Here is a 144179-nt window from a genome sequence, read left to right as displayed (position 1 = left end):
TCTTAACCCATAGTCATTAGCGCAGTGACTGTGTCTGAAGTGCTCATACGACTCCAGTGTGCATGTTTAATTTCTTACTGAGTACAATAGGCTTAATAGCCTCAAAGGTCTCACAATACCAATGATCAAGTTAAACCATGACTGTAACAATAAAAATAATATATATAGTGACACTGCAGTTTTTCTAAATAGATGCCCTTTGTAAGAATGGTAAAACACACCCAGATACCGCAGGTTATTCGTGTACAGGAAAAGGTTTTCGATCTATGTGAATTTCTCTACACAAGCTTATTATGTGCATGTTAAATTCCAGGTTCTTATACATCAGAAGGTGTTGATTGAAAGACGTGCTTTCCATCAAACATTACACAACTTATTAATTTTTAGATTAAATTTTAATAATATTACACATCTTGCCAGTTTTAGGTCTAAATAGCTCAACAAAACACCATTAGCTTTTTTTTCTTTCTTTCTTTTTTTTTTTTTTTGTCACACTGAGTTGTTTACCACTTCTGTACCTAATCCACTTGTAGCTTCATTATATACACTAACATGTAAATGCCGACAAATTCAATTCGAATTATTTTAGCTCCACCATTGTCTTGTTATGGTCCCTTATAGCCATGGTCAAAATCATATAATTATACGCACATGCATATTTAAGAAAATAACTTATTATAAATATATTGAGACTGCGTGAGAAGTATGCACAAAGACAAACTTGAAAGATCTATATTGATATGGTTTTCAGTCACGGTCTTATCCAGTTTCTCAGTGGTACGTCTCAAGCTCGACAATGGTCCAATCACCATGTGGGGAGCTTCCCCATGCCGGGGAGTAGCTACTGACAGAAGTGATGGTGGCTGATTTATGGTTAAGTTGAGGCAGGACCTGGGGCCAGGAGCTACTCTCCAAAGGGCTTAGTGTACCCCCTCCTTGCCCAGGCAAGTAAAGCAGTGGTGGGCATCCATTCTCACCTTCAAGCAGTAAAGCCGGGTCGATCAGTTTCTGGACCACATCCATCTCGGCATTCCAGTTGCGCTCGTACTGAGGTAACTGATAAAGATGACGGTTTCTTAGGTGCAGAGGTAGCTTTGAGGGTTTCTCCTGTCCTCTGAACTCTTTTCTCAACAAGGCATTAGTCTTCTCGGTATCTTCGTCCTCGCTGATCTCCATGGCTTCATAGATGGTACAGAGTCCATATGAGGGGGAAATCCGTTTGGTTGACTGGACTTTTTGCTGCCTTTTAAGCCGCTGCTGTAGCTCAAGCTGCCACTGCAGAAGCTGCTGCTGCTGCCTGTGCTCCCCATGAAGCTGAAACTGCAATAGCTCCTGACGTTGCCTCTCCAACTGCTTCTGACGTTCTATTCTTTGCCTTTCTTGCTTCTGCCACTGCTGTAGCGTTTGTTGCCTCTCAAGCTGCTTCTGAAGCTCCTGTCGCTGCCTCTCTCCCTCCAGCCATAGACGCTGCTTTCTTTCTTGCTCCTGTCGCTGCAGAATGTGGCGGAGATGGAGCTGGTGCTGCTCTAGGCGCTTCAGCTGGCACACTTGTGGGGCTTGTGGCAAACAAGCAGCAGGAAGCCTGATAAGTTCTACCACCCAGTTAGTGGGCTGCTTCTGCTGCTGAGGCTGAGGTATAAGATTCTTATAATGCCAATGTGCATTCTGCACCAGAGTGGGGTAGTGTTTGCTGTTGACATCTGGAGAAAACGATGGCAGGTTGCCATATTTCACTTCCTGACAGCTTGGTAGAGTAAAGTTATTGTTCCCTGTGGAACAGTCAAGAGCACTTGCAATATTGGTTACTGATAGAGGAGCAAATAACAGAGAGGGGTTGAACAGTGGGAGAGGAATGAGAAATTATAAATGAAAGTGGCATGCATACCATGGAGAGAAAACTATGATCAAGCATAAATAAATCCACAAATTAAAACCAGGATTTCTTAGTCTATTAGTCTCATACTCAATGGTCTAATCATGTTCAAGTATACACAAGCTAACCTTCACTAAATAGAAACATTTGCAAGTAACTGTATATGTGTAAAATCTAGAGTAATGACATTAAAATATTTTGACCCATATTTCTTAATACATTGCCTATTATTCAAGCAGTTATCCAGTTATCCTGTGATGTCTCCTGAAAGCTAACTATTAATTTCTATTTCAGGAATTTAATCCAATACAGAAAGCAAAATCAGATCAGAAAACTTTCCAAATGCCAGCCTTAAGGCTTTTATTAGGAGCTTTTCTCAGCAAACTAAATTACTAACATGACAGGCAGCCAGTACTGACTTCTCTGGAAAAGAATTACACGGCATCAGATTTAAACTAATAAACATAAAACCTTGCTATTTTAAGAAAACATACAGTACAGGTCCTGCTCTAAAAAGAATCTACTTGCAGACAAACTGGCGCTTGCTATATTTTGCTAGTTCAGGAAAAAGCCCTCAAAAATACATTTTATCTATATACCACAGCAATGTATATAGCTGTAACTCTGATAGCAGTGCAACTGCAAATTACTGATTAAATAGCTCGTTGTAAGTTGTGGTTTCTATTGTAATTTGTTTTACAAATTTAGTAAGTTTGTATTTGTATTTGTAGAGCATTCATGGCACATAAATAGATGTTTGATATGGCCAAGTTCTCTAAGGACACATTTATTTAGCATCTACAGTATGAAAGGAGTCTCTAGAGTCAGGGTTTTGTAGCTGTCAAAGGGTGAGCTGTTAAAACTTGGTATATATATATTTTTTGACACACAAGGCAACAAGCCGCAGCATTTGTCTATTGGTTGTGCTACAAGATAGATGTGAAATGACTAAAAGTGTGGTGGGTATGACAACAAAGTGGAGGGTAAGACAATAAAGCAAGCAGACTGGTGTGGAGATCTTTTATGAAGAAAATGAATGAAAGGGAGCAAAACAGAGATGGCAGAAGACAATGAAACCTCAAAATTATTACCCAGAGGCAAAAAAGAATATGCATTCAGGCTAATGTCAGACTGTGTGTAGCCTTATTTGAAAATCTAGAGGTAACATTCCTTAAGGATCAGTAGACAGACATGCCAACCTGGAGCGAGAGTTCATTTGTATATTGCTGGATGTGCAGACTCTTCTATCAGGGAGGAATAGCATTTTAAATCATGCTGGAGATGATGGGTGTGAACAACAGGGCTGTCATTTCATCAAAATTCCATTAGGAGGTAACACCATTCCTGTTCCCAGTCAGACTCCATGAAACTGCACCAACGGGATAGATGTCTCAATGGACACCTAAACTCCATAATGTAAGGATACATACATAGCTATATATGTATATATTTTTATCACCATGCGGGTAATAAGAAACGGGAACAGATGGCCTTGAAATGATGTTTAATGGAATTTTGAAAAACCGTTTAATTAGCTTGAACCGTTATTATTATTATTATTATTATTATTGTGATTATCCTGACATAACAGGTCTTGAACAGTATTACAGTAACGCAATTAGTTGTACATGCAATTTCCAATCCAAATGTCTAATAGTCGCCACCCACATTCAAGTGTCTTTTTTTTCTTTAAACGAAAGTGACATTTTTCCCCACCACATTGAAGCATATTTGAGCCAAAGTAAAAATGTCCAGCTACTGCAAATCAATACAACCAGATCACTGCTGAGTACTTAAAAAGCTGTGGTATGTGACTTATAAGTTATCCTTCACAAATGTGCTGGAAATTTTCTTTTAACTAGGAGAGAAAAAAAAATGTAAAAACAAAACAACATTGCTTGCCATCTAACATTCCAACAATTCCCTACATTGAAAAAACCCAAAGTGCGAGGCCTCTGGAAGAAGATCTATCCTTAGTTAGTGCTAAAACAGTTAATTCTGACACAGAAACAAGTTTAAAAAAAGATGTAAGGGTACGTCTACAGTGCAAGAGAAGACTGGGAACTTAACAAAAATAAACAATTGAAAACAGGTATAAAAAAAAAAACATTTGACATTTGTTCGGTAAAAACAGTAGGATAAATACAAACATAGATAGAGTCCATCCAATGTGATCCTTTTCCTGTATTTTTTTTGTTTGTTTTGTTTTTTGTTAAAGGACTTCACAACAGTTCAGTCTATCGATCCAAGTTCAGGGGTGCTGTAGTATGCAGTGTTATTCAATAGTACATTCTAATAGAAAATGAGAATAGCTATTGTACATACAGGAGTTTAAGCCATACAATCATAACCATGACTATAATAGTAGTAAGAAAGAGAAAGCAGCACTGATAAACCTACAGTCCGTCCCCCTATGTCCTCCATTTCATTACACCATCGCCTGGACTGGTAAAAAAACAAACAAAAAGGAAGAGAGGGTGCTGTCTTGGGAAGGATGCGGGGAAAAAGGTGCATTTCGTTCAGGGGCTTTATACATTACCTGCGAGAAAGCTATCAGTGTTATCACATATGGTAGAATAGTAAGGTGGCTGCCCATCAGTGCTGTCCCCGTGCTGAGGAGACAGGTGCATAGGAGACTCGGGGTCGGACTCCTCAAGAGCGCTTGCTCCTGTCTTCCCACACAGCAGGTACTGCTCATCAGCATTGGCTTGTGACTCTCCTTGCTGGCCAAGGGGAAGCAGGTCAACAGGACAGCCCAGTAGATCCTCGGCTTGAGCGGCCGCCGCAGGCAAGGTCAGCTCCTTAATAAGCGAGGGATCCTTTGCTTCTTCCGGAAGCTGGTCTTCATTCTCTAGAGAGAAAATCCCAGGGCTCTTACCACAGCTCTCGGCAGTAGAATGGGCATTGGAGTTGGATACTGAGCAGTCAAAGCCATAGGAAGCTACAGAGTTGGCAGACTGCGGGGTCCCACCGTCTTCCTCTCCGGCCTGCATGTCGGTGGCCTCCTCATCTTCCTCTAAGGCAGGCAGATTTCGGGAGGCAGAAGGACTATCTAAGGCTGCAGTGTCATCAATTGGAGCATCAGGTTCATTAATTTGCATCTCTCCTTCAGTATCACTTGCCTCATCTCCAGAAGTAGTAGGGGATGATGGAACAGATGCTGGTGCGGTTGGAGCATCACCCAGGATCTCATCCGCAGGCAGAGTCTCTGCCTCTTCTTCCTCCCCATCCCCGCGCTCTAGGTGAATCCCAAGGTCCTGATCCTGGTCAGGTTGGGCAGTGGGGACAGGAGTCTGTTGCTTGTCTGAACGTGATTCCACACCTGAGCTGCTGTCGTAGTCACGCAGTTCTTCAGGTGTGCTGGTCTCACTGCTGCTGTGGGCTGCCAGAGCCGTTCCACTAAGGGTGCTTGACTGGGACATACCAATTGGAGGTGCACACAGATTAATGCCATCCACTGGAACTGAGCTCTCCATCTCTTCACGGACCTCATGGTGTGGTTCTGTCAAATGCCCTAGAGGCTTCTCCAGCCAGGCTTCAGCAGGTGACTTTGTGGGAGTCTCAGGATCAGCTGCCTTAATGTCTATGGGACTGGATGTTATGTTGATTGAGGTTGGCTGAGCCCAAGTGTCTGCAAAGGGGTTGGATGGGCCCCAGGCTGCAGTCATGGGTATTGAAGGAGCTGGAGCTGTGCGGTTCAAATTATCTAAATATCCTTCCTCGTAGTCATCCTCATCAACATTTCCAGAAATCTTGCTTCCACTCTCCATCTGGCCTTCACTAACCATCTCAACATCTTCATCCTCATGCTCTTCCTCTTCTTCAGATTTGAGGTGCTGCTGATTACCATCTTGCTCATGGCCAAACTCTATGTGGTCCTTGTGAATATGCTCTGGACCAATGTCCATATCTTCCTTTTCCTGCTCGTCCTCCTCCTCCTCTTCATCGTCCTCATCCTCTTCATCCGAAAAAGATTTAACACCAGGTGGCCCCATAAATGGCTGTTCCATTTCCACATTTTTTACAGAGAACTCCTCTCCATCTTCATCACAGTGATGACTTTCCATTTGGAATTGTAAGGTTGCTTTATCTTGCTCCTGCTGCATTATCCTTTCAAAATCACCACACTGCAATGTGCCACCGCTGGAGCTGCCAAATTCTGATAATCCAAACATAAAATCATCCACGTTCTGTGTTTCAAGCACTGCTTGAATCTTTACACTGTCGCTCTCCTGCTGCTGGTCTTCTTCTTCCTCTTCCTCCTCAACATGATCATCCTCATTAATTTCTTCCTCTGCCTTTTCCACTGCCTCCTCCTTCTCCATACCAGGAGAAATAGGCGACACACTGCTGAAATGCTCAACATGAGAGGTACTCAACAGGTCAGGTGCCACTCCAAGACTAAAAGTTTTCTCTACATCCACTGCCTCCTCAGGTGCAGCCTCTATGGTAGCCCCGAGATCTTCTTCTACTTCCTCTTCTTGCTCTCGATTTTCTGTTGTAATGTCACTTGAAAACATGGGTTGATTTTGTGCCCAGGGATTACTGGCAGCATACATATCTTGCAGTGGAGCAGATTTGTGGGGTTCCAAATGAACAGGAGATTCTTCTGTAGGGGAGGACGGTGGGGACATGACTGTTGTTCCGAGAGTAGAAGGAGCATTTGTTTGCTCAAGACTGACTAGATCCAGCTGATCAGCCAACTGTGGCACCACCTCTTCAGATTTTTCTTCTTCTGTATGTGATGGAATATCCTCAGTGTCTGCTTCAATGTTCTGAACTGCAGCAGCAATCAAAGATTCAACTGTGGATTCTGAGGCTATTTCGGGCAAAGTTTCAGGCTGCGCTTGAAACGAGAGTTGGGACTCGGGTTCAGGGAAAATTTCAGGCTCTGTTTGCAACAGTGGTTCATATTTAGGTTCAGAGGTAATTTCAGATTCTGTTTCCAGCAGGAGTTCAGGCTTGGATTCAGGGACAGAGGAAAACTCAGACTTGGTTTCAAGCGGGAATTCAGACTCAGTTTCCACTGGAAGTTCTGATTGGGGTTCAGGTGAAAATTCATGCTTTATCTCATGCAGGTGTTCTGACATATATTCAGGTTCATTTTCTAATGGGAGTTCTGATTCAGGATCAGGTACAATTGCAGGCTTAGTTTCAAGCAGGTGTTCAGGTGTTTGGTCAGGGTCAATTTCTAATGAGAGTTCTGGTTGAGGTTCAGGTACTATTGCGGGCTTGATTTCAAGCAGGAGTTCGGGTGTATGTTCAGGTTCATATTCTAATGGGAGTTCTGATTGGGATTCAGGTGCAAATTCGTGCTTGGTTTCAAGCAGGTGTTCTGATGTATATTGATGTTCACTTTCTAATGGCAGTTCTGATTCGGGTTCAGGTACAACTCCAGGCTTGGTTTCAAGCAGTTGTTCAGGTGTGTGTTCTGGTTCATTTTCTAATGGCAGTTCTAATTGAGGTTCATGTTCAACTGCGGGTGTGGTTTCAAGCAGATGTTTAGGTGTGTATACTGGTTCACTTTCTAATGGGAGTTCTGATTCAGGTTCAGGTACAACTCCATGCTTGGTTTCAAGCAGGTATTCAGGTGGCTGTTCTGGTTCACTTTCTAATGGGAGTTCTGATTCAGGTTCAGGTACAACTGCATGCTTGGTTTCAAGCAGGTATTCAGGTGCGTGTTCTGGTTCACTTTCTAATGGAAGTTCTGATTTAGGTTCAGGTACAACTGCATGCTTGGTTTCAAGCAGGTATTCAGGTGTGTGTTCTGGTTCACTTTCTAATGGAAGTTCTGATTCGGGTTCAGGTACAATTGCAGGCGTAGTTTCAAGGAGGGGTTTAGACATAGTTTCAGGCACATATTCAGACTCACCTTGCAACATGATGTCTGTTCTGGGTTCAGATGCAAGTATAGTCTTGGTTTCAAGCACGAGTTCAGACATAGTTTGTGATGTAAATTCTGACTCCATTTCCATAAACTCTGATTTGGGTTCAGTTTCAAGTTCAGTCTTGGTTTCTGGTAAGAGTTCAGATATAGTTTCGGGCAGATGTTCAAACTTGGTTTCTGGTGCAAGTTGAGGTTCGGTTTCCAATGGAAGTGGTGAAGAGGGCTTAGGTTCATTTTCGAAATTGGGCTCAGGTGCTGCTTCAACTTTGGGTTCAGGAGCATCTTCGAGCTTGGGTTCAGGTGCAACTTCGAGTTTAGTTTCAGGTGAACTTTCGAGCTTAACTTCAGGTGCAACTTCAGGCTGTAGTTCTTTCTTGACTTCAGATTCCTTGTCTGTCACTGTAATAAAGGTACCAGCAGCTGTGGCGGCAGCAACAACAGCCACAGCTTCGACTGCAACAGCAGGAGATATTTCCTCTTTATGTGCAGCTTTGGGGCCACGTTTAACTGGCATGGGAGTGCTGCTACCCACTACCTTCTTAGGACTGGCTGCCTTGGCTGTGCTGTTCTTAGTGCTAGATGTTTTCAAAGTGGCATTAATTTCCTTTGATGGAGTTGGTTTGCTCTCCTTAGGCTTGCTCGTCTTGGCTTCCACTGCTGGCTTGCTGGGGGTAGAGGGTTTCTTGGAGACAGACTCTGATTTGGCTGGCGTTGCTGCCTTCATGGTGTCAGGCTTGCTGGTCTTGGTTGAAGCAGGGCGAGTGAGAGGGGAGGCAGTTGACTTCTTGGCTGCTGGGGTGGCTGGCTTGCTTGCATCTAAACACATAAGCAGGAAGAATGTTCTCAGTATTTGTTACTGTGACAGGAATCAGTATTGAATGAAGAAAACACTGAATGCTATTAAACATAAAATCATGTAAAATAATTGACCACAGCAAATAAATGTTGTTCTGTCTTAATTAATACGATAACTGGTAAATGTTTTAAAGGTTTATCATGTATAGTTTTATATTAACTTATTTTTCCTTACAATGGAATGAACTGAACCCACTACATGTTACATTTTCAGACAATATGTCAGGTGTATGATCTCAAATATTTTAACTTGTCTGTCAATAGAGAAAATGTGAAAAGGGCATGGCAAACATTTAAGAATAAAAATGTTTCCTTTAAGGTTATATAAATATCAATTTAAAATTTTAAAATCTACCTTTCTTGGCAGGTGTAGGGGTCTTTGTGGATGTGGCTGGAGCTCGACTAGCAGAAGGAGTTTTTGCGGGTGATGGTTTAGCACTGGAGGGGGTTGTTTTTGCTGCAGAAGGAGTGGTCTTTGATGCAGTTGTTGGTGTCTTGGATGTGGCAGCGGAAGCTGATTTTGGTGCAGCAGAAGTTGGACGAGAAGTTGTGGTAGCTGTGACAGGCCTGGAGAGGGATTGATAAAAAGAAAATGGTTACTTAGTACATACCGAAGACATTATTCACTATACAAAGTTAACTCAAAGTAAAAAATGGCATATTGACATGTTGAATATTACTCTGAGGGTAATACTCTTTCTGGTTGTGACCATGATGCTTAGTTTGATCTCAGCCAATTGTTTACAATGATGATCTGGGCCCTGGAGGACCGAAAGGAAAAGGCTTTAAAGCAAAGCAGTGGGAAAGAAGGTAAAAAGGCATGGTCCTGTATTTATTTGTAGCTCAGAGCAGGAATGTAAGATAAGATCGGGTCAGATGTTTCTGTTTTTAAAAACTGGGCCAAGATTACTGACAAAGTAAAGTAGAAATTTGTAAAGATCCCCTAAACTAAGTTACAGTCTACTGAGTACAATTGTCCTTAATGACCCATTTCTTTAGCACATATTCTATCACACTTGTTCCACAGAGGACAACTAACGACCAGTCACATTTTAACATGGCCTCTGATCAAAAAGTAGAAAGAATGCCTGCCTCTACTGAGCTGTCATCATATTTTAAACCACAAACACTCTCAGAACTTACTCAGCTTTAACATGTATTCTCATCATTTGTGTGCTCTTCATGAGCAATTCAAGGAAAAAGAAAGCATTTGTGAGTTCTATATGATGAGTTAGAGTGTGCATCAGTAATCACGATAATTCTACATTCACACTGCAACAAGTAGGCTTTGTTGCAAACAAAGAGATGTCACAGGACATCTAACCTAAGATGTTCTCAATTAAAAAAAAAAAAAATCCAAAAGACTGCCCTTTTGTGTGTCTGACAATTTATCAGATCTCAGCGTTTTGCATAGAAAGATCATACAGCGGTGACTGGTGCCTTTGGTGAGTGTATGCAGTTAATAGTTTGCCTGCTTTGATAATCTTCCAACAAATCTAATGCAAATCTCATCTGAATAAAAAAAAATAAAAATGTTCTCTGTTCTCGGGTACACTTGCGTATTTACACTGTTCGATACAGCAGGAGGCATCGGTTGGTTTGTGAGCCACTATTAAGCACAAGAAGAACATAATAAAGTTAACCTTCTCACTATGCCTAACATTAATGACATTTTCTAAGGATTGCCTCGTGCCACAGACACATGAAGATTTTAGAGGAAACCAACAGCACTGATAATGTCGCTTCTAAACAGCGATCAACTTCCACTTTCAGGTTTGATTGGTTTCCCTATCTGTTTTCATCCGTGCCCGGGTACGCTGTACAGTACCTGAGACCCCCTCTTCAAGCGGACCCAGTTCACTGTTTCTTGTGTTCTCACTGATAAAAAAGAACCAGACTTTGGGGACGTGTTCTCGGAAACCCTTATTCACTGGGGTTCAATGGGGCCCTAATTTGATAACACCCATGAGCAACTTTCTAGTGTGAATGTAGTTAAATAAGTTCATTACAGCACTGGGCATCCTGTTTACTACTAAGTGGCTGTATTAATAGCTCTTGGTCTTGTCCCCTTTTATTTCCTGTTCCTCACCTCATCTATAGAGCTTTCTCTTTTAACCAGACACACTTATCTGTCTTTACCATTTAGTCCCTGAAAAATCAAAATGAGCAGAACAGTCTGCCAAAACACACAAGAATAAAACAATCCTGTCAAACCTAACGCACAACACTTCACTCTCCTGACACTGTCATAGTCCCTGTCTTTAACAGTGACCCACATAACCACATGACCACATAAGTGGTAGTGTAGGCCATGGGCTTCCCATCAGGGCTGAGAAAAGCAACCCAGATCCTGGTTGACCTTGTTAATACACGCTCCACTAGCGGCCTGTTCTAAATATAGATTCTGAACCAACGAGAGCGCCGGCGTGGATGACAAGACAGGGAGAGCGGCAAGTCTCTTTAATCTTTAATACTGCACAAGCACGAACAAAAATATCCATTCAAATCCCACTTGTATGCATGCCTGTATGTGTGTGTGAAGGCAAAGCGCACAACTGCTGAATATTCAGCGTGTATTCCGGTGAAAGGAAGAGAGAGGGAATATCAGAGATATGACATCCACGTCCTACGCATTGAGCCATGAGTATGGAAGGCTGTTTATGCAGTGATAAAACAAGAATGGGCTTAGCAGCAAAAGTGGTGTCTTCCTGATTTAGCTTATTTTACACTGACATGAAGGAGTTTGTCAGTTGAGGAAAGGCACATCAGAAGTAATAAAAGAAAAAACTGGAATATAAATACAAAGTGAGGTCTCATATCATTCCAAAGTAAACCCTTTTCTTGTTTGGTGTTGTACGCTGGTATGCGTTCACAGGGCCCGAATAACAATGAGGATATAGTCATACTGGAGATTGGTTCTTTTACATCCTGCCACACAATTGCAGGGGTTATAGGAAACAGAAATGCCAAGACAGAAGGGACAGGAAATCAGAAATCCTGATTCGTATCGATGCATGAATTAGAGCGCATCAGCAGAGCCGCTGTGAATTGATGTATTTTTGGAAAGAAGTCAAAATCTATTATTTATTATATGTTTGCATCGATAAAGTCTGATCTATTTAATAATTTGATGTTTTATTTATTTATTTAGAAACATAATTTACCCAATAATTTAATACTTAGATATTTTTATTCCTCCTAAATTAGATTTCATTTGAATGTGTGCTTAGTATACACACATATAACTACGGCAGAGGCTGAGTGTAAATGCTCACTTGTGAACTATAAACCAAACTCCTGGTTTCACAAAAGAAAAGGGAAGCTTGAGAAGTTGGATGGAAATTGCAAAATCTGCAGCAGTACAACGAAGCTTACAACTCACCTGAAGAGGCAACAATGTGTGCCAGTGCCCCGACGTCCCCCGCCTCGGGTTCGGATTCATCTCCACCTACCACCCTCGAGAGTGGTAAGCAAAGTCTTGTGAGTTTATTGAATGTGCCGCAGGGTAGCAGCTCCACTCGTTCGAAGGTGATAACTGACACATCCAGCCTTGCAGTGTTACAGAGAACGAAAACCTCCTCCACCTTCCATTGCTCATAATATAGAAATTGCTTTCTGCTGCTCACTGGTGAGTTCGCCTACCTGCCTTTAACCTTGAGTGTCCTTAATTTTCTGAGCCTGGTCTATTAAAAGTATACAGTACTGTAAACTTTGACAGAAGTTGGGGAAAAGAAGTCAGTTTGTGGAAGGTTTTAATTTTATTTGATTAATAAATTATCAATCTCATTGAATTGCACAGCCTTTGTGTTGCATTGAATGTGATTGAGGTGTGAATCATATTGTGTCCAAACTTTGACTGGTTTTGTATCTTTAACGTATGGGATCTCTGACGTGGTATCGAGGAATGTATCATATCTGCCTCACACCAGAGACGCCCAACAGGACTAGGCAGTGGTGACTGTATTGGAGTATCTACAAGAGTCTCCTATATGGCTCTTGAGAAAGCTTAGTCCATTTTTTCTACTGAATGAAGAGATTTAAATTTTACGATGATATGATTATGCATAATAACTACACTATTAAGTCAACTGAGCTAGTACCATACAGTATAAATAAATAAACAAAACACATTTAATGCTACACACCCACATGCAACACGAGCAACTTGCTTAACAGTGAGACCCTAAGGTTATGGACAGAAGATACTAAAGCTGTGAATCAAAGGTGAACTTTTTCTAGCCATTTTCAGCCCAGTAGCACGTACGTGTACTGTCTATTTTATTTCAAGCAGCTTATTATATATATATTTTTTACAGGTTTTGAAGTATTCCAAATCATTAAAAGTATCTAAACATTAAAATGCAGTGTTGGTGATTGTTTAAATGTCATGTCTCGTACAAATTGACAATTTCTTTTTTCCTGCCACTGTTCCACTCCACCCTCCAGGCCAGTAGGTGACAGTATTGCACCAGCAGTCCATAAAATTCAAAGAAAAAGTAAAAGTATTAATCTCATATTCTCTTCAGAAGTTGTGCTATAATTGTTTAATAGATTTTCCATCATATAACGTGCGTATGTTTACTTATATAATTAAAATTAATAGTGTAAATCAATTCTGAATCAATGCTGATTTATCTAGCAAGAATGACTTGAACTGACCAACATTGTACTGATTAAATTGTTATGCATAAGTTAGCGGACTGCTAGGGCTATCAATGAGAAAACAAACTGCTACTACAAATGAGTTAGCAAACTGCTACTGCGAAGAATGAGTTAGCAAACTGCTACTGCTTTTAATGAGATAAACTGTTGCAGCTGCTATTTATTTAACAAACTGCTACTGCTGCTAATGAGTTAAAAAAACTGCTACTTCTAATAATTAGTTAACTAATGACTTAACAAACTGTTACTGATAATAATTACTCAACTAATTAATTAGAAAAACTGCTAATGCTGTTAGCTAAGGAACCGCTACTTCTGATAATGAGTTAACAAAGTGCTACCTCATATACCGTAGCTGCTACTTCTACAAAAAATAATCAGACCTCGGAGACTGCTAACAAACTACTCCTTTAAAGCCAAAGCAGGAGGTACTGTATGAAATATATGCTTTTAAATTTACTTGGGCAAACGCAAATATTAGCAGGCGTAATTTTCCCAGAAGTTCGGAACTCTAAAATTAACTTGACTCCCAAACTAATAATCTGTTGTCAGGCGCTCTCAAAAGTTATGTGGAGCAAGCAACCTCAGACCATTGTTTGGGAAAGTGGTTATTAAAGCCAGTATTAAAAACAGGGCCTGAGCCCGGAGGCGTGGATGCTGGGAGAGGTAAGAAACTTCCAGTATCCAATATGAAGGAACAGGATGCAGAGGGCCGCAACTAAATACCCCGGCTCAAACCAAATCGCATAATCACCAGTGACAGGACTGAGTCGATTTAGTGAGCCAGCGAGGAGGGTAAGAGAATTAATGTCAGTTCACTTCAAACGTAACGTGACAGAGAGGAGTCGAGGCGCGATGCTCATCCCATTACAGACAATAAAACTTTGTATTAGTGCCGCTTTTCAAAAGTTAAACCATGCTTCTTACGTGCAGTCTATTAGTTACGGATTGTGCAGTCTAGAATAGAGAAGAAACATAAACTAGGCCACTTTTTTCATATTTTATATGTCTGTAAAAGTTTAATGTTACCATTGGCTAGGCCACTGGGATCTGTGTCTCAGCTGGAGGGGCAGAAGAATAACATTTACATTATAACCCGAAAAAAGAAAACAATTGCACACACATGCACACACACACACACACACACACACACACACACACACACACACACACACACACCTTGAAGTTCATGAATGTAGCCCTGGGCTTTTTTTCTTTAACAAATAACACTGACTCATTAGGCATTAGTCAGTAGGCGTGAGTCAGCAGGCATTTGTGTCGACATGAGGACTCTTTTAAATATTTTTTTAAAGTCAGCGCAGAAAACATATGGTCTGAATCGCATGAAAGTGAGCCAACATTGCTGCTGAATTTTTCCCCAAAGTGACTGAGTAAGCAGAGGCAGAGACCTCCCCGTGTAGCGGAAGGGAACTGGCAACTAACAGCCAAAGCTTTAATTAGGCAACCGGGATTCTTTAGCCCCCTTAACTGATTCTGCTAGTGCCTCAAACGGACACCATTTTAGCGATAGACACTGAGCGGGCATCGATCCAAATCCAAACACCTCCCCAGTGTGGACGCTTCCCAGAGCGAGCAGATACACGAAACTAACTCATAAAAAAAGCAGACAAATCCCTACATGCTGCAGAAATGCTCGAGTGTCTAATGTCTCCTCGTCTTGCAGTCCCAAAAATGCTGAGGAAGGCCAAATAGTACATTTATATAATTTGATGTCTCTCCATTATGGTAGTAAGCAAAAAGACGCAATGCTGACAATGGAACTAGATGCTAGTTCAATTTGTCTGAAGTAGGAATGTCCAGTGTTTCCCACACTTAGAGTAGTTTTGCGTGGGCCATCCAATCAGTCTGGAGGGAACACTGTCATCCGTGATTGATTAACTAGTAGAGCATAGTTCCCTCTCGCGCTACGACTTTTGTACCTGTTTATTCTGCTACCATGAGAGCGATGCTGTTGTTAGCTATTTGGCTACTCCCGTCGAGTGGTCGCCACAAAAGACCAACTGATTTGCAGTTACGCCGGATGCCCTTCCTGGCGCAACCCTCCCATTTTATCTGGTCTTGGGATCGGCACTGCATCCAGTGGCCGGGGTTTAGGCATTGGCTGGAAATCGAACACGGGTCTTCCGGGTTCCGCATGGTAGGCAAGAAACCTACCACTGAACCACAGCAGTGTCCTGAGAGGCAGTAAATGCAGTGGATGCCAGCTGCCACAAAAAGATAAAGACGGCCGTACTGATGGGCGCACTGGTTCTTCAGAGACACAAGGTTTGTCATGGTTAACAGCTCTTAAAAAACCCCCAGAAAGATTAACCTTCAAAACTCACATGGCGCTGATTCATGCCGGAAACAAATTGAAGGTTTGCAATTTGGAAATTAATAGATATACCAAATAAACCTAAATATTGGGGTAAAGCCGACTCTGTATGTCTTTGGGACCCCACATACCACAAGGAGAACATGCAAATTCCATGCAGACAGAATCCTGAGCTGACACCACCATGCTCCCACACTGGGAACAGTTTATGCCTGAATAAGACGTGTCCTCTCACTCTCCGATACAGCAGGTGGCAGTAAGCACCTGTGATGCACCAGTAAACACAAAGAAAAAGAAAAATGAACACAAGGAAGTCCACCTTCAGCCCATATTTTTGTTAATTTGGACAAGACCAGCATGCCCGATGCCTGCCTTCCTACTTTACAGTGCAGTTCAGAGAATCGCATACTTATGTGTACATGGACGTCGTTGATGATGTTGCGTTGTAAATATTGATATTTCTTTGTGGTTTTTGGGTACGATTAGTTTTAAATCCTAAATCAAATCGTGGCCAAGTATGCAAGTTTTTCTTTCCACATGGATTTGAAGCAAGAGCGTTCAGGTTACTCAGACAGACCAGAGCTTGAGGTCGAGTGTACTTGGGCGTGTGCCCGAGCCCCTGGTGTGAGATCAGTGTATCCGGGACGGTCAGTGAAACCACATGACATTAAGCAAGCTTCTCGGCTGTAACACTAATCACAGCGTGTGTGTGTGTGTGTGTGCAGAAACCAAGAACAAGGCACACTACCTCGGGTTTAAACACACAGAGTGGAAAGCTGGCCGAGAAGCTGAAGAGCGTGGAGCAAGGCTGGGGTTTAACGCAATCCGTCAATCAAGTGCCAGTGGTTACATTTTAACCCACACACACAAACACACACACACACACACACACACACAAACACAAGTGCCACACCCATCTCTCCTCTACTGCAAGATCCATTTGGTGATTAGATGCAGTGCAGTAGTAGAGAAAGAGAGAGAAAGAGAGAGAGGGAGGGAGAAACAGAAGCAGAGTCAGTGTGAGTGACTCAGAGATACAGAAAGCAACAGAGAGAGAATGAGAAAAACAGATAAAGAGAAAGAAAGACAGAGAAATAGATTAAGAGACATTAAACAATAAAGACAGAGAGATAGAGACAGAGGGAGAGGCAAATGCAGACATACACACACAGAGAAAGACAAAGAGAGAGAGATTTTCAGAGTGTAATGTGAATTGGCTCGGCGTGACCCCCCAGCGTGGCTGAAGGACACACCCACTGCGTCAAGGTCACACGTCCATCCACTGCCCCTGTTCATTAAAACGGCACACGCCGGCATGGCGCAGTCCAACGTTATCACAGTTCACCACAACGGAGCCATTCTCTCTGCATGTCTCTCATCCACACACACACACACACACACACACCCACAGAAACACTGTGACAGGAATTCCAACATACAGACGTATAAATGCCAGTGTTGTCAGGCACACGCACGATCCCACACACACACATTCTCTCACACACAGAGCTATATGTGTGTTCGGTTTCCATGTTTTATTCAGGCACCGTCCGCTGTGGAGCCTACACTGCAGAGAGCTCTAAAGGGCCCCTCCTTTTCAGCCTGCACACACACACACACACACATACACGCGCGCTTTACAAGCGCATTTGCATTGTGGCCCAAATATTAAAAGAATAATCATGCACGCATTCACACACACACACACAAACAAGGCATGCAAAAAAAGCGGTGCTACGTGTCGAGATTCTGATCCACCCTGCTATACACAGAAATTATGAAATTTTATCTAATCACCTTATCACTCAAATAAAGATCAGACGGGTTTACTTATTTATTTTATTTTTTATATACCTATTCACTGGTTCGGATGAAAAGCCATGATTCATCCGAACACACGGGAGCGTCTGCAGTTTTCTCATTTCTGATCCAACCACACGATATGACACAATGCCGTTTTGCATACCATGACCTTCCGTGGCCAATCAGATTTCCGTAAAGATTAGGAGATGATGTAATGCGCAGCCGCTCCATGACAACAACGATAAATAGAGAAGTCGACGGCGTGAGCGTGATCACAAGTAATGGGTCAAAAAAAGCTTTCATTACACACTCTGTTATAAATAGTGTGTTCACATTTGAGGAATGTATGAGGAATACAAAAAAAAAAAAAAAAAAGTTGAAATAAGGTCACGAACAATAAAATATGATTTATGGTGCTGTCTCGGGTAAGGACGCTCGTCCAACAAAACGATCCTGGCTTGGCAGAGCAAACGAGTAAGACGCGTGGCTTAATGAAATCCCGAAATCCTCCTTCAGAAACAAAGCAGGAGATACTGTCATGACTTAAGCAAACACCGCAGAAGATAACTTCACACAAAACACATAAAGCTTACTATTTAGTCACATAGTTAAAACAATCATATTCCAAAACACACACACACACACACACACACACGAGTATGAGGCAGAGAGACAGAGACCACCGAAGCACTTCAGGACATTCCTCTTCTTGGCTCTGCAACAAAGCCGCCGTTCAGGCAGAGGCGCCAAGCGGTCATGTTTGTTTCTCCACTCAGGTATTCGCGATAATCTGAGCTGATTGCTGACGCTCCGCACAAACACTGTACACCGCCTCGTGTCTCATTCATATCTCTGAGTCTTATCTCGCAAATCTACCCCGGGACCAGACTATCAGGGCAAAGCGAAATGTTTTCCAAAAGTCGTGTCCAGATGCTGAAAAACTAGGTGTTGTGCTAATGTTATGTAGAGAAAGAGAGAGAAAGAAAGAAAGAAAGAAAGAAAGAAAGAAAGAAAGAAAGAAAGCCTTAATATGCAACCCAACACCCTATTCCCTGACCCAATCTGTCAGGCAGCTTGGTAACACCTGCAGCAATAAAACGCCTACCTGGTTGTCTTGGAGACGGGTGGCTTGTCTGTTTTCGGAGAGGAAGTTGTGCCAACCTTGGCAGTGGCGACAGCGGTTCTGGGAGCCGGAGCTGCTGAAGGTTAAAAGACAGTTTAAATGAACTGTATGCTCCTTTATCTAAAAATTCACTAAAAGTAATAGAGATGGGGGAAATCGATTCAGTATTGTATTGTGATTATTTAGTGTGACAATTTGTGTATCGCCGCATTGACTCCAAAATTATTGTTTTTAATTTATATATGTTTGAGGTGATAAAATGTTGAAGTTCCTTTATAATCCTACAGAGAAAAAATTTATTATTGAATCATGATATTTATAGAATCGACACCTGGGTATCTTGATAATATCGAATCGGGCTGTCCCCTTGTAATTCCCATAGATAGATCGCAATGCATATTTATATACTCTTGGTTGCAGTGGTGTCATCCTTTCTGCTGTTTCTAGCTTTTCCAGTAATTTTATCAGAAAAAGAATGATCTAAACAAACAACCATACAAATCATGGTGTATATTTGTGGACATTGGCTGTTCCTCGTTCTAATAGTCATTCGTCTTTTAACAGCACCGGTTTTTATCTACCTGCCGATTTTGGTTTGGCCTTGTCCCCATTCACAGCTGTTTTCTTGACTGGCTGTGTCATCCCGGTGGTCTTTGGTGCCGCGGCAGGTTTCTTCTCTGTGGTCTTGGTGGCAGGTCTGGTAGTCACTGCCCCTGTGGGTTTTTTTGTAGCTGTGGTGGTCGTCTTCTTCTCGATGGCCGCGCTGGTGGTGGTCTTCTTGGCAATGCCGTTGGCTTGCGCCGGCTTCTGTACACCATTCGTCATGCGGCTTGGATTGGTGCCAGGACGAGCGCCGGTGGCAGACGCCTTTGTTTTGGTGGCACCCTTCGTCTTTGCTTTTGGGTCCGCAGGCTTATCCTTGGTGGCCGCCGTAGGCGACTCGGATCCTCCCGTCTGAGATTCGCCCTGCTCCATCTCTTGTATTTGTGAAGCCGGCGGAGCCTGTTCTTGGCCTTCGCCCAGCGGCTCCCCCTGATGTGTAACATCTGCGTCTAGAGCGACCATCGGCTCCGTCGCTCCTGTGTCAACCCCGTCTGGTTTCATCTTGGGGAAAGAACAGGGAACTCGGAAACTCAGCAAGGCAGTGAGTTAACCGCTATTAGGTACAGCAGGTAACCTGAAAACACAGAAAAGTGGTGCAGGGTAAGAATCAGGACGAGAGCAGTGAAACATTTACAGCGCTCTTAGACAGGAACTTGGGAAATGGCTTCGGATTAGGGTTGTCTTCTGAGAATCAGGCCCAGCATTAGAAACAACATGAGAGTAAAATCAAGCTGAACATATTTAGAGTACAAAAAAAAATCTAAACAATCAGTACTGAAAACAGCTGCACCTTAAAAAACTTGTGGATTATGATGGTAGTGTGTTTTTAATTATCTACAGATGTATACAGATTGAGCTATTATTACAGTTTCACAGTTGATACGGCGCATTAATAAGCCTTTGTGGGGTCGTAATATAGTTGTTCTGTGTTAAAGAATGAGATGGTTTGTATTAGAGTCTCACTGTGAACATCTGAGCCTTGGTTGGGAAAACATTTTACCCTTTCTGACGCAGTGGGTTTATGTTCAATTTAAGAGCGACACAAATGCATTAGAGCAGCCAGCCAGAGGAGGTGGCTTGGCCCAATTGAGGTTGGGGTGCATGGGAAAAAGAAAAAAATGAAGCTTGAGGTCCCTCTGGACCCGAGGCGGAAAACAGTCCATGCTCTAACTTCCGCACCGAATATGTCGTTCTCTCACACCCACTATCATTACATCATCCTGGTCAGCCTGAGCTGCCCTTTCCCCCCCTACTTCCTTTTTCAGAAGGTCTTTAAGAGCTAGATGCACTGCTCTCAGTCACCCCTCTTCCTCCCTCCTTCTGTCCAGCAGAAAAGATCTGCGCTAGTGCTCTTAGGAGTGTTTGGACAGATGGCCTTAACAGCTGAGGAAACGCAGAGGGAGAAAGAAAGAGAGAGTAAGAGAAATGAAGGGAAAAGTGGTAGAGAAGAAAAAGTGCAGAGGGAGAACATTCATGTAGCTACACACACTCTGAGAGAACGATCTTAGCAAACAGAGAAGGAGAGAGAGAAAGAGAGAGAAGTCTGGGACTTCCCAGTCAAAGAAACAAAAAAAAGATGACGACAGAAGTAGCAATACCTTATCCAAAAAACCACATAAATAAGATCCCCTTTCAACACCAGAAGCTATGTCTCTCTTCTGAGACGAGTCATATATGTTTTTTATTTTTTGAACACGCCTCATAGCCTCTTAAATCACCCTCCGCCTACATTCAAAAACCCGTCAGCAACCACTTAACCTCCAAGCACAAATGCAACTCCTTATTCCAGAAAAGGGTCGATCGGCGAGAGCAAACCGCCTGCACATCGAGACCACGGCATGCGTAAAATATTTCATCGCCGGCGCCCTCACTGTCCCGTTGTCTTCCTGCTGGTTAAAGGGTGCTGCCGTGGATGAGGTCTTTTTTTTCCTGCGTCATAGCGATTAATCAGACGCTCGCTCAGCAGGCAGAGGAGTGTCCTTTTTGAAGCTGGAGGGTTACCAAGCAGCCAAAACAGTCTGGAAGTCCTGGATCTGAGTCTTTACTTCATGGGCTGGGGATGCAATAATTTTAGAGTGGTGTAGGATGGGAAAGGTCATCTTTCTATTAGAAAATTTTACATAATAGTCTTTTAGGCTCGGCTAAGGGCTCAGCCACAAGTCCAAGCTTCTTTCTTGACCCGTTAGTTTGGCAGGATTAACAAATTAGCCTTGGAAAGGATAGAAAGAATAAAAAAAAAAATCTTCTGTATCTCTCTAAGAAAAAACAATTTATTTCTACAACTCCCTTTTCAAGAACATCCTACATCGTTTTCCTTTTGGGCTGTCCTCCAACAAAGCAGAGTTTTCCAATAGCTGCCTAAACGAGAAGACAAGATCCTCTGACTAGCTCCACTGTCTAATCAGGCCATCTGCATATTTTAAGGCCAATTTGCTCCCTGCTCTTGTGATTCGACAACATGCAGGAAAGACAGCACTATAAGCGTGTAGGAATAAACGCATTCCTGAACAGCAGAACTGCTTTTCATCACCACTCGAATAAACGAGGAATGAGGCCCGGCAGGAACCTCTCAAACAGCTCTGAATGTACTGTGCTTGTGGCAAAAAAATTGCTATGCGACTAAACACACAGGACGGTAGCAATCATGCTCATGAATAGCTTGCATGTTTATAACACATGTTTTTATCATGCGTGGCTTTTCTTTAAATAACCATCGGTAGAGGAACTTCAGAGAGGAAAGATTTGCACAAAGCTAAGGATGACGCAGAGTCAATCCTTAGCTCGGTATGACTCTGTTTCTGGGAAAAAAAGCTTTCATCAGCTGTTCACTTTTCCAATGCTCTGGTTTGGCGCTTAAAAAGGGGGTATGCTAAAGCTTTCTGACCCAGTAATCATCAGCAATTTATCACCCTTTGGCGTTTTGCTGAGACCAGGCCGGGTTCGCTAATGCACCGTGGTGCCTGTGGTAACCGCAACCAATCCGCGAATGCCAGAGTGAGACAATGCGGCATCTCTGTCCAACATCCCTACGTCCACCGGAGGCGGTAGTGGACCCTCCCTTGTGTCCCACGGACTAAATAGCAAAAGAACACAGAACTCTTGTGTTATTTATACTTGATAATGAAATATATCAAAGACCTTTCCTATGAAAAATACTGACCAAGACCAAGGTGTTTAGACACCAAAACCTTCTTGACCCTAAAACAAGCGATAAATGTAATAAAAAAAAAAACAGCATGGCACTGACTGATTGGGTTACCCAAATCTCATTCTAAAAGGCAGACAGGTGTACACCATATAAAGGAGAGCAAGCAGGCAAAGTGGTTTTAGTTTTATTTTAGTTTTTTCACGTGTCCCAAGCAGCAGTAAGAAAACAGTGAGGCGTAAGCACCCACGCCATTTTCCTAACAAAGAGCTAGCTTTCGTTAAACAAACAGCGTTTTTCACAACCACACAAATACCGAGGTTTAAATAGTTCAGCAGGCTGAACTGACACAGGTTTGTTATGTCATCTGATCCATCGTGAGACTTTCGGAAGGAAGTCTTAGATTGCTACCGCTTGAGGGGACGCCTGGTGCACATGTTCATATTTACAAAATCCGAGCGCATTCTCGATACGCCCTCGGACAGAAGGTCAGGAAGCCGCCTCGGCTCAGTGCACAAACAAGCAGCTGTGAAACAAAGCTCACTGGACTCCACCAGATTCTTCCGAGAATACATAGAGGGGAGGGGGCCGGGAGGAAGGAGTTGGGATGCCTGTACAGGTGGTGATGTCAGACCATAACAAATGCCTTTTTGAGGCTGTTGGCTTCTGGGGAAGTGTGAAAACAAAAACGAATCGCTGAGGGAAAGCCAAGAGCTTTAGTAAGAACTGGGACGTGGTAGCGAGTAAGGATGTAACTTTTGTTGGTCGGCCAATAGCTTCTGTGTGTCGGGTACCTGGGCTCCGTCCAAATGTAGGATAAAAGAATCCTTGCACTGTAAATAAGTTTTTTGTGTGTGTGTGTGTATTTGCAGATCAGGGAGGCCTGATCTGTGGCACTATTTCAGTTCAAGCATGCTAGTATTTTAAGTAGTTTCAGGATTAACTGGGCATCCTTTGTATTCTATACCCATGGATAGTCCATTATTCTGCCTTGGGGTGCTACACATGCCTACTCATCTCACCAGTTTCGATAATTGCTTAAGCCGTATCATACTACGCGGCATCCGAACAGGCATGACTCATCAAGGCTGCGAACTCTGGAGGGGGTTGACTCCCAGAAATGGAAAGATTAACACACGACAGGGCTTGTTAACCCTGTACAAAGCCTGATGCTAATCCTGCTTGAGCTGGCTGACCATCCTCCGGCCTATGGGGCAAGAAATCAAAGAGCGAAAAGAGAAAACAGAGAACTAGTGTACGCCAGCAAACAAATAAACCACACAAACCACGCCGGTCAATGCCGTGAATGTTGCTGTTTCGACGAGCTTGAGATTTGGCGAACTGGAGGGCTGACGGAAGCGGTAACAAAGGCAGCGTTGTGGCTCGAATCTGGAACTGAGGGAAAGTGACTACGCATATGAGCTGTAATGCTGAGTGGACTGAACACAACAGATATCTGCGTTCTTTCTCCCTGTGACCAGTCAGGCGAGGAGGAAGTAAGAAGACATTTAGTTGATCTCAAGAGACGTTTGTAACCTGAAGACCAAAACCTATTACCCATTATCCTGCTCACAGTCAGAGCCACTGCCGGGGGGCAAATTAGATAAGTGGTGATCAGGAGCAGCTGGTGGGGTTCGATCAATAGCGCTGTACTGTGTGTGTGTGTGTGTGTGTGTGTGTGCACATGGTCAATTTCTTACACACACTCATTCACCATGATGGGTGAAGATAACATCTGTGGCAGGCAGCCAATATGGCTAGCAAGCTAGGGAACTAAAAGGCGTGCCCACATGCACGCACACACACACACACACACACACACAGTACTCTCCCTATAAGAGGATTACCCATCCTTTATGCCAGGCATGGCACAGATGGAACACACCATACTACCAGCGAACGCACAATAATGAACAGCTGAGTCAACTGATGCGCCTCAGACTATCTACAACAAACAGAAAGTTAACGGCACCCTTTATTTCGCTGTTGAGTCATTCATGTGACAGAGCTGCACACTAGCACAATAATGCACACTAATAATGCCCAATTTATTTGATTTTTTAAAACAGGCCTTTAAACAGGTTTGTATTCACTACTGAGCCCTTGTTTACGCTCGGTGTAGATTCCCAGTCATGTGCGCTTCACATGTGATTAATAATGAGCTTGTATGGCTCAAATAATCAAAACTAAAACACATACACTCTCTCTTTCACACACGCAGAAGTGTCAGGCATCTCAGAAACTGCAAACAGTAGAGATTGGGAGGAAAAATTCTGTTCGATTCAGTGATGTATCGCAATTCTTTTGTGTGGCAATTCGTGTATCGCCACACTGACTCCGAAATCAATTAAGTTTTCCTTTTAATTTTCATAAAACTATTTGAGGTTGAAAAACATTGCAGTTTCTGTATAATCCTACAGGTGATGCACTCTAAATTATTCGTGACAGGCAGAACAGCATCCTGAATTATTCTGCCAAGTTTGATCAAAATCATAGCAAAATGTAACAAAAATAAATAAAAGAAATGCATTATGTTGGACCGGGATATTTATAAAATATTGATACTTATAGAGTCACAATACAGTACAAATCGCATCTTCACCTAGGTATCGTAATAATATTGTATCGGTTGGTCCCTGGTGATTCTCATCCCTAATAAAAAGTAAAACCTGATTTAAAGCAACTCCGGATATGGTGTTTAATAATATTTCATGTGACGTTTTAGGTGAAACTAGATTAAGTGACGTGAGCGGATACTCAACTAAACGATTTATAAGACATTAATATGTCCAAACAAGCACACAACAGAAACCTGAGCACTCATGACTCCCTCTGTCTGATAAAGCATCATTATGACCTCACATATCACTAAACTGCCATGACGAGCCTGGACATAACTTTTAATCAATTCAGCAATAAATTATCTCATTTTAACTAATAAACTCATCAGTTTGGACTCTTACACGGATTAAGTTGCTTTTTTATTCATTTTCTTAATTCAGGTACAAGGTGACGTACAGCCTGGAAAGGTGGCCACTACATCACAGGGGACACACTAGAATCAATCTGGGAACGCCAATTAACCCCTTTATGCATGTCTTTGGATTGGTGGAGGAAACCTCCAAGCATGGGGAAAACATGAAAACTCCATACGCAGACCCGAGACGGGAATCTTTTGTTACATAGTGAATTTATCTCAAACAGAGAGACAGCACTGATCCGAGACACAAGATCAGGTTCAGAGTGATGATGTTCCTTAGAGACGAAAAGAACATAAGCTGAACATGTAATAAAACGGAAAAGACAGAATTAGGGTTTCAATAAGGTTTTCTTTCCCTTGGGTGTGAGGACATATTCTATTCTTCTCCCTGTTTTCATTTCTTTTTATTGAATATTTTACTGTTTTATTTGCCTATTTTGAACTTATTGTTGAAATAAGACCTGAGTGTATTTCTTGCTAGGATTTATATCTATTTTAAAATATAGATTATTTATTATATCAGAGGTCTTTTGTGTAAAAGATGTGCTCGTCTTTGTTATACATCATGTTTTTAGCTAGGCATTGTTTTAAACTTACCAGCTTTTAAATAATAAAAGAAAAACAGACATGTATGTGCATCAGACGGTTCTCTAAAAAGAAAAGGTGCCATGCTGAAATCTGTACTAAAATCTATACCCTTTCATCATCCTTTGTTGTGAACAGACCTGAAACAGGAACCCGTAATAAAACGAGAAGGAAATGCAAATCCAAGTCCTAACCTCAGGCTTGCTGATAATGATTTAACACAGGATATGGCTCTTCTGATGGCTCAGTATGCAAAAAGCCCCCCCTATCTGCCTAAAAACTGATCCAATTTATGTAAAAAAAAAAAAAAAAAGTTGTGGTGAAATATAGAGCTTTGTTTCCTGTTTGGTATTTTTCCACATTAACCCCGGCGCTGCAGTACTTATCCCCCTCTGATGCAACAGTCTGTAAATCACAGCGTGTAGTTTTAGAAGAGAATTGACCTCCACCAAAAGGTCACCCAGATCCCCCCCAAAAAATGAGGACACACAAACAGTGGAAACTACAAGCACAACGCTGGTCTGAAATAAAAAGAGAGAGAAAAAAAAGGCACGGACAACTGTGGCGTGTGACAACTGCACACGACCCGTCGAGGCTTTATCTGTACCGCAGCAACAACAGAGTAACACAATCAGGGAAGAGCACGAGCGACTGCAGGGAAACCACAGCGCCCTTTTTTTGGCACGGCCATCTTGGGAAAAGCCACGCCGCGGTCGCCCTGGAGAGTATGGATGGCTGCTGCGGTTTGAATAATCGCTCCGCTGCAGACGTGGGTGCCGGCTAGGAAGATTATTAATGGAGGTGGTTGTGACATTCGCGGGGTCGTCCGGTTCTTTCCCTGTAATTATTTTGGGAATAAGGGAGCTGGATGACCAATCAGAGCGCGGAGAGAGAATAAGGCTGAGTCATGTGCACCATCCCCAGGCTGCAATGGTGGCTATTCATCATGACATGATACATGGGTTATTGTTGTTTACCAGAATATCGGGCTTTCAGAGTGAAAAACGATGTCACAAAATGATCTAAAGCTTTGACCTTTGTTGTTATATACACTTACTTAAAAATATCATATGCCACTATGTAGCCTCTTTTGGACAAAATACGCCATACTAATATACATTTATAACAGCATTACCAAGTGGCCGTTTGGTCATGTTCTGTAAAAAGGATATAACACGTCAACCTTTGTTGTTATACACAATTTATATAAACAGTATACTAAATATATCTACAAATATCCTATGGCACTATATACTATATTACCTTGTAATATAATATCTCACTCTTTTGGATATAATACAGGCTACTAATATACATTTATAATAGTATTCCCAAGTGACCGTTTGGTCACGTTCCTTAAAAATGGTATACACAACACAACATATTTGCTAATAATAAGTAGCTTGGACAGCATTTAACCGTGTATCCATGGTTACACAACAACCCGACCAACCAGACTACAACCGAAACAATGCAAGGACGTCTGGATCAGAAGAGAACAGAGCATTTGTATATATGACGAGGCATACGTAATATACTACATTATAACGTACATCAGGATCGTTGCAGCGTGCCCATCTTCTGACGTTACGACGTACCGAAATCACGGAAAAATAAATAAATAAACGCAAAGCGCATCATGATCAATCACGTAAGGTCAGATTCTACATATCGGCCCAGATGAAGTTTACTTCTAATTGCTGCTTCAACATTAAACACATTCATTGGATATTTTTTATAGAGTCCTGATACAATTGAGGTTGCAACAAGGAACCGATCAAGTTTTTTTTTTTTTTTAAGAGCGACAGACGGCTCGGAAAGACGACAGCCATCTTGGTTCTTTTGTTTGTCGAGACGCAGACGGGTATCGAGATCAGAACCTTTTCATGCCTCAAGACTTACAAGTCAAACATGGTTATAAAATCTATACGACTCACTTCATCATCATCTTCATACAGAGTCATAATTCTGCGAACTGCGGACTGTAACCTGTTTGCTATCCTGACTCAAAAGTGAAAAAGGAACGTTATCTCTTTTTGCACTTAACATGCGCTGTCTCTCATAATCAGGTCTTGGAGATCTTTCCTCCTCTTGCAGATCATTACTGCCGTAGGAGGATTTATCTGATCGATGAGGTGTCGGATACGATCTTGGCAGCTATTGTAATTATAGAGAAGAGAAGGATGTCTGAAGCAAAGATTCCACGTCTTTCTCAGTTAATATCGTTCTTCCTTTCCCAGTCTTTTTGCTATTTTCCAGACGAAAGATGGACAGACACAAGTACCTGCTTTTGTTAACGTTTTTTTTTTTTTTTACAAAAAAAATTAAATTTATTAAGAGAAATCTTCAGCGACGCATCTTAAGCCTTCTGCTTCTCAGCATACAAACAAACCAGGGATTAAAAATTAGTTGGTTTTTTTTTGAGTGCATGAAAAGAAGGAGGAGGGGGAGAAAAAGAGAAGGAGACGTAGAAGGAGAAAGACAAGAAGAAAAAGGAGGAGGAGGAGGTGGAGAAGGAGGAGGAGGAGGACCGGTCTCATCCAGCCGCCCAGCTACAGAACAATAGAAACCCAAAAGTGATGGATAGAGAGACATGGGGAGGGGAGATCTATAGGGGTAAAGGGGGTGGGTGGGTTGGTTTGTTCATTGGGGGGGGGGGGAGCAAATAAGTTTAGGCAGCATGAATAGTGAAAAAATATATAGAGACCCTTTTTTTCTTCTTTTTATATCAGAACATCTATCACCATGTAGGAACGAGGTAATCGTTTCGTTCTTGTCTGATGTCACGGGTTGAGTAAAATATACCGTAATATGGTGAAGAAGAAAAAAAAAAGGAGGTGCAAGAAGTAAATAAATGATACATGATTATAGCATGATGTCGTACGGGAACCATTTTATAATGCGTTCCATATGCAACAAGTTTGATTTATGCACAATAAAAAATAATAATTTTAAACACAAGACCAACAGGTTCACCTAACACGCCTAGATCAGAATGGATTAGATTAGATTTGATCGTATAAGGATTTAGCAAGTCGTACTCTCTCGCTCTTATTTTATTTATTTATATTTTTTAGTATTGTCTGGTTGTCTGGTTATAATACTGAGAACAAGAGGGTTTGAATGCTGATAGTTTTTTTTGGGGAGAAAATTTCTTTCACTCAGACAAAAAGAGAGAGGGAGAGAGAAAGAGAGAGAGAGAGAGAGAGAGAAAGAAATATCCCCAGGCGCGACGTTTTATATGGTACAGGAGATGAAGTCGTCTAGACATCTCGTTAAGACAAATCGAATGTGTGTTTTAAGACAGAAATGATGTGACTAGCCTGGTGCTGCTGCTAGCTCCCCCCAAATAAAAGCCCCCTTACCCTTACCCAAGGCTGCGTCCTCCTCCAGCTACGCCCAAACCGAGTCTCCCTGTGTCTCACCACGCGAGGACAAGAAAAATGACCGACAAAAAAAACAAAGAAAGAAAGAGTCGAGAGACAGAGAGAGGGAATGGAGAAGAAGCAGAATGCGCTGACACACTCACTGGAGTTTAACGCAGGATACGGTGTAGAGGAAAGCTCCGAGCGTTTCCTTCTGGGAGCCTGGTGTCGGAGTGGTGTATGTGAGAGACACAGGGAGGGAGAGAGAGAGAGAGAGAGAGAGGAGGGGAGGGGAGGAGAAAGAGAGATGCTGCATGAAGAATGGACAGACGCTTTAGAAGCCGCCTCTCTCTCACTCACACACACACACACATGTGTGTGAGAGAAAGAGAGTGCATGCTTCTGTACTAACTAGTATACATCAGAATAGTCACTAGGTAACTGTTGAATTAAAACCCGTCGCCATGGCAACGCCCTCACGCGCGTACTCCCATACTAGGTAGCACGCCGCAGCCAAATCAAACCTACCAACCGCCACTGTGGTAACGTTCAAAAACGAACTGTTCAAGTTTAAAATCCCATCGCCATGGTTACGCCCTGAGTCATTCCTTTTTTTTTTTCTTTCATACGTACTTCCGCACTATATAGGACGGTAAATAAATGCTACCGTTCTAAAACTAAGGAACTGTCCAGGTCGCCATGGCTACTACGCACTAACGCGCATACTTCCCTACTAGGTCCAACCACCACTAACATACTATGTACAGTTTAAACCCATCGTCATGGTTTATACATACTTCTACACCACATAGTACACAATACTACATGCTATTGTTCTACACTCCGGAACTGTCCAGGTCGCCATGGCTACGCCCTAACGCGCATACTTCCGTACTAACTAGTATACATCAGAACAGACGCTGGGTAACTGTTGAATTTAAACCAGTCGCCATGACTACGCCCTAACGCCCGTACTTCCATACTAGGTAGCATGCCACAGCCTAACCAAACTCATCGAACGGCAGTAAAGTTCATACTTCTACACTAACTTGTACAGAATACTACATGCTAAATGCCGTACTAAACTCAGGAACTGTTCAGGTCGCCATGGCTACGCCCATACTCCCGTACTACCTAGAGATGTCTATAACTACTACATCACTCAGTAGTACGCGTTCCGTTAGCAGTGTTAGGTGTTTAATACTACTTAGTATGTATTGTGTATAATTAGCATGAAGTAGCATGTGTTATAATCCAGCCAATCAGCGGGTGCTCGAGGTTTATTCAAACGATGGAGGATGATGTCATTATCCGCCTTCTTCTCTTCCCCTTGCGCGCGCACGCGGGTTTTGTAAGCCCCGCCCATGTTCGAAAGTTCCAAATCCTTCCACGCGCCATTCCCAGTTCCCGCCCTTTTCTTTTCCGTCTGTCTGTCTGTCTGTCTTTTCTTTCCTTTCTTCAGTGTTAAGCTGTCTCATGGTGGTCTTACTTTGTCGCACTGGGGATTAATAAGTACTTGTTTATATATAAAATCATTAAAGATTACAGATGGATGGATGAATTTTATAATGTTCGTGAGTGTGTGATGGAGGTGATGGAGAAAGGCGGCCATTTTGTTCCTACATAAAAAAAAGACAAATAATAAATCTACTCATGATACCCGTTTCTTCTGTGGTACTAGCTACTGTATTGGATTTATTTCACTATATGCATATACAGCCAAAAGTACGCACACCCCTGACCATTGCTCCCATCAACACTATATGGACAAAAGTATTTGCCCAAACTTGTTAATTATTGAATTAAGATGACAAATTTGTGGCAAAAGTTTGGAGAAGGTCCTTTTCTATCCCAACATGGCTGTGCACCAGTGCAAAAGGCGATGAGTTTGGTGTTAAAGAACTTGATTGGGCTACACAAAGCCCTGACCTCAACCCCATTGAGAACCTTTGGGATGAACTGGAATGGAGATTGCAAGCCAGGACTTCTCGTCCAACATTAGTGCTTGACCTCACAAATGCTTTACAGAATGAATTCCCACAGAAAAATATTGTGGACAGCCTTCCAAGAAGAGTGGAATTGGGAATAGCTGCAAAAGGGGGACCAACTCCATATTAAAGTATACCAAGTGTCATTCCAAGTTTGGCCAAATACTTTTGTTCATATAGTGTATGTCTGGTAAAAATCTCAATCTAATCCCAGATTTATTCCCCCTTAAGAAAACATCACCCAAACAAGAGTCTTTCAAAAACATTTCATAATACTGAGTCCTAGGCCCTTACGCAAACAAGACGCACAACCCAGCCATAATGCTTAAAGTTAAATCAGCTCTGCAAATCTATATGCAAAATTGAGTAAAAAAAAAAAAACACCCTCAGTAAAGTAAGTACAATGCACTTGTGGTTTTAGTCCCATATTTGCATACATGAATTGACCTTAGTATAGTGTAGTAATTAAGTATTTCTAATAATTTATGTTTGTTTGGTGAAAAAGTAATCTTTATTTATGTATTTAAGTATTTATTTATTATATTTACATATTTACCTAATCACAAACACTTTTTATAATTTTTTTAAGTAGTTTATAAAATGACCTAACTTGTTTTGGGAAAATTCCTCAGAATGAAATGTAATTATAAAAAGAGTTTTTATAGAAAGTGTCTTTCTATAATAAATAAATTATAATAATCATTGGTGCAAGAGGAGTTTCTGTGGTATAAGAAGAAAAATGTTTAGTGTTTAATCTCTAATATATCTGCATTATTATTATTATTTTTATTATTAATATTATTATTAGTATTAGTAGTATTAGTATTAATAGCCTCGCTGTTGGAACAAAAGAGTCGAACAATTATAGTACAGACTCCTAATTTCCCCCTGGCCTGTCTATTTAAACACTGTACAAAACCTAATAAAGCTCATGTTGTGCCCTAATAAACAATGGTGGCTTTTAAATGAAATGATAAAATAAAACAATCCAGCTTTGTGATTCCTTAATGGTGTTGCATATGGGGCTTTTGTCTTCTAGGCTTTTTTGTTTCTTTTATCCGAACATCTCTTTCTCTCTCTGTCTGACTGGCAGCAAAAGAAAAGTCAGGGTGGGTTTTGGCATGTCTGTCTGTCTGTCTGTCTGTCTGTGTGTGTGTGTGTCTCTCTCTCTCTCTCTCTCTCTCTCTCTCTCTCTGCTGTATCTCCCTTGCTTTACCCTCCTTCTTTTTCTCCCTGCGTCTGCTCGCCTGTCTGAAGAAGCCAGTCTTTTGTGCTGTCTTCGATTTGTCCTCCTTATACAAAACAGGATCTCACAAGCTCACCTCTTGTCAGACGTCTCTCTTTAATGTGATATCATTGCCATCTCATGCAGATGAACGTCGCGATGGCTGACGTGCTGATGCACTGTTAATAAGCTTACACATATTCACGCCACAGCCCTGCCACACCCTCAGCCCACATGTACTCTAGATTAGAACTAGGAGTGGGGCTAAAACTATTACTCCACAGTGTTAGGAGGAGCTCATGGCATGTCTTAGTCAGTCTTCAGGCAAATTTTATTTATTTGGGGTGTGTTTGTAAGGAATGTGCCAAGCTCTTCATCTGTTCTGCTGAAGTGTTTAAAGATATATAGTTAGCATTATGGTTACAATTTGCTAAACGGCTAATAATTTAATTGAATTCAGTTTTATTTTTATTGCTCTTTAAACAAGTCATTGCCTCAAAGCAGCTTTACAGAATTTGAAGTTTAAAAAGTGTGAGGAAATATGTATAAATCACAATGATTAGATAGTCCCTGATGAGGAAGCCAATGGTAACAGTGGCAAGGAACTCCCTTAGACAGAGAAAGAAATCTTTAGAGGAACCAGACTCAACAGGAGACCCATCCTCATTTGAGTGATATCAAATAGATGGGATTGATCTGCAGTCATCCTGTGTGCTAGGAGGCTGGAAGTTTAGTGTAACAGGAGAGGTGTTTATATGTAGTCCATTTCGTTATTGGAGGCTCAGGTACAAAACTGTTTGTGGGAATTTCAGTTCAGAACTATTGAGCGACTGCAGTCACAAGTGATCAGAGAACAGCTGTCTGCATCAGCCAAGTCTCAGGCCATCTTCATGGTCAAGTGGAACCCAGTCACCACACTCATCCCAAGCAGACCACACAGCTCATCCTCAGCACTGAGCCAGAGACCTTCATGCAATAAAAACTCCAACCAAAAATATACACAACTAATAGCCATCTAAGTGATTTCTATCTGGAACTGTAAGCACAAATCATAATCTAATCATAATTTGAAAGCATTCTTATAATCGATAAAACAACAAAATATGTGTTAAATTTGACTGAGAAGATTCTTCTTCTGTCTGAGGGTAGTTCCTCATATTTGTATCCTACAAGGTTAAAATGTTCCTTCCCTGTCGGAAAAGGCTCGTTGGGTGAACAATGGTGAAGGTAAGATTAATAAGGTTGTTAAGAAAAAACAGTAATAAAGGGAGGTTAGGAAGAGTTGTTAAGAACAGTTGACATGACTCATCTCCAAGATATGTTTTAAATAATTACAAGGTTCTTTATTGCTTTTAGAATCCATCAGTTCACTCCTCATTTACAAAACTAGAGTTCATCATACATGCATACTCCTTTTCATATTGCTGAGTTCTTTGACAACTTTGTCAATTTTTCTTTTTCATTCTTACTTTTGCAGTGTCACCTTCGCTGGCAGTTTCCAATGCACACAGATCTTATTTTAATCGGCTCATACCATATAGTCGCTCTAGAATTCCCAGATCAAACCCTGCTATATCTATCTGATATCACTCAAATGAGGATGGGTTCCTTGTTCAATCTGGTTCCTCTTAAGGTTTCTTGCTATTGCCATCTCAGGGAGTTTTTCCTTGCTCATCAGGGACAAGCTGAATATAATTTATACATATTTTATCACATTTTTTAGCAACAATGACCAATGATAAAATATTTAATAACATTAAATTAATCATAAATTAATTCATAGAATGTCAGATGATGTTCTTTCGGCTACTTTGGCATTCTACTTAGTTTGTTGTCAATCTTGTTACATCAAAATTTCTGGTCATTTTATACTTGGTTTGCTGTTATAATGGTTTAACCACAGCCCTTTTCAAGAATTAATATGACAAAAAAGATTACACCAAAATGGTAAAAAAAAAATAATTCCAAACTGTATTGGGTTTGCAGTAGCTGCTGGTCAAAGTAATAGTTGAGTGACCAATTACAGTAACTAGCAGCATCTATATTGGTTGGTTATCAGCTGGGAAAATTTACTGATCCCAGTTGTTCCAAATGACAATCATTGCTCACTTTTTTTCTACCAACAATTTCAGATTACTATTATTTGTTCTATTTGTGATACCTTCATATTTAACTCTCTTCACAGGAATATTTACAGCAGTAAACGCAAGCTCTTCTTTCCAAAACTGTTTTTCTTTATAGACAACAGCATGTTTTAAAAAACTCCTTCAAATGTTTTGTCATGCAAATGACCTTCACTACGCAGCGAACATGCAAATGGCTCGGTGAGATCATACACAGACCTAGTGACTTTGGCTTTGAATACGTGTCCCTGACTTTTCTGTGAAAGGACTCGGCAATACTGCTTGACACTAGCATTCGGGACACGCCCTTAATCGCTCCTCCAACAACCAGAACGTTCTTCCCGCTCCAAGTCCGGTTCCTCCTCCCCCTCTCTTCCATTTTCTTCGGCACAACAGTGGCCATGATCTCACCCAGTTGACGGGACAAACACAGCGAACGCCAGCCAAGGCTGGCATTTCACAGGCCACCGGGACAGAGGTGTTGGCTCTGCCCAGGCGCCCACACAAAGGGAGGAAGCGTACCCGTAGCAGCAAAGTTGTGTACTGAAGGCGCAGGAAGGGGCAGAGCAGCAGAGTCGCCACTCACTTCCCTTCTCCTCCTTTCCACATTACAGTCAGCGTGTGTTTGTGTGTGTTCAAGGAGTCGCGCCTGAGTCTGCAGCTGGGCAGCATGACACAAAGGAGCTGGCATGCAATCAAATACTGACAGAGAAGAGCACAGACACACACAACAGTCCACGCTCTATCAATACACACACAAATATACTGTCAAGCTCAGCCCCGGCACTCGGATTGCTCCTAAAGATGAACTCACACACCCTCACCCACACCCACGCCGTGTCAAACACAGAAGCATCTCAGGTATCTCAAAACACACCTGCACAAGACATGCTCTTGCAGTTGCACTTCCTGCAGATCTCACACACACATACACACGGCCCCACTTCTTAGTTTAAACACACAAAGGAACTGGGTGTGTGTGTGTGTGTGTGTGTGTAGATGGAGGCATGCAGACACACCCAGCGCAATTCTGAAACCACTGGATCTCAAACCTGCGCATAAACATTCGACACAGTTCGAGCCGGAGCAGATGCAAACCGAGGACGGTCACGTGAAAAGAAAACATACGCCTTGCAGGTTAGCGCTAGTGCTAACTCGGTTGCCTCAGAGGCAGCATGGTTTCCCCGGAGACCGGAACGTGCCAGAACGGCACCTGATTAGCATATTTCCCATTAGGAAAATTACAGAGGTGCATGCAGAGAAATACAGGCTAATCCATGCTAATCGCGCGAAGCATTATGCGACGTTAAGTATCAGCTGTCTGAGTTAGGAATGGGGTTAGATCTCGAGCAGGACAAAGCAATGTTCACTGATGTGGTGTAGTGGTAATGAGAGAAAGGGTGTGAGTTAAAATCCCAGCAAGTGCTAAAGAGAGGGTGAAAGAGTCGAACACAAATGTTTGATTAAAAATATATATGTATATTACATTATAGTGGATTTTAGCCTAGAGAAGAGAATTTTTCAGGTTTTACTGGATGGTTCTTGCAGTTCTCACAGACCTTTGTGCGATCAGCTCTCACTTAAAAAACTTAATTTTAAATAATTATTACAATCGCATTATAGAAATTCAGATATACAGTACCAGTTGAAAGGTTGGGAACAACTTTTGATTCATTGTTTCTTGTTTGGTGAGTTATTTTCTACATTCTAGAACAATGCTGGATTTTTTCTACCAAATAACACATATAAATAACACATATGGCATTAGGGAATTAAGTAACAACAACAGTTGCTATTTTAAGACATGAAGGTCAGCTGTTCTGGAACAGTTCTTGCAAGAACAGTATTGTGTCAAGTGTGTGTGCAAAACCCATCAAGCACAATGATGAAACTGTCTCTCACGAAGACCTTCCTAGGAAAGCAAGACCAAAACTGAGCTCTGCTGCAGAGGAGAAGTTCATCAGTTCAGCAGAGGAGATGAGTCACCAGCCTCAGAAATCACCAATTAACAACCAGCACCTCAGATTAGAGCCGTTATGAAGCTTTACAGAGCAGAAGTAACAGATAAACATCTCAATATCAACTGTTCAAAGGAGATTATTGTGTGTTTTAGTAGGAAAGGTTGGATCTTATGTCCAAACACTTGACATGGTTAGAACTTGTAAGTTGTAGCTTCCGAAGGACGACGAGACTCTCAGTGATGACCTCGTCATGTATTTAACCATCAAACCCAATGAAAACCACAAATTCTTTTCTTTCCCAGAAGCCAGTGTGTGTGTGTGTGTGTGTGTGTGTGTGTGTGTGTGTGTGTGTGCGCGTGTGTTTGACATAAACATCCTACATTTACACTATGGTTTTTCTTACTTTTAACATTTCCTACATAAAACTATAGCTTATAAATTTTATTATGTCATTTATTTTGAACTTGGTTTTATTATTGTAATTATAGGCCTGGATCATGATTGCTTTTACATTCTAACCGGTGATGAGAATTCCAGCTCTTTCAGCTCCAAACAGCTCTTCATTCAGTACTACATCTGGAGTTTATAATTCAGGCAAATCTAGCAATGCTTTGACATGACTGTGCCTAAATCACTTAAATTATTAAACATATTTACACTAAACCTTATACTATTATTTCACATTATGTTTGGTCTTATTAACCCATAAGAACCCAGACCTGTTTCTCCTTCATGGGGATATAACACAGACCAGGAATAGCACATGGTATTATTCCTGACAATTTTACAGTGAGTGACAATATCTGCCTGCAATATTTTCCTAATTAGTTTTTTTATCAGTTTGTTTTAGAAATGCAGTCAGGACAGGTTAAATATTGAGTATGATTTATAATAGTTGTTATTAAATCAATAGAACTGTTTAATGGGATGAAACTGGTTGTGTCACATGTGCTACCTAGGCACCATTTTGGAAATGACATCATGGGTACACAAGCTCAGAGATACTCACATGACTGCACCAGGACACTTATTACATGTCACTTAGGAACGTCGTGAGTCAAAGTCGAGGGTAAATCTGAATAAGGAACTTTCTAGAACATTTAAAGTCTTTGTCCCACCCGTTCTCCTGTGCTGGATCTACTTTAGTGTATCTCCTATGCACGTGGTATAAGCAGTGACAATGTTATCATCCTCCATTGGATTTACTCAAAGCATTTTCTTTCTGTGTTATACATTTGAAAGGGATTTCCACAGCTGGAATTTTGCTCTGGTCAGGACGGTCTTTAACATGCTAATATTCCCGGCCATAAGCTTTACCGCAGTGCCTTTTTTATTTTTTTTTTTAGAAATCCCTGACACACTCGAAGCTCTCCTTCCTTTTCATCGAGCTCAGTTCTCCATACAGTGACAGTGCGAAGGATAATAGCTCCTCTTAAGGCTTTTACATGACTAGGTAAGATTGCTCTTTCATCAGTAAAGAGTGCTGGATTAGTGCAGCCCTGGATTAAATATGCGGGATCAGGGACGACAGAATGACAGGTGATGAGGCGGTTTTAAAAGCGCAACACGGAGACAGGCTTCCTGACGCTCCAGTGCCTGTGGAGTTTGCTTCTCCCCTGGGGCCAGACTCTTAACAGACCTGAGAATGCACACACACACGCACACACACACATGCACACACACACACACACACTCACTCTCTCTCTCTGGGGTCATATGGTAAGTGCTTCCTGTCCTGGTTCTATTGTTGAGTGAATAATGTATGACAGAGTTGATGGTATTGGACACACTGCTGTCCTGGCACTATATTAAATCTTCTGAGTGGCATCTTCAGCTCTGTCCCTCTTGCTTTATTGTTTTTGTTCAGTGCCTCCCCCCGATTCAAAAAGCACACCTACCCCATCTATTACTAAATTGTTCACTATATTAAAACAGTATATATAATGTATTCATTTCAACACGTTCATGAATAATTTATTAGTGATTCGATAACATTTTAAATCCGAAATATCACAGGACATTATTTGCTAAAATACTGAAAGCATCTAATAATAAAATAAAATAAAACCTGCGATAAAACACAGGGATTAAGCCTGAAGTTCAAGTTGTGTTTTTTAAATACATTTCCATTTATTTCCATTTAATAGTAATGTTGGGTTTAAAGGAAGGAGCAACTGCTAATGTAACAGTCGAATTCAGTTAGGAAACTGAAGATCAGGAAGGATTGGTGGTGGTTAAAATACACACACAAATATATATAATTTTGTGTAGGTATATACTGTATACCCAGAGAGTCAGCCAAAAAAATGCATACACACTTCAGGAAAATAAAACTTGTATAATTATCATTGTGACAATAATATATTGGGGACGTGTTTTACCTAATTACCTAAGGTTCCTCGGTTAGTGTGTCAGGACACCAGTATCAAATCAAAACACTCAGACATCTGATATTACCTTAAAGTTAAAAGATAAAGACCTAAATAAGAAAAAAATATCTGTTGTGCTGCTGGTTATTTGTAGATGTTCAGATTTGATAATATGTATAATATACATATAGTCCTTGATAATATAAAAAAAATGTATAAAAGAAGTGCAATTTTACAATTTATGCTTCGAAAAGGACAGACGAGTCATCTGGACTGCACTGTATAATTCATAACACACTAAATGTCATTAGTAAAAATAAAATAATCAATAATAAACATATTATAAATGTTATATTCATGCATCTAATAAACCCGTAGCAGCGTATGCACTCATACTATTGGCATTGTTTATGTAGCAGATATAATGTACATTTAGATTTTTATTAGCTCCATTTCCTTCAGCAGTTCAGCTCCTTTCCTCTTTCCTCCTCAGTCTGTCTATTGATTTCGCTGCGTTTGGTCTCAGTGCTCAGTGCTCCCTCTAATGTACTGCATCTGCTCTCACACCCTGTTTCACTCCTCATCCGAGATCGGGGCAGAGCCAAATTAGTGCGTTTCAGAGCAGCCAGACACAAAGAGGCTCGCTGGCAATTAACACTTCTGTCTAAATGACTTCCTGTGCAGCTGTGTTGTGTTTAATCGCCCCTTTGCTTGAGGATTATTTCTTATGAAAAAAAAGAGAGAAAGAGGGGAAAAAGGAAGAAAAAAAGCAGAGGACAAACAAAAGAATTAGTCTGATGCTAAACACTCGTCCTTTGTTAACCTTAATTATCCTGACTCAGCAGTGTGTCTGGTGCCTTTACCAGGAGGAAAAGATGATAAAAAAAAACACACACATTCAATGAAAGCTTTGTGTGCACAAATTAAATAATTATAATAAAAATAATAATAATTTTAAAAAATGCATTACATTTTTAGACATATAGGGACTAAACTGTACTTTTCCTTTTCGTTGTTGCTTACCGCCGGGACGCTTTTGTTTCAGGACATTATTAGATAAACGTACATTTAAAAGATCCACGGTAAATGTGCAGATCATGTTTTCTTCATGGTACCACCTGGGTAACAAAGAAACACTCAGTTTATACTTCATTCCCTGAGACTATATCGGTGTTGTTCCTGCATCAGAAATTGCAGGTAGATGATCTGAGAAATGTGGTTTTGCCCTCCATGCCTTTTTGTTTTCTGACTTTTCCTTTCTCCTTTTATCTCTCTTCCTGTGTGTGTGCAGATACAGACAGTGCCCCGTAAGCCCGCCTCGAGAGCTCCAAACAGATCATCATCCCTCAGGAAAAATGATAAAAAAAAAAAATCATGGTCGTACATGTGCCTGGAATTTACACTACAAAAAAGTAGAGGTGGAGATCGAGGAGATGAAGATGTCGCTGTGTGCCTGTACTGCGATGTTACGACATTCGCTACATATCTCTGATAACACAATGTGTGCTGAAGCAACAGAAAACAAAACAAAAAGTAATTCAGAAAGTGAAATGCAATTTAACTCCGTATTATTAAAGTTTTAAGAAGGAAACAAATATACATTTTTACAAAGTCTTTGTGTCAGATGGTACTCTGGTATACTGAAGTATAATTACAAGCATTTCATAAGGCTTTCATTGACAATTACGTTAAGTTTAAGCAGAGAGTCCATATTTGCAGTATTGACCGTTCTTTTTCGCCACCTGGCATGCCGTCTTTACATTTCGCCCTGGCATGCTGTCAATCAAATCCTGATCAAATCACATCCTGACTGATGGCGCAGCCCATTCTTACATAATCAATATTTGAAGTTTGTCAGAAATTTGTTCCCACAAATTCTGTTGTATTGTGTTGTATCACCCACATCTTGAGGATTGACCACAAGTTCTCAATGGGATTAACGTCTGGTCATCTGGAGTTTCCTGGCCATTGACCCAAAATTTCTATGTTTCGTTTCCCCGCGCCACTTAGTTATCACTTTTGCCTTATGGTACCCAAGGTGATTTATCATGTTGGAAAACTCATTGTTCATCACCAAGCTGTTCTTGGATAGTTGGAAGAAGTTGCTCTAGGAGAATGTTTTTGTACTGTTATCTCTTCATGGCTGAGTTCTTAGGCAAAATTGCGAGTGAGCCCACTCCCTTAGTTGAGAAGCGACGCCACACATGAATGGTCTCAGGATACTTTACTGTTGGCATGATACAAGACTGATGGTAGTGTTTTTTTCCAGATACCCCAAACTATCGGAAAGGGGATTCAGCGAGAACATGACTTTACTCCAGTCCCCAGCAATCCCATTACAATTAATAATTGTAACATTAAGTCTTTATTACAAGTCATGTACATCTGAAACTTCTCAGGCTCATGAGAGAAAAACTCACATCTTGTCTACTTTAAAAAGGCATGAAGCTGAAAGACAAGCAAACTGAATGATGCAACACACCACATATTTGTATTGTGTTTCACTGATAACCATCTCAACCACGTTCATGTATTTTCTGTCAAACTGTGAGCGATAAACACAGACCAAAAGACATTATGGAGCTAAAAAAGAAATAATGAAAAAAACAATGCAGTCACCGTACCATTTAGAGATCCATGCACTCAGCCTAATGTTAAAGCTTTGAACTGCATCAATTCCTAAGATAAAGGGTTGACTTGCATGTTTAATATGGATTCATTCTTTTACTGTGCATCATGCAAACTGATGTCGCTTACCAAAAGAAATGACGTGTGTGCTGATTGAGGCTGTAGCTCTAATCTTTCCTTATTTGTAAATGTTCCAGTTTGAATGCAAGATTAAATGCACTAGCTTCAGGGGAATCCCATGTACATTTCATCTCATTAGACAAATGTCTCATTTCACTTGTTTACTGATCTAAACAGTCCGATCATTACTGATGAGTCGAGTGGGACATGTTTAAGTGAGGGAAAAAATAACTAAACCCTGTGTTGCTGTGGCCCTCCGGCTGCTGAGCTGCTTCTTTAAACAACACGTCGTTTTCATTAACCAAGCTTAATGTGCTTCTTGAATTGAATCCAGTACATTAAGCCAAGCTGACACACTCGAAATCTTAAAGGCTTCTGACTTGACTCTCTGCAGCATTAGAGAAGCTCAAACACAGATTGAAAGGAATACCAAAGGTAGGATAGAAACAAGAAAGAAAGTAAGAAAGAAAGAAGAGAGAATAGAGAATAGCGCTGTGGATAATAACCTCCCCCCAGTCGGAGTCATTCCCTGTCTTTCTCTCTCTTTCTCCCTCTCGGCAGGGACGGCGTGGATGAAAAGGCCAGCGGTGCCAGACTCCGACTGAGGCTCCATTAAACACACGCTCGGTTTCTGCATATAAATATTGATGCCTTGGTGAAGCTGCAGGCTACGCTCTTCCTTTTCTCTCCCTGAGTGCACACACACACACACACACACACACACACACACAGACCATGGAGATGAAATGAAAGACAAGAATAGACAGAGTGGTGAGACAGCTGTGAACAAGGCTACCAGAGATTTCTGTGTCATGGTCAGAATTCGATATTTGTGTGTGTGCGTGTGTGTGTGTGTGTGTGTGTGTGTAAAGATGCTTGACCATTACATATAACAAAATCCCTGTATCTTTACTTGGATTAAAAGCAGCAGCAGGTGTTGCCTAAATCAGAACATTTTCTTTAATTCAATATGAAACCCAGATATAGAATGTCGGTAGTGTCAGCATAATCTGTGAAGCCTGGCTCTGACAGTTCCTCTCCCTACCTCAGCTACATCACTCCATTTCACAATCAAGCTTAACTAGAGATGCATCTATTTTGTAATACCATTCAGACCTTTTTGTCGGTACATGCCTGTAAATTCTTTGTAAATATACAGTAGTCGGGTTGAAATCCAAAAATAAGAACTATTAGGGCTAACCCCTAGAGGGCGCATTGCAGCCTAACCTTGTGTCTAGACTTTGTCTGGGATTTTATTTCCCAGACTGCACCTCTGTCACATGTTTGGATTGTATTGACTTGCAGCTTGTTTAGGCATCCGTGTATAAACTCTCCTCGGATTAGCCAGCGATGTCTCGCATCTGGTCTGTTTGTATAGTTTTATGTCAAGCTAGTTGTGTATTATTGTCTGTATTATTATTATTCTTAATTTTGTTTATTTTTTTATTCTTGCATTTAGTTTACTCATTAAAGACTTCCCATCTGTTTATATGCCGTGTCTGCAATCCATCCAATCCTAAAATAAACAAACTTGTAGAAGCTCTGCCCATGCAGCCACCAAGGATAAACAAATAAATACAGACACAGATCTTTAATTATCGACTCATCCATGAAAAACCCAGACCAATCTGTTTCTGGTTCCTGCTGTGCTCTGAACACGACTGGGAGGTGTTCCTCACAATGTTGCAGTGAAAGCACCATCACTTTGTTAAAGGGACAATTCAGGTTTTTTCCAAGGTTTTCTTAAACAAAAATTGAGATGCACATAAGTGGTAGGTGTGCCACGCGGAAGGCCCGGGTTCGATTTCCAACCAGTGCCCAAACCCCCCAGCCACTGGACACTGGAGGAAACCAGATTACCCATAAAAAATCCACAAAGAGTCGAAAGAGCATGCAAACTCCATCCAGACAGACCTAGAAGCAGGACTCGAACCCGGACCCTGAAGGGGTCACAGTGCTAACCACTAAGCCTTATTCCAAACTACTGTATAATGCTATAACCACCTTGTCAGAAAACGAGTTGCATTGTTGTATGTATCCACCATTATTGATTTAGTTTGCTTTAGAGGAACAATGCTTATGCTTACATGATTAATCCATATGCTTTCTGAGACATTGTGCCACTTTTACTGCAGTTACCGCATTGTCTATTTTTGACTATTATTAAATCTAGGTCATCATCTCACACACTCTGGGTTTTCAGGCTCTATTTTAGTTTTCCTCATGCTCACCTAATAAATCCCATGCCAAATTATAATTACATATGACTTCTAGTAATGTTAAGGACAAAGTATAGCCAGAGATGAACATTACCAATAGACACAATAGGCACAATTTGTGATCATCTTTCGTCTCATAAATGTTGTTTATTTAAACAGTATGCCAGAAACTACTACTTGGCCCAGAACCCTCTCTACTCCAGGGGGCAGTACCATTATACCTGATGAGAAAACAATAAATATCACAATATCATAAATTTTCCAGTTTACTGTCCTTAAAAGTACTGTAAAGAACAGCTGGAGCTCTTCTAAACTGTCTTCTCATATGTTCAGTGAAATTCACCATGGGATGAATTTAGAGAGTGATTCATTAATTAGTTTTTTTGCCAGCATTATCTGTGGCAGGAATGATTGCCAGATAAAATGACAGATGTTTTTATTCTGAATCATACGACTACAAGAATACTATGGGCCCATTTTTAATTATTTCACCCCTCACTTATCTCTGCCACTGTTTTCACCTTTCCTTGTGATCTAAGATTACAATATGCTATGCTTCCCTTTGCTTCCCCAAGAAGGCTGGACAGTAAACTCCTTTTCTTCACCCCATTGTTGATTATCCTTCAGTTAAAATGACTCACGCAGCATGACATGACATGCATGACAGTTCATCTCAACTCTGGACTTCACAAAAGGATACTAGTAATTGGTAGCCCTTACACCAGCAGCTAAAGAAAAGATTCCGTTCAGCAAATAAAACAGCCATTGGTAATATAGGGTCCTACCTTTTGGCCTGCATATCTGATTGACATGGTCTTCCACTTGTACAGCAAGCAGAACCATCTACACCATCTCCAGAAATCCTTAGGAGAACTTAGAAAAGCTAATGGTGAACCCTAAAAATTGCCATCTGGGGCTAACCAAAACACAGGACCTGGAATAATAAATTGGCTGTGGGTTACTGAAGCCAAATTTGATCACCCCTTTCTGCATACAGATGCTTCAAGCCCCCTGCTCAGCATATCACACTTCCGAGACTTTGATAAAGAGGAGCATCCCATTCAGTATGTGGGTAGAACTCACACCAAGAGAGCAGCAATACACAACAGTAGAGCAAGAGGCCCTTTTCATCAAAAGGACCAAAGAGGAGCTACATTACTATCTAATAGTTAGGCACTTCATGCTGATCACAGTCCATGCACCCCTGCAGTGAATGGGAAGGGCTAAAGTCAACAACCCTCACATAACCTAATGGTTTCTCTCACTGCAGGTTTACTCCTTTACCATCCTGCACTAGTCACCAGGGCCTTAACACGTTAATTCCACACTTTACGTGTTCCTGTCTACTAGCTCAGAGCTGGGTGTTTTTTTGGGGGGGGGGGGGGGGTTGATGGTGAGCCTACTGTCAATGTCTTTGATCATTCACACGTTCCGTGCTCAGCATTGAAACAGAAGGTAAAGTGTTTGTTCAGCTCCAAGGCCAGCTAAACTATGCGTGTTGAAGGGCCGGGGAGCTTGTGTCTTACTTTAGACCAATCGAGAGGATCCCCAGACCTGATAATCATACCAAGTAGGAGCCGTCTACTATCCATGAGTACCTTTGATACAAGGCAGAACAGGTCCATGCTTTCATGTTGCTTACACCAAATTTTGACCCTACCTTCCAAATATTGATCCAGAAATCAAGACTCATCAGGCAGGAAAAACATTATTCTATGGCATTTTCACCCAGAGAACCATTGCTGACTGGATATTTTCTCTTTTTTCAGCCCATGCTCTGTAAACCCTAGAAATGGTTGAGCAATAAAATCCCAGTAGATCAACAGTTTAGGAAATATTCAGACCAGCCCGTGTGGCACCAACAACCATGCCACATTCAAAGTCACTCCAATCACCTTTCTTCTCCACTCAAATGCATGGTTTAGCAGATCATCTCAACCATTTTTACATGCCTTAATGTATTGAAATGCTGCCATGTCATGGCTGATTAGATATTTGAGTTAATGAGCAGTTGAACAGGTGCATCTAAAAAAAAAAATGGCTGCATGGTTCATTATGGATTTGATTGATCTCAAACCTGCCCTGAAGATAGTTTAGTTTTTCCAAATATTGTGCATTGTGTAGACGAAATAAAGCATCAATGTAGCTATAGAAAATGTAGCTATGTGATATATCTAATATAGCAGGATAGAAAACACAAATCAAGGTGGTTTGAACATAAGTAAAAGACAAAACTAATGAAACTGGCAGAAGCAAAAGTCAATGTTTATGACATAACTGTTACAATTTTGCAAAATGAAATAGGATTTACATTTTACAAAACCAGAATGTTCAGCGAATAAACAAAAACTGTTGAGCCTTTTTGCCTGGTTGTAGGACAAAGTCTCAAACAGTATGAAGAGAAATGTTATTGTTGCTTTAATTCTGTGTGAATGCACTGGTGCTGTTGGAGATTACACTGAAAATTAAAACTCTTCCCACACTGACCACAAGTATACGACTTCTCACTTGTGTGAACGTGCTGGTCTTGCTGGAGATGTCTCTGACAAATACAACCCTTCTCACACTGTCCACAGTGATATGGATTCTCTCCTGTGTGAACGTGTTCGAGGGTCTTACAATTAACCTCTTGACTAAACCTCTTCCCAGATTGTCCGCAATGATACGACTTCTCTCCTGTGTGTCTGCGCTGGTGTTGTTTGAGAGTACTCTGACGAGCAAAAGTCTTCCCACACTGTCCACATTGATACGGCTTCTCTCCTGTATGAGTGCGCTGGTGCTGTTGGAGAGTACTCTGACAAGCAAAACTTTTCCCACAGTGTTCACAGTAATACGGCTTCTCTCCAGTATGAACGTGCCAGTGTGTCTTAAGATGACTCTCTTGAGTAAAACTCTTCCCACACTGGTTACACTGGTACGGCTTTTCTCCGGTGTGAATGCGCTGGTGTTTTTGGAGAAGGCTCTGACGAGTAAAACTCTTCTTGCACTGGTCACAGCGGTACGGCCTCTCTCCAGTGTGGATGCGCTTGTGCTGTTGGAGGTGATTCCGACAAGTGAAACTCTTCCCACACTGGACACAGTGATATGGCTTCTCTCCCGTGTGGATGCGCTCGTGCCGATGGAAATTACTCTGTAAAGTAAAACTCTTCCCACATTGAGAGCAATAATACGGCTTCTCTCCTGTGTGGATACGCTTGTGCTGTTGGAGATGATTCTGACAAGTAAAACTTTTCCCACACTGTCCACACTGGTACGGTTTCTCTCCCGTATGGATGCGCATGTGCTGCTGGAGATTACTCTGACAAGTAAAACTCTTCCCACAGTGAGAGCAGTAAAACGGTTTCTCTCCTGTGTGGATGCGCTCGTGCTGCCGGAGATTACGCTGAGAGGGAAAACTTTTTCCACACTGAGAGCAGGGATAAGGCTTGACTCCTGTGTGAGTGCGCTCGTGCTGTTTGAGATTACTCTGAAAGGTAAAACTCTTCCCGCACTGTCCGCATTGATATGGTTTCACTCCTGTATGAATGTGCTGGTGACTTTTGAGAAGACGGCTTTTTGCAAATCTCTTCCCACAATCTGAGCACTGGTACATCTGGAAAACATCATGAAAATTATTCAAATGTTAAACACATTAACAGCAGAACACTCTAATGATTTGTGCCTCACTCCTGAACAAAAGACGCACTCTCACGCTAACCGTTCAGCTTGGTACGGCATGACAAATGTGCTACTGAATTGTTTAGAAAGCTAAAAAGAGTTCAATGAGAATAAACACAATTCGTGTGCATGCCAAAATAAGGCACAAATATAACACCATGGGATAAAGGATTCTAGTTTTTGCAGAGAAGACATGAGGCTGAATCAATACAAAGTTCATAAATGTAATGGCAGAGACCTGACTCTCCAAAGAACTTTTTCAGCGAGCAGGTAAGGTGTCTTAAGGTATCTTAACTTAAATGATCTCCAGTCATGTTTTTTTTCCCACCACATTTGTTCCATAAAGTTGGCGGTTCAGCACTATTCTTCCAAGTTCTGATAATGTCTTGAAGGGTTTAACCCAGTTCCAGTCATTTTAAAATTCTTTAGTTGTTTTCTTTGCTTGATGTTGACTTTATTTTGACTAGTGTATTTTTTCTCAAGTTTGTTTGTTGATAAGTGAACACTGGAGAAAAATGAATGAAAAATGAATTTTGCATAATAGGTTCCCCATTTAAGTGACATGACAGAGCAGTGGAAAATGTTTTTGTCAGCTTTGTAAAATACTCAATAGACAAAAACTTTTTAACATTTTAAACGATTTTGTAATCTTTTATTTGCTCAATTTTATTACTGAACTCAAAAAAAATATCCTTATGAAATTTAGCATCTAGCTGTGCTGTTACAGCCGTAGTGCAATTTACTTGCATCTGCCTTTACTCTTCTTTTCTACCCTATTATATGTCGATATGTCATTTATTTTTTACAATTATGGTGGACTATAGACTTTTAGTGGAAATCTGTGTGTTAAATATAAAGGGTGATACCTCGAAAGAGGACCCAAATATTCTGTTCTCGCTATGATAAAGCAACCTGAACACTACAATACACTCCTCAGTATATGGAGCCTTGAACACGGCGGTATGCCCCAGAGTTGGACCAACAAGGTAGGCACCAGACAGCCATCGTGCCGTTGCAAACCTATTGGATCACCAATTTATTTAAGCGATGTCAGAGTGATTTTAGAAAGAAATATGGTGTTTCCTGACTGTGAAGATTTGAAGGAAAACATCCAACATGAAATTGCTGCTATCCCCCACCCAATATCCTTGCCAGTAGGTTCAGGAACATGGAGCACCTTATGTCTTTTATTTGCAAGTTGTTCCAAATTTGCAGTAATATCACATACTTTATAAATATTCTGGTGTAAGCCCTGGTATCTTCTTCCTGCCTTGCTGTACACAGTCTTTAATTAATACCTAATAATAAGCTCCCAGAGTGTTTAAAAAAGGGAAGGAAAGAAAGATCAGACACATGAATAAATTGGACCTTTGAGTCAGAGGCAGCAGGAGTCTGTTGAGATTTTCTTGAAGAGCTCTGTCTGGACTCTGGTTTCATTATAAGATGCTGAAAGGATCAGGACACTGGAAGAAGAATACAGTAAATGATGAGTGCAGAACCTCCACTACCTGTTAATTGAGCAGCTTTCAATTGACCTCACCCTAATGATGTATCATTGCATGGATGAGGAAAGAGGTGTTCTTACCCATGGAGCTCTGAGGTGTTCCTGCTTCTTTATTTTCCTGCTTCTTTTCCTCCTTCTTCCTCTTCGAGTTTGGCAAACCAGCTTGAAAGTGCATTACTGCCACCTATTGGCGGACTGGAACGGACTGGCCACTCTGTTGGAACAAAAGCGTTGGAGAAACTCCAGCTCTGTGGATCCTTAACAGTGTTGCATATACGGTAAGCCTTTTGTCTTCTGTGCTTTTTTTTTTTTACTCTTTCTATCGCAACCCCACTCTCTCAAAAACAAGCTCTTTCTTTTACATGCCCATACTGTTTATAATCTTTCTCCAGACAGATTCATTTATCTGATATATTGTGTCTTGCTTCTTTAAATGCTAATATTGTTTCTCTTGTATTCTCTATCACAAAGCAGGTTTACAGGACTATTATAGTATAACTGTATTGTATTGGCCTGGCACCTCCAGGATTGGGAGTTCATGTGTCACCTCGAGTCTGTGTACTGTAGTGTACATGAAGTTTGCAGGCTCTCCCTGTAATTGGTGGGTTTCCTCTGGGTACCTTGGTTTCCTCCCACAGTCCAAAGACTATGCTATGCAGGTTTTGCTAACTGGTGTTTTCAAATTGCCTGTAGTGTGTGTGTATAAAAGGTTTGCGATAGGATTGTCACCCCATGCAGGGTGTACTCCACCTCGTGCCAAAATGCTTCTCTCCATAACATATCAACAATACTGCTTTACTTCTTTCTCCCAAACATCCACAACATTCTACCCATCATACTCATTTCCTTCCTGAATTCATTTGGATAGGATGCCATCAAACACCTTTCCCAAGCTGTGTACTAACCTCTTATTTACCGTTCTTTCCATTAACTTACAGACATGTGACATTAGTGCAATTGGCCTACAGCTTTATGAGTTATTAGATCCCTTCCTGGTTTTCTTAAAGTGATAATTACCACCTCCATCCAGGCCACAGGCACTTTGCCCTTCCGCCATACTTTATTAAATAACTGTAGTAACTTCCTCAACCCACATACTGTAAGTGCTTCATCATGGAAGAACATATTCCATGCTTCCCCAGAGCGGCCTTTCCAGTCTTTAATAATGCATTTCTTAATTCTTCCATGCTAAATGGAACATTTTCTGCATTTCATCATCCTCTTTCCTGTCCTAGTTTTCCATTTTGTTTCCTGCCTTCCTCTTTCATTTCTCTTTTAACTTCTTTGAGCTATGAATCACAACAAAATTGTTAGCCATTAATTCTCTTTATTCATCACTGACACATTGTTACCATCTGTCTCTACTGAATAGTTCCATTCCCTCTTTTGCCCACACACCTTTCTTTTATCATCACCCACACTTCTCCTATTTGTGTTGTACTTCACATGAAACTTATATGTTCTTCTTTGTCTTGTATTCAATTATATGTCCAAAGTTCTGGGATCTCATTAGTTTACATTTGTATCAAAAAATTTCTTTCTTTTTGCTTTTGGGAATAGATCCCACAGCTGTGAACACTATTCCCTGCTTTATTTATATCTATCAGGCATTTCTATATCCACAGCCTCGTCTACCTGATCTAGATACCTGCCAATTTCTCCAATAAACTTTTTCAAACATCCACCTGCCTCCTAAAACCTCTACTGTTATACACATTTTACCCCACACTGAATAATGGTCACTACTAATAATGTGTACTATAATTGGAGCTGAATATTAAATCTATCACAGACTCTTTGCCTGTATTCATATATGTTCTTGTGTTACCTTCAATCATTTAAGCATGTTAAACTATTTTCTTTTCTTTTCTTATCTGACTCTCAATGTCTCTTTTTTCCACTACCCCTTAATGTATTGTGTCTATTGAAATCCCCACACCATACTATATTCCTACTATTCTTTCCCTCTATCTCCTAAACTAAATTTACAATTATGGCTTTCATTTTGTTCTTTGGAGAAACCCATATGGAGAAAGAAGAGCCCTACCAACGGGCAAACAGCATGAAGGTGCATTACCACCACCCACTGGATCAGAGTGTGGAGCAAAAGATTGGCAATAAATCTCTTTATACATATTTTCAAAATCCAATCAGGTGCCCATTTACTCTCAGTAAAGTTTCTTGCCTAATGTAATCTTATATTTTGCTTGTTTAAATGCTAATATTAGTTTTCATTTTTCCTCCTCATAAGCACTCCAATAACATTTTAGAAATAGCTTTCTGAAAGATATCGGTGTACAGTTTAGGCAAGATGTTTAGAATAGTCTTTATACACACTAAAAAACGCTGGGTTGTTTTTTCTACCCAAGCGCTGGGTTGCCTCTGTTGGGTCATTTTTCTGGGTTATTTACAGAGAGTTGGGTAGTTTTTGTGTAACCCAGCTGCTGGGTTGAAGTTTGATTGGCTCCTCCCCCAAAGTTCACCGGTGGATTCAGCGGCTGTCAGTCAGAGCTTCGTGTCTCTCTTCAGCTCCCACACCGCTGATGACGGTTCATTTAAGGGGAAATGACGTTAAATACAAGGTCTGTATACACATGTTCACTCACCTAAGTCACATATGACTGAAAAATATTACTCTATGTAAGATTTATTACTGTTACCGTGTTAATGTTACACTCAAACTTTCAGGCTGGTCTGAGGTAAGATAATTTAGCTGACAATAGCTGCTATAGTTAGCCAAAGAACCCCACCTGTGTGTGAAGGAAACGGATAAGATGTCTGAGCTTTTTATCTTTCTCTGTAGAATGTTTGCAGGGTGACGAAACTGTTAACTGTAGTATTAGCATGACGCTAGCATTTAGTTAACATTAGAACTTTATTAATCTCACTGTTTGAGACAATAAAATGCTGTGGTGTTACAAAACACTGACCCTCTCACAAATATACACACCTGCTAACCTCATGTTTTTCACTAGTTAGTAATTTACTCCGCGGTCAAAAGTCGCCCGCGTTTCTCCCGAGTTATAACAATATTTTACACCTTTACCCCTTTGGCAAGTAGTATGTAAATATGACTGCTGCATGTAAGATAACCAGGTAGCCCTCTTTAACCAAAGTTGCTTGTGACTCAGACTAAATTAACTATCAGTCAGCTGTACAGATAACTACTAGATGGAAGTATTAATATTTGGGTGATTGGAATGTGCCAGTTTGACCCCAGCTATGACAATGCATCTCCTCGGTAATTAGCTTAAAATCAACGCAGACCACAAGATCAACTAGTCTGACTAAAAAAAATAAATTAATTAAAAAAAAAATAAAAAAAAATATATATATATATATATATATAGGTGATTCCATCTCAAATCAACCAGTGGAAGAGAAATTTTCCACCATCACTTCTCAGATTTTGCAGATTTTTTTTTCACCAATTGTTGGTATTGGCATGAAAATAAAAAAACCCAATTTTTTTGTCCCAACTCCCGCTCGTTAAAAAATGGCAGCCATCTTGATTTTTGGCCTCGACGCGCTTCGAGACGTGCCACGCCCCTTTTTGAAATCCTCTTTTCCTAGATAACTCACTTGCTATATGTCACATAGAGATGAAACTGGGTATATTTTAGGGCTGCAACTAACGATTATTTTGATAATCGATTAGTTGGGCGATTATGTTTTCGATTAATCAGATAAAACCTAACCACTTCTTCAATTTGATATTTTGCTTATAACTATTTAAAAAAAACATAAATCAGGGTATTATTTATGTATAAAAAGAAACTTTAAAAAATGCGAAAGCCACATATAGAGTTTAATAATCTTTAATTTTGACATTTTAAACCTTAAATGAAATATAATATATACAGTATACTGTATATATGTATATAGATATATAGTAACACCAACATGTTTTCTGTTTAAGTGTTCGTGCATGACATGCCATGAAAGCTCGGTCTTGCATAGCGTGCAGGTTACCATTGTCTTAGGGGCGTTTAATGTAAATTGCTATCAAACCTTGGAGGACTCGGGGCGCGCGCTTTTTCCTGCAGATGCTTCTGTAACCTCCATTGCGCGAGCGGCTGTGTATCTGTGTGTATTTGTGCATCTTGTGGTCGCGCTCCTCAGTGACGTGAGCAGCCCAACTAATCGATAACGGCATTCGTTGACAACGAATTTCATTATCGATAATTATCGATTTTATCGATTAGTTGTTGCAGCCTTAGTATATTTATGTAATTTTTCATGTAGATTCAGATTCCGTAATCAGAATTTGGCTATCTCCTGTGGTTATGGAGATATTTCTGAAAAAATATTATTTGGGGGTACCCCTTTTTGACCCCCCAGAACCCAAGGTCTGCATGTATAAATGTCACTCAAAAAAATAGGGGTTACTTCACTTCACCTTATCTTGAAAATAAATAAAAACCAGGGGTGTGTTATGCCCTGTTTTATAGAGATCATCAAAAATGAATTGTCCAGGTTTTGCAAATGTTTTATATAGGCCTTATATACCAGTAAATGTGTCATTTTATGGTGGTACATGTAAGATACATGTATCACTGTCAAACTATATCCTGTAACTGAACCATTCAGGTTCATACTGATCAGAAAGTTGAATCATCTCCAACCAACTCCATGAGTGACTTCGCACTCAAGGAACTTGAGGATGATTGCATCATCTTTTTCTTGGTACTAATTAAGTGCAGAAAAACAAAAGCAGGTGAGTGTGTTTCATTTATGTTAATTAATTTACTGAATCTTTCCAATGTAGTTTGTTGTCTTCACAATCTGATTACAAAGACTTGATGGCAAAGCTTGTCTGTTCTTTGTATTCTCGTGACTATATGTTGCACAGGTGTGAGCAGCGCCCCCCCAAATCAAAACTATCTGATACTCTTAATTAGGGAAGGGCAATATGGCCAAAAATATTTATCACGATACATATTTAAACATTTGCGATAACGATATAATTGACGATATGATTGACACAAGACAAAATACTTTACAATTCCAAAACTTTATTAGTGCCTACTTGAAAAGTCATAGACAGTGTTTATATGTTAAAACGGGACCAAGACTGGATAGTTTTGTTCAGCAGAAAAGATATCTAATGTCACAGAGAGATCCTGCTCTGTAGAAGCTGCCTCAGGCTATTTGTGTTATTACTCCATTCTGCCCTTGTGAGTAATAGTATAGTAATGATGTCGCTGTTGATTATCTGCTCTTGTGCTTTTGAAAAATAAACATTTTTCTATGAACATTTAATAGAATGTTGTTTATTGCATATATGTATGGTTTGCAAAACTTAAAAAAAAAATTGTAATAAACCAGTACATCAAAGTAATTTAACTGTTAAGTAAATAACCCAGCATTAAGTGTAACCCAGCATTTTTTAGGGTGTATCAAAATAAACCCAGAAACACTTTAGTGTAAGATGCAGTTGACTTCACTCCCTCCACATAGATAACCTTATCTCTTTAGCTTTTGACCATTTTAAATGAAGACACCTGCGTGATCAAGAAATATGTGAATATATATAGAAACAATGTATTTTATGTATAAATAAATGAATAAATAAACAGTGATTGGGCGGTAACAACATTTTGAACATTGCCTCGGTACACCACCACAATGGATTTGAAATGAAGCAATCAAGATATGATTACACCTACTTCTTCCAGAGTGTTCTTGATTTGGTTTCATTTTGTAACGGAGTTTTTCTTCATCAAGAGAACAATTCTGCAATCATACACTTTAGGTTTCATCTGTGATCTGTGACCATTTTGGTGTTGTTCAGCTTGTCAGGTCTCTCCTTTTTTGATTCGACACTTATAACATTTCTGCTATACATTTGATAGGTCTGCTTCTTTTTTTACATCAGTATAATGATAGCTCCTTTACTGCATCTGCACAGTAAGTGTTATCACAGAGGTACTGTTCAGTGGCAACCGGACTTGCTCCATGTTACTAAATACATGCTTCACTAGGTGTAACTAACTGTATTAATCTCTATACTAAGGGAGGCCTTTATGCTGTTACTTTCACTACATTCCATTTATGTTGGCTGATCTAGACATTATATTAAATAGTTACACATAATTAACCTAAATAAAGTTTAAGTTATTTAACCTTTCTCCTAAATAGGGAAATAAAATTTTAAATACAATTTTAGCTTCTGATGAGTATGAATACAAGATAATTGAGATTAAATGATTATTGTGCTGCAATCCTTTTTCACATTACTGTTCTCACTGTGTAATGAGATTAGAAATCTATTACATCCTTATACTTCACTGCAGGAGGCCTTCATCCCTCATAAAACTTCCTCTCAGCCAGGCTGTAATATTTATCTCCATTGTCAAAAAAAACTGGTTGTTTTATTTAAAGTTAAATAAATGCACGATAATTTCCAAAGTTAATGAGTTTTTGCCGTAATTAAGTAGCTGTACTTGCTCCTCTGTCCAGTTTGTACGGTTTGAAAACTTAAATAAGGAACTAACTCTCAATTCTGTAATTCATAGAAGAATGGTTGCTCCTGATTTCACTTTCCAGCTCAGCCAATTAATCATGTTTCTATCAGTGATGAAACCTACTTTTATAAAGATACACATGGCATGTGGTTTTAAAGATGTGGCGGTGAAAGGAGGTACATTAAAATGAACACAACATAGGCATATACTACTACTCGTTCTTCATAAGGGTTTAATAAACTTTGTTCACAGACAAACATACATTCACAATTAGCGTCTAGTTGATCAAGTAAGTAAGGGTCAGGTGAGGAACAAACAATACAAGCTGGGCCGGGAACGCAAGACGAAAGGGATAAAAGAAAACAAAGAGGTAAAGAGAGCATACACAAGGCTTGTTTACCAACAGGCAAGAAACACTAAGAGTAGCTATACTGTGCAGTAAGTGTTAGACCCAAGTCCACATGTTGGTTGGATTCTGGATGGACCCGAATTCCTTCTTCAGTCACATAAAAATGCAGAAACACACCAGCAGGTGATGATATAATCCTAATGATAAAGCCATAGTGACCAATCAGGAGCATGAGAAAATTATTAAACATATTCAATGCCCTTATAAGAGTAAAATGCAGTATTTCTTGTCTATAATAAAAACGTGTGACAAACACACAGAAAACAACCTGACTAAAATAATAATTTAAAAAAATTTAAATACCTTTCTACATGTGGGCTACGCCTTAATGCTCAGAATCCTGTATATACACTAGAGTGTGTATGCATTACTGACATCAATGTGCGTGTTTTTTTTTTTTGTTTGTTTTTTATTAAAACCCCGGTCCTGATGCAGATGTGTAATTTTTACACAGGTCTAAAGAAAACATGTAGTGCTTTTCCTTGGTTTGTATTTGTTCATTCTGAATAATGGATTCATATTTATCCAATTCACATCCGTACGATGCATAAAATTAAATAAATAATTTAAAAATAATAAAACATCTTTTATATATTAAAACTTAATTAAAAATTCACGATAGCTCGGAAAATGAAAAAGAAATTTAAAAAAAGCCAAAATGTTGCTATAAAAAGTGTGTGCGCGCGAAATGTGTAGACTCACATTAACTTTGTACAACAACTTTTACTCGGTGACGAATGTGACACAGTGTCCAAAGGGGTGGAGCCTAATTTGTATTTTCTGACTTAAATGGCATTGTTTAACTGAACTACAAACCAAACGTCTACGTGTTCCGCCCTCTTGAGGAACATCATCACTACTTCTACCAGGTGTTTAAACTGTCAAAACACTGTCACTTAAAGTAGCACTCGTTCATATTGTCGGGTAATGCTTAGCATCAAATACTGATTTTAATTTTAGAATATGGAGCAGCTTTCGCTAAACTCAGCTAGCCCGCTATCTAAACACGACACTAACCAGTGAACCGTTGTTTAATACATTACTGTACGTTATACCAGCGTATATTTATAAGCAATGCCCCGAGTGAGCCGGCTGACGTCAGGTCGAATACTGCTATGATGTCATACTATAATAATCAGGCACGTGATTGGCTGATCATGAACTTAAGCTCCACCATTTTCAACCTAAAATTTCAAACAGTAGCGCTGTAAATAAACTTCAATGAGAACAGCATCCAAATGTTTAAAATCAGGAAGTAAAATACTACACACACACACACACACACACACACACTCTTCCCTGTCTATTTAAAGCAGCAGAAGAGTGAGCACGACTCCGGAGGATCCGGGCTCTGGAACTTTCCTGACGTGGGCGTGTCCACACACTGAGCGATAAACATGTGCAGGTCTGACATGTGAGGGGCCTCCTGGGCTTGTTGCTATGGAAACACACACATGTAAAACTACAACTTATGCTTTCATCAAACTATATATATATTAAATATGATTACACAGGTATTGATGTGTCAACTAATGACTCTGGGATTCCTCCCTGCCTCCGTCTCTGCCTTGCTCCCTGCCTCCGTCTCTGCCTCGCTCCCTGCCTCCGTCTCTGCCTCGCTCCTTGTCTCAGTCTCTGCCTCGCTCCTTGTCTCAGTCTCTGCCTCCGTCTCTGCCTCGCTCCTTGCCTCCGTCTCTGCCTCCGTCTCTGCCTCGCTCCCTGCCTGCCTCGCTGCCTCGCTCCCTGCCTTGCTCTGACAACCTGCCTTACTCATTACTTATACACTCATCCACTTCTTCACTCCATACTTTTTTCAACCAGACAACCCCCCCCCCCCCCCCCCCAAAAAAAAGGAAAGAAAACTTTTTCTTCTAAAACCTATGAAATTTCCTTAGGGATGAAGAAAGTATATTTCTATCTAAAAAGTTTTATGAAACAGTAACATAATTAAGTAGACTTGAATCTTGTTTCTCTCTTTGCCCCTTATCCCTCTCTCCCTCTGACTCACGGTTATGGTGTCGTAGGCGCCGGTGATGAGGGCGATGAAGAGGGACAGCACCATGTAGATGAAGAGTGAGATGAAGGTGTAGAGGTAGAGCTGACTGAAGAGCCACACCAATGTGCTGCTGCGCTCCACCTCCGAGAAGGTCACGAACATGTCGTCTCCGTTTATCAGCGAGAACAGGCACTCCGACACCGTGGACAGGGAGCGGAACTGACACACACACACACACACACACACACACGTGTGAACTCATTGTGACAACTTACACTAGAGTCTTATAAATCACTGGGAAGTTGTTCTGTGCGTGTGACATTAGTATATTTGTGTGTGTGTGTGTGTGTGTGTGTGTGTGTTACTTTAGCATGGTAGGGTCCGAGGACGATCCAGCCGCAGAAGCAGTAGCCCATGTAGATTGCAGCAGCGCAGCAACAGAAGCGGATGACGTTTGGAAACGCAGCCCTCAGGGTCACAATCAGGATCTGCGCACACGCACACACACACACAATGTGTTAACACCTGAGACTATCTCGACCTGTTTAAACTTGAACATTTCTGAAACTTACGTTGTATTTCTGGAAGAAGCTGAGGTAGCGGATGACTCCCACCCACACCAGCAGCGTGGACGTGCCCATCAGGATCCCACACACGTCATAGGACGCCAGGTTCTACAATAACACACACACACACACTTGTACTTTGTGTGTTCTGTGATTTCAAAGAGGAATAATGATAATAAGACATTGGAAACTTTATGAAAAGTAAAAAAGAATGAATGAAAAAAAAAAGAAACGAAAAAAAGAAGGAAAAAAAAGAAAGAATTTAAACTGCAGTTCCTGTTTTGAGCCCTGGGTGTCGCTGTTGCTAAGTCAATTCAATTCACTCTCTCTTATTCATCTCATTCCTATTTAGAGTCTATCAATGGGGACTCGGGGCAGGATACACCCTGGATGGGGTCCTTCTGAACTCTTCTTCAAATTTTTTTAAATGAGGAAACTGGTGTGTGCGTGTGTTTACCTTGGTCTCAATGCCGATCTTGATGAAGGAGGCGATGATGGTGAGAACGTCGCTGATGATGATGAGTAAATACCAGCCGTTAATGAACTCCAGTCGGTCTCCCCAACACACACTCTGGCCCAGGGATTGCCTGAAGAAACGCACAAACTCCTACAAACACACACAACAAATAAGATCTTGACACTACGTCTATCTATTCGTCTGTTACAACTCCATAATCAACTAATCTATTTTTATGCCATCCCTTCATCAACCAATTAATATAAATCCATCATTTACATCTAACTACTCACTCATTTCCTTAGTCTTATTCCATTCCCCGTCATTTATTCCTTCCTTCTCTTCATCTTCACTATTTTATCTTTCCATCCATAGTTTTTTAAGTCTTTTCCCTTAATTCATCCCCTCATTTATATAAGGCTACATATACATAGTATGGCTACATATCTAAATCCATTCATTTCTTTCCATCTGGTCCTCTTTTTCTCCTTCGCTCTCTCTCTCTCTCTCAGTCACCCTTCATACATTTTGCAGGATGATTCCTCGAAGTATGGATCGTCCACACAGGGCCAGGGAGAGGCCGCATACGATCGCCACCAACACGTCAAACGCCACCCGCGTGAAGTTCTCCTCTTAACAGATGGACACAGAGACAGAGAAAGGGAAAAAAAAGAGAGAAATTTATCCATTTAATTAACAATTACAAATACCAGTCTAGAGTTTCCTGGAAGAATTCAACATGTAAAAGGTACAAAGCAGCGATTGAGGGGCCAAGCATTTTTTGATTAGCATTAACATAAAAATCTAATAAACAACTTAAGCTCGGACTGCGATCCAAATTTCATAATTAGAAAAAAAAAAAACTGAGAATTGAGTGTGTTTGTGTGAAAGTCTGTATTCTTACTGTGTCCAGACACGCTGGGATCCCTGCACTCTCTGATAACGGCCTGGTTACGCAAACTGATCTTCACTTTCCCACTGTGGGCTCTGTTATCGAAGAGGATCTGTGAAAACACACACCCACACACACCAAAAAGAAAATAGGTCACATACAGATATAAAAATAATCATATATATATATATATATAAATTTTATGTTCTTAAACCATGTTTTAAATCTTCATTTCACACTATTATCTTTAGGTTGTGTTCCAACTAAAACGAAATTAATATAAAATGGGCATAATTAGAGACATACAAACTGATAATTATAATTTATATATCTTCCTTGATATTTCAAAGCTCCTTTGCAACAATGACCATTCTTAAATGTGCTGTAAAAATAAAAAAATTTAACTGAATTAAAAGCATTAGATATAATATTAGAAATTAGAAAGCAGGTAAAATGAGAGAAAAAAACTACAAAGGGAAAATCATAGTACAGGTAAACCTTGGATTGCGAGTAACGCGGTTTGCGAGTGTCCCGCAAAATGAGCAAGGATTTTTAATGAATTTTGACTTAAAAAAACGAATAAGTCTTGGTTTACGAGCACAGAGTATCATGTATCACGCATGTGCTTCTTGTTTTGACGCTGAGCGTCACTTGATCACAACTGAGCCAATAGTTTTTTTCTCTCTTGCGCTGCAGAATTGTGGGTAATCGTCCCCCCTATGAATCCAAGGTTCCACTGTATCCCCAAGTAAACATGTTTTTTTTTTAATCATGGTTTATAATCACTAATATTTCTTTAAATTACAAAGTGATTGCAGCCTTTCCACTTAAAAATATAACAGAAAAAAAATCCTTCATTAAAACACTTGACAGAGAGAACTTCATCATTAATTGTCTAATTATCGTACATTCCTTGAGATTCATTAAATAAACTTTTAGTCCAAATGTTTCACATTTAGCCACACCCACAAAACTCTATACATAAAATGAATGAATAAATAAATTAAAGCCTACAGAGAAACAATAAAAAAAAACAACTAAATGGTGCAGATTGAATCTTCCAATTATGCACCTCAGCCAATGCAGCGCTTTAGCCATGACAAACAGGGTACCATTACTTTTATACTAAATATTTCTCTTAAGTGACTTTTTTTTTTACAAGTTTATCATTAAATCAGTGTGAGGAACAGATTAATGAAATATGTGAATGAAGCTCGATAGTGCAGCCTGTACACTGTTTAACACAACAGTAACTCACTTATAGCAAGAGTCACATTAACACCTGTGACTCTACAAAGAAAAGCTGGAATATGAATGTTAAATACAAGCCCGCATTGTAAATTATAGTTTGTTCTGAAACAAGGCAACTTGGTTTGAGGCCTTACACTGACGGAGAAGGTGTAGCAGTCTGGAATTTCGTTGTTGATGATCGTCTGGATATTTATGGCCTTTAGTTTAAACTCGATGGTCACGTTGATCAGCCTAGAGAAAGAGGAAAGAACAGAGAGAGAGGGAGAATGATGTGCATTTACATCTGGATTCTGGTCTGTGAGAAGGTGTTGCTTCAGCAGCACTACAGATTAATATTCATGCGCTTCTTCTATATTACGGTTACTATAGTAACAGCTCGTTCACAGGGACGTGTACCGCAGACAATCTGTGTGAACAAATGTCAAAATGTGTGTTTTCTTGCAAGGAAGGAGTTCAGAGTGTCACCGATGTAACTCTGCATTTTTCAGAACAAATCAGTTTATATTTTGTGTTCTGTCAGCACCTCAAGAGACAGACTGCTTCTAGCTACAATAACACAAGCAAGAACAGGAACTAAACTTGTTTCACAACATTAAATGCATCTAAAAATGTACTCTGCTTTATCACACTACTGTAACACTGATCATTTTCATGAAACGGAGTGATATACACCGAGCTGTAGTTCAATCAAAAGGATTTAGTTGATTCCTACTTGTGGAATTGGAGGGTGAAGTTCTTGTAGTGTTCAGGGAGAGGAGCTGAGGGGTCTGTGGGAGGATCGACACCGATACAGTCTGGAGGAACAGAGAGAGAGAGAGAGAGATGTAAGGCCACAAACATACATGGCAGAAAATACATGACAAACCTTGACATTTCAATTCTATAAAGAGGTAATTAACTAATTAATTAACGGTGCAGATTTAATTTATAGCCTCAAACAAATAAAATGTATAAAATGTTGGAGCAGGTGGATTACCGGTCATGACGTGAGGGTCAATATTGAAGGTGTCGTTGACCGGGTCGATGGTGCCGTTCTTATAGTAGTGCTGACACAGGTAGAGGGCACTGTTGTTTACTCCCGAGCCCATGACGTAGGCATAGCGGCCCACTGCTTTCTCAGGAAGAGTCAGATACTGACCGAGAGAGAGAGAAAGAGAGAGGCTAACTCAATATAATTAATAAAAATAAAACTACATTTTGCTTCATGTCATTTTATTCACCTAAACAGAGCCTCATGTTTGATTTAAGACTTACAGGAAATAGAATTGTGAGATACACAATGTGTAGAGTCAGTTCACCTTCTTTCACAAAACATACTATAAACTAGGAGACTTGAACTGTGTACCTGCTTTATGGCGTAGTTGATGTGTCGGTAGACGTCGCTCTGTGTGTGTAGGGCGAACTCGTCCACATCATCCTGATAGTCCTGCAGGAAGAGATGCCTGAACGACTCCGTGTTCTCATCCTTAAACATCACCACCATCTGGTTACTCAGACCAAACAGCACCAACTACAGACAGAGAGAGAGAGATTAGACTCTTAGAAACTTTTTGTATTTCACACTTTTCAGATTCTTTTGTGTAACTTAAGTTCACAGTGAAAGAAATTATTTATAGCCAAAATGGAACAACAAATCGAAATCAAGAGCCTATCTTGACTTCAGCACTTAATTTAAGTCAGAGGCTAGTAACTTATGAATTCAAAGAACTTTATTAATTCCCAGTGGGAACTTGCTTAATGTTTAGAGCTAATAACCTACTGTACAGTCTACTATCACGCTTTGAGCGGTGCGAGACGTCAGCAGGAGTGTTTTTCAAGGCAGTGTGTTAGCTAAACACAGCAGTCCTGATGTCAGTAAACAGGGTTTCAGGTTTCATCTAAATGTTAAATAACACAATAAGACCTGAAACCTCCACAAACCAACTAAGCACTGAAAAAAATCATATCCTCTTTTGTTTTAGTCTGGAAACAGTGTCACTGTGGTGCGCATGCATGTCTCTTCTTTAAATCGATATCATGATTAATTGAACAGTTCACATCGATTATGATTAATAAATAATCATCTTGTTTGTTTGTTTGACCCCTCATAGCTCCTTGATGAGGTCTGTACTGAAAATATGCTCAACTATTAAAGCTGGGAATTCTTTTAAATAGTTCTCCTCTATGTTGGTTCCATGGTGGAGAGTCATGTGACTACACACACATGCGGTAAGGGGATGTTCGTTACATAAACACATACTTGTAAATGCACATGCACACAACACATAACAGCTCAGGCGCGTCGACACCTGCAAGGTGACGAGGATGATCTTCAGCAACTGCAGCACGAGCTTGTACGGCTTGCGGCCCTTGGCGTGGTATTTGTCACACGGGCTCATGAAGAAGTACTTCAGCTTCCTGCGCAGAGCCTCTTCCTTTGCCAGGTCCAAGTCCTCGTCCTGTGCCGTTTCACGCAAGGACTGGCCCTGGAGGTCCAGAGAGGGACGGACGCTGTGGCCTTCATCGCTGAGGTCGACGGGGCTGGGGTCAAAGGTCACGGTGGTGAGCAGTCTCTCCTTCTCTGATGTAGAGATGTATAAACACAGAGAGAGAGAGAGACTATAGAGATGTATAAACAGAGAGAGAGACTATAGAGACGTATAAACGCACAGAGAGACTATAGAGACGTATAAACGCACAGAGAGACTATAGAGACGTATAAACACAGACAGAGAGACTATAGAGACGTATAAACACAGAGAGAGAGACTATAGAGACGTATAAACACAGACAGAGAGACTATAGAGACGTATAAACAGAGAGAGAGAGACTATAGAGACGTATAAACACAGAGAGAGAGACTATAGAGACGTATAAACACAGAGAGAGAGACTATAGAGACGCATAAACACACAGAGAGAGAGACTATAGAGACGCATAAACACACAGAGAGAGAGACAATAGAGACGCATAAACATACACAGAGACAATAGAGATGTATAAACACACACAGAGAGACTATAGAGATGTATAAACACAGAGAGAGACAATAGAGATGTATAAACACACAGAGAGACTATAGAGACGTATAAACACAGAGAGAGAGAGACTATAGAGACGTATAAACACAGAGAGAGAGAGACTATAGAGACGTATAAACACAGAGAGAGAGAGAGACTATAGAGACGTATAAACACAGAGAGAGAGAGAGACTATAGAGACGCATAAACACAGAGAGAGAGACTATAGAGACGCATAAACACAGAGAGACTATAGAGACGCATAAACACAGAGAGACTATAGAGATGTATAAAACACAGAGAGAGACTATAGAGATGTATAAAACACAGAGAGAGACTATAGAGATGTATAAAACACAGAGAGACTATAGAGATGTATAAAACACAGAGAGACTATAGAGATGTATAAACACACAGAGAGACTATAGAGATGTATAAACACACAGAGAGACTATAGAGATGTATAAACACACAGAGAGACTATAGAGATGTATAAACACAGAGAGAGAGAGAGACTATAGAGATGTATAAACACAGAGAGAGAGAGAGACTATAGAGATGTATAAACACAGAGAGAGAGAGAGACTATAGAGATGTATAAACACAGAGAGAGAGAGAGACTATAGAGATGTATAAACACAGAGAGAGAGACTATAGAGATGTATAAACACAGAGAGAGAGAGAGACTATAGAGATGTATAAACACAGAGAGAGAGAGAGACTATAGAGATGTATAAACACAGAGAGAGAGAGAGACTATAGAGATGTATAAACACAGAGAGAGAGAGACTATAGAGATGTATAAACACAGAGAGAGAGAGACTATAGAGATGTATAAACACAGAGAGAGAGAGACTATAGAGATGTATAAACACACAGAGAGACTATAGAGACGTATAAACACAGAGAGAGAGAGACTATAGAGACGTATAAACACAGAGAGAGAGAGACTATAGAGACGTATAAACACAGAGAGAGAGACTATAGAGACGTATAAACACAGAGAGAGAGACTATAGAGACGTATAAACACAGAGAGAGAGAGACTATAGAGACGTATAAACACAGAGAGAGACTATAGAGATGTATAAACACACAGAGAGACAATAGAGATGTATAAACACACAGAGAGACTATAGAGACGTATAAACACAGAGAGAGACAATAGAGACGTATAAACACAGAGAGAGACTATAGAGACGTATAAACACAGAGAGAGAGACTATAGAGACGTATAAACACACACAGAGAGAGACTATAGAGACGTATAAACACACACAGAGAGAGACTAGAGACGTATAAACACAAAGAGAGAGAGAGACTATAGAGACGTATAAACACAAAGAGAGAGAGAGACTATAGAGACGTATAAACACAAAGAGAGAGAGAGACTATAGAGACGTATAAACACAAAGAGAGAGAGAGAGACTATAGAGACGTATAAACACAAAGAGAGAGAGAGAGACTATAGAGACGTATAAACACAGAGAGAGAGAGACTATAGAGACGTATAAACACAGAGACTATAGAGATGTATAAACACAAAGAGAGAGAGAGACTATAGAGACGTATAAACACAAAGAGAGAGAGAGAGACTATAGAGACGTATAAACACAAAGAGAGAGAGAGAGACTATAGAGACGTATAAACACAGAGAGAGAGACTATAGAGATGTATAAACACAGAGAGAGAGAGACTATAGAGATGTATAAACACAGAGAGAGAGACTATAGAGATGTATAAACACAGAGAGAGACTATAGAGACGCATAAACACAGAGAGACTATAGAGATGTATAAAACACAGAGAGACTATAGAGATGTATAAAACACAAAGAGAGACTATAGAGATGTATAAAACACACAGAGAGACTATAGAGATGTATAAAACACAGAGAGAGACTATAGAGATGTATAAAACACACAGAGAGACTATAGAGATGTATAAACACACAGAGAGACTATAGAGATGTATAAACACACAGAGAGACTATAGAGATGTATAAACACAGAGAGAGAGACTATAGAGATGTATAAACACAGAGAGAGAGACTATAGAGATGTATAAACACAGAGAGAGAGAGACTATAGAGATGTATAAACACAGAGAGAGAGAGACTATAGAGATGTATAAACACAGAGAGAGAGAGAGACTATAGAGATGTATAAACACAGAGAGAGAGAGAGACTATAGAGATGTATAAACACAGAGAGAGAGAGAGACTATAGAGATGTATAAACACAGAGAGAGAGAGAGACTATAGAGATGTATAAACACAGAGAGAGAGAGAGACTATAGAGATGTATAAACACAGAGAGAGAGAGAGACTATAGAGATGTATAAACACAGAGAGAGAGAGAGACTATAGAGATGTATAAACACAGAGAGAGAGAGACTATAGAGATGTATAAACACAGAGAGAGAGAGACTATAGAGATGTATAAACACAGAGAGAGAGAGAGAGACTATAGAGATGTATAAACACAGAGAGAGAGAGACTATAGAGATGTATAAACACACACAGAGAGACTATAGAGATGTATAAACACAGAGAGAGAGAGACTATAGAGACGTATAAACACAGAGAGAGAGAGACTATAGAGACGTATAAACACAGAGAGAGAGACTATAGAGACGTATAAACACAGAGAGAGAGACTATAGAGACGTATAAACACAGAGAGAGAGAGACTATAGAGATGTATAAACACAGAGAGAGAGAGACTATAGAGATGTATAAACACAGAGAGAGAGAGACTATAGAGATGTATAAACACAGAGAGAGAGAGACTATAGAGATGTATAAACACAGAGAGAGAGAGACTATAGAGATGTATAAACACAGAGAGAGACTATAGAGATGTATAAACACAGAGAGAGAGACTATAGAGATGTATAAACACAGAGAGAGAGAGACTATAGAGATGTATAAACACAGAGAGAGAGAGACTATAGAGATGTATAAACACAGAGAGAGAGAGACTATAGAGATGTATAAACACAGAGAGAGAGAGACTATAGAGATGTATAAACACAGAGAGAGACTATAGAGATGTATAAACACACAGAGAGACTATAGAGATGTATAAACACAGAGAGAGAGAGAGACTATAGAGATGTATAAACACAGAGAGAGACTATAGAGATGTATAAACACAGAGAGACTATAGAGATGTATAAACACAGAGAGAGAGAGACTATAGAGATGTATAAACACAGAGAGAGAGAGACTATAGAGATGTATAAACACAGAGAGAGACTATAGAGATGTATAAACACACAGAGAGACTATAGAGATGTATAAACACAGAGAGAGAGAGAGACTATAGAGATGTATAAACACAGAGAGAGACTATAGAGATGTATAAACACAGAGAGACTATAGAGATGTATAAACACAGAGAGACTATAGAGATGTATAAACACAGAGAGAGAGACTATAGAGATGTATAAACACAGAGAGACTATAGAGATGTATAAACACAGAGACTATAGAGATGTATAAACACAGAGACTATAGAGATGTATAAACACAGAGAGAGACTATAGAGATGTATAAACACAGAGAGAGAGACTATAGAGATGTATAAACACAGAGAGAGAGACTATAGAGATGTATAAACACAGAGAGAGACTATAGAGATGTATAAACACAGAGAGAGAGACTATAGAGATGTATAAACACAGAGAGACTATAGAGATGTATAAACACAGAGACTATAGAGATGTATAAACACAGAGACTATAGAGATGTATAAACACAGAGAGAGAGACTATAGAGATGTATAAACACAGAGAGAGAGACTATAGAGATGTAGAAACACAGAGAGAGAGACTATAGAGATGTATAAACACAGAGAGAGACTATAGAGATGTATAAACACAGAGAGAGACTATAGAGATGTATAAACACAGAGAGAGAGAGACTATAGAGACGTATAAACACAGAGAGAGAGAGACTATAGAGACGTATAAACACAGAGAGAGAGAGACTATAGAGACGTATAAACACAGAGAGAGAGAGACTATAGAGATGTATAAACACAGAGAGAGAGAGACTATAGAGATGTATAAACACAGAGAGAGAGAGACTATAGAGATGTATAAACACAGAGAGAGAGAGAGACTATAGAGATGTATAAACACAGAGAGAGAGAGAGACTATAGAGATGTATAAACACAGAGAGAGAGAGAGACTATAGAGATGTATAAACACAGAGAGAGAGACTATAGAGATGTATAAACACAGAGAGAGACTATAGAGATGTATAAACACAGAGAGAGAGAGACTATAGAGATGTATAAACACAGAGAGACTATAGAGATGTATAAACACAGAGAGAGACTATAGAGATGTATAAACACAGAGAGAGAGAGACTATAGAGATGTATAAACACAGAGTGAGACTATAGAGATGTATAAACACAGAGAGAGAGAGACTATAGAGATGTATAAACACAGAGAGACTATAGAGATGTATAAACACAGAGAGAGACTATAGAGATGTATAAACACAGAGAGAGAGAGACTATAGAGATGTATAAACACAGAGAGAGACTATAGAGATGTATAAACACAGAGAGAGACTATAGAGATGTATAAACACACACAGAGAGAGACTATAGAGATGTATAAACACACACAGAGAGAGACTATAGAGATGTATAAACACACACACAGAGACTATAGAGACGTATAAACACACAGAGAGAGAGAGACTATAGAGATGTATAAACACAGAGAGAGAGAGACTATAGAGATGTATATACACAGAGAGACTATAGAGATGTATAAACACAGAGAGAGACTATAGAGATGTATAAACACAGAGAGACTATAGAGATGTATAAACACAGAGAGAGAGACTATAGAGATGTATAAACACAGAGAGAGACTATAGAGATGTATAAACACAGAGAGAGACTATAGAGATGTATAAACACAGAGAGAGACTATAGAGATGTATAAACACAGAGAGACTATAGAGATGTATAAACACAGAGAGAGAGAGAGACTATAGAGATGTATAAACACAGAGAGACTATAGAGATGTATAAACACAGAGAGACTATAGAGATGTATAAACACAGAGAGACTATAGAGATGTATAAACACAGAGAGACTATAGAGATGTATAAACACACAGAGACTATAGAGATGTATAAACACACAGAGACTATAGAGATGTATAAACACAGAGAGACTATAGAGATGTATAAACACAGAGAGACTATAGAGATGTATAAACACAGAGAGACTATAGAGATGTATAAACACAGAGAGACTATAGAGATGTATAAACACAGAGAGAGAGAGACTATAGAGATGTATAAACACAGAGAGACTATAGAGATGTATAAACACAGAGAGACTATAGAGATGTATAAACACAGAGAGAGAGAGACTATAGAGATGTATAAACACAGAGAGACTATAGAGATGTATAAACACACAGAGACTATAGAGATGTATAAACACACAGAGACTATAGAGATGTATAAACACACAGAGACTATAGAGATGTATAAACACAGAGAGACTATAGAGATGTATAAACACAGAGAGACTATAGAGATTTATAAACACAGAGAGACTATAGAGATGTATAAACACAGAGACTATAGAGATGTATAAACACAGAGAGACTATAGAGATGTATAAACACAGAGAGACTATAGAGATGTATAAACACAGAGAGACTATAGAGATGTATAAACACACAGAGACTATAGAGATGTATAAACACAGAGAGACTATAGAGATGTATAAACACAGAGAGACTATAGAGATGTATAAACACACAGAGACTATAGAGATGTATAAACACAGAGAGACTATAGAGATGTATAAACACACAGAGACTATAGAGATGTATAAACACAGAGAGACTATAGAGATGTATAAACACAGAGAGAGACTATAGAGATGTATAAACACAGAGAGAGACTATAGAGATGTATAAACACAGAGAGACTATAGAGATGTATAAACACACAGAGAGACTATAGAGATGTATAAACACACACAGAGACTATAGAGATGTATAAACACAGAGAGACTATAGAGATGTATAAACACACCCGATTCCTCCTCTCGTGCCTGATGCTGTTGTGTTGATAAAGAGGTTGCCATGCAAACGCGTTACGATTTTTTATCTAATTAAACCTTTAAACAACTAATAAATAAATAAATCCTTATGAATAAACCAGCAGTCAGAGCTGCAGAGGTGAACAAACCACACGAGTGTCAGACTTCTCTATTACAGCCCAGACCAACACAGCTAAATAACCTCCAGCGCTTCCGGGCTAGTCACGTGACCGGCCAGCACGTGACCCTGACAGGATCGATTAGATCACACACAGAGCAGTGTGAGGGATTTGGTGCGCGCGCGCGTGTGTATTATTTAGAGTTATGTTGAAGTGGAACACACACACACACACGTCAATGCATTTTTAAGTCTACAAAGGATGTCAGTCTTATACAGTAAATGGGAATATAACCTAAAAAATAAGACCAAAGGTAATAAGGCTAAAAAAATCTCTTTTTTTTTTAAATATCCAATAATTGTTCTAATATTTTATAAATAATCATCACATCTCTGCAGGATTGTTATGCTAAAGCATTCCTAGGAAGCCTGTTTGGTACCAAGACAGGTGCCAATGGACAGGGTGCCAATCCATACACACACTCACTCATTCACACACTACGGGCAATATGGGAACGCCAGTCAGCCCAATCTTCATGTCTTTCTACTGTGGAAAGAAACATGAGAACCCGGAGGAAACCCACCAAGCACGGGGAGAACATGCACACTTCATACACAGACCCCAAGGTGGGAATCGAACCCGGACCCTGGAGGTGTGAGAATGCAGGGCTAACCCTACTTGCCTCTACAAGAGACCACTTTCCATGTAAAATAAAATCTAAATAATTCATAAATATTTACTTTTTTTTTTTTTTTTTAACATTTTTTACATTTCCACTCATTAACCACTTTTCATCTGACTCTACTTTGGTGATTGGACTCAATCTATATTGGACTGAAATACAGTGTGTCTGAAAAAAAAGTCAGGGTCCAAAAGTGTGTGTATATAATATTTATAAATATGTATACTGCCCAAAAATGTATACACACTTCAATATGGAAAAATATATGCTCCTTTTTGACGATCCCATAATAGCATCAACAATAGTGCGACTAGTGACATCATAATAGGAAACATAATTGTACACATTTTTGCCATTATTCTGTTTAGGTTTCAAAATAAGGACATGTGTGTGTGTGTGTGTGTGTGTATGAAATTTCTCTTACTTTCACTATTAAACATTGCTCTGGTTTCTACTGACTTCTTATATCAGTACTTACATCATCCATACCAAGATGATGTACGTACACTATATTGACACATCACACACTTATATATGTTGTACATAATTTGCGTTTATTGTAACAGCTTTACAGAAAACAAAATAAAAGTTACATCCTCACCAGAATCAAGCCTTACTCATGATAATAATACACAGTACAATAAGCAGAGATGTTAAAAGACAACACGCAAACAGACAAGCACTGACCCACTGACCCAACACCTGATAATCATTTACACACACACACACACACACACACACACACACACACACACACACACACACTCACGCGCGACCTGTCTCTGGACGGGTTCTCAAGGCGCTTATGCGGTAGACGAGTGAGGCAATAAGTAAGAGTTTTATTTGTTTTAGTTCCTGTTTGTGGTTTTAAATCAACCACAAGGAGCTGTAGAGTTTCTCTTGCGTCAGTATTTTGCATTGTTTTAGTAATATCAATGATCAGAGTGTACTAATATATTCACACTCACTCTTTGAGTAAATAACTTGTCTTTTTAGAGTTTCACTCACAGAACCTGTGTAACCTTTTCAGCATTTTTAATTCTCTACCAGGAATTGAAGATGACCTGATTGACTTTGGAACTCTGTAAAACACACACACACGGCGCTCCTCGTCCTTGTCCCTCTCTACCTCCCGTCCAGCTGCTTGTCTCGGGCGATGACAGCTTCGTCGAACTTGATCATGAGCGTGGTGCCTTTGTGCCAGTGCGCGGTGACTTTGGCGGGGAAGCCGCTGTGCGTGAGGAAGGCCTCCACCATGCCGGCGGTGAAGGCGGCGCAGTTTAGAGTGCTGTTCTCCTTGGGCACGGATATGAACGTGTTCACCAGCGGCTCCTTCTCGATGATGTAGTAGGTCTTGTCGTCGTCGTTGGCCTGCTCCAGCTTGTCCGCTTCCTTACCAAACAGAGACTTCCACACGGAGACCTACAGAAAAAAAAAAGGAATAAATTAATTGACAAATAAATAAACATATGAGACATTATGTCTAATCTACACCTTGTTTTGTGAAGTACACTAGGGAGATGACAAACACTTGATGAAGTCGCATGGTAAAAATCTCAGCAATAAAAATCAGTGTTTAATAGATACACTTAGTTATATAAGAGCATTTCCATACACACACACACACACACACACACACAATGTGATAAGAACAGGATTAGGACTAAACAGCTGTGTGTCCATGAGAAAACCACTTGTTAGTGAGACTCATCAGAAAAAAAAAAAAACTTCAGTTTGCGAGGGAGCAAAGATTGGACTTTGGAGTGAAAGAAAAAGGTTCAGATGAGTCCAGATTCAGGGAATGTCAGGGTGAGAAGAGAAGTACATGAAGCGATGCACTCATCATGCATAGTGTCCACTGTACAAGCCTCTGGAGACAGTGTTATGATCTGGGGTTGATCAGTTACTCAGGTCTAGACTCAGAAATGTTATGTGGAAATAAAATAAAGTCAGCTGACCACCTGAATGTACTGAATCACCAGGTTATCACATCTATGGAGTTTGTCTTCCCCTGATGGCACGGAGCATAAACCAGGACTGGTTCTGAGAGCATAAGGAATCATTGTCATACCTGAACTGGACACCACTTTGTGTGCTGTAATCAAAGCTGAAAGTGACTGAATGAAATCTTAGCGTGTGCTAAATCCTGTGAAAAACTCCAGTCTCTCCCAAACGTCTCCATAGGTATATGGAGGAAATTACTGAAGTGGAGAAGTGACTATATGGTGCGGGATGTGCTGTTCCAGAATTGTTGTGGCTGTTGATTCAGACACTTACCTAAAAGCCTCAAAATGCTTAACTGATTCTCCACTAGTCAAGTGAGTCATCCTGTATTTTATAAAGAAAGAGAGATAAAACTAGACATAGGCTCTTATTTCTAGGTAGATTAATAAGGTTAAAACCTTAACATGTTCATGTTTAACTGAAGGAGGGTGGAGGATCCACATGTCATGAATGAACATAATGCAGAGAAGTTGTTGCCTTGTAAATATGAGGTTGTATCAAAAAGTTTTGTAACTCGCCAACAGATGGCTGCACACACAACCTTCAAAAGTCAGCGTGCCAAAAGACACTGTCCATCGACATCTTATTGTACATCTGAGCAGTTGAGGGTTAAAGTTATAAAACATTTTACCTAGTCACTATTACATTTTAATACAATAATTTGGAACGCTGTAATTAAACTTATATAGTTTTTCTCATTCTCAATAACCATATATGTTGTAACGTTGCGGAAATAAAGGGACGAGTTGGTGGTATTTGATCCCTCGACCATCAGAACTGTACTCCAATGCCTTAACCTTTGAGCTACCCCTGCTATTTCATGTTAGCAGCAAGTTAACAAAAAGCAAACGTGAAATGAAGACTTGAAGCCATACTGCAAGTTTACGGTGATGCTGCAACGAGTCGCTCGAGGTGTTTTGCATGGCACGCGCACGTCAAGAGCGGAAGAACATCCCTGGAAGACTTTAAACAAGCTCCTGACAAAACCGTTTGCCAACTTGTGCATGATGAACATTGGGGAATAATCCACAACACTGCTGTCGTTGTGAACACGCGCCGTGTTGCTGCAGAGTTCGTCCCCAGGAGCAGAAGGAACATCACGCTGAGGTCTTGCAAGAACTCAGTCAGCGTGCCGTGGACGACCCGTCCTTCATGTCGAGGATCATCACCAGTAAGGAAAAAAAACAGTCTATACAGTCTAAAGGGAAAAAGCGAGGCAGGTCCACAGCTCGACCGAGTCCACGCTCGTCGTCTTTCTGTCCTTCTGTGAGAGAATCCGTCCCTCATATGAACAGAAACAGAGCTTGTGAACAGATCTCAGAAGCACCTTGTGTTTATGTGCATCAGTGTTAATGCAGTGATGATGATAATGATGATGATGATGTAATCACGTGCCTTGATGAAGAGCAGGATGTTGAGCACTTTGGTCTCCCTCTTGCCGTTCTTCTCCCTCAGCACCAGCAGATCGAGCAGCGACGCCCCCACGGCTCGGCCCATGTCCGCCAGGCGCGCCTGCAGCTCGGACACCGAGTACACCCGGCTCTGGCAGTACTGCACCATCTCCGAGAAGAGCAGCGCGAAGGCGCTCAGACTCACCTCCGTCCTGGGCCGGGACAGAGAGCGCTCGAGCACCGCGGACTTCCCCCTGGTGAAGCGGGTCTCCATGGTCCTGTCCGACAACAACAACAACAACAAACAAACAACACAACACAGGGTTACTGACTGCTGAAAGTTTCAAAATTATAAGAATATTATTATTTTTAATTATTAAATGCTCTACTAATCGATTACAATTCCTCCATATGATCTACAATCCTTCTGTTAAAATCTCACATAACAACCAAAAACCAACCAGTTCCGTTACTTCCGGGTTTTGTTTTTAATACTCTACTTCGTGTTCGAGTCGAGTCGAGCCTGGTGTCCTACTGCCCCCTACAGGCCTGGCGTATTGACATTATTTTATTGTATTGGAATATTCCAACTAGTTTAATCTGCTTTATAAGGCTGTGAAATATATGGGACCATTTGTGGGAATTACTTGAACAATCAAGACCCTAGACCTGACCTAGACCTATTTGTTTTTTTGTTTTTTGTTTTCTTTTTCTGTCTTTTATGTTTTCTTTCACTGGATGACTGCGTAGCCTCTAGCAACTCCACCACCATCAAGTCATCAAGTTTTCTGATGACACCGTCGTGGTGGGCCTGATTACTGACGACGATGAGACGACCTACCTGGAGGAGATTGGAAATTTGGAGAACTCGTGCCAGAGGAACAATATTTTTCTTATATTTTTCATATATTGTATATTTTGTAGTGTACAAATACTTTATTATTTCTTAGTTAAATTTACTTCTATTTTCTTTTTCATATTTATTTCCTAATAATAGTTTTTATTCTAAGGTCACAGGTGGTCGTCTAAGCATTTTATTGCATATCGTACTGTGTATGAATGTGTATGTGACAAATAAAATTTGAATTTGATTTGATTTAGACTGTTTTGTCCTTTTCTTTTTCATGACCACCCTTTTATATTAACAGAATATAAATGTTTGCTGTGGGTGTGTGGAAAGGAATTACATTTACTCGCATTACTGTAATTGAGTAGATTTTTTAGATTACTTCTACTTTTGTAAAGTAGATTTTAAAACCTGTTATTTTACTTTTACTTAAGTATGTTTTGTTTAAAGTATTGTACTTCACTACATTTTAAATCATATTCACTACTGAGAAAAAAAAAGAATGAAAATGAAAATAATACAAATTATACACCGGAGAAGGAAAAAAATTGCACCCCGGAAACCACTGCACTGATTAATTTATGGGCATGGAGAACAAACGCGCTAAATTCACAAGAACGATGGAGACGGACAAAACAGATGCCAGTGATACAGATACCATCAAATTCTAATAAAGCAAACCCCTGGTCATATTTAATCTACCTAAATTTGATTTCAAGCACAACAAAGGCAACAGATTTATTATGCAAGGGTGTTCCATCCCCCATCCCACCCCCACTGTTGAAAAAAAAAATAACTCAGTAACTTTTACTCTGAGTAAATTTTTAATGAGTTACTTTTTACTTTTACTTGAGTAGATTTTTATAAGGGTAACTTTCCTTGTACTTCAGTAAAAGTTCACTAAAGTAACAGTACTTTTACTTAAGTACAAAATGTTATTACTCTTTCCACCTCTGGGTGTGAGGGCTCTCTTGTTCTTCTAAGGATTTTTTTCCCAGCATGCAGTGCTTTTGCAGGAACTTAACATGCTTAAAACGTCATAAAATCAGCAGACAGTATGGATGACTAAATCATCTCTGCATTTTTTGCACATTGCACAGTAATGGACACTCATGGTCATAGCTCATGCACATTTGCACATACCCCGGACATTCATGGACATTGTATGTTTGCACATTCATGCATATTTGCACTTTTGCACATTGCAGCTTATGGATATTTATGGACCATGGACATCTACACACACATGCACATTTGCACACCTCCTGGAAATTTCCATTTATTTCCATTTTAATCCATCTTCATATTTTTTTTCTTATTGCATAGATACGTTTTTTTTATATTTCTTGTATATATATTTTTTAATATTTTTATATTTTCTTCTATTAATTTTTTTTGTTAAATTGTTTTTACATTTTTAAAGTCACAGGTGCTCGTTTAAGCATTTCACTGCATATCGTACTGTGTATGACTGTGTAAGTGACAAATAAAATTTGAATTTGATTTGATTTGAATCTTCTACCATTGGGCACAGGGTCCTCATACGAGATTTTTTCCTGTATAGCTCATACACACTTGCTTAAATGCACAAAATACACATTTAAAGCTCACCAATCTGTACAAATTTTGCATTGCATGTCATGGGCTCAACCCAACATGAGGTCAGTTCATTTTGGTTCATTTGCAAAACACACCAAATGGTTTTTGACACACTCTTCCTAGGGGATTTATACGATTGGCAACAAGCCGGGCCTTTTGAAGATACAAAATTGTGGAGACGTTTTTGAAATCTCCATAAGGTCAGCCGTAATGACGCCTTAAACTCATGCTAAAAGGTGTTCAATAAGTTTCTGTGTGACATTTTATTGAGTGACATCACATTGAGTGACATCATAATGTGATGCATTTTTTCCAAAATCTAGGGGCGTTTTGTAAGTATAAACATAAAATTTACCCATTTCTAAAATTATGTCATAATGGTATTGGTACGTCCCCTTTCAAATCATGTGCCCAGTATGTTGTCTTTCTGGTGCATCCGAGTGGTGATAGCACAGGGTGCTTGGGCCCGCTGATTGTTGCTTGCAACTATTTTTTTGTTGTTGTTGTTAAAAATCAATAATAATAATAATAATAATAATAATAAAGACCTACAGCTGTGGCCAAAAGATTTTAGAATGACAATTAATTTTATGCTTAAAGGTCTGCTGCTTTGGTGTTTTTTTTATCTTTTTTTAAATGAGATGTTAGTATGTTTTATTCGAGACACCAATTAGCCTGACCTGCATGTCTTTGGACTGTGGGAGGAAACCGGAGAGAATCTAAAGGCAAACCACCAAACAAAGGGAGAACATGCATACTCTATGCACACAGACTTCGCTCCCCATGTGCATCAGTGTCCCTTGGCAATAACTGAACCTGTCGCTAGTTCACTGTTTTTCCTTCCTTAGATCACTTTTGGTATGGCTTTACCAATGCAGACCATTGAACATCCCATAGTTTTCATCACAATTTGGCCCTTCTCACAGTACCTCAATTTTTAATATCCTGTTACAATTGGCGGCTGGAAGTGGGAGGGTTATATTAGATAGCAAGTGAACATTTTTTCCTAAAATTGATGTGTTAGAAACAGAAAAGATAGACAAGTACAAGGATTTGAGCGTAATGATTTTGACAAAGGCCAAATTGTGATGGCTAGAGGACTGGGTCAGAGCAACTCCAAAACTGCAGCTCTTGTGGGATGTAGCTAGCCTGCAGTGGTCACTAAAGACCAAAAGCGCTAAATACTACATACCGTAGAGCTAAATATTACATCACTGTGGTATTTACTACGCCATCCCGTTTTCATTTTATGTATTTATAACACTGCTAATCTAAAGATAGCAGCACAGTGGGGTAGTGGGTGATGAACATATGAAAGTGGTTTCCTGGAGAGGTTATATTTATCAGGCAAAAATGAAAAGACATTAAAACACCCTCACCGTACAAATCCTTTATTTTATTTAATAGTTTATTCGATTAAAGTTAAAATCTTATTAAAATCATTGTTGCAAACAAATTGGTGAGAAACACCAAAGATAAGAATGTGTGTAACTGTGACTAATAAAGTTCCTACTGCTTTATATAAAAGTATGTACACTCCACACACTCACTTACACATTCACACACACTCACTTACACATTCACACACACTCACAAATTCATACGCGAACATTCACACACACACACACTCATCAAAATCACTCACACATAAATTCACACCTGCTCACTCTCACACACTCATACACCAAATCACTCACTTACACACACACACCAAATCTCTCACTCACTCTCTCGCACACACACCAAATCTCTCACTCACTCTCACACACACTCATACACCAAATCACTCACTCTCTCACACAAACACACCAAATCTCTCACTCACTCACTCACTCTCTCTCTCTCTTACACACACACACACGGCACCGCCTCGTTTTCGCGCGAGTTTGCTACCGTTGGGCGGGGCCACAAACACGCGCTCTGACTTCCGATTGGATCGAGCTCGTACTCCATTTCCGGTCGGGTCTATTGCGCATGCCCAGTGACCCTGCGGAGTAAAAAATCTATCTAGTGATATTTTAAAATGGCCCCCACCACAGAGGCTCGCGCTCCGGCGCTTTACCTTCTTTTTTGATAGAGAGACAGAGAGATCGAAGAAGAAGAAGAGAGATAGAGCGAGAGAGAGAGCGCGAGAGAGGGAGAGAAGAAGAAGAGAAGGAGGAAGAAAAATAAAGAAGAAGGAATTAAAGTGTCTGAGTGAACTCTCCGGTCGGTTAGAGTTTGTTTCACGGACTAGCTTGTTAGCTAGGCTAGGCTACATGTTTACTTGGCCGGCTAGCTCGCTTTAAAAAAAAGAAGAAGATATTATTTTTGTTTGCTAAATGCTAGCTAGCGCGTGCGGCTAAGTTACTTTAGCTAGCGCAGAGCTAGCCTCCTGGACAAGTTTTCCTCGCTTTTCCTTTCTCTTTTCCTTCTTGTTGTATTTTTTTCTTTCCTCGCTTGCTCTAAATGGCCGACCCGAGGAAAGTGCCCTTCGTCACTCTGGCTTCGTACAGCAGCAGCAGCGGCTCGGCGGCGCCGGTGTCTGAGTGCAGGAAGCGGCGGAGGGAGGAGGAGAGCGAGGCGGCCGGGCTACAGCCACACCAACAACAACATCAACAACAACAACAACAACACCAACAACAACACCCCGGGAGAGACACAGGGACAGGGCTGTTCACTAACGGGAGGAGCTCCGGGGCTGAGGGTCCCTCCACCTCCACCACAGAGCCCAAGTCCACAGTCAGGCTCAGTCTGTGTCTGTCTGAGCCCAGTGACAAGGGATCATCAGAGTTCAGCTACACCGAGCTCGTACAGCAGGCCACACAGCAGGTACAGAGGAGGAGGAGGAGGGGTTAGAGCTGTCTGTCTGTCTGATACATCACCTCCTCATGACATCACACACATCACCTCCTCATGACATCACACACATCACCTCCTCATGACATCACACACATCACCTCCCCATGCACAGGCCCAGGACTCACTCTGTTATAGTGTGTGTGTAGTGATAGTACTCATACCTGTCTTTTATAACTTACAGTATGTGTGTAGTGTTGGTACTCTGATCACTTTTGTAGAGCCTACAGTGTGTGTTGTGTTGGTACTTTCATTACTCTCTTGTAGCTTTTAGTGTGTGTGTGTCACTCGCTTATAACTTACAGTGGATCTGGTGTGTGTGGTTGGTGGCCGGGTGTGTGTTTTGTGATAGTTCTCTCATTACTCTCTTGGTGTGTGTGTAGTTGGTGGCGGGGTGTGTGTGTGTTTTGCAATAGTTCTCTCATTACTCTCTTGGTGTGTGTAGTGTGTGTGTGGTATGGATGGAAATAACCAGTTACCTCCTAATACGATTTAATCACGTAATATTGCAATTACCGTTTAGCGATAAGTATCATGATTTTATGATAAATGTCCAGATTCAACATCGCGTTTCCCTGATTTTGATCCAATTTTAAACCTTTACAAAAAGTTTCTCAGTTAAAACCCCAAGTGCAGCATTTAAACACCACAAACACACTTCAAGCAGCAGCGCGTATCTCTGTCAAACACCATAATTATGGTTTCCGAACAAACATAGCAAAATTTCACTTCTATTGCACGTGATGAAAACATGTAAATAGTTCACCTGTAGGATTACAGAGAACTGCTCTGTGAAAATCTCACAGCTTTGTTTTTTTTTTTTTTTTTTTTTTTTTTTAAACAGTTAGTTATTTCAAGACACAAATGTCTCCTGTCCTGGAACGCTTCTTGTTTTTGTGATGAAGACCTTCCCAGGAAAGCAAGACTAAAACTGACCTCTGCTGCAGAGGAGAAGTTCATTTAGAGTCACCAGCTTTATTCAGAGCTGTTACCACTAAGATACCATCGTCATGCCCTTAGGTGGACCTCTTATAATACGGGATATGTGGTTTAATTCCTAGTGGTTTGAGACGCTCTCCTCCGTCAGAAGATTAGCTGTCCCGCTGATTTGTTCTGTTGCCTTTATAGCTTCTTTATTTTCTCTATGTGACACGACACAGGCCAGGACGAGTCAAAGGGAATCTCTGAAGACCTTTGTGTTTGTGCTGTGTGTGTGTGTGTGTGTCAGATGTATGACCTGTAGCACTACCTTATCTATCTTTAACTGGAGCACATCAAGATCATAAGTTATTATTGTGTAAAGCTCGTACAGCGTCGATGAGATGATTGAAATGATTTCCTGTGATTTTAGAGACTGGTGTCGGCACCTGGACAAGATTATTTCTCTCCCTTATCCTTGTGGTAATTTTTTTTCTTTTCTTTTTTCTTTTATTTCCAGCACCTGAGGAAAGCTCCCGAGAGACTCACGCCAGCTCTGGACCCGAACGACCCGCTGGCTGATCAGGACAAAGAGAGACGAGAGGTCGAAGCCATGGCCAGGATGTTTGAGAGTAAATATGTATGTTGCTCTTCTTTATTATTATTAAATTTTTTCCCCTACACACGGTGATGCACTGAGGTCCAGCGGATACGAACCGGACTTTTTTTAATCTTTGTTTGATGTCGTTTGTTATTTAAACAATGATCCCACTCTGATTAAGGGTGTCACGATCCTCCAAATCCTCGATTCGATTACATTTTCGATTCTAAAGTCTAAAGATTTTCGATTTAAAATAGAAAAATTTTAAAGCACAAGCTATGCCATTTTAAGACTTTTATGCGATATAATAATATCTGACCTTTGTTCGCAATGTACCACACACTACATTGTCAAATTTAAAATGTTTATTAACAATAAAATGTAACAATAACTTATATCTTCAGTCAATTGGAAACTTGTACAAAATAACCTGCCATCTAATTTCTCTCTTGTAACTGCAGTTTTCTTCACAGATGATGACATTCAAGTTCACCAAAAAAATAGCAGTTTCAAGTTCTTGTTAAAGCGGAATATGAAAAGAGAACTGCTAAAAATATTGCAAAAATACTGTCAAAAATATTAACTATTTACATTTATATGGGCAGATATATTTTTTTTATTATTTCCCAGTCATCATTAATGTGATGAGCTGTGACAGTCATGAAGCTCTGTGTTGCTCTGGAGGTCCAGCAATCTGTAGTCAAGGCTACTAAATGTGCACTGCTAAGACCTTCAATAACTTTCTCCTTCACATTATTGTACATGGAGGGTATCACCGTAGCTGTGAGATGCGTCCTATTTGGGATTTCGTAGCGCGGTTCTAGCACACTAATTAAATGCCTAAAACCGGAGTTTTCTACCACTGAATAAGGTCGCATATCCGCAGCTATAAATACTCCTACCGCGCTTGTAATTGCCTTTGCACGTGTTGAGTTACTTGGAAGTTTTATTCCAAATGAAGACCGGAGAGTAGTTTGTGTTACACTTGTCGGTTTAACAGACAAATCTATGTTTTTGTGGTGCCTTCGGAGATGCCCTGCCATATTAGTCGTGCTGCCGGTGGAATAATGTGATACACGTACATAGCAGAGCTTGCAAACTGTTTTCTTTTTTGTTTCTTTTTTTTTTCTCGACAACATGAACGTTGTCAACATAACTCACTGGAAATCCAAAATACTTACACACCGGCGACTTCAGTGAATGAGGAGGGGGTTCAAGTTCTGTCAACGGGTCTCCTGCGTCTGCAGTTGCCATGCTATCTTTTGGCTGTTGTAGCTGTTAGGTTGACTCGCAGCACTTCAACAAGCGTGTTTTTTTTTTTTGCTTGGCAAGCCAAGCTGACGTGACATGGGTGTGTGGCAGCATCGACGATTCCATTTTTTTATTCGAAATCGTGACACCCTTAATCATAATAAATTGCCATTTTTTTTTATACAAGAAAAATTTCACCACAGTGTTGTTCATCATCATTATCATGTAAAACCCTTCTGTCCATCATGTTTTATTTGACTGCAATTACTTCTACTCCTGTGAGGAACTTGATTTATTCTGTTGACAGTTTTTAAACAAGTAAATCCAAATTTAGTTTTAAAGTTATTAGAAAAAAATCAATCTTGAACATCTTATTTAGGTTTTAATATTGAGTAACTAAAAGTGACTGAATGGCGTTAAAGAAAGAAAATCTGTCACAATTTTAAATTTGTCACAAAAAATCACACGCCACAGTGAAAAGCTTATAAACTAGATGGAGCGACTTTCCAATTAAGTTTTTTTAATGTAAATAAGAATGTATTATTAAAAACAATGGGATGCTATTACAATAGAATATATATAAATTATGCGTAACATGCAAATTGTGATTGTACTGAGAAGTTTATAAAAAAAACGAAATGCGCATAAAACTGTAAAAACACAATGGTGTAACGGTGTAAGTTAATGTTGGTGTGTTTGTTGTGGTAAAGGGTAACACCGGAAAGAAGAAAAAGAAGGACCGGATGCAGGATCTCATCGATATTGGATACGGCTACGACGAGACCGATCCGTTCATCGACAACTCTGAAGCTGTGAGAGTCGCTCTCATTTTTATCTTACTCTGATATTAATTAGAGAGCATAGTCTTTTTTTTTTTTTCCCTGCATTTGAATATAAACCTTTTATGATCATTATATTGTAGTTGTGATCGGTTATGTTTTAAAATTAGTTGCATTTAAATAAACTGCACAGTCAAATATTCTGTTTATACACAAAGTTAACAAGATTTGCTTTTTCCGTTCAGACATTTTAGTTATTTTTTTGTTTGTTCTTCGGGCCCAAGCACTACGACATCACTATGATGACATCATGGCTATTACATCATCATCACTATGATAGTGCTGATGTACTAGTGTGTTTAAACGCCCATGTTGTTTTAAGATTTTTATTTTATTTTTTTCCCAGCGTCCAGGGCTTTTGGGGTCTTATGCTTTCAAATAGTCATGACAGTCAGCACACTGGTTCTAATCTGCAGCCACTTGGTACACATTTAAAGGCTCATTGAGCTGAACAACTTTCGCATTGCATGTCATGGGCTCCATTCAAGAAGTCAGTTATTTTGGGTCATTTGCAAAACACACCCGATGGATTTTGATATACTCCTCCTAGGGGATTTATACGATCGCCACCAAACTGGGCTGATGTTATCCCAACACATTGATGATGCAAAATTGCAAAGGGATTTTTGATATCTTAAGCGGGTCACCCGTGACGACGCCTTAAACTTTTGTCGAAAAGTGGTTAATAACTTTGTGTGATGCTTTTTTCCAGAATCCGGGACGCTTTGGGTGTCTTAACATCAAACCTCCCCCTTTTCTGAAAGTATGTCGTAATGGTACCAGTATATCCCCTTTAAATGCATGTGCCCATTGTCTTTTGGGTGCACCCTGGGGGAGAGGGTGATGGCGCAAGGTGCTTGGGCCCGCTTATCGTTGCTTGCAACTATATATTTTTCTATTACTATCAAATCTCAGAATGAAGAAACCTTACACAAAGCTTTATAATAAAGTGCTGTGGTGTTGTGAACTGGCCCATCTTTTTTAGTATTTCTTTTTTTTTTGTTTTAGTACGACGAGCTGGTCCCCGCCTCCCTCACCACCAAGCTGGGCGGCTTCTACATTAACACGGGCACTCTGCAGTTCAGGGCTGCGTCCGAAAGCGAGGACGGGGACGAGAGCAAGGACGGAAACCACTTCAAGGTTCGCATGAATCATTCCGCCTAAAATATTGCACTTTTTTTCATACTAATTGGTCAAACAATGCAAAATTATATAGAAAAATTTAAGTTGTTTAGTCTTTTTATTCCACATAGATTTCCAGGTTAGCTTCTTCAATTTATACACATTCTTTTTAAACAGATTTTTGGCAATGCATTTATTTTATTTTTTTCCTTTTTTTTTTTTTTTATAATCCAATAAAGAATGATGAACTTGATTTAAACAACCTTGATGTTAGGCGTGTCCTCATTTTGTGCGCCTGTGTGCTCTTTTCCCATCCAGAAGTTGAAGGACGGAGAGGAACGCGTGATCAAGAAAAGGAAGAAAAAAGACGGCGCTCTGGAGGAGAAGAAGCCAAGAAAGAATAGAGTGTCGAAGCAGGGGTGAGTCTGGGCGTGGCGCATGGTGGGCGTGGCTTCGAGTTGTTTAAAGGCGCGTAACACTCATGTTCTTGATTTTTACATCAGCATGTTTTTATACTGCCTGTTTAAATCTGAGTGTGCGTGTGTTAATGTAACGCACACATGTTATGCAGCGTATTTTGAGATGAGACATGAAGGAGCATAGATGATTCCTGTCGACTTGCTGATGTTCAAAGCCGCATTTACGTTCGTAATCATAACCGTTAATCCACGACTGCTCACCGCTAGGTTTCAGTTTATTTATTAATTTTTTTGCGTCCTGCAGCGTGTCCGCTCTGAACCGTCCCGAGAAGAAGAAGAGGAAGAAGCTGATGAAGGACTCTCTCACGCTGGCGGCCATGATCCGCCGCTTCAGTCGTGAGAAAGAGGAAATGAGGAAAAAGAATGTCGTTGTCGCCGTCACTGCGGCTCCCAGTACAGCCAGTGGTGCTGCCGCTGCCGCTGCCGGACCCAAAACCACCAGCGTGAACCGTGCCGTTGTCAACTCGCACGCTGTGGCCCCCGGGAACGACCTCTCCGACCTCACCAACGACCCGGCCGTCATGCCGCTGCTGGGTTCTGCTAACGACGAGATGCTGCAGGACCTGATGGACGAGCTCGACTTCTCGCTGCTCGACCCTTCCGACCTGTCAGGCCTGGAAGGTCAGGGTGAGAACGGCAACGCCGCCGCCCAAAGGGGAGGGGCCGCCGCCGGACGCATCCAGAGGACTGGACTCATCCCGCCTCCCCCGCTGCCCGGCGGTCTGCCCGCTGCCCTCGCCAAACGCATCGAGGACCTGCGAGCGGTGCGTACACACACACACAAATGTTTTTTTTTTTTTTTTTTTTCTTTTATTTAAATTTATTTTATTTTGTCAGACTGTATCTTTATATTTTCTCCATAATTAAATCTTATATATATTATTTACTTGTACATTTGGACATTATGTATTTTTTTATATTTTTATTTATCATCAAACAATTATGTTAAAACACACTGTCCTTTAAACATTATATATATTAGCTCCATATTATTTATTTAGTTCAGTACAGGTAGTCCCCAACATTTGAGTCACGAATTTCTGCAGGTGCGAACAGACCACGGTTCTACGAACATTTGTAGATGCGAACAAATCGCAGAAGTAGCTTATGTGTATTGTACAAAAATAGAAACTGCAGTGCACCAGATACCAATATTTACAATTATATACAATATTTTCTGTGTGTAAGTGAATGAATGTATAAAATGTCTAAAGTTAGGTATGTGTGTGTGAGTCGCCTTCACTGGTTTCAATGAACGATGACTAGTACGATGATAGAAAATGTCTGTCCTGTAAAGCTGTCCTGACGGTCAATAATCCTATTTTCTAAAAAAATCTCAACAAAAGAGTTCACAGTCCAATACAGTGGAAAACGGCTCTGAGACCAAAAAAAAAAAACAGTGTCCAGGATTTCCCTCGCGATTTAAAGGCGCAGAGACGTTTCCCTGTGAGATTCTTTTCCTTGCGCACAGTTACTTTTTTTTTTGCTTTATGTTGTATGTTTGGGTCAAAGGAGTACAAGACTCACTTTGTTGGACTTAAGAACAAATCAGACTTACGAACGTTCTCGGAACTCCATTGTAAGGGACTTTTTTATTACTTTTTTTGTAGCAAATTTTAAAACCCATGGTAAGAGCACAGTGTTAGAACACACAGTGTGATCAACACCCAAAGTTTTATGAGTCTTATTTCATCTGTCTGATCTCTAAGTGAGTAACGGAACACCAGATGCTTCAATATCTCTCTCACACTCACACACTCACACACACACACACACACACACACACTTCCTCTCAGGTGTGTTAGAGTGAGAGAGAGCTGTTCTCTGCATGCAGGAGAGGAAGAGGAGGAAGGAGGTGGAGGAGGATGGCGAGGCAGAGAGAGAGATTAAATAAAGTGTAAAGTGTAGAGAGGCGAGGGAGAGAGGGAAGCAGAATGAGTCAGAGATGAGGAAAGGAGAGAGAGAGAGAGGCAGTGAGAGAGAGAAAGAAGTGTGAGGAGGTAGGTGACGTATGACGCCGCAGAATACATTGATTCTTTCTCACACACACACACACACACACACACACACACATACTGAAGCTTTAGTTGATTGATGGAAGCTGTAGTTAATGCATCATATGCATGCAGGAATATATTTGCCATTGTTTAAAGTGTGTGTGTGTGTGTGTGTGTGTGTGTGTGATGCAGGCGTCTCGGCAGTTTGACATGGAAGGGAGGAAGAAGTTCTTCACGCTGGACATGAACAACATCCTGCTGGAGTGAGTTTGTGTCCATCACAGAGCTGTGACTCTTTATTTTATAAACCTCACACACACACACACACGCTCGTTCTGTTTTGAAACTTTATTAATGCACCACCTAGATCGTTTATGTAATCTGCCAGCGATGGATACAATTTATGCAGATTTCGTTTAATTTGAACAGTGGCATACACCCGCCGATTGAACGCTGTCTCTCACACAGTTTGTTCTCCTCAGGGTTGCCAGGTCACACTAGCAGGATCCCTCGTATCCAGTGCTGAAAATAGAAAAATAGAAATCTTGTTTATCTTATAATATCAGTACCAGGTTTTATACTATAGCTTAGATACTTTGAAATAAAAAATAAAAAACAATTTCTCTACAAAGACAAATGTTACCTCTCCAGCACGACTCCTGAACGTAATATGACTTTTTATTTGTGGTCTTGTAGTGTGAAGATTCTTTTTAAATACAGCAGCATCTACATACGAGTTCAATCCGTTCTGGAGCCGAGTTTTAACGCGCAAAAATTCATATTGTGAGAGGAAGAAATAATGTAAATACAGATAATCCAGTCACCCAAAAAATATTACTAATATTACAAAAAACAAAAAGAAAAACAACCTTGCTACAAATTATTTCGCTTCTGTGATAGCATGTCAAGGGTATAATGAATAGAGTCCTTCGAAACCAAACCCCCCCCCCCCCCCTAAAAAAAAAAAATTCGCTACCTTTTTTTTTTTTTTTTTTTTGTAAGGGAGGAGGTTCATGTGCCGAGGTTCAACTGTAATTTAAACAGAGATTCTTTTAAAACTGATTCTTTTCAATCGTATCTGAATTTGAAAAGTTCTAACCGCTTTTTTCCACAAACTGTAGATAAACATGAATACCACAGTTCTCTCTCACCCCTTTAACACCGGAGTGAAGCAGGTACTAGTTCATTTTTGTCTGAGACTAGTGCCGGTTCAGAGCCGTTTCGATAGCAAACCTTCTAAAAACCGGCTGTTTTTTTCGAATGCGCTAGAGTCTTACATCATTCACATCGCTGGTATAACCTCAGCAACAGTGACAAAAAATTATGGTGGCAACAACCATGGCCAACTTCAGTATGGCTTTGTGAGCAGGTCAAGCATTTGAGCTGCCCGTTGCATATGGAGGTTAAATAATTTTTATTTTATTTTAAAGATGACGGTCACAGATTTTTAGTTGGTTGTGATAATCCCAGCCCATGGACCTGTTTTTTCTGTCTGAGAACTTGTTTAAAAATGTGTACCTGGCTGATGTAACTCTATCGCTGACTCTCTGTCCAGTTCAACAAAAAATCTACTATATATGCGATACATTATATAATATCTGAGCGGTCCATCTCTCTTTCTCAGCATTGAGTTGCAGGTGCAGGAGCAGCCGTCTGACGTGCGCTCGGCCGTGTACTCTCACCTGGAGGCCTTCGTGCCCTGTAACAAGGAGGCTCTGCTGAAGCGGCTGAAGAAGCTCAGTCTGAACGTGCAGGACGACCGGCTAAGGAATCCGCTGCTCAAACTCAAGCTGGCTGTCTGCAGCGCCATGCCTGAGCAGATCGCTCGCTACAACATGGACTGTCTGGCTAAGGTGGCAAAGTAAGCGCCAAGTTATTTTTTTTCTCTTCTCTCTGATGTGATGATTCTTGACGAGGAATGTGATGTGGTTTGGTATATGGTGTGAAACCTTTAGATGTGACTGGTAACAGTTTATTACATTAAAGTTAATTTAAAAGTACGGTGGCTTCAGTGCAAAAAAACAAACAAACATTCAAGCGGTTTTGCTACTGTTACACTAGTATGAGCATGAGTCATTTAGGAACATCAGAGAAAATTATCTTTAGCTCTTTTTTCAGTGTCTGTGTTAATATATTTAGGTTACTACGCACCTTATTATAACCTTTAATTACCCTCAGTAGTGTTTCAGAAGTTATTTTAGATGATTTCAAGTAGATGCTGTAGTGCTTTAGCATGTGGCTTTTTTATCCCCCGTTTTTTCTTTATAACGTTTAAAATAAGTCCAGACTCACCTGATGCACTGTATCTCATCTTGATGCTTCCCTCTAGACGCAGCTGTAATTTCTCTTTGTAACGTCAGTGCAGACCTAAATAAGAACGTTTCAGCTTCTGATCCACTGCATTTGAGGTTCCCTTTAACATTCTCGGTTTTGTGTGTGTGTGTAAACTCCAGGCAGCAGTCTGAGGAGGGTGAGAAGAATGGCTCAGAGGAGGAGGATGAGGAGCGGCCGGGAAAACGGGTGGTGGGACCTCGCAAGAAGTTTGTGTGGGACGATAAACTCAGGTGAAAAAACTTCTCAGAGTTTGACTGATTCATTCCTGTTAAGGAAGACACCAAGTAATGTTGGATGTGTCTGTCTAATTTTCTCTTTCTAATGTGTGTGTGTGTGTTTTTTGTGTGTGTTAGGGCTCTGTTGTGTAATCTGGTTCGAGCGAAGCTGGGCTGTTACGAAGATGAGGGTCAGAACTCGCACTCTCCTGAAGACTACCTCAAAGCCTTTATGGAGACCGAGGTGAAACCCCTCTGGCCCAAAGGCTGGATGCAAGCTAGGTGTGTATATGTGTTATTGTTAATACCCCGCCCCCCCCCCAAATCCCTGTGAGCGTCAGGTGTTAAGCGTACTCCCTTCCTGTTGTGTTTTACAGGATGCTGATTAAAGAGAGCCGCATGGCCCACGGCCACCTCACAGGAAACACGTGAGTCGACTCTTTGTCCAGTGTAATCTGACTGCAAAGGTCTTACACACGGCACAAGTGTACATCCATAATGTCCTACCAAACAAAGGCTGCCTTCTCACTAATGACTTTGTCTCTCATAATCTCCTCCTTTATGAATGTTCCAGACTGTCCTTACTTTAGTTCATGATAAAGTTATTTGAATGGCACATTTGCAAACCAAATAATAGCTCGTATCTATTTTTAGTAGTTTAGATGGACTGATTGTGCTTTTGTGATCTATTCAGCTCTGAGTTCACACTTTTATTGAGAAGGTTTGAAACAAGAAAGATCATTAAAAGAGCTTTTACGGTCTTGTTCTGTGTGTTCGAGCTGATCATTCACACCTTAGATGTGTGTATTTGGTTCTAAATGTTGTGCGTGTTTGTGTTTTGCAGAGTGAAGAAGACGCCCAAAGCTAAACCTAAAGTAAGCCCCGCCCACACACGTACAAACATGTTCGTGCCTTGTATCAGCAGAACAATAAAGCGTCATCTGCTGTTTCTCTTTCTCTCCGTAGTCTCAGGATGGCGTTTGGCTTCAACAGTCGACCGCGCCCGCTGCCACGCCCTCTACCCCAGTGCCGCACCCTCAGCGGCCCCCCTCCCCCATCTGCCTGTCGGACTCTCTGGACGAGGATCTGGGCGGGGCTCCATCTCTGGACTCTATCTCGCAGGCTCTGGCTCTGCTCAGCAGCGCAGCCAAGGGGTTAATCCAGTCCAACAGCCCGCCCTCCCCCGAGCCTGCTAAACCGGTTACCTCAGGCACCGCCCTCGGCCCCACCTCCTCGGTCAGCTCCTCCACCCCTGTGCTTCCTAAAAAGATCACCATCAACACCACCGCCTCTGCTTCTCCGGCCACCGGCGGCCCCATCTTCGTCTCTTCCTCCTCCTCCGCTAGCTCGTCTCCCTCTCCGGCTATAGCCCGGCCTTCGTCCATGTCTGTGTCTCCCTCCATCCGGAGCGAGGGAATGGGAGGACTGAAGGTCGGAGTGGTCGGCTTGACTCAGGTGCAGAGACACGTGCTGACGGGGCCTCAGCGAACCGTCGTCACCACCACTGCAGGCATCAGCAACAAGACGAGTGCGACGTCTCCGCCTAAACCGAGGCCGCCTCCCACCGCCTCGCCCCTCATCCCGCCTCACAAGGCATTAAGCTCTCCCCTACCCACGCCCACGGGCCTCCACAAGCCCGGCAATAACAGCGGTGCCGTCGGTCGGATCGGCGCGGTGCCATCATCTCAGCCTCACTCAACCGCACTGTCCATATCGTCCTCTTCGTTTTCTGCATCTGCTGCCTCTTCCTCTGCCTCCTCGCACCTCAACGCCAAAACGCAGCCTAAAATCTCCTCCTCGTCTTCGTCTCAGCCCAAACCTCAGCCGCTGCAGCATCAGCATCCGCAGCCTCAGCAGCAGTCGACGTTCGTCACGCCCATGCAAGCGACGCTCACCAAATCACCCCACAGCTCCAGCTCTCCCATCCTCAAGCTCACTCCACGGGTCACCTCCGTCAGCTCCCCATCGCCCTCCCTCTCCAGGACGAACACGTTACCCACCATGCATCAGTTCTCTCCTAAAACCCCAGGCTTTCACGCAGGGTTTCCAGGCGTCGCCGCCAGTTATAGCACTCCCGTGGGGCAGCAGAAGACTCCCTCTCAGGTCAACAGCTCCGGCCTGACGAGCACCAACACCCCGATCACCAAGCACACCTCGCCCTCGGCCGGATCCGCCAATCACGGGCCACGACAGAGGACGGCAGGCGTGGCTAATCAAGGGGCTAAAACGATGGCAACGGTTACCTCAGCGGCGGCTCCTCAGCTAGCACAGGTACAGCACAGAGTCCGGGATTTGGCCAGGTTTAAATTAAAATGTTTGGAAATGTTAGAAATGTATTGTTCTCTTTTTTGGTGGCGCAGGTGCCGTCTTCCAGCGCCAGTCTGCTGGGTCCCGGCGCTCCTAACCTGCCAATAAACTTTGGGATGCTGGGAGGCATCACTCCCGTCTCTCTGCCCTTCGCCTTCCCCGGCCTGCTAAACCTGCCCACTGTGACAGGAACAAGCGCTGGAGCTAACACTGCTAACCAAAGCAGCTCAGGATACAGTCTACAACCTAGTGAGCATCTCACATACCTGCACATACATACATTAAACTACACAGCAGTGTCTCAGTGACACAGTGAAGGGTCAGGGAGAGAACCCAGTTCTCTGATTTGGATTATTATAAAACTTCTCACTAGTCACACACTTTCCCTGCCACAGAACTATGACTTTTTGATGTTTAACCTAACACTGGGCCACTATATTTGCATATATTTGTAATAATCCAAGTACAGTGGAACCTCGGCTTACGTTTCGGAAGTGGGCTTGTATTCCAAAACACTCGTAAACCAAATTTTCCCATAAGAAATAATGGAAACTTAAATAATTCATTCTACATCCCAAAAAAATAAATACATAAAAATATTTAATACAAAATATAAAGTAAAAAATAAAAAAAATTAACCTGCACCTTACCTCTGAAAAGATTTGCGAATTTCTTCAGAGAGCAGAGTGTGCGTCTCTTGCCTTAATTTCTGTGCGTGTTGTGTTTGTGTTTGCTTCGCACGCACGCACGCGCGCACACACCGCGATGAGGAAGAAATTTTTTTTTATATAACAATTCGGTATTGAAAATTTCTTTTGCTTTACTCGCACGCGCACACACGTGTGTTATAAGAAACAGTACACAAAATAAAATGTGTAAAAAATATAAAATAAAAAATTTAATTACACACACAGGGTCACAGTGTTATAGTAAGCAGTACACGCGTGCATGGATGTTGATTATACCAGTAAGAGACGAGCACGAAGACTCAGCAGGGGAGACGATTCCGCAGTGCACGAGAGAGTTGTGATCACGTGACGCTCGGGGTCAAAAAGAGAAGTGCATGCGTGAAACGTGATACTCGGTGCTCGTAAACCAAGACAATGCTTGTTTTTCAAGGCAAAATTTATTAAAAATCTTTGCTCGTCTTGTGGAACACTCGTAAAACCGCGTTACTCGAAATCCAAGGTTCCACTGTACTGGAGAAAAACATAGGTCTTGAGTCGTGGTTTAAAGATTGTATGGACATCTAGAGAAAGTTCATCCCACCACCCAGGTGCTAGAACAGAAAACAGTCTAAATGCACGTCTTCCTCGATCTCCGAGAGGTGGTGGGATCAATCAAGCAGTGCTGAGGGATCAGTCGAGCAGTGTTGAAGGATCAATGGGAACGCTGTGTGATTAGAGCTCAGAGATAATTGGGTGCTGGGCTGTTTTTAGCTTTGTAGGCGAGCATCAGGGTTTAGAATTTGATGTGGGCAAGCCAGTGCAGGCAGACCTGCGAGGAGTGATCCAGGCTTGAAATAACAAGGGACTGAATGAGCACCTGAGTAGCCTGTGAAAAAAGAAATGGGTGGATTCTTCTGTTTTTGTAAGGAAGAAATCGACAAGAGCAAGTAAGATTAGCAACGTGTGGAGAAAATGACAGTTGATCGTCCAGTTACCCTAAGATCGGAGGAGTGGCTAAAAGGAGTGATCTGATTGTTGTCCAGGGATATCACAAGGTCTTGCCCGGGGATGAGTTGCCAGGGATGAGCAACATTTTTTTTTTTTTTTTTTTTTTTTTTTAATTACTCTGATTGAGTTCCAGTTGATAAGCTGCCATTCAGGATGTCTGCCAGACATGCTGAGATCTGGGTGGAAACCTAATTGTCTAAGGGAGAAAAGGTGAGAATAAGGTATAGAATAAGTGTGTGTCATCTGCATAACAATGGCATAAAAAGCCATGCAATGATATGACCTTACCAAGAGACCGGGTATATAACAGGAGAGGACCAAGTACTGAGCCCCGTGGGACATCAGTAGAGAGTCTGGGGCAGATATGGATCCCCTCCACGTCACCTTATATGACCTATCGTCCCGGTGGGAAGCAAACCATTGCCGTGCCACAGATTCCAAGGACAGGACAGTGCAGTTGTTGTAACACTGGAATAACCGATTCTAACATGTCACCCAAAAATTTTTTCCCTTTAAATGTTCTGCAAAGCTACCTGAAAAAGGAACATCTTCATCAGCAGATAGTTACACCAATTTTCTTATTCACCTGCTCCACTGAAAGTAATGACGATTCTAATCAAGAGTGTAGACGAGGCTAAGTCCATTAGCTGATAAAGAGCTGCTACTGGTGAGGCTGTTGGGGTTACAGTGCGCCATTCCATCCCTCATAGCACATAAACTGCTTTATTCTTCCGTCAAATTGTAATCGTTATAGATTTTTCAGTGTGAAAGCCGTTCCTGAGTTTGTCCTTTTAGTTTCTATACAGAACGTTTATTGCAAAACGTTCATCTTGAGTGTGTCTATTGAGTCGAACAATGTTGTTTAGTGCTCGTGTTAAGTGCCTGTTATTGTGTTTATTGTTGAGCATCATCTCTATCTTTCTTTCTTTTCTTTCCGTTTTTTTGGATAAGTAATGCAGTTCTATAGACTGATTACTCTTTTTTCCTGTTTACCGTTTCAGATGTCACTCAGAGCCAGAGCGGGGATTTAAAGAGGAAGCTGTGATGTCACTCGGATGACATTGCTGCATAACGCATGGACTGCTGGCATAAACAATAAGAACGAACAGCTCTTAGCCTTTTCTTTTCGTTTTTTTTTTTTTTTTTGACCATTTGGAGTATAATTAATTAATGAATTAATAACATCCCTGGCCTGGATGCTTTCTTTCTTTCTTCCTTTTTATTTTCTTTGTTTTGCTAATGTTTACACACACAGACCTTAATTGCTGTGGACGGGAAGGGAAAAGATTTTTTACTTGTGCGAGATTGTGTGTGTGAGTGTATGATTGTGTGTGTGAGTGTATGATTGTGTGTACACACACACACTCCGAGTGGAATATGAACTCTATACAATGAATGAACAGATCGGACTGACGGATGAACTGATCCCTCCCTCTCTCAGGTGAAGGTCCATGTCTCTGGTGCTGTTCCAGGTGGAGTCGATGTTAGTGTTGTTGTTTATTATAATTATTATTGTTAATATTATTATTATTAAAATGCCCCCCACGGAACAAAGACCAGAGGAGTTTTATATCCGGTGCAGAAGCAGGGGCGATGAAATTTGTATTGTACTTGAATTTTTTTTTTGTCAGAACTTTGTCTACTTGAGCTGACCCTCCACACTAGCGAAATAAAAAGCAATAGTTAGTCCCAGGGAGAAAAACAAACAAGGCTTTTTAAGATGGTGTGTGTGTGTGTGTGTGAGAGAGAGAGAGAGAATGTGTGTGCGTGTGAGAGAGAGTGTGTGTGCGTGTGAGAGAGAGTGTGTGTGCGTGTGAGAGAGAGTGTGTGTGCGTGTGAGAGAGAGTGTGTGTGCGTGTGAGAGAGAGTGTGTGTGCGTGTGAGAGAGAGTGTGCGTGCGTGCGAGAGAGACAGTGCGTGCGTGCGAGAGAGACAGTGCGTGCGTGCGAGAGAGACAGTGCGTGCGTGCGAGAGAGACAGTGCGTGCGTGCGAGAGAGACAGTGCGTGCGTGCGAGAGAGACAGTGCGTGCGTGCGAGAGAGACAGTGCGTGCGTGCGTGCGAGAGAGACAGTGCGTGCGTGCGTGCGAGAGAGACAGTGCGTGCGTGCGTGCGAGAGAGACAGTGCGTGCGTGCGTGCGAGAGAGACAGTGCGTGCGTGCGTGCGAGAGAGACAGTGCGTGCGTGCGTGCGAGAGAGACAGTGCGTGCGTGCGTGCGAGAGAGACAGTGCGTGCGTGCGAGAGAGACAGTGCGTGCGTGCGAGAGAGACAGTGCGTGCGAGAGAGTGCGTGCGTGCGTGCGAGAGAGTGCGTGCGTGCGTGCGAGAGAGTGCGTGCGTGCGTGCGAGAGAGTGCGTGCGTGCGTGCGAGAGAGTGCGTGCGTGCGTGCGAGAGAGTGCGTGCGTGCGTGCGAGAGAGCGCGTGCGTGCGTGCGAGAGAGTGCGTGCGTGCGTGCGAGAGAGTGCGTGCGTGCGTGCGAGAGAGTGCGTGCGTGCGTGCGTGCGTGCGTGCGAGAGAGTGCGTGCGTGCGTGCGTGCGAGAGAGTGCGTGCGTGCGTGCGTGCGAGAGAGTGCGTGCGTGCGTGCGTGCGAGAGAGTGCGTGCGTGCGTGCGTGCGAGAGAGTGCGTGCGTGCGTGCGAGAGAGTGCGTGCGTGCGTGCGTGCGAGAGAGTGCGTGCGTGCGTGCGAGCGAGAGAGTGCGTGCGTGCGTGCGAGAGAGTGCGTGCGTGCGTGCGAGAGAGTGCGTGCGTGCGTGCGAGAGAGTGCGTGCGTGCGAGAGAGCGCGTGCGAGAGAGCGCGTGCGAGTGCGTGCGTGCGAGAGAGTGCGAGAGAGTGCGTGCGTGCGAGAGAGTGCGTGCGAGAGAGCGCGTGCGTGCGTGCGAGAGAGACAGTGCGTGCGAGAGAGCGCGTGCGTGCGTGCGAGAGAGACAGTGCGTGCGATAGAGCGCGTGCGAGAGAGCGCGTGCGTGCGAGAGAGACAGTGCGTGCGATAGAGCGCGTGCGTGCGAGCGAGAGAGCGCGCGCGTGTGAGAGAGGGTGCGTGTGTGCGTGCGCGCGCGTGTGAGAGAGGGTGCGTGTGCGCGCGCGCGCGTGTGAGAGAGGGTGCGTGTGCGCGCGCGCGCGTGTGAGAGAGAGTGCGCGTGTGAGAGAATGTGTGTGTGCGCGTGCGCGTGTGAGAGAATGTGTGTGTGTGTGTGCGTGCGCGTGTGACAGAGAATGTGTGCGTGAGAGAGATCGTGTGTGCGTGTGAGAGAATGTGTGTGTGCGTGCGCGTGTGAGAGAGATCGTGTGTGTGTGCGTGCGCGTGTGAGAGAATGTGTGTGTGCGCGTGTGAGAATGTGTGTGTGTGTGCGTGCGCGTGTGACAGAGAATGTGTGCGTGAGAGAGATCGTGTGTGCGTGTGAGAGAATGTGTGTGTGCGTGCGCGTGTGAGAGAGATCGTGTGTGTGTGTGTGTGCGTGCGCGTGTGAGAGAGATCGTGTGTGTGTGCGTGCGCGTGTGAGAGAGATCGTGTGTGTGTGCGTGCGCGTGTGAGAGAGATCGTGTGTGTGTGCGTGCGCGTGTGAGAGAGATCGTGTGTGTGTGCGTGCGCGTGTGAGAGAGATCGTGTGTGTGTGCGTGCGCGTGTGAGAGAGATCGTGTGTGTGTGCGTGCGCGTGTGAGAGAGATCGTGTGTGTGTGCGTGCGCGTGTGAGAGAGATCGTGTGTGTGTGCGTGCGCGTGTGAGAGAGATCGTGTGTGTGTGCGTGCGCGTGTGAGAGAGATCGTGTGTGTGTGCGTGCGCGTGTGAGAGAGATCGTGTGTGTGTGCGTGCGCGTGTGAGAGAGATCGTGTGTGTGTGCGTGCGCGTGTGAGAGAGATCGTGTGTGTGTGCGTGCGCGTGTGAGAGAGATCGTGTGTGTGTGCGTGCGCGTGTGAGAGAGATCGTGTGTGTGTGCGTGCGCGTGTGAGAGAGATCGTGTGTGTGTGCGTGCGCGTGTGAGAGAGATCGTGTGTGTGTGCGTGCGCGTGTGAGAGAGATCGTGTGTGTGTGCGTGCGCGTGTGAGAGAGATCGTGTGTGTGTGCGTGCGCGTGTGAGAGAGATCGTGTGTGTGTGTGTGCGTGCGCGTGTGAGAGAGATCGTGTGTGTGTGCGCGTGCGCGTGTGAGAGAGATCGTGTGTGTGTGCGCGTGTGAGAGAGATCGTGTGTGTGTGCGTGCGCGTGTGAGAGAGATCGTGTGTGTGTGCGTGCGCGTGTGAGAGAGATCGTGTGTGTGTGCGTGCGCGTGTGAGAGAGATCGTGTGTGTGTGCGTGCGCGTGTGAGAGAGATCGTGTGTGTGTGCGTGCGCGTGTGAGAGAGATCGTGTGTGTGTGCGTGCGCGTGTGAGAGAGATCGTGTGTGTGTGCGTGCGCGTGTGAGAGAGATCGTGTGTGTGTGCGTGCGCGTGTGAGAGAGATCGTGTGTGTGTGCGTGCGCGTGTGAGAGAGATCGTGTGTGTGTGTGTGTGCGTGCGCGTGTGAGAGAGATCGTGTGTGTGTGTGTGTGCGTGCGCGTGTGAGAGAGATCGTGTGTGTGTGTGTGTGCGTGCGCGTGTGAGAGAGATCGTGTGTGTGCGTGCGCGTGTGAGAGAGATCGTGTGTGTGCGTGCGCGTGTGAGAGAGAGAATGTGTGAGAATGTATGTGCGTGTGAGAGAGAGAATGTATGTGTGTGTGTGTTAGAGAGAGAATGTATGTGTGTGTGTGTTAGAGAGAATGTATGTGTGTGTGTGTGTGAGAGAGAATGCGTGTGTGTGTGTGAGAGAGAATGCGTGTGTGTGTGTGTGAGAGAGAATGCGTGTGTGTGTGTGAGAGAGAATGCGTGTGTGTGTGTGAGAGAGAATGCGTGTGTGTGTGTGAGAGAGAATGTGTGTGTGTGTGTGTGTGTGTGTGTGAGAGAGAATGCGCGTGAGTGTGAGAGAGAATGCGCGTGAGAGTGTGAGAGAGAATGCGCGTGAGAGTGTGAGAGAGAATGCGCGTGAGAGTGTGAGGGAGAATGCGCGTGTGAGGGAGAGAATGTGTGTGTGTTTTCTTTAAAGGTGCATTATTATTCTGTGATTGATTGAAATTGGTCATGTGACCCTCGTCTTATGATCAATGACTGTAACACCGACGTCATTTTTACAAAAGAAAAAAAAAATCTGTTTAATGACCAATAACACGTCAATGATTACTGAAATGTGTTACTTTTTCTAGGCAAGTAAATTGTCAAAATTAAGTGCACCTTTTATAATGACTTAAGAAATGCTACCAGCTTTATAAAACCAAGCACAAACTCATTCAGTATGTGATGATTCATAGAAAGACACCAAAATAATTAATAATTTAATTTATACGACGCTGTAAAACTTTGTGGCTCAAACTGTTATGGCTTTGGGTTACTGATTACTCAACCCTATCTGCTCCAGGCGGCGCTGCATCCTGGCTGAGCCTCATGCCCAGATTCTTAACTGCAATATGTGAAATAAAAAAAATAAAATAAACTTTCACTGTGCTGTAAAGTACATGTAACAAATAATTAAATATTTACTCTACAGGGTGTCTCCTTTACCGCAAGCTAGTGTGCAACACTTCTACACTGCTAGATCTGCCCCTGAGCAGTGTACATTCTGTTATTCCATAACGCAGGAATGCCTAGACACTAGACATGCTCTTCATTGTTGAAATGTGCAGTGTGTAAAAAAAAAATCTTCAATTCTATCACTCTGTTGCATCAGTAAACCTCGTACGACATTCCAGACTGACTGGCTCTGTAAGCGTCGAGAACTTCATGCAAGAATGCGATCACGATACATGAGGATAAGTGTAAGCTGGACTTGGTGTAACCGCACTGACGTCAGGCTCCAGAGCGGTGATGTCTGTCTCAGGAGAAGACTACCTACATGAGTTCAGAGCACTTCTTTGTATGAATGTGTGATGAATGATAAGGGTCTGGGGCAGTTTTACACAGGTTTGTGTGTATAAACAATTATTCAAGAGGTTTAACAGAAATACTGCTATAGCCAGAGCAATCAAAGCCAATTATTTATTTTTAGAAGCCCAATAATTTCAGAAGCTCAAAAGTAACTGGACAACTAACAAAGAAGAGTACAATGGTTGATTACACTGTGAAAAGTATTTGATGGGTTTCTTAAGGACTAGAAAAGAGGATTTAAACTGACCAGAATGTGGCAGTAAGGATCCAGTATAGTGGACGCCCATTGCTTCACCAAGAAGCCAACTAGCTGAGAAGCAGTTTTCGTCGAGACCTGTTTGTTAGTTATTTCATGACAAAGTAAGTAGGTAAGTGATCTAGAGCTGACTCTAATCAACAATTTAATGGTGGTGTTGGTCTTTCGATTGCTCCCGGCAAGGGGTTGCCAGAGCAGACTATCTGGTCTGCGCAACAACTTGGCACAGGTTTTACGCCAGATGCCCTTCCTCATGCAACCCTCCCATTTTATCCGGGCTTGGGATTGGCACTGTACCCAGTGGCTGGGAACCGAACCTATGGTGCATTCTATAAAAAGAATAAATGTGTGCATGAAGGTCAGCAACACTAAAAGTCCTGGAAGACCACAGATAAAAAATAAAGTGAATAATCACAGAATTATTTCCTTGGTGAAGAAAAACTTTTTAAAAATCCTTAAGTCAAAAATCTGAGGGCTGATCCGGGGTTTCAGAAGCTGTGAGCTCGGCCTGACGTACCCGTTTTTGCCAAAGATGTGATCTCCTACTGTTACATATGGTGAGGAACGCCTGTGACCTGCTCACGAAATTATATAAATGGTGATGTCACTGCCAACTGGCTACCTGTTTGTCACACTGAGCGTGTCGCAGGTGTTCCTCGCTGAATGTAACATCAGGCCGCGTTATCATCAGCGTTTAAGTCATACTGTGATCTATCGGTGGTCAGCAAAAATGTCCATAGAGCGGAGGTGACAGTTGAGCTTACTGGTTGCCAATGGCCGTAAAACTAAAAAGAACAATTAAATGATTGATTGGAAACGTGGACAATGACACACCTACCTTCTCCAGAGTGTCTTTGACTTCACCAAGGAAAGAATTCTGACATCTTCCACTTGCCAGTGCATTCATGCTTTTATACATATTCTGCGTAAAGCACATGAAGGTGTATTGCATTACAGTGTCAGCATATCGTCAGACTGTACTGTCCCTAAAAAAGTGTATAATAAAATGTAATTTCCATATGTATGGATATATAGATATACAACTTGAAGTTTTTGTTTTTACTTTTATGAATTGTACAAAATATAATATTCTGAAATTGTTTTTTTCCCTATTTTTATAAGCCATACTGAAAACAATTATTAGAAATTATATAAAAATACAAAACATGTTCTAAAAAATTTTTTGTTTCATATTTTATAAGCTGTAATAGTTAAAATTATTAGAAATTTGATTGACAACAATACAAAATATAATATTCTGAAGTTTAGTTTTTTAATAATAAAAAAAATTAAAAATTAATATATATATATATATATATATATATATTTTTTTTTTTTTTTTACTTTATATTGATTCCCCCCCCCCCCCCCCCCCATGATATACCATTTCTCCCTATAAACAGACACTGTACAGTCTGATGAGGTGCTGAGACCGTGATGCAGTACACCTTCGTGTCCTATCGGGGGCGCGTCTAACCGGCACGCCTGATCGAACAACAGGCAACAAGAAGCGGAAGGAGGCGACGAAGAAGAAGCATCAGCAGAAGAATCAGGAGGAAGTACAAAATGGCGGCTGCGCAACGGTAACGCGAAAACGGTTACAAGTTTTCTAGAATTTTCCGTGTAGAATGTGAGCCGTGGCAGGGTTTCGGTGCGGTTTATTCGTTTTGAGAGGACAAACAGAAGAGAAGCACCACAGAACGGAACAGACGGCGTTTTATTTTATTTAATTTGGTCGTGTGCGTTCATGTTTCTGTGTTTGTGTTTGTTAGAGACGGCTCTGGCTCTATAAATAATCACAGACTGTTTGTAGAGAGAGAGAGAGAGAGATCAGTATGGAGGATAAACGCCGGACCCTGAGAGAGAGCAGTAGCAGCAGCAGCAGTAGTAGCAGTAGCGGTAGCAGCAGCGGCAGCGAGTCAAGCAGCGGGCCGGCCTCCCCCGCCAGCCCCGGCTCAGGAGCGCCCAGAGCGGAGAGCAGCAGCAGTAACACCGCCGCCGGGTCTGGAGGAAACGCCTTCGCCAACGACGGCAGCTTCATGGAGCTGTTCAAGAAGAAGATGGAGGAGGAGCGGCGGAGGAAGGAGCAGGAGGAGGAGGAGGCGGGCAGTCACGCGCACACGGCCGGGGAGAGGAAGCCTGTTAGCGTGGCCAGCTTTGTAAGGGGGTTTACAGCAGTGTGTCTCACTTATTAGACACACACACACACTCAAGATCCAGAGGGTCCTAGATAGATAACAGTGTATAAATATATATATCTCACTTACACACTTTTATCATTTAATACACTCTGTAGATGATCTTAGATCTTGTCTATACTTTTGTAAAAAGAAAAAGAGATGTTAAAGTGCTTGGGCCCGGTTACCATGGCGATGGTGTTATTGAGCCGAGTCTGGTTGAAGGGGCGGGTGAGAAGGCGCCTACTGTATGCTGCTTTGTCCTTGCTGTCCTGTGTGAAGGACAGGCGTGTCCGGGTCCGGCCCGTGTAACGGTTTCAGTCTTCTCCTCCCAACCCAGGTGGGCAAGCGCAGAGGCGGCGCCAAGCTGGCACTCAAGACTGGAGTGGTGGCCAAGAAGCAGAAACCTGACTCGGAGGTGAGTGTGTGTGTGTGAGAAGTGCGAGTTCATCCTGGAGTGACGTCATCTGTGGTAACGCATCACTTGTTATTTCATTATGGTGATACTCGGCAGGGTTCAGGGAGGATTTAACTGAGAGAACCTCAGTCTACAGGAAGTGTCAAAGTCATCAGTCTCGAGAGATGGCGTCGCCCGTCCAGAGTCGATACAAAGGCTTTAGTACGAGATGTAAAGCCGTGGTGATGTCACAGGGAATGGTCACGGTATTTGTGAGGCAGCTGTGATGATGATGATAATACAGAGTTCACATCTTGAGTTTATTACAAGGGTGACTTAAGAACTGTGTAAAAGTTACATACTCACTTAGGATCAAATGTTGAAGGGGAAAAATGTATGCATTCAAGATGAAAATGTTCAAAATATTAGAGCTCTCATCATGATTTAGGATAAATAGGTAGTTTGATGGATATGTAGAAGGGTGGACGAATAGATAGATGGGCAGACAGGTGGGTAGGTAGATGATGAATGAATGAATGGATGGATAGTTAGATATAGGTGGAGATTCACTGGGTTGATATGTTCCGAGGAAGTTCCAGACATCCAGCAGCGGTGAGAGTTAACAACACAAAGGCAGGTTTGTAGTTTGTATAATCAGGAGACACAACAAAAATGTGAGATGACCAGAGTTTTTAGTGCAATGCAAAACCACAAGTGTTAAGCGCTTAAGTAATACATATATGAATCTATAATTTCGACATATTTCCTCACGCTTTCTGAACTTATTTCCGTTATCTCCTGTTGTCGATTCTGTAAAACTGATTTGCGGCAGTTAAAAGTGAAATATAAGTAAAACTAAATTGAATTTAAGAAGAAAAAAAGGGGAAACTCAGTCCAACCCCCTGATGTTCAGTCGTAGTGACGAAAAATTGACGCACAAAAAAAAACAAACAAAAAAAACGTTCCAACTGTGTTTGACTGATGGCACTAAATAACAGCATGGAGGTGACAAGTGACCAGGTCTGAGTCTGTTGGGATTTTAATGCATAAAATCCTCACCATGTACTGTGATAACAGGTGTGTGTGTGTGGAGGAAAAGAATCAGCAGATTTATTTTTCATCTCCATCCATCACATTTATTTTCAAATTCCGGTGAAAACAAGCTAAACTTTTTTTTTTTTTTTTTTTTTAATCTCGCTCTTGTGTTTAGATCTGTGTGTAAGTTAATGCCACATGTCTTAACCTCTCTCTCTCTCTCTGTGTGCAGGCTGAGAAGGGTAAAGGTGACGCCTGGTCTAAGTACATGGCTGAGGTAAAAAAGTACAAAGCTCACCAGTGTGGAGACGACGACAAAACCAGACCTCTGGTCAAATAGAGACTGTGGCTGAGTGGCGTGCAACGTGGCGTTCGACCCTCAGACACACACACACACGCACACCTTCTTTGTCTTCTCCTCTCATGTTTTCTCTTCCTCTTTTGTTTATAGGTTTCCAGTTTTAGTGTGTTCAGTGATCCAGATGTTTTCTAAAACACCATCGATTTGATGTTGGAGTATTGATAAAGACTCTGCGGTGTGTGTGAGAGAGCATCTGGACCGCCGTCACAATCGTGTCATTTTGTAACCTTTTTTTTTTTTTTGATTCTTGGTAATGGATGTGACTTGAAATCAGTGGTTTAAAAAAAAGAAGAAAGAAATTAAAAAGCTCTGAATAGAGCGAGTGCTGGCCAGTGGGAATCTTATCTTTTGCGTTCTTCATGGTGCTGATCCAGTTAAATGAAAGTGACACATCAGATCATCTTCAGTCAGTAGGAATCTGTGTATTGAAGGTTTTTTTTTTTTTTTTTTTGCTCATTTCAGACACCTGAGACCTTCAGCCTTTTCACTGTAAATACAAACTGATTGTATTAGCGAGCGCTAATTTATTTTAAAAAGTACGAGAGTGAGTCAAAAATTATCCACTGTTAAATATTTAAACAGCTTTTCGACATAATCTCCTTGCATTTTAAGACACTTTGTCCGTCAGTTGACAAGCTTTTGTATTCCTTCCCTTTTTATAAAAAATGTTTATGGCTGAGCTGTTGGCTCTTCATCGGAAGTAAATCTTCATCCTCATCGGGCTGCTTTCAGGGGACCGAACAGGTGAAAGTCTGATAGAGCAAGACGAAGACTATAGGGAGGACACTTTTAACATCTCAAAACAAAAGTTTAGTCTTCAGCTCTTTAATAAGCATCTCACTGTCACGAGCATTGTTGATTTGTTGAGTCTTTTTTCTGATGGTGTTACAATACTTCTGGCCCCCGAGAATCCCAGAAATCTGTAAGTGTTGATGAATTTTCCAGCTAATGGTCGACTTTTGAGCTTTTTCTCAGTCGATTGAGGATGTTTCTGTTCCATAGTCTGCTGTTTACTCTCAGGCTCATGGTGATGAATCTTGTCTCATCACCAGTAATGATTCTCTTTAAGAAACTTTCACCTTCCTTAGAGTATCGCTCCAAATTGTTTGCAGACATGCAGACACTGCGGTTTATGCTCTTCTGTAAGGTGCTTAAGCACCCGGTCTACCCTCAGACCATTAAAAAAAAACATGAATCACTGCCTGATGCCCTTCTTTCGTGCAAATCACAAGCAGGGCATCTATTTTTCCTCGCACCTCTGTTACAAATGAACTGATGTAACGCGTCCACACCTGCACAGCAGTGATCGGAGCCTTGAACAGAAACTGCTGAAGTTTTATTATAATGTGTATATATTATATATTTTATATAATATATTGCAATCATTTTTGACTCACCCTCGTAAAAACCAAGTGGTGACTATCGGAATAGATGAGAATGAAAATCAAGCCACATCCACTTTGTAGCTAGGTTTGCATAGATCAGACAGCCTGATGAAGAGAGTTCTTATCTAAATCAGAAAATTACTGCTTTTCCAATCTTCAGTGATCTTGACTTATAGCAGGATTTACACCGTGCTGCTGTTACACGCCGAGGTCCTCTCTCTCGCTCTCCCGGCTTTTTTAGCAGCATCGTTTACATCCGTGGTTCTCATAGTAAAAGCCAGTGGGTCTGTGAATTTCATTTGTTCTTCATTGTTCACATTTATTACTGTAATCAGTAGCACATCAAGACCTTCCCAGGAAAGCAAGACCAAAACTGACCTCTGCTGCAGAGTTAAGATTTAGAGTTAAGAGGCCTCAGAAATCACCAATTAACAAATAGCACCTCAGATTAGAGCCGTTATGAAGCTTTACAGAGTATAAGTAGCTGATGCATCTCAATATCAACTGTTTAAAGGAGATTGTGTATTTTGGATAAATGCCTTTAGTATTGTTTTATAATGAAGAAAGAAAGAAAATCAGGAACAACCTGGGAGTTAAAAGGAATGTTTAAACTTTTGTAGATGTAATGAATAAAGGCTTAACTATATAGATACAGAACTACTGTATACATACAACTATTTCATGGTCTAAAAATGGATTTAAAAGAGCAAAAAACGCAAAATAAATTGTGAGAGGTTCTGACTTCTGATGATGTTCCTGAGATACAGAGATGGTTTCCTCCTTTACTGCAGCGATGGTTCTGAGCTGATACCTACAGAATCCTTCAGGTCCTCAAGAGACTTGAATTGTTTACATTTGGCAAAAACCCTTAAACAAAGCAAATTACATTTTTCTCTCTTTGTACATCTGAGCAGTTAAGGGGTAAGTCTCTTGCTCAAGGGCTCAACAGGGGCAGCTTGGTGGTGGTGCTAAGGTTTGAACTTGGGACCTTCTGAGTGTTCCGATGCCTTAACGACTGAGCTACCCCTGATCCTAACTTCAGATCAGCTTAAAGAGAAACGTGGGGTGGTGTCGGGTCTGCTTCTGTTGTAGCTCTTAAACTGTTTTTGGTCTGATTTAAAAAAATAAAAATATAAAATTTCCTAAAGGAAAAAGGCCTGTGGATGTAGACGTTTGGGCTGTCCTGGATATTTTTATGTTCTGTTCTGCGGAATTAATATGTTTGAGATTATACTACAACTGTTAATTAATTTTACATGTTTTAGTCTGCTTGAAATTTGAAACAATACTATTTCCAGTTTTTAAACGCTTCACTCTTCAGGGAACGCTTTTCACTAGATTTTAGAGCATTTATGCCTATTCATCTCATCTTACAAGAGCGTTAGTAAGATCAGCGTTATTTATGTCTGGATGTTGGTGAAGCTCCAGTTCCTCCCAAAGCTGATGGTGCAGTGGGGCTGAGTTCAGTCAGGGGTCTATGCAGGACACTTTTAACTGAGGCTTCATGCACAAGATAGAACACGTTTGAGCCTCATTGTTCCAGTGAAGGGAAACTGTGATGTAAAAGCATACAAAGACATTCTGTACAATTGTGTGATTCTAGGAGTGTTGTGGAAGAAGCACATTATGGTTGCAGGTGTCCACATACGTTTGGTCAAAAAGTATGTCCTGAGTCAATTATGTAAGAAACCCTTAAGGAAATGCTAAAGAATGCTTTTGTTATATAATTCTCTTTAGGAATAAAAATGATCACAGACATGATGTGATGACGCAGCGTTCCTGTGTGAGCATTTGTTTAAATTAACAGCACGTCACAGTGTTTTATTCCTTATATACCACAGTAACAACTTTATTTAGTAAAACACTGTGTGCTGTCCACAACTTTTGTAGAACAGCTTACATGATATAGTTTGCTCTCCAAGACAAGAAAAAAAAATTATGTTCCTGAGAAAACGTCAAACTTTTACATGATATAAAACCTCTCAGTTTTGAAGATGTGTGAAAACGTAAAAGATGAAGCTTTTACAAAGCACTGAAACTGGAGACTCCTTACAAAAAATATTATAGCTCATAAAAATCTCATTAAAGAAAAGTTTACCGTATAACAAATTAATGATTTTTTTCTTGCTTATGTGAATAAGCGGGTGCTATGTGAATTCGCTATAAAAATATTGCAGTTAAATAAACCTGTGCTGCTTTTATAAGAATTGGAATGACCCAACCTGACCAATCAGAGTTGAGAACTCGGCAGTGATAAAGAATCACACACTTGAGACACGTGGTCTGTTTTCCGGAACTATCTGTCCATCAGGGTGTTTATTGAAAGGCAGAAACGCTGAACATTAGCGCGGCGTATACGCCGAGTGTCGACCTGTCGTCCTCTCCCTGCTACCGTTAATGATGCAACACACACCAATGTAATGAATACACACAATCAACACACCTCAGGATGAAACAAGTGACCAGTTTTAAATAACACACCAAAAGAAAAAAACCCAAAACATTCATATTGTACAGTAGTGTTTCACTAAAACACATTACAGCTTTAAAATAGAGACACACTCTTACAGTTGTACAGTGAACAAGAGCGAACAGGGCAGTCGGTCTTTGCGTTCAGACAGCCAGAAAACAGTTAGTGTTTAATCTATACAGTAGTGTCAACATGACCTACGTTCATTCACAGGTTAAAAAAAAAATAGTTAAAGAAAGAGCTTTATGCTTTGGTATGTTGTTCACTCAAAAAACAACAAAAAAACATTTGTTGCTTGTCTGAGTTTAAGAGTATGTATCTAAAATTAAGCCTAAAACCAAAAATTTCCAGCATTTTAGATAAAAACAAAACAAAAAAAGTATCCACTTTGATTAGTGCTTCTTTGGAGTAAAGCGAACATCATAACACGTAAAATTCATTTCTAACCACAAAAAAACAAACAAAAAAAAAAACATTATAGCATCTCCGGTTCATCTCGAGTGCAGCTCTTGTAACTGACTCAAAACTTCACTTATGTTCAGTTTGTACGACGTTTATATTCGATAGCAGGTCAGATAGTGACGTCGCTCGCTTCAGGATTCGATGCGCATCGGTCTCTAACCTTCGACACGTCGTACACGTGCGTCGCACTTTCAGTTTAAAGCGAGTGATCTGCTCTGAACTGGATGAACTCTTTGGCTTTGTGTCACGAGCAGCGCATGTTTCATAGTATGAAAGACTATCAGCAGGCGGGGACGGGCGATATGACGGGAAACTATCACATCATGACACAAAATTCGATAAATGAACAAAACACGCAGTCTCATCAAATCTGCTCATGAGGTTTTTAACGACGTTAAAGTGTCGAGAAATGTGACTCTCCGGTCAAGTACCATGTTGTTAATTACAGCGTCGTATCGCCCGACTCTGCACTTCACGGTCTGATTTACGTCGTCAAATCTAAAGATGGCTCGAAAACAAACCTTTAAGTCTGCTTGTATTAACACTGACTCACCGGTCTATCTTTATTCAAACGATACATCTCCTGTGACTGAAATGCAGACCGTGAGACCAATGTACAATTATTAGTCCAGCTGCCGGTTGTCCCTCTGTGAACTTTTTAGTGTTTTTTGGGACGAACAGTAGCTGAGACAAAGGCACCAGAGATGTGTTCACTCTCACAGTGTCATGGTAAAAAAAAACAACTCAACAACAGGATCGACTAAAGTACGTAATCAGAGTCTACACACGTTTTACTTTCACTAAGGTGCTAAAAATCATTTGGATTAAATAAAGAAAAATAGGGAAAGAGAAAAGGTGTTAGTAATAATAATTATAATAATAGCTATCTAAAATTAAATCTAGTTAACACCGATAATTAAGAGAGAGATAATATAAAGACAAATAGGAAAAAAGTTTAAAAAAAAAAAAAAAAAAAATCAACCAAATCTCAGATTAAAGCGGTTACAGAAAATGCTAAACAAACCATAAAAAAAAATTTAAAAAATCAGCCATGTGTTTGATCACCACCATCATTACGTGCTGATGAACATAAACACTTAAAAGCGTCACTCACAAAGAGACAGGAAGAGAAAGAAAGTAAAGAGTAACAAAAACAAATAAACTATTAAATTGAGTTAAATTTAAAAGCCGTCTCCTCGTCCCCTGATTCCCGACTAATTAGAACACCGAGAAACATTTACTTTGATCCGATCAGATCAGACTCGGCTAGGGACAACCACAAGCTGTTTAAAGCACTTTTAACCCCGAACCCTGTGAGTGGAGGAGATGAGATGAGAGAGAGAGAGAGACGACTTTGCACCTTTTCTTTAAGCTGCCGTGGATAAGAGCGGCATGTCCTCCACACGACAAGAGAGTTTGAAAAATAATAATATAGCAGTGAATCAGCAGCATGTAGAGTCGCAGTCTGGAGGACGAACGAACAGGACGTGTCTTCCAGCAGAGCAGCGAGAGGAGAGTTTAAGGCACCGGTTGGTCAGACTGTGGCTTACTAAACCCTCTTATACTGTGCGAGTGTGTTATCTGGGCTGAAGGCGAGCACTCAGACCTCTCCGTGCCTGTGTGGACTGTCTCTGCTGGGCGAGGAAGGACTGAGCTTGACCAGGAACCCCGGAGCGCTCGTTCGTCACCTTCTGATGGAGAGCCATGCCCTGCACACAGACAGGAGGGAGAAACCACACCGGGTCATTCTGGTACAGGAACATCATCAGCAGCGTCATCATGTAGAGTCACTCTAACTCCTGTGTAACTCTTTTTTGAAGATCTGCATATGCCCCATTGGTGCGCCTGGGCAGTGATGGCGCAGGGGACTTAGATGGACCCAATCATCTTTGCTTACTTTTTCTTCTTCTTCTTCTTCTTCTTATTATTTTTTTAAACATGACCTGAAGTGATTAACTACTCATACACAATTTAATCATTTAAAATTGTGTTGATTAAAGAAAAAGGTGATTACCGTATAATGTAATAATAAATAATGTATATTTTATCCTAAATCTATTTTTCAGGAACATCCTTAAAACAAAATACACTTATAATACGAGTTTAAAGGAGCTATGAACATTCATTCCCTCTTAAATATCACGAGTTGGGCAGGTAAAGACAACTGAACTGGAATGTGATGACGAGGGAGCGTAATGACACACTCGATCAAATAACTGGGCTTGGTAACGTGGTTAAATGGATACAGGTCAGATTTCTAGAACTAAAAGGAATAATTGTTACCCCGAAATTAAACATCACGAGGGTGGATATTTTACTGCGTTCAATAAATTCAGCTGCTTAAAGGGTTAATGAAACATGGCCAGGACAATTTTAGTGCAATTTACAATGTAAAGTATTAAAAGGGGAAATGGTTAAAAACAAAAAAAAGACAGATGGTCTGTGCTGCCGCCTAGTGTTCATACAGCAAGTGCTCTATAGATAAACGCTTACAGAATGACGACTCCGGTCCATTTGTGAACAGATAAACCATTAAAAAAAAGGGGGGGAAAGTATATATATATTTTTTTTTTACTAACAAGGAGAACCCTAATCTATCTGAAGATATACTGCTGTAACAACAGGATTAGGAGATAAGAGGAAAAACACCGTTCTGGATCAGACTGAAGTTCCTTACCATGTTGTACCAGGCGCTGATTATCAGCTTCTCCTCCTGATCGTGTCTGGACCGGCTCTTCTCGAAGTCATGCTACACACACACACACACACACACACACACACACACACACACACACATACGTGAACGGCCTTAAATCTCAAATCACATCAAGTTACGCACTCTTTACATACATTTGTTTGTTTTTGGCGAATTCTTGAAAATTTCATCGAGTTTAAACCTGATCTCATTGCAGTTTGGACCAAATCAACAGTTACTCCACCTGACATGGTGTGTGTGTGTGTGTTTTCAGAAAATTGTGTCTCTGTGGAATGATGTAACTGTGACTCAAGAAGTATACACTGAGTGGCCCAAAAATAAAATCAAACACTGAGGTTTTATTCATTCAGTCACCCTTAGCTTTAGCATGTGGTGTCCAGTTCATGTGTGAAAATGACTCCTCGGTGCTCTCAGAACCACTCTATCGCTTTTTAAAGTCCTGGAATATACAGTACTTCCATCAGTGAAGAAGAAAACTCCATAGATGTGATAACCTGGTGAATCACTACATTCAGGTGGTCAGCTGAATTTATTTTATTTCCACATAACGTTACTGAGTCTAGACCTGAGTAACTGATCAACCCCAGATCATAACACTGACTCCAGAGTCTTGTACAGTGGACACTATGCATGATGGGAGCATCGCTTCATGTCCTTCCCTTCTTACCCTGACACGCCCATCACTCTGTAATAGGGTCAGTCTGGACTCATCAGACCATGTGACCTTTTTCCATCGCTCCAAAGTCCAGTCTTTATGCTTCCTAACAAACTGAAAACTTTTATTCTGACGAGTTTCACCCACAAGTGGTTTTATTATGGACACGCAGCTGTTTAGTTCCAGTCCTGCGCGTTCTCATCACTATTAAAAGTAGCTGCGGTTTCTACTGTTGATTTTTCACCATGCAACTACACCAAGTGTTTAAGTCATCTCCATTTTGACTCTGACAATATTTCTTGCACAAAGTATGACTTCAGCATTATCCGTCCAGGTTTTGATGATGGTTGAAGTCATTTTAAATCTGCTTAAGTTGTTTTCTTTGCTTGATGCAGCTCACAAATTTAATCCTTCTGAAATGCCGACTTTTTTTTTTATTTAACTTTTTTTTTTTTTTAAGATGACTTCATGTGAAAGTTTAAGCAGTGATGAACAAGTAAGCACACACACAGCGGGACACCAGGGGGCGCCGGTGACTCAGAAATCTCTCTTGCCCAGTACAGTGGAGTTGCTTTCTTGGAAGTTGCTAGTGTTTCTAAGAAGAGTTTCCTTTGTAGTTATACTAAACACAAATTCAAGTGAAATCGGCCAGTTTTATTGCGTTCTAACAGGAAAATTATTTCTCGTCATTTTCAGTAAGTCGGGATATAAATACTCAGTTCACACTGTGAGTCCTGTTACAGAGCTCCTGATCTACAGTCTGAGTTACAGTGAACCTGATCAGTGATGTTCTGATATTAAAGACGATACAGAACAGAAAGAAACTAAAAACAGTAACAGCGACTCGTTAAGCGTTTTAAACACATGTCCGATTTGTAGTGAGTACCAGTGAATGAGGGCAGATTTTATGTTCCTTGGAACAATTAGTTTCCCCTAAATCATGTTCTATTTTTTTGTGCTTCCTTTTCTAACGCTCTCATGAATCAGACCAGGCCATTATTATCTCCACCTCACACACACACAGGTGACTTTAAAGCTCTGGCTCACTGGTAGCATGTGAGAGATGGTGATTTATTCTCATGACACCGACATGGTGGCGTCTCTGAGGTCTGGGCCGATCACTTACAGTGGCGATATTACATGAGCTAAAATAATCACATCGGAGTTTTAGGTTGCATCTGCTGCTTGTCTGCGGGAGACATTGGGACACATTATCTCCTAGGTCTCACGAGGACCGACCTCCAGGATGTCCATCCACACCAGACAGACTCGGGAATCCTTTATGGCAGTGATCAGCCTGTCTCACCTCTAGGTTTTGGATTCTCCGGTCTCTCTCTGAGAGCTGGTTCCTCAGAGCCTGAACCTCAGGAGCAACCGAGTTGGGCTTCTGATTCGGGTCCAGCGTCTTTATCACCTACACACACACACACACACACAGCATAAATGATGCTGACACCCAGGGAAAGTCAGATTGTTATCTATATTATAAAACACAAGTGAAATACAGTAGTGATACCTGGCGTATTGTGACAGAAAAAAAACCCTCGTAATAACGAAACTGTGAAACAGTGCACAGTGGAGGAGCAGCTAAATGGGGCTACAGAGCTCACACACACACAACATTCAAAAAGCATCTGCCAGAAAAAGGTGTGTATATACGTATGTTTGTGTGTGTGTGTGTGTGTGTGTGTGTGTGTAACACATAGGTGTTATATAAGATCAGTGGGCGATCAGACATTAATGTTTCTGCACCTCAGCAGTGCTTACGCAGAGTTTGCTTACACACACACACGCTGGCTTTAGGTCTCTACTATTTATCTCTAATGTCTAAACATGTCCGCAACACACACACACACACACTCACACACACTTCAGGTACAAAAACACCAGCAGGACAGTTTTATTTTTATTTATCAACTAGTGACTGAAATAAAAAGTCTTTAAAAAGGCCTGAATGTTTGTCCTCCGTGTTAATGTTTGTGTTAATGTTAAACCTGCATTGGTTTTGCTTACGAGGTATCAGAGTTAAACAGTGTGTGTGTGTGTGTGTGTGTGTGTCTCTCAACAGACAAGAAATAACGATAAAAACAAAACAAAACACATACAACGCGCTAAATTACAACAAATAATTTGTCAAGACTAACTACGACAAACAATGAACTCAGGAACTAATGAAGGAAAAAACACAAACACAGCAACAGACCACAACAAACTCACTGTATTAGGAAAAAACCCTGAACTACAATAAGTGACAAACACATGAGCTGAACTACAACAAACACAAACTACAAGCACACTGAACTACAACATGCAGGATTACAACAAACTACGATAAAACATATGTGTGTAAGCAATGATGACGGGCCCAAGCACCACCGCCACGCAACACACAACCTTCACACCTCACACAATATGACGTATTGGGGCTAATGTCAGTGTGTGTGTGTGTGTGTGTGTGTTAACATTTGTGGTGTGTGTGTGTATAAAATAGGGGAATTTTATGTTAAGACCGCCAAAAAGCTGTGGTGTGTGTGTGTGTGTGTGTGTGTGTGTGTGTGTGTGTATACACAATAGGCCGCAGATGCTGGAAAATAAGCCTCAGTGTGATGCTACTCAGTGTGATGTCACTGAATATAAGGTTAGACACAAAGTTATTAATTACAGTTCAGTGTACGTTTAAGGTATTATCACGGCTGAGCCGTTTGAGATCAATAATCCCTCTACACTTCCCTAGTTGGAGTAAATCAAAATCCATAGGGTGCGTTTTTGCGAAAGTTGTTGCTCATACACTTGCACGTATGCTACGCAGCAAATTCTCTTGTGAGGGTGGGGGAAAAACTTTTTTAAAGATCCTTAGGAGAACAGTGAAAATAGTGCTTGGGCCCTAAAAATGACACTGAACTACAATAAACAAACACGCTGAACTACAATAAAACTACAACGAACATGCTGAACTACAACACGCAGAATTACAACTACAATAAAACAAAAACACTGAAGTACAACAAACTACAACTAACAAACTAATCTACAGTAAACAGACTAAACAAACAAACTACAATAAACACACTGAACTACAACGATCTACAAAAACACTGCAACAAACTACAAACTAATGACCAACACAGTATGAACTACAACAAACACCAAACACACATGTACTACAACCAAACTACAACAGACAAAAGCAAACTAAACAATAAACAAACAACATAGTAACAGTTATAATTAAGAAGAAGAAAAAAAAAAAAAAAAACCACAAACAAACTGATCTACAATTGTAAATTACAACAAACTCTATTGAAGAATAAACAAAGTAACAAACTACGAACAATAACAATAATAACAGAGGGCCATAAGGACTAACCGCGGGGTCGCGACCTGTAAACTGGATGACTGGGTTTAACACACTGCTCTGTATACCGCTGCGCGTGTGTGTGTGTGTGTGAGTTCACCGTTCGAGCCTTTTCCATGTAGCGCTTGTATCTCTCCTCCATCTGTCTCATGTCCTCGTCCTTCTTTCTCAGAACGGTCTGCAGCTCGTCAATCTTCTTCGCCACTGAAACACACACACCGGTTTATCCCGTTCCCCCCTCTAATGATTAATTTATAACGACTACACACACACACTGTTCAGTCAGTAACGGAGGTGTGTGTGTTGAAGTTTTATTAGAGTGGAGTTTATTATTACTGTTGTTGTCCGCGCCGGGCTTCAGGTCATCGATCACCTCTCGCTTCTTCTGCAGATCAGAGTGGGCTTCATGCAGCTTCTCTCTACACACACACACACACACACACACACACACGTTTAAAACCCCTGCGGTTATGCACCTGCTCAGTGTGTAACACACTCAGATACTCACAGATGCTCTTCTAGTTTCTTCTGCAGCAGAGACGACTGAAGTGGAGCCGAAGGAAAGAAAAAAAATACATTAAATATTTTAACTTCATTTAAAGTTCTTTACACGAGTGGAGCTTTTGGTAGTTTAATTGTGTGTGGTGTACGAGTACAGTAGGGGCTGCAGGACTAAAATATTTTTTTGCTGTAACTAGTCCACTCGTTAGTGCGACCCCTAGTGTACACTTCAGTAACTCTTCACAGTAAGACAGGCACAGATGGGCGGTACTTACGATGGCCTAGGAAGCAGATGATTGGTCGATCAGTGGGAGGGAGGGGGTGGGGTGCGGCGAGGAGAGACACAATCAAGCAGGGATTTAATATATTTTTTTAATTCACAGCAACAGCAAGCAAATCACACATGTTACCGCTCTCACACACACACACACACACACACACACACACACAAGACAGAGCACACTTTAGATCAAACAAGCAGGGATCATTACAAATGAAAATCAGTTTAACCCCCAAACCCAATTCTTCACCAGATGTTTAATCAGGTTATGCGTCTCTATTCATTTATATAGCACAGAGCAGTGCATCATGGGTAGACTGTTGATTCAATTACATTCAATTTGTCTTCAGTTTTTTTTTTTTTTTTTTCAATTTGTTTCTACAAATTTGTTTCAAGCGGAGATATTCCTTATAGGTCTTAAAACCTTTAAACACTACTACAAGTCTCTAGTATGTATTAAACCGCTGTGTAATCTGTAGGGACGGGAATCACCGGTCACCTCCCGATACGACGGGAAATTGTTACAATTTTAAACTTAAAAAAAAAACGTTTAATGAGTAAGTAAATGTGGCCTGGTCCTTACAATATTAGTTTTCTGACTAAAAAAAAACAAAACGAAAAAACAAAAAAAAAAAACAAGTGCAGCCTTTAAACAATACAAACTAACTTCAAATAAAATGAAACAAAAAAAAAAGCTACATTTTTATCGCAGCGTATCTCTCTAACCCCTGTAATCCAGTCCATTAACCAGGACGCTAATGATTAACTTCATCACCTTAACTTAGTAAAACTGAAGCTACAGAGCAAACGTAGCTAACTATCAACAATCTGCACGTCTACATCGTCACACACTCACTCTTAAATCTCACATCAGTATCTTAAGTTGTTTTATTTCTGACACACTTGCTTCCACACCAGGGTCAGACTCGGGAGGAGGCGTGGCTTTCCCCCATTTTTAAAGTTTAACGTCGAAGATGTTAATCAGGAATTCAATTCAATTAATCAGTCATAATTACTCAACAGAACGTGGGTTTGTTTCTAGCAGCACATTTCTACATAATAGTTATACGAGACAAATAAATGAAAAAAAATTAACTTCTAGCCTCACTTTTCTGCAGAAATACAGCTGTGTAAAGCCTGAGCTGCAAGTTCGCCCTCTTGTGGTTAAGTTAGTAGACATGTGAGTCAACATCAACAGAGAAACATCATGCAAAACAAACACCATCTGTTAACGTGATAATTTGGTGCTAAACGTGTAGCTACATTATTGTGCAATTTGTTAGCTACAGAACATGGGCCTCGTAGCTCCAATGAAAATCTAATAAAATAAATCAAAACAAAACCTATTTGAGAGGAAAATTTTATGGAACGCTGTTTATTCCTGCACAGACATCCGTCAACATCAGCAAAGTGTGTGTACATGCAAAATAAAGATGTGTGTGTGTGCTGATTGAACGTACATCTTCAGATTTGCTGTCCTGCTCCTGTAGAGCTTTCTGTAAGTCCTCGACCTGAGAACGCAGCTCGGTTATCTGCTGCTGACTCAACCTGAGACAGAGACAGAGAGAGAAACTATGAACGAGTGAGAGTGGTTACAGCTATAAGAACATTCGTAAAAGTTCCTCAACACAACGTGAGACAGATAATGTAAAGCTGTCAATGATAGAACGAAAACATCTGATGGAAGTGTTACATTTCAATTACATCTTGCTGTGGAAAAAAAGAAAATAAACTGAAAGTGTAGTCGAGTGCGTTTTAAAAGTGAAACTAGCCGTCACAACGAATAGTTTTCTTTTACCATACTGAAGAATTGTAATGGACGCTTTAAACTGAAATGAAAAACTGCATCGTATTTAAAAAAAAAAAAAAAAAAAAAAAAGGAGGATGATGGACAAAATACTTAAGGACTTTAAGATCTGCAACCAAAACTCGGTGTAAAAACAGATAGGAAAAAGGAGATTTTTTTTTTTTGGAAACGTAATTAAGCATAATAATAAAAAAAAAAAAAAAGAAAAGAAAAAAAAAAAAAAGTGTGACAGACTGGAGGAACCTGAGTGTCCACCACTGAGAGTCCTGACTGAGATCTCGATTCTACTGAACAGCTTCTTGGATTGAAATCTTAATAAACACAAATCCACATTACATTCATCCAGTGGGAAACCTTCATAGGATGATTAGAATTAATAATTAAATTAAAATAATGTTTTTTTCTGGGAACTATTAACAGTTTAAGTAAAGACAGCTACTTGGTTTGAAACGTAAAACACGAAGATAAACGGCAACAAAAAAAAAAAAAACATTTAGCAGACGGGCGTTCGAGAAGCTGACCCTGCGATAATCTCACTTCTACAGTATTTGCGTCAGTAATAATCCCGCTCGTGTGTGTGTGCGTGTGTGTGTGTGTGTGCGTGCGTGGGTACACACTCTCGTTATTCCGTACGAAAAACTATTGTATGGCTTTACACACCGCTGCCCTCGTCACAACAATTATTTTTTTCTTTCTTTTTTTTTTCTTTTAAATGGAAAGTGCATCAGTAGCCCGTAAATTCTCAACCCTACCAGGCATGCAGAGTGTAGGCAAAATCTGTGATGCAATCTGTTGCTTTGTCAGCCCACACTGTGCCTTCTGAAGATGGGAAATGATGCACACAAACACACACACACACAAGAGTGTAGGCATGATCGCGCTGCTTTCGGAAACTGACCTAAATGCTGATGTCATCCGTATCCTTCATCAAAGAGCAAAAATAACAACAAAAACAACGACAGCAAAACTGACATCATGACGACAGAGAGACAGACAGAGAGACAAAGAGACAGACAGAGAGACCTGTTCTGGGTCTCGAGTGTGTTCTGGCTGCGCTGTGCCTCCTCGAGCTGGGCCTGCATCTGACCGAGTCTCTGCCTGTACGTCTCCTCCTGAACACACAGCATCTTATTCTCGTTCTGAAGACGTACCACCGACTCCCTGGACCGGAGACAGGACAAATAGAGAGAGATAGAGAGACAAAAAAGAGAGAGAGAGAGAGAGAGAATCAGGATGAAACCTAAACCTCAGCGATTCAGAGATAACAGACTCTGTGGTTATAACCGCCAGCTAATGAACCACAAAACAGTCGCAGCAGTGTGTGTTAGACAACAACTGTTTTTATTTTCTGTCTTTATCTTGTGCGTTAAATTTTATCAAACTAAATTAAGGCCCAGACTGACCGTGTTGTTATCTACATCATCAGAAACAATCAATCCACAGTGTGTGTGTGTGTGTGTGTGTGTGTGTGTGTGTGTGTGTGTGTGTGTGTTTTTTACTTAAACTCTGTGGGCATGATCTCAGATGCCAGGTTGCCCACCGCTCCGTCAGAACCCAGAGAACCTGCAAGAGTCCACACACACACTGTATTAAGATAGACAGACATCACTTTTTTCTTTACTGATGGATGAAAATTAACAGAAAGACGTCTCCTCTGAATAAATAGAAAGGTTTTGTCTGTACATTAGTCAGATCTCGTTCTTTTAATCATATCTTGATGTTCCATATTTTCAAACACACAAATAAGACAAAAAAAAAAAAACTTCTTGTCTCACTTTCCTGTTCAGTGAGAATGGCTGATCTGCAAGTGCGCCCTCTTGTGGTGTTAACAGATAAACGTAATAGATCGACAGAGAAACATTATGCAAAACAAACACTACTGGTTAACGAATTTAAATGTGTGTGATGATTTATACACAATGTTAAATGTTTAGCTTTCTGTTGCATAATTTCTTAGCTACACGGGCCTTGTAGCTCCTGTGCAAGTGTAATAAAATAAAAAAAAAACCTATGCAAGAGGAAATTTAATATACATTTGTTCATTCTAATATATTTTTTTGTCGCAACATCACGCAAAACTGTCCTGTGAGAAGGTATTGTAACTTCTACAATCCTTAGATCTCTGCCTGAAGTTTAATCTGCACCATCAGTGAATCTAAATGTTGAGTAAAAGTGATGTTATGAACAGTTATGTGTGGGATTTAATAATCTACTTTAAAATAATCTACTAATGCGCTACTGTCTCAATGTAAACACACCCGTAACAAATAGATATTAATTAGAAAAGATAAAGTGAATATTTTTACTGGGATTAGTTCATATTTTCACTTTGGCTGAAATAACAGCGCTGAAGTGGTATAAGTGAATTTTAACACGCTGGAGTCATTTTAAGGCAAAACTTCATCTTTATCCTTTTATCCACTTTTTCCATTTCTCATCTGTGATTCACTCTCCGATTACCGAACAGGGAGTGTATTTGTGTAAAATTACAGTGTTTCAGAAAATGAAGTGTTTAATCTTAGTTGCAGGTGGACATGAACGTGGGCTCTCTGGTTATAAGTGTTATAAGTGTACATGAGATTAAACTGCACTAACCTGACTGACTCAGACATTTCTGCTGCACCTGAACACAGCGAAGCTCCTCGTTTGTCTCCCTCAGTGTGTCCCGCTCAGATATCAACCTCTACACACACGCACAAAGTCTTGTCTTAGGAGTGTTATTGGAATTACAGTATATAACACACAAACACACCCTCTTTTTCTCACACAACCCACAGTCTCATACACTCATGACTTTATTAAACCCCACACACCCCTCCGTACCTCTTTCTCTTTAATCAGAGCCTCGTACTTGTCGTTGAGGTTCTTGTACTCAAACTGCCACCTCTCTGCCTTCACGGCCTCTGAAGAGTGTCTGGAGTGAAGCTCGTGTACCTGAGAGGACCAGAGGACACGCCACAGTCATGTGACACGAACCATACCATCAAGACACGCCCCGGTCTCACAGAACTGACTTTATAACTCACAGATGTTCAGTGTGTGGTGTGTGTGTGTGTGTTGGTCCGTACCTGTCTTTTGTAGGAGTCGAGTTGTGTGCGTCCAGCGTGGGCCCTGCGCAGCTCCTCCTCCAGCTCACAGGTGCGCTGCATGTACACCGTGTTCTTCTCCTCCAGTAGACGCACCTGTCTCCGCAGGTCCCCCAAATCCTCCAGCTTACGCTTGTACGTCTCGACCAGCGCCTCCAGACGGCTAACACGGTCCGACGAGTGTCTGTACAAAGGCGGGACAAATCATAACCGTTCACATCATGAGTCTGATAAACCCAACGGCTAAACGCCTTTTACTTTTAAAACCTAAATAAAATAAACTGGTGGGTCTCCATCATCTCCATCACTCAACCCTTCCTCTGAACTACTGCAGCAATAATAATGTATTCCTTGTGATATCTCAGAACGACAGAGTATTAAAAAAACGTAAAAAAATACTTGATTTATAACCAAGTGTGTCTGTACCGAAGAATGTCCATCTCATCTTTGAGGCCCTGAGCCTCCTGGGCGAGGCTCGTCAGCTCCTCGTTACGATGCTGCAGATCAGCCACGTCTCTCTCCAGAGCTTCACTAAGTACACGAAGGTCATCACGGCTGTTCTCCAGTCTACACACACACACACACACACACACACACACACACACACACAATCAGTCTCTGACTGTACATTTCACTCCATCTATGGGATTCAGCATGGAGTCCCAAATCTCAGCCTGTGGGCCCAATGTGGAGCTCCACGCTGAGGACCATAGGCATAGAGACGTAGAGCTTCACGCCGAGGCCCTCCACGTCCCAGCCCGTGGGCCTCGGTGTGGAGCTCCACGTCTCAGTCTCATCCCGTGGGCCTCGGTGTGGAGCTCTGTGAGGGAGACTGTACCTGTAGTTTTCCTCCTGCAGTTGCTCGATCTGGCTCTGAAGCAGCAGCAGCTTCTTCCCTGTGATGGTGGTGGACGTGTCCTGGGGTTCACAGCGACTCAGTCTCTCCTTCAACGACTGGAGCTCGGTCTGCAGAGAGGACTTCTCCTCCATCATCACAGACAGCTAGAACAAACCCACAGACAGTGTGTTAAGCAACAAGTCCAAAAGCTCTCTAAAAGTGTTTCAGACTTTCTTCTCTCACACGGACTGTAATAAAATGTCCTTTAAAGGTTGACGAGGCTTTATTACATTACACACGAGAATAACCTCACAGTAATTATTATACTTCTGGTCCAAACACATGAGCGGGATCTGTTTTAAATTAGTTATATTGAAGTTCATGAAGTGAAGGCGTCTTGCACTGGACGGTGCTAATTCCAGCATACAGACCACTCGTCAGGCGCTCAAAACCGGTTCTGAAGCAGGTGAGAACCTGGCCTGCAGGAGCCATCTCTGCTCTTCAGGACTGTTTCGAGTGCACTGACTGGAACATGTTTAGGGAGGCTGCAACTTACGGCGACTTCACTGACTTGGAGGAGTACACGTCATCAGTGACCAGCTACATCAACAAGTGCACCGATGACGTCACTGTCTCCAAGAGCATCATCTCACGACCCAACCAGAAACCGTGGATTACTGCGGAAGTGCGTGCACTTCTGAGGACCAGAGACTCTGCCTTCAAAGCGGGAGACAAGGTGGCCCTCAGAACAGCAAGGGCCAAACTTTCTCGGGCCATCAGAGAGGCAAAGCGCGCACACGCCCAGAAAATCCACAATCACTTCAGGGACAGCGGTGACACACGGCGCATGTGGCAGGGCTTACAAGCCATCACAAACTACAGGGCGACATCACCTGCCTGTGACAGTGACGGCTCCCTCCCGGATGCGCTGAACAACTTTTATGCTCGGTTTGACAGGCAGAACAACGTAGCGGCGAGGAAGACCACCCCTCCTCCGAACGACCAGGTGCTGTGTCTCACTACAGCTGAGGTGAGGAAAACTCTACGCAGAGTCAACCCACGTAAAGCTGCTGGACCAGACAACATCCCAGGCAGAGTGCTCAGAGAATGTGCTGAACAGCTGGCAGATGTTCTCACCGACATCTTTAACATCTCTCTGAGCAGCGCCGTCGTTCCCACGTGCTTCAAGGCCACCACCATCGTCCCCGTGCCCAAGAAGTCTACTGTGTCCTGTCTCAATGACTACCGTCCCGTTGCACTCACACCCACCATCATGAAGTGCTTCGAGCGGCTCGTCATGAGACACATAAAGACCCTGCTGCCCTCCTCACTGGACCCACTGCAATTTGCGTACCGTCCTAACCGCTCAACGGACGACGCCATCTCCACTACACTCCATCTTGCCCTCACACACCTTGACAAGAAGGACACATATGTTCGAATGCTGTACATAGATTTCAGCTCAGCATTCAACACTATCATCCCCCAACAACTAATTGGGAAGCTGAACCTGTTGGGCCTGAACACCTCCCTCTGCAACTGGATCCTGGACTTTCTGACCGGTAGGCCTCAGTCAGTACGGATCGGGAACTGCACCTCCAGCACCACCACACTGAGCACTGGGGCCCCACAAGGCTGTGTGCTCAGTCCCCTGCTGTTCACACTGCTGACTCACGACTGTGTAGCAACACACAGTTCGAACCACATCATTAAGTTCGCTGATGACACGACCGTGGTGGGTCTCATTAGCAAGAACGACGAGTCAGCGTACAGAGAGGAAGTGCAGAGGCTAACAGACTGGTGTAAAGACAACAACCTGTCTCTAAATGTTGACAAGACAAAGGAGATGGTTGTTGACTTTAGGAGGACACGAGGCGACCATTCTCCGCTGAGCATCAATGGCTCCTCTGTGGGAATCGTCGAAAGCACCAAATTCCTGGGTGTCCACCTAGAGAAGGACCTCAGCTGGTCCCTCAACACCAGCTCCCTACAGAAGAAAGCCCAACAGCGTCTCTTCTTTCTGAGAAGACTGAGGAAGGCCCAGCTTCCACCACCGATCCTGACCACCTTCTATAGAGGAACTATCGAGAGCATCCTGAGCGGCTGCATCACTGTCTGGTTTGGGAACTGTGCCATATCGGATCGCAAAACCCTACAACGGATAGTGAGGACAGCGGAGAAGATCATCGGGGCCTCTCTCCCCTCTATTGAAGACATCTACACCACACGCTGCATCCGCAAAGCCACCAGCATTGTGGCTGATCGGACACACCCCTCTCACACACACTTTACACTCCTGCCATCTGGAAAAAGGTACCGAAGCATTCGGGCACACACATCCAGACTGTGCAACAGCTTTTTTCCACAAGCCATCCGTCTCCTCAACAAAAAGGGACTGGACTGATAAACACAAACACACTCACACACACACAAACACAAACATTATCACACAGCTTAACTCAACTACCTCAAAATATTGAGACTGGACTGACCAATCAACACAAGTGCAGACACACTGACCTACACCACCAAATTATCGTACACACCAACCTGTAAATGCTTCACTGTTTTTAACAATCTTTTTGCACAATGATCATTACTGGACTACATTTTTGCACTAATTCCTCAAATCTTGCTGCTGTTTTAAGGAATGTTTGTTTACCCACTACCTCAACACCATATTTTATGTTCTGTTATGTCGTGGTTGCGCACTGTCACTTTGTTGTTGCTCTTGTTTGCACATTTGCACGTGCACTTTATGTTGTCTGTAAAAATGTTACTTAGCTAGTTAGTTTTTGTTAATTTATGTTGTAATTTATGTTAGATCTCTCTGTCTTGTCTCTGCTAGCCAGTTAACTACGCCTCTTGGTTAGCTAGTTTAGTGTCTCTGTTAATTTATGTTGTAAGTTTATGTTGCATGTAGCACCTTGGTCCTGGAGGAACGTTGTTTCGTTTCACTGTGTACTAACTGTATATGGTTGTAATGACAATAAAGCCCACTTGAACTTGAACATGAACTTGTTTTGTCCTTCCATGCTGTAGATGTTAGAGAGAGAAAACTCGGCCTGAGACGCATGCAACTCCAAACAGGACCGAGGCCGGAGTGGAGACATGTGGCGAGTAGAGAACACGTGAAGCTCGTGTCGAGGAGAAGACGTTTACTGCGAGATATGTATACTCACGTACACACGGACGTCACGGCTCCGTAACGAACCCCATACACTTAACAGGGACAAATACAGGGACTCAACTCAGCACCGAGGATTTAACCACTAACATTTTTATATATACATATAACCATATACACACGTATATATGAAGGGTGTGAGTGTCAACCTCTAGGGCAAATCCGACCTTTGATCAGTTTCTGTTTGAAATCAAGAAGTCTAATCTTTTAAGTAACAAGAAAAAAAAAAAAAAACAAGCATAAAGCAGATATCTTGGCTTCTCTGAAACACTCACACACTCACACACTTCTAATGTTACAGAGTCCCTTTATGAGTGCGCAGCAAATCAGGGAGACAAAAAAAAAAAAAAAGTGGTAAGACAGGTCAAAATGAGACAAACTGGCGGCTGGGTGGACATAAAACACGCTGCACTTCAGACACACACACTGCAATTCCCATGAAACAGAGCTTACTTAAAAATCCAAACATATGAAAAAATCAGATTTAATGTTAAAACACATGATACAATAATAAAGGTAGTCTGAAACAATCATGCAAATTATATACACTTAATACACACACACACACACACACCTGCTGCTCGAGCTCTCTGTAGCGTTGAGACGCATGGTCCTTCTCGTCCAGATCCTCGCTCAGGAAGTAATACTTCCTCGACTAGACAGAGAACGAGAGAGACGCAGTACAACAGAGTCACATAAGGAAGTCTCCGTCCCTAATCACACACTATACACTAGGACACTGTCCAGCTTTTAGGCCATTCTCTGGGTGTGGGAGGGGCAAACTCTGTCAATCACGAGCTAGTTATGGGAGTCAGTGAGCTCGATTATGTGGAAGACGGAGAATAGCGCCGCGTTACCGCTACAGAGTTTTTCTGGAGTCAGTTTTAAGCGACACGCTCACCTGATAGTCAAAGTCCCCGTACAGGTCCGGGCTTCCTGACTCCACGGGCTCTTTGGTTAGCAGCTGGAGAACAAAACACAAGTCCGTTTTAGGGTTTATGATCTCCCTTAAAGAGACCCAGAGTGGACTGTATACAGAGGCAGCGCAGTGAGAGGTGTGTGTGTGTGTGTGTGTGTGTGTGTGTGTGTGTGTGTGTGTGTGTGTGTATATATGTCAGGACTGGAACACCAAGACACCAAAAACAACCATGTCTTGGTGCGAGGGTTCGATGGCTTCTTACATGTGGGTACGAGTAAGTGGTCGCATACAGAGCAAAGGAAAAAAAACTAAAAAAAGAGGGAGAAAAATAAAAATACACAAGGGCATGGAAAAAAAAGACAGTAAGACAGAAGAAAAGACAAAATGGAAGAAAATAAATATAGGGGGACAAGGAAGGGACAAAAATAAAGGAAAAACAAGAAAAAGATTTAAGAAATAAAGAGAAAAGAAAGATGCACAGGGACACAGGTAATAAAAGGACAAGAAAAAAAATGGCAAAAACGCCAGGGTAAAAACAAGGAGAGTGGGACAAGAAAGAAAGATAGGGGACAGAGAAGAAACAGAAATAAAGAAAAAGCCAGATGGAAAAAAAAGTTATAAAAGAAAAGGAAAAACAAACAACAAAAAAAGCTAAAAAGGCATGAGGGCATGGAATAAAGAAATAAAGAAAGGAAAAAGACAGAAAAAGAGATAAAGACAGGGATAAAGGAAACAAGAAGCGAGAATAGAAAGGACATTAAAGACATGATTAAGAGACGGAGTAAAGAGATGAAAAGAAAGAAGGATGGGAAATGAAAACAGTAAGAATAAAAACAATAGTCAGAAATAAAAAAAAGAAGAGAAATGAAAACAGGGTTAAAGACAAAGACGGACAGGATGAGGCTGATTGAGGCCGAGAAGGAGGAAAAAAAAAAAAAAAAAACATGAGACAGAAGTAGTAGAAGTAAGACAGTGGCAGCATGGACGAGGACGAGTTTGGTGTGTCCTGTTACTGAAGTGTACGTCTGATGGACACGTGACTCTGAGGAGTGTTTATACCTCCTGGATGGCGGTCATGACGACGTGCTGGACCGACTCCTCGAGGGTCATGATCTGCTGAATGTGTTCTACAGGAACGAACACACACACACACACACACACACACACACACACACACACACACAGTGTTAACACCCTAAAGTCTGAGCAAAGCCGTTACTATAGAAACGGAGCGACGTGATGAGACACGCCCGTGACCGTTCGCTCCTAATGATCAGACGTGACTGGTGAAGGGCGTGACCATGTGGTTTCCCAGGATACCTTGCTTCTTCTCGCAGCTGACGGCGCAGCCCAGCACCAGCTGCACCAGGCGACCCAGCTCCGTCACGTCCCCCGTCTCCCCGATCAGAGCCACGTCAGGAACGTGCTGCTCCGCCACCTGCTGCCCCAGAACCTGAGAGACACAGAGAGAGATTAAACATGAGGAGGAGTAACTCAGAGACTCAAAATATTCTAAGAAAAAATACTGGCACCCTAGGATAAACATCACGCATGTTGCCGCTGATATTATACACTTATACAGTAATCTGTGTAGACGATGGGAACTGATCAACATCTCCTGCACGTACAAGTGTGAAGAATATTACACAGTGCTGTGAAAAAGTATTTGCCCCCTTCCTGTGTTTTTGGTTACACTTAAATGATTCAGATAACCCGTGTAAATACAACATGCAGTTTGTAATTGATGATTTTATCCTGCCTGCCCCTAAAAAAAGTAAATGCCCCCCTAAACCCTTGGCAGCAACAACTGCAATCATGTTTTTAGCGATACCTGGCGATGCGTCCTTCACGTTGCTGTAGAGCTGTTATTTTGGGCCGCTCTTCTTCGCAGAAGTGTTTTAATTCAGCCACAGAATTTTCGAGCATAAACGTCCTGTTTAAGATCACGCCACGTCATCTGTGTCAGATTTAAGTCTGGACTTTGACTAGGCCACTTCGAAACTTAACTATTTATTTATTTTTACTTTTTTCACATCAGGCAAGACAAGTTTGGACATTTTTAATACTGTATATTAAAACCTTAATAAATGACATCATTTAAAAACAGAATTTTGTATCTACTGTGGTTATCTTTGTGCAATATTAAAAATGTGTGTCATGATCTCAATAATTTAAGTGTGACAAATATGCAACAAAAACAATCATCAGGAAGGGGGCAAATATTTTTTCACAGCACTGTAACTGAAACCCAGTAACTTCCGTAGCTGCACTCACGTCGTGGTAATACTCCAGCATGCTTTGAAGGATCTTCTTTAGGTTGCTGACCTGAAACACACACAGTTTACAGATATATCACCTCAGTGTGTGTGTGTGTGTGTATTTATTAGAAAGAAATTAGAATTACTAATATTAGGTGGCTGCAAATGTAAATACCTTGATCCTCCAGTTGTCTCCGTTGTCCTCCTTTATCCTCCCCAGCCATGTCTCATTAAACCAGGACGGGTCTCTGGAAGTGTAGAGAGAGAGAGAGAGAAAGAGAAAGAGAGAGAGAGAGAGAGAAAGAGAGAGAGAAAGAGAGAGAGAGATTTAAAAGAAGAAACACATCACGTATATGCGGAAGGCCCTTACCACAATGGGAACGCAAGAGGTGAGAAAACTTTTGATAATCGGTTCAATATTATTCATGTAAACACTTTAATCTGATGATTTCTCACCTGACGAGTTTCCGCGAGAAAGGAAGAATAATATTAAACTAAGACTTCTCTCTTTTACCCGTCTTTACTTTCATGCATTTGACTCTCTGGTCTGATTGTCTCACATTTTCACATGTGGTAAAGAATCTCACCAATCAGAGATGAGACTGAACGCTTGTAACCAATCATAACGCAGAAGAAAACCTCAACGTTGCTGAAAAGAAAAAACAACTTCTCTTCCTTTTTTCCCTCTCTTGTTTTCAGCAAATTAAATGTTTCACAGCGAGCAGAAACACTGTGTTCTGTAAAAAAATAAAAAATAAAATAATAATTATTATTTATTCTGATTAAATGCCTTGTGCTTGTAAACACACATCTTATTAAATCACTGTCCATGAAAACAGTTAATCTGAAATCTTTATTCAGGAAGATTTCATCCAGATTAAAGAAATATTTTTCATGAAGTGTAGCGACTTGATAAGGATGTGTTCCCCCTTTTTATTCTCGGTTCTCCTCATACAGTCTAAGGGAGATTTTTCCTCGCCACACAGTCGCCCCAGGCTCGCTCACTAGGGATGATTTTTGTCCAAAATCTAGGACTTTTATGTCTCTTTGTCTCTTATATTCTGTAAAGCTGCTCTGAGACAATGTGCATTGTTAAAACACTTTTCTGAATTTAACATTCAGGACTAATATATAGCAATATTCTTTTTTTATTTATTTATTTTTGGGAACTTTTACAGTATAGGACTGTGGCGTGACATAGCCGACTTCTTGGGTTGAAAACATTTATCTTCAATTAAGGAAAAAAAAGGATTTGGGAACGCTATGGTTTCTACTGAAATCAGACACAATTGACATTAAAAAAGTACATAAATGTTTTGGGACACACACACACACACACGTTTACATTTTGTGCAGCACGTGAGCGACGGCCACTCCGCTGGTGAGGTCTTGTTTGCTCGTACATGACGGCACCTGAAATATCCTCAGCTGTAGACAACAAGAAAACAAAAATAACACTGCATTAAATGTCAAGATGTTACAAATTTCATCTGTATTCCATATTTAAGGTCTAAAGAAGATCTTCTGCCCGACATCTGAGGAGTCCCCAGCTTGGTGTGTTTATACAACAGTTAGTTTAAAATCGAGCAATCTGATTGGACGAGAGGTCTCGAATGTGCGGTGATAACTGAGGTGATAACAGTACTGAGGAGAGAGCAACTGCCTGACAAAACACACATTAACACCCAGTCACAGAAGCACTTTCAGTAAGAACACACATCTGATAACTTGATGTCGTCCAAAACAACACGCCGTCTCAGAAATTACCCTGAATCGCCTCAGCGTTTAGCATTTACGCACCTGAGCTGAGCTTAAATGCTAACCAGCTCCTAACACAAGGCTAACTTCCAAATACCCCTCTAATCCCTAATCAAGTGTGTGGAACAAGGGATTGTACACCCTACATAGTGCACTAGCTTTCCATTTAACGGTAATTGGGATTTATCCCAAGATGAACAGATATGATATTGTCAAGCGGAAAAGAAAATTGTAAAATTTACCGGACTGTCCAATTTCTTCTCGGTTTATTCTCCTTAACTTTTGGCTACACAGCACCGGTAAGAGTTTAAAACTACTTTCATCAACTACCTGGACTCCATATTAACATCAATAAGCATCAACTGTTATAGCTGAGCTGCCAACTAACACACAGTATGAATGCAGATCAATTCCTGCTATCTGTTATCACCCAGATGAGGATGGGTTTCCTGTTGAGTCTGGTTCCTCTCAAGGTTTCTTCCTATTACCATCTCAGGGAGTTTTTCCTTGCCACTGTTGCCCTCGGCTTGCTCACCAGGGACAAACTGACCATTCTGATTCATACACATTCACATTCTATACTTAAATAATTATTTTGATGGTGTAAAGCTGCTGTGCGACAATGACAATTGTTAAAAGCGCTATACAAATAAAATTGAATTGAATTAAACCTCCTGTTAATTAAATTAACTTAGTCAGTCGTGGTGAGGTAGCTTTTCCAGCCACAGAAGGATGTGTGTGGGCAAAGCAAAATAACTGGTTAAATAAAGAAACAAATCATAATCTGTAGAGAACAAATAGTGTTTCACATCACATCATACAAACATTATTACTTTTGAGGTCACGTTGTTGTAATGAATGTTAGAACAGTTGTGCTGATATTCATCATAACAGCACTCTATCTCGTGTCATATTGCTTAAGTAAATGGACATCGCTTTCATTGGTTTGCATTTAATGTCAAACCTGGGAAACGAGACGTCGACGATGTCCTGAGACCGGTGTGGTGGCCTTTGCTCGATTACACAACAAATTGCTTCTGGCTTAACCCGAGACTTTGGACAAGTGTTTTAATCTTGCACACAGACACGCAGAGCTCCTGGGTTCAAGGCACAACGACGGCAAACCATAAAAATAAACTTTATTCCTTTAATTCTGTTTGAAATGTACTAGAAATATAATATTCATGTAGTAGAAATATAATTATCATTATTAGAACTATGAACTAGCATAATTACACATCGTTCACAGGAAAAGAGTTTGGAGAAATAATTAATGTAATCAGTGATATTATTATTATTATTATTATTATTATTTGAGGTTGAAGCCCACGTTCATGTCTGTGTGTCTCTCTGTACAGCAGAACTCTCTGTCTAACTTATTAACACAAAGAAATCCCATTCTGTAAGGTTGAGTATCTTACGCCTTGTTTACACTAAGCTGTCCTTCTTTGGTGGTGAGACAAATACACTCCCTGTTCAGTAATCGGAGAGTGAATCACAGATGAGAAATGAAAAAAGGAGATAAAAGGATAAAGATGAAGTTTTGTCTTAAAACCACTCCAGCGTGTTAAAATTCACTTATACCACTTCAGCGCTGTTATTTCAGCCAAAGTGAAAATATGAACTAATCCCAGTCAAAATATTCACTTTATCTTTTTTAATTAATATCTATTGGTGCAGGTGTTTGTTTACATTGAGACAGTAGCGCATTAGTAGATTATTTTAAAGTAGATTATTGAATCCAGCTGGGGCTAAAATGATTCCTTGAGTAACTCCATGAAAATTAAATTACAAAAAATCTTCTGCCTCGAAGCTAGAAGGGAAAACAACAGAAATTGTCAGTAAAGGCTTCTGTTATGTCTGAGCTGTAGATTTTAAAACTTTTAGTTCTGAAAGTTAAGTTGCACAACTTAGTGTTTTTGTATAATTATTTATTTTAACGTGTGCCTTAATTTTTTGATACTTGAAGTCATTTGAAATACCTTTTTAAAAAAAAATGACATCTGAGAAAAGGCTTTAAAATAAGAATGTGTGGCACTGTAATACACTTAATTCATCTTAGTCATCTTTAAGCTATTCCTTATATTGTGAATAATGACACTGTCTATTTTTGATAAAATGTTTTACGCATTTAAAAAATAAAATTAGATTTTTCTAAAAAGAAAAACAATTAATCTTTGTTTCTCTTATATATATATATAAAATTTTGGTTTAATTAAGCAAAAATATATTTTATCCGAATAATCGATTACATTTTTGGTAGACTACTCGATTACTGAAATATTCGATACCTACAGCCCTAAATCCCATACATAACTGTTTATAACATCACTTTTACTCAACATTTAGATTTCACTTATGGTGCAGATTAAACTTAAAATATCAAAATATCTAAGTACTGCAGAAGATTCATTAAACTCTAACAGAATCTTTATATGATGCTGTAACAAAATCTGGAGAGATAAAATATTTTCGGAGACTGGTTTCCCTGAGGTCCTCCAGTGTATGAAACATACAGACAAATAAATCCGTTGATTTTATTTGTATCGCTGGCTGGTGAGAAGTGACGTAATCGTTAAACCGGAAGTTGCACCTGTTCCACGCTGGAATGTTTACTAAAACTTGTACTTGGTTTGAAACCCAGATAAAGTGCTTTAATTCCCTACACCACACTCTAAACTGTGTGCCGGACCGTATGCGGTGTTTAAACCGGTGTAGACTCGATATAAACACTCTGCTGTAACTGGGTGAACTGGTGCTAACAGGCTAACGCGGCCCGGCTAGCAGCAGGTAGGCCGGGTTCGCTCACCAGCAGGTGGGTTTGAAGGTGTAACCGGTCGGTAACTCACCCAGCTGAGTAACGAGTCACACAGCTCGGCTTTATCCACGCTCATACCGGCGGAGAGAAACACACACACACACACACACGGAGCTAGCGGCTACCGGAGACAGCGCGCGACACACACACACGCGCGCACTCGCTCGCGGAGAGAGTTTTTAAAACTGCTGTTGCTGAGTGACACTCTCGCGCAGCGCGGCGATGACCTCATCAGCGTTCCGGCGCACGCGCAAGCGCACACGCGGGCTTCCGCGCCACGCGCGTTGCCATAGCGATATGTGTTCGCTGCTGTTTTTGTTGTTGGATATAGTTTTAGCAAAAAAATATAATGGGGAGAAGAAATGGGGAAAAATCTGTTATGGAGTGGCTGTTGTCATGTTTAAAAGGATATTATTGTTATATAATAAAAAGAAGAAGCAATATCTACAGTATAACGGAACAAATATGTTTTGGCATAATTTCCCTCATATTTATGTCATATTTTATCTATGTTTTAATTTAAAAAGCCCTCTTCTTTACATTAAAACACTTTGTATACTTTTTTTTATATTGAAAGAAATATTGAAAATGTGTATTTTTTGTTTTATCATGTCATCACGGTGATGGACGTTATCATAATTTTGGTCATCATCATTGTCACTTGTGACATCATTTACTTTATGGTCATCACTGCAATATTCTCATCATCATCATCATCATCATCACTGTCAACATCGTTGCTGCCTGTTTCATCATTGTTGTTATCACTTTTGTTGCCTCTGTTATTTAGGTTTTTGTTGTTGAGTATTGCTGGCTCAGTAGATTGTTCATTGTTATTATACACGTCATCTTTGATGTTGTCATCATTGATGTTGTCATCATTTTCATCATCATGCTCATGGTACCTATTGGCATTCCTGCTGCCCTTATTATCATCATTATCATAACTGTTATCATTATCACCACTGTCATCATCATCATCATGTTCATTTATCAACACGGCTGTTGTACTCATAATTGTCATGTCATGAGTATCATTGTCATTGTTGTCACCACCGTAATCATCACATTATAATTGTCTAAACCACTGTCATTCTTGTCATCCTCATTTCTGATGTTGAGATTCTCATAATTTTCGCTTACCTTGTCATCATCATTGTTGTTGCTAAGTCATCGTCATCTTCATCATTTTATTATAAATGTTGTCAGTGGTGTCATCATCATTTCGATCATCATCATCATCGTCGTCGTCATTGTAATTTTTTCGTATCTTTTCTGTCCATGTCATCCTTGTCATTATTATCGTTGTCGCCACTTACATTGTCATGGCCATCATAGTTAGTTACATAATTTGACATAAAAAGGGAAATGGTTGTCATTGTTGTCATCACTGTCCTAATTTTCATGATCATTGTTGTTTCAATTGATGTCGTTGTGGTCCTTGTCATTATTGTCAATGTTATTGTTTTTGCCACGGCATCATCCTTGTCATTTTTTATTATAATTACCATCATCACCATTTCGGCTGCTCCTGGCAATAATAAAGATCATTACTATAATCTTTATTATTGTCATTGTTGTAATTTTTTATCAATTTCCTTAAAGTGACCACCACCACCACCGACATCATCATCATCATCATCATCAACATCATTCTTGTCATACTTGTCTGAGGCTTTTTAATTCTCAATCTACTTGTTACACACACACATATATTACTAATTTTTGAGATTACATTTTACCACTAATAATAATAATGTATTATTTTTGTTATTATTATTATTATTATTATTATTATTATTATTATATTGTTGTTTGTTTTAACTGGTGGCTCGTTCGTTTGTATTCAATAACCACACATTCACTTGAGTTATTTTGTTACCCAGGTAACACAGTCTGTATATAAACACACTTACCATGTATGACCGCTAGGTGCCACTGTTTCACCAAATATTCACTTTCCTTTACTGTCAGACGAGTTTTTAAATTGTCCAGACGTCCAACTAGCGCGCGCGCGCGTGTGTGTGTGTGTGTGTGTGTGTGCTAACATCAGTATAACAGAGTCTGATGTTCTTGATGTTGAATGACATACAGTAATTAGTGTCACAGTGAAGCAGTCCGTTGTGTTTTAAACAGAAAACCCTTTAGAAAGGGAGTGCATAATTACACGTTGTGTAAGGTAATCTCACATGTCCATTATGAGAGCTCGTCACTCATCTCTTCCTCTCAATACCTTCCCATCACTTAAAGGGTTTGAAGGGTCTGTCATGTAGGAACATCTTCATCTTCAAACTAATTTAAACACTCAGTCAAGTTCTACGGTCACCTTAAGTTGAAAATCACACTAATTAGTTCTAATGTAGTTCCTTCAGCAGCACACTTTACTAGAAAGATACTTAAAGATAAACGTAAACAAAAAAACATTACCTTGAGGTGTTTTGTTCAAATCGCTTTGAGATCCAAAGTGTTCAGTAGGAAGTGTTGGAGGGCTTTAGAGCAGTGTGTTCTGTAATGAGTTCACAGATTTCCTCAGTAGTTTCCTGGATTGGGTATTTAAAACATTAGGAAAGTTATGGGACCTAAAATGGGTGCTTATTGAAACTATTGAAAGAATGGCTTTCATTTTGAAACTTCCCACACATAAATCCCATTTTCATAAAAAAAAGAAGAAGAAGATAAAAAAGTCATTAGATTCCTGACTAACATTTTCATAGGAGAAAGAACTTTAATAAGGGTGTACCAAAATCACTGACAGAACCAGGGCTTTGGCACACACACACACACACACACACACACACACCCAGACACACACACACACACAGACACACACACACACACACAGACACACACACACACCCAGACACACACACGCACACACACACACAGACACCCAGACACACACTCACACACACACACACACACACACACACACACACACACACACACACACACACACACAGATACACACACACACGCAGACACAGACACACACACACACACACACACACACACACACACACACACACACACACACACACACACACTGTTGACTAAAGAGTAGTAAATAAATGAATGAATAATATAATAATAAATAACTTTTATATAATAAACTCAAAATTTAAGTCCCAAACTAACATCCAATGTATTTTACTTTGATTATGATTATTATTCCTAATAATAATAATAATAATAATAATAATAATAATAATAATAATAATAATTGTGCCAGGTCCTGTTTATCCAGTTTACATTTCTATAAACAGCTTTCAAAACCAAACTGTAAGGAACTGGCAAAGATGACAAATCTCAACACTGTGTGTAAAGGACTTCCTCAGAATACCACACTCTCTCTCTCTCTCTCTCTCTCTCTCTCTCTCTCTCTTTCTGTCTATCTGTCTATCTTTCTATCTGTCTATCTCTTCCTCATAGGTCACACAGATAAACCAGAGTATTCTAGTTTGCCTCCAAAACCCCACCCACTAGCTGTGTCTCTCTAACCTACCTGGTCGGCACACACCTTAGCGTCAGTGTGACTTCCTGTCCCTCCCATCCGGCGGCAGTCGTACCTGAACTTATTGCCATATTTGTCCATGAGCTTTGCTCTTTATTTATCTTGCTTCCACTCTCTCCTTCTCTCTGTATGGATTAGTTTTTTTGTGGATAGATAGATACATTCTTTTTTAAAAATATCCAATCAACCAGACTCTACTTTCACCTCCACCAGTCATAACCGTGAGCTTCTACTTGTTTAGAAAATGATCAAATATGCAAAGATAATCTAACAGCAATCAGCACTACCTACTACCTACAATCAGCACTACCTACTACCTACAATCAGCACTACCTTAACTACTTACCCAATGAATCTATACTTAAGCATAGCGCCGAGGATCAGATCTTTCTTTCATCTCAACACCCTCAACACAGAAAAAAAACTCTCATTCTCATTTGCACCAAAATACCTATATGAGAATACAAATGCACAAATACAAATACAAAATACAAAATTTTATTAAAATACTCATTAGTATGATTTTTTTTAACAAAATGAGATAAAAACCACTGCCTAAAGATTCTCTACTGTTCACAAAGACAACGCTCCTGCACAGCTATGAGCGGTCAGAAGAGGTCATGATGTCCTTCTACCACTCGACCAGAGCTTTTAATTCCCCATGAACTCCTCTACACCTCAGCATGAGGTTTATTGTTTCTATAGTAACAGCTTATTTACAGCCGACTTGTATGGCGGATGTATAATAAACAGGTTTTAATATGCTGAACACCATCACTGATTATTTTACTATAACGGCAACCACTAATGTTTTTAATTCCTCTTTTAAATAACGTCCCATTTACCCCTCAGAAGGAGATTCATGGTGTTTAATACACCCATTCAAGCCCAAAGTTTGCACCCCAATTACCCATCAACCAGAGGTCACAGTATAATACTCCATTAAATCCATTATCCATTATCACCAACCCTCACCATGACTCATCCACTTCTCAGCAAGAATTAATAAAACTCCATCAATGCATGACGACAGGTTCTTTACCCCCCCTCTGCACCTCAGCAAATAGCAGCATCAGCTCCCCAGCAAGGATTTATAACGCCCCATTAACCGTCACTAGTGTTTTATAATGCTCCTGCACCTCTTGAGCAGGGGATTTTACCACTTCGTCTACCATAGTCACCCTGCCACCGCTCAGTGGGGGGTTATAATGTTCCATCCATCCATCCTCCTTTCACAGTAGCATGCCTGTGGGGCCACTTGCTGGGGTGGCTGGAGATGGAAGACTTACTCACCCGCTGAGGATCTGTGACTAATACATTTCAGAGGAAGGGGGGACGGGGATTTTGGTTGAGAGAGAAGAAACAGCGCGCTTATTTCTGGCACTGCATCTTCTACTTCTCTTTAGTTCCCCTTTTTGTTCGTCAACCCGTTCCTCTTTTCACCTTCTGTCTTGCCAAATTTTACACACATATACTTGTTAAAAAAAAAAAAAAAAAAAAAAAATATATATATATATATATATATATATATATATATATATATGCAGGCATAGCAAAGTATAATATATATAGAGTATATAGTATATACTATACTATATACTCTAGTATATATTGTAAAATATATAGTAGAGTAAATAGTAGATGTCAAACTCAGATGCTGCTCAGGCCATGCACAGAGAGAAGAAGCCACTTTATGTCCTGGACTGGATTAATTTCTCCCCCGCCCTAATCTGCCACCCCAACTAACTCTCTGGTTCTAACCTGGCCACCCCATTAAACACTCCCCCAATGACTAAATTGCTATGTTACCTCATTACCACACTCAAGAAGCATAAAACAGTTGGTAAAATCCCTCAGTAAGTTTCCATGCTAATGCTGTTTGCCTGTGCATTAGACAGTGGAACATTTTACCAGCTGCCCCTGTCACACTTAATCCTTAACACCAACGTTTAAGAGCGGACGTGTCTCATCTGCAGGCTAAGCGCTTTGATTGTCTCTCCGTGCCTGTTCATGAATGGATGTTTGTGGTTTTTGGAAAGAAGGCTACGTTCCGTTCTGGAATGTAGAATGCCCGCTATGGGGTGTGCGACCACGCCTGAAAGCGGGCATAGGAATTCGGTGTCTGTCTGTGTGTCTGCATGTATGCGTGTGTGTGTGTGTGTGTGTGTGTGTGTGTGCCCTCCAGCTGGAGGACAACATTTAGGGAAAAATGGACTAGGAGTACAAATGAAGTGACAAGCGAGACAGTGGCAGGGAAAATCCCTTGGCAAAAGCGATAAGCTCCAGACATGAGCTCATGCAGGTCACAGGTGTGTGCACAAAGAGTAAACATGTGGTGTGGCCGCAGGGAAAGATTGACAGCTATACTGACATCCGACATACACGTCAGGGTTCTTTTGGTTCACGCTTGCAGTCGCTTGCATAATCGCAAAATGCATAAACAATGACACTAAATAGGAACCACATGTTATCATGTGAAGTGTTAATATGGGTATGCATTCTTCATAGATTTGGAAGGAGTCTCTAGTGCAAGTGCATTGTAACAGTATGGCAGAATTGGGATTAACAGTTAAACCACTGCGTTACTGATCAGGACATCAGAGGTTTAAACTCCAGCACCACCGTTGGGCCCCTGAGCAACTCCCTTGACAATCTCTGCTCCAGGGCGCTGACCCTGTGCTTTTATGCCAAGCTGGGGTGAGAGAAGAAAAGTACGAAAGTAATTTTTTCTGTATATCCCAGTTAGGAGGCTGAGGTCCGAGAGCAGGGCCAGACAGGATACGGCACCCCTGGAGCAAACAGGGTTGAGGGCCTTGCCCGAGAGGCACCATATCATGGCTGACCCTGCACTCTGACCTCAGTTTCCTACTGTAGCTAGCAAATGCTTAAATAATCACAGAGAAAATCAGGTTAAGGGCCTCGCTCAGTGACTCATCAATGGCAGTGTAGTGGTGTTGGGGGTTTGAACCCCTGACCTTCCAATCAGTAACCCAGTTCTGTAACTGCTTTAGCCAGCACTGCTCATTTCCAGATTCTATAACGCACAAGCTGCAGTGGCATGGTGGTGTAGTGGTTAGTACCTTGGCCTTGCACCTTCAGGGTCAAGGGTTAGATTTCTGTCTCAGGTTTGTGTGTGTTGACTTTCCACATTCCCCCAAGGTTGGTGGGTTTCCTCTGACAGTCCAAAGACATGCCTTCCATTTTGTGCGAGCGTCCTGCAATGGATTAGCACCCTGTCCAGGTAGCTACCCCACCTCACACTCAAAGTCTCCTAAGACGACCCCCGTGACCCTGTACATGGCAAGTGGTATAAAAGATGAATGAATAATAAGCTACTTATGCCAAGGTCTAGTTTACTATGCCTCGAGCTAATGATGTTTGATCTCCAACGGTTGCATCTTTTATGTTCGTCGCGGTTTGGCAGAGTTTGACCTGGATAGAGAAACTGATCATTTTATCCAGATTTGCGATGGAGTATAAATGCAGTCAGGGCACTTCAAAAGATTAACATCATTAGCACTCAAAGTAATGCAGAGGTGTCCAGATGTTCAGAATAAGAGGACAGGCAGACAGGACACAGGACCCAGTCATTAAAATCTTTAATGCTGCATGTGTGCGTGTGTGTAGTCAGACACGAACATGGCAGGTGCCCCGTCCCAAAGGAATGGAGTAAGAAGGGCTCCTCCTGTAAGACAAACAAACACGGGGTTGTTAGTTGTGTAGTTTATCTAACATAACGGAAGGCTCAGCGTGAGTAACACGGGTCTGTACGCCACACAGCCCTGACCGCAGAGATGAAAGTAAACACGCTGCATGCAATCAAAGCCTTAGCATACCGCAGGACGTTATGTGGGCTTTGATACACTAATGGCGGCTGCGAGATGAAAACAAAGCAAGCCGTGAGAATTCGCACACACACACTCACACACATTCACGCACATGTCATCACCGGCACAACCGACGATCCACAAAGCAAGCGCTCCACTTAAACACATGCAACCCGAGCTGTGCACCTTGGGAGATGAAATTAGCCGGCATGACTCAGCTAGCAAGGATATGAGGCTAGTCATTACGTACACACACATTTATATATACGGCATAACTAACACACACACTGTTATGAAGGCCATGTGTCAGGTGTGTGAGAGAGAAAGCACGCGAACCTCATTACTTTTACTGCCTTTGGCTTTGTGCGTCTGGTGGCAGCAGTGAAACTGCAACTGAACAGCCCGCTCACACACAAACACACACAAACATCCACCCACGCTGTGGCAGCACATGGCCAGCAGGAGGTGACTCACTTTGGCCCACTTGCTCCTGTGTGTGTGTGTGTGTGAGTGTGTGTGTGTGAGTGTGATTGGCTCTTCTCCGAGCATCTCACCATTTGTCCCTATCATTATGGCCTCGCCTCCCCGCCTCGAGCCACCAGGTGGGCACAGGCACTCGGGCAACGTGATACACCGCCATTGTCAAAAACCACAACACACACACACACACACACACACACACAGAGAGTACTTGATTCCTCATTTCATCAATCTCCTGCTCACCAGCTGCTTTATACTTTATACTTTGTTCTATCTATCTATCTATCTATCTATCTATCTATCTATCTATCTATCTAACTTAGTTATATATCTTATAATCTTAAATTACATGGCTAGCTCAGATTTGGCTCTGTGTATAAATGTGTGTGCGTGTGTGCGTGTGCGTGTGTGTGTGAGCAGCCCAGTACTAATGTATTTGCAATATCAAAAATTGATATATTGTGTAACTTCTTGCTCAATGTTGGTGTTTCTTAATAGATTCTATAAAAGGTCAGTTAGTGGTCGGTGCTAACTGTAAATATAGTGTGAGTTTTGTGGAACTGAGTGTTTTTTTTTTTTTTTTTTTTACTGACCTATCTGAGGGAAACTTTAATACCCTGGATAGTTTTGTCTTTGTTTTTCTGTGCAGCGTCTGTTTAAAAGCTAAAGCCTTCACCTCGGGGTGTTTTCCCAAGCTAAGCTAATTAGCCTAGCTTACACACTTTGTCATTGTTACTTAGAAGCCACAACTAATTAATGATTTAGCCCCTTTGCTACTTTCTAAGAGTGATGTATTGTGTAATATTACCTTAAAAAGTTTTAGTTGTGCTTGTGTGGACAAACGTTAGCTTGCTAGCTTATGCTACTATTTATTTCCTAAGTTCAGTAAGTTTAATTAGGAATGTAAATGTGGTCATTTCTTAATATTTCTAGACTTTATGAAAGTTCACTTAGCAGTCAAAGCTAGACATAATTATGAGGTAATAATTTTTTTTTTTTAAAGTACAAAAATATGTGCATGAAATGTTAACATTCAAGATTTTTCAAGATCATTTTTATGGTAACGGACACTTTATTATGTCAGTATGAATGACTTACCTTGTATGACTAATGTATGACGTCCATGTCTCCTATACCTAGTCTAACAGGACTGCTCTCAGCACTTTAACTGTCCAACATGGCAAGTGCTGTTGTGCTGGTTATGTGCACTGCTGTGATGCAGGCATAAGCGCAAGTGTGCAGTCCAAGTAGTGAAGAAGTCATAGCCATGACGATAAACAGCACAACAGCATGACCATTTATTTGCAACAGATTATGATTTGTTTCTTATTTAACTGGTTATTTTGCACACGCTAACACATCAAACACAACTAGGCTTGTGGTAGAAGCTAGTTAACGTTCTAGCTTGGCTTAGACCTATTTTCAGCCATCGCAAGCGACAGTTAGTGTCATTAACAACTGTAGAACACCTGGAACGTTGAGTGATGGATATGTCCCAGTGCTGTTACAGTGCATTATCACCACTCCTGAAATGCCTCTCGTGCAATCAGATTGCATGGTCGGAACTTACTAACTAACTTATTCATCCTCTACATCGCTTTATTCTGTATTTAGGGTTTGGTGGAGCCTATCCCAGGGCACAAGGGGAGGTACACTCGCAGGGCCAACACACATACACACACTACGGGCCATTTGGGAACGCCAGTTAGCCTAATCTGGAGGTCTTTGGGAGGAAACTAGAGTACCAAGAGGAAGCCCACCAAGCACTGGGAGAACATGCAAACTCCATGCACACAGAGACGGGGATCAAGCCTGGCCAGGAATTGAACCCAGACCCTGAAGGTGCAAGGCAACAGTGCTTACCACTAGACCACCATGGCGCCCTTCGGAAATAACTGTTGCATAAATTATATTAGACTATAATAGGTTTAATGGAATACAGTAAACCAGCCATATTGCCCAGTTCCCATGTTCTGTAGGATATTTGGTATGCTTTCAGAATAGTGGCTTGCTGTGGCTCTGATGTCATTACTTATGGTGTAGATGCAAAGCTAAGAAATATATGGGGGCACTATGGGAAAGCATAGAAAAGCTGTTGCCATGGATTCTCATAGTGAAAAGTAGTTTATTGTACTGTAGTTGCTAGCATAGCTTACCATAAGCACCCATACGCCCTACTGTAATTATGCCGTAGCCCTGCTAAAGGTCTCCATGTTTTTCTGTAGCCCATGGCCGGCTTTGACTGTGTACAATTGACTACAAAACGTCAAGTATGACCATGCATAGGCCACATACGGCACAGAGTCATTAAAAGTCATTTCTCTCCAAGGGCTCTTCTCTCCTAGGGCCACCCTGTAGGTAAATAGTTTTCTGCATGTGCTTACAGTTGCTTGGTCTTCTCTGAGAGATTAAACTTAATCCTCTAAAACATCTTTAGTTTAAGTACAAGCTGGTAATTTGGTAATGACACACACACACACATACACACACACTTTTGGTTTAACCTCTAAACTCAGGTTCAGACACTCTAAATCCTGTAATCACCATTATTAGGTGTGTGTTTGTGTGCGTGTGCGTGTGTGTGTGTTAGTGTGTGTGTGTGTGTGTGTGTGTGTGGGTAGAGAGTGAAACCTACATTATCGCTAATCACTGACTCAGCACTTCATTACTGTTTACTCTCTGTCTCACCTGCTGACCTGAGGTCAGCGTCTGAGAGAGGCTAATACTGGTCTCAGATCAGCACCGATCAAGTGGCAGCTAATTGTAGTGTGTGTTGTGTGTGTGTGTGTGTGTGTGTGTAAAAGAGCAAGAGAGAGAGAGAGAGAGAGAGAGAGAGAGAGAGAGTGATTATTAGAGACTTGTCAGCATGTTAATTAAAATAATTGCTGTGTGTGTGTTTTTTTACGAGCTCGTTCCCTCTGTACTCAGTGACTCTACCTTGTTGACAGTCTCAGTTTCACCACCGAGATCTCAGTCTCACCTGAAACTACAACCACTTCCTCAACCCCAATCATTCACTAGTTTATTAACTTCTGTATATATTCACTCTTTCCTGACCGCTCTTTTTACATCTTGTTGGTGCTTTCTGCCTGTATTCCATTCCGACAGACATCAGTACCCTGTATAACCATCATTACACAGAAATCATCTTCTGCCCAAAGAGATCCTTCTAGGCCCAGACCTCTGCTCACTTTTTCACCAAGATAATTCATAAATCTAGTCTTACTTCAGCTTCAGATGATAGGAATGATAATATTTACTGCATGATCCTTGACATTTATGATAACATTGGCAAAAAACCTGAGAGTTTTCAGTTTCTAGAAAAAAAAATGATATAAAAGTTCTCAATCTTGACATTGAAAACTTTTACATCTATTTCATATGTTTAAATGATATGTTCTTGTGTACATGCATGACACCAATACATGAATTCAACATAATCCATGACGGTACACCGAGTTTTTGTCAATTCTATTCAAATGCAAATAATGTTCCCTTGGAATGATAAGGTTCTATCTGCATTCTAAGTTTTTTTTAGTTATCATGTTTCAAGGTTTTTGTACTTCATATATTAAAACTGTGCTGTGCCTTTTTACACTGCCTGGCCAGGGGGAAAAAAATATTTAATTCAGCCAGATTTAAATCAAATCAAATCAAATCAAATCAAATCAAATAACTTTTATTGTCACATCTTGTTACTGGTACGCTGGTACAGTACATGTGAGTGAAATTCTTATGTGCAAGCAACACAAGCAATAGTGTGTACAATTATAAGAATAAATATGCATATGAAAAAATACAGTAGTATTAATATTGTGCAAGTATTATAAAAAATACATATACAAATGAATGTGAATGCAATATACACACACACATATACATATATATATATATATATATATATATATATATATATATATATATATATACACATAGACACATCTACATATACACATACACACACGTTTGTGAGAGTGTGTCCACTTGTGTATAAATGTATAAAGAATTCAGCTTTGATTAAGTACACAATGTGTGAAAATGATTCCTCATGCTCTCAGAAACCAGTCCTTGAATATATTCGTCAGGATAAAAAAAAAAAAAACTCCATAGATGTGATAACCTGGTGATTCAGTACATTCAGGTCATCAGCTGACTTCTGTATTATTTCAGATTTACATAAAGTTGCTGAGTCTAGACCTGACCAACTGAAGCAACCTCAGATCATAACACTGTCTCCAGAGGCTTGTACAGTGGACACTATGCATGATGCGTTCATCGCTTCATGCGCTTCCCTTCTTCAAGTGTTTAAGTCATCTCTATTCATGATTTGTTTTAAAAAAAATAACAAAAAAAAACC

At 41.1% G+C, this 144179-nt stretch overlaps 7 protein-coding genes and 1 long non-coding RNA gene across 11 annotated transcripts; 3 read left to right on the top strand and 5 right to left on the bottom strand.

Moving 5' to 3' along the window:
- Positions 1-2879: 2879 nt before the first annotated feature.
- prr36b (proline rich 36b) lies at positions 2880-29465 on the bottom strand. Of its 3 annotated transcripts, none has more exons than XM_053489825.1 (5): positions 29381-29465; positions 19120-19715; positions 18521-18614; positions 8971-9182; positions 2880-8576 (listed from the first exon to the last, which is right to left on the bottom strand). In XM_053489825.1, exons 2-5 carry the CDS (start codon positions 19640-19642, stop codon positions 4402-4404), a joined length of 5004 nt encoding a protein of 1667 aa, XP_053345800.1. In that variant the 5' UTR covers positions 19643-19715; positions 29381-29465; the 3' UTR covers positions 2880-4401. The 3 variants fall into 3 exon arrangements, with proteins under 3 accessions (XP_053345800.1, XP_053345801.1, XP_053345802.1); XM_053489826.1 differs by having other exon boundaries at positions 29223-29454; XM_053489827.1 differs by having other exon boundaries at positions 18521-18611; positions 29223-29441.
- A 16635-nt stretch (positions 29466-46100) lies between these two features.
- LOC128515846 (zinc finger protein 501-like) lies at positions 46101-49158 on the bottom strand. Its single transcript, XM_053490064.1, has 3 exons — positions 49092-49158; positions 48875-48969; positions 46101-47441 (listed from the first exon to the last, which is right to left on the bottom strand). The coding sequence occupies exons 2-3, from the start codon at positions 48941-48943 to the stop codon at positions 46257-46259; spliced, it is 1254 nt and encodes a 417-aa protein (XP_053346039.1). The 5' UTR covers positions 48944-48969; positions 49092-49158; the 3' UTR covers positions 46101-46256.
- A 2196-nt stretch (positions 49159-51354) lies between these two features.
- LOC128515900 (uncharacterized) lies at positions 51355-58045 on the top strand. The gene is made up of 3 exons (XR_008356715.1): positions 51355-51592; positions 53601-53727; positions 57911-58045. It is a non-coding gene; the product is annotated as an uncharacterized LOC128515900 (long non-coding RNA).
- mcoln1b (mucolipin TRP cation channel 1b) lies at positions 55693-70334 on the bottom strand. The gene is made up of 13 exons (XM_053490144.1): positions 70127-70334; positions 63337-63608; positions 62394-62558; positions 62025-62181; positions 61761-61842; positions 61183-61279; positions 59810-59909; positions 59431-59537; positions 58906-59055; positions 58455-58556; positions 58248-58370; positions 57895-58101; positions 55693-57324 (listed from the first exon to the last, which is right to left on the bottom strand). Exons 1-13 carry the CDS (start codon positions 70176-70178, stop codon positions 57190-57192), a joined length of 1749 nt encoding a protein of 582 aa, XP_053346119.1. The 5' UTR covers positions 70179-70334; the 3' UTR covers positions 55693-57189.
- Positions 70335-71462: 1128 nt separating this feature from the next.
- Positions 71463-74871, bottom strand: LOC128515650 (trafficking protein particle complex subunit 5-like). Of its 2 annotated transcripts, none has more exons than XM_053489744.1 (3): positions 74791-74871; positions 74334-74607; positions 71463-72356 (listed from the first exon to the last, which is right to left on the bottom strand). In XM_053489744.1, exons 2-3 carry the CDS (start codon positions 74601-74603, stop codon positions 72060-72062), a joined length of 567 nt encoding a protein of 188 aa, XP_053345719.1. In that variant the 5' UTR covers positions 74604-74607; positions 74791-74871; the 3' UTR covers positions 71463-72059. The 2 variants fall into 2 exon arrangements, with proteins under 2 accessions (XP_053345719.1, XP_053345718.1); XM_053489743.1 differs by having other exon boundaries at positions 74730-74820.
- A 3920-nt stretch (positions 74872-78791) lies between these two features.
- ubn2b (ubinuclein 2b) lies at positions 78792-94955 on the top strand. Its single transcript, XM_053490199.1, has 15 exons — positions 78792-79586; positions 81052-81171; positions 83094-83195; positions 84231-84362; positions 84663-84763; positions 85068-85587; positions 87013-87083; positions 88445-88681; positions 89274-89384; positions 89508-89651; positions 89747-89797; positions 90214-90244; positions 90336-91640; positions 91730-91925; positions 94354-94955. Exons 1-15 carry the CDS (start codon positions 79224-79226, stop codon positions 94395-94397), a joined length of 3528 nt encoding a protein of 1175 aa, XP_053346174.1. The 5' UTR covers positions 78792-79223; the 3' UTR covers positions 94398-94955.
- A 6107-nt stretch (positions 94956-101062) lies between these two features.
- trir (telomerase RNA component interacting RNase) lies at positions 101063-106663 on the top strand. The gene is made up of 3 exons (XM_053490126.1): positions 101063-101698; positions 102057-102134; positions 103381-106663. Exons 1-3 carry the CDS (start codon positions 101375-101377, stop codon positions 103486-103488), a joined length of 510 nt encoding a protein of 169 aa, XP_053346101.1. The 5' UTR covers positions 101063-101374; the 3' UTR covers positions 103489-106663.
- Positions 106664-108803: 2140 nt separating this feature from the next.
- LOC128515876 (protein Hook homolog 2-like) lies at positions 108804-132208 on the bottom strand. Its single transcript, XM_053490117.1, has 22 exons — positions 132036-132208; positions 128774-128856; positions 127604-127676; positions 127445-127495; positions 126491-126623; positions 126230-126297; positions 125153-125215; positions 124826-124906; positions 121065-121228; positions 120653-120793; positions 120209-120410; positions 119964-120074; positions 119736-119823; positions 118640-118703; positions 118164-118301; positions 116794-116881; positions 115061-115095; positions 114889-114971; positions 114653-114756; positions 112504-112611; positions 110504-110575; positions 108804-109535 (listed from the first exon to the last, which is right to left on the bottom strand). The coding sequence occupies exons 1-22, from the start codon at positions 132078-132080 to the stop codon at positions 109404-109406; spliced, it is 2127 nt and encodes a 708-aa protein (XP_053346092.1). The 5' UTR covers positions 132081-132208; the 3' UTR covers positions 108804-109403.
- Positions 132209-144179: the final 11971 nt, after the last annotated feature.

The sequence above is a fragment of the Clarias gariepinus genome, chromosome 28, assembly GCF_024256425.1.
Source record: "Clarias gariepinus isolate MV-2021 ecotype Netherlands chromosome 28, CGAR_prim_01v2, whole genome shotgun sequence".
NCBI lineage: Eukaryota > Metazoa > Chordata > Actinopteri > Siluriformes > Clariidae > Clarias > Clarias gariepinus.
The sequence above is the reverse complement of the archived record's forward strand: the minus strand, read 5'-3'. Positions and strand labels throughout refer to the sequence as shown.

What these genes read in the sequence shown, in the direction of transcription:
- trir (XM_053490126.1), top strand. Translation starts at nt 101,375, where the DNA reads ATGGAGGATAAACGCCGGACCCTGAGAGAGAGCAGTAGCAGCAGCAGC. An exon ending in CTGTTAGCGTGGCCAGCTTT is followed by an intron (nt 101,699 to 102,056) that starts GTAAGGGGGTTT and finishes CTCCCAACCCAG; the next exon opens with GTGGGCAAGCGCAGAGGCGG. An exon ending in AGCAGAAACCTGACTCGGAG is followed by an intron (nt 102,135 to 103,380) that starts GTGAGTGTGTGT and finishes CTCTGTGTGCAG; the next exon opens with GCTGAGAAGGGTAAAGGTGA.
- prr36b (XM_053489825.1), bottom strand. Translation starts at nt 19,642, where the DNA reads ATGAAACCAGACGGGGTTGACACAGGAGCGACGGAGCCGATGGTCGCT. An exon ending in GGCCAAACCAAAATCGGCAG is followed by an intron (nt 18,615 to 19,119) that starts GTAGATAAAAAC and finishes TTTAACCTTCAG; the next exon opens with CAGCTCCGGCTCCCAGAACC. An exon ending in CCCGTCTCCAAGACAACCAG is followed by an intron (nt 9,183 to 18,520) that starts GTAGGCGTTTTA and finishes ATCCCTCTCCAG; the next exon opens with GCCTGTCACAGCTACCACAA.
- mcoln1b (XM_053490144.1), bottom strand. Translation starts at nt 70,178, where the DNA reads ATGGCAACCTCTTTATCAACACAACAGCATCAGGCACGAGAGGAGGAA. An exon ending in TCAACTACGCCATAAAGCAG is followed by an intron (nt 62,182 to 62,393) that starts GTACACAGTTCA and finishes TCTCTCGGTCAG; the next exon opens with TATCTGACTCTTCCTGAGAA. An exon ending in TTCACCCTCCAATTCCACAA is followed by an intron (nt 61,280 to 61,760) that starts GTAGGAATCAAC and finishes CTCTTTCTCTAG; the next exon opens with GCTGATCAACGTGACCATCG.
- LOC128515876 (XM_053490117.1), bottom strand. Translation starts at nt 132,080, where the DNA reads ATGAGCGTGGATAAAGCCGAGCTGTGTGACTCGTTACTCAGCTGG. An exon ending in GATGAGATGGACATTCTTCG is followed by an intron (nt 120,411 to 120,652) that starts GTACAGACACAC and finishes GCCTTTGTACAG; the next exon opens with ACACTCGTCGGACCGTGTTA. An exon ending in GCCCGGCGCGGACAACAACA is followed by an intron (nt 114,757 to 114,888) that starts GTAATAATAAAC and finishes TGTGTGTTTCAG; the next exon opens with TGGCGAAGAAGATTGACGAG.
- LOC128515650 (XM_053489743.1), bottom strand. An exon ending in ACATCCTGCTCTTCATCAAG is followed by an intron (nt 72,357 to 74,333) that starts GCACGTGATTAC and finishes TTTTTTCTGTAG; the next exon opens with GTCTCCGTGTGGAAGTCTCT.
- LOC128515846 (XM_053490064.1), bottom strand. Translation starts at nt 48,943, where the DNA reads ATGAAACCAGAGTCCAGACAGAGCTCTTCAAGAAAATCTCAACAGACT. An exon ending in CTGCTGCCTCTGACTCAAAG is followed by an intron (nt 47,442 to 48,874) that starts GTCCAATTTATT and finishes GATGTTTTCCAG; the next exon opens with ATGTACCAGTGCTCAGATTG.
- ubn2b (XM_053490199.1), top strand. Translation starts at nt 79,224, where the DNA reads ATGGCCGACCCGAGGAAAGTGCCCTTCGTCACTCTGGCTTCGTACAGC. An exon ending in GGCCACCTCACAGGAAACAC is followed by an intron (nt 89,798 to 90,213) that starts GTGAGTCGACTC and finishes TGTGTTTTGCAG; the next exon opens with AGTGAAGAAGACGCCCAAAG. An exon ending in CGGCTCCTCAGCTAGCACAG is followed by an intron (nt 91,641 to 91,729) that starts GTACAGCACAGA and finishes TTGGTGGCGCAG; the next exon opens with GTGCCGTCTTCCAGCGCCAG.